A 144,179-nucleotide genomic window follows, 5' to 3' on the forward strand; every position below is an offset into this window, starting at 1 on the left:
GGGGAATGTAGCATAATTTGCTATTATTCCATGTAGAAAATGTATCACCAGATAAGAAACAGTTGTTCTTGGGGGTCTATACTATGATTCTGTTATGGAGAAAAGAAACATTGTAATATTATTTAATTATACAAGGTTTTACCTGCCATCAGTCATTTGTTGCAGAACTTATTTTCACTGTTCAGTTTGTTTTTTTAAACGCATTCACTAGACAAATGAACCTTTGATCCACATGGGCTACTAAATGACAGTAATCTGAAAGGGTTTATATATCTTTCTAAGCACTTCACTTGAATAGCCTAGGATTAATTTAGGAACTGGGGAGAAGCTGTTGTGTCAAGGTAGACAAGGGATTTATCCATCTAATTGGAGATTAAAAAAAATAGGACAGCAGAAATGTTGCTGTAATGCTCATCTCAGGATTATTAATTATAATTGATGTTTATTGAACTATGGAATCTCATAGGACCTTAGGTAAAAGCTTATAATACCAATATTCCTAACATACATAGGCCAGAAGCTCAAGAGAATATGATACCAAGATTGCAGGAATATATTTAGTAAATTTTCTTTTAAATGATGATGTTCAAAGTATTGTACTTCTAGATTCTTTTGCAGCCTAGTTTTGGTTCTACTAGGCTAGGAATTGTGTGATCTCAAGTAATTTTATTTGCCCTTACAGGGCTTTCATTTCATTGTTTGTAATACAAGAGGTTGGACTCAGGATTGTGCTGGAGCCAGCTAACCTCTTGTATCTTAAGCCTCAGAAATCAGCAAATGCTACAAATCAAACTTAATTTAATGTTTTGTTATTGACAATACAATAGTATTGGTTTCCAAGCACAAGAAAATGTTAATAATGTATCAAACTTAAAAGTGTGCCTTGTATACATTTTTTTTTTTTATCAGCATACCCCTGGTTTGGACTATGTAATCTCTAAGGTCCAATTCAAACAAAGTTAGGGTTCTAAATTGTTAAGATATATACACATACACACACATGTATGTATCCATATAAATGTGTATATAATATTTTTTGCATATGTATTATATGCACAGATATTTATGTATATGGTTCCACACCTTAAAAATATTTTATGCAAAAAAATGCTGTAAATCATTATTGATTAAAGAAATACAAATTAAAATAATCTTGAAATACAAAACAAACACAAATTAAAACAAAACAACCTTGATTAAAATAATCATTTTATTCCTATCAGATTGGCTAAAATGATTGAAGGAAAAAGTGATAAATGTTGGAGGGAATGTGGAAAAATTGGGACACTGATGCATTGTCAGTGGAATTGTAAACTGACCCAACCATTTAAGAGAGAAATCTGGAATTATGTCCAAAGAATTATTAAACTGCCTATACCCTTTGACCCTCTATTTGGGTATATTTTCAAAGATGATTAGGTAAAAAGGAAAAGAATCTATATGTTCTAAAATATTTATGGAGACAATTCTTAAAGACTATAACTTAGGGACAAATTGTTGATGTGCATTAGTAGAAAGAATTTTTATACTGGAAATTCCATTTAGTGATGAAATCATAAATCCAGTCCTCTCTTCCTCTCTGTCTCTGTCTCTGTCTCTGTCTCTCTCCCATCCCCTCTCTTTCTCTTCTATCCCTCCTTTCCTCTCTCCCCACATACATAATACATCTCTAGATATATAGATTTTTGAAGAGCAAGTCCCTCATTTGGAATTAGGAGCATAGATTTAGAACTGGAAGAGACCTTCAAGATCATCTAGTCCAATTCCTCATTTTACACTGGAGAAAACTGAGGTCCAAAGAAATTAATTTGCCAAGGTCAAAGAAGGTCAAAATGAGAGGCTTTCATTTGAATCCACGTCATCTTTCTGTAGATCTAATGTTCTTTCCATCACACCAGATTGTTTTTGTAATTTTATATTGGTTAAAAGGTCAGTCCTATTACCTTATTGTTATACTGTATATCAAAATCTTTATTCATTCATTTATTCAGTCAGCTTTCAGGCATTACATGCTCTCCTGACCTGTTTTTCTGTTCCAGTGATTATATTACTGTGGAATATTCATTTGGAACATGTAAAAGGAGTAGGAAATGAATAACCTGGGGAAAAAAAGCCCCAAAGACTTTAATAAGAGAAAAATTAGCACTGTTCTCAGTTTTTAGGTTTCCCACAGGTAAAGCTAAGTACAAAATTTCCTTTTGAAGTAGATGTAAATATGAAAGAGCTTTGTATAAGTGATTTAAAGATAAAGTCACATTCAAAGATCAATTCTTCTCCTAAAAGCAGAATAAAGGAAACTGCAGAAAATTTCCTTTCATTGTATATTATTTTCAAATTCCTTTAAGGAGGCAAAATTTTATTAGATTGTAGAATTAATTTAGGGCAGGACTATACCTCTTTTTTTTTTTTCCCCAAGAAGGCTTGTTAATTGAAGTGAGGCATATTAATCACATCTTAACAGAATTTGGGATTTATTATCCTAACTCTGCAGATACAAAGAAAGGTAAAGATACAAAAATAATCCTTGCCCTTAAAGAGCTTTTATAGTATATAATATAATATAATAGCTTTTATATAAAGGCAAGATGAAATGTAAATGAATAGGAACAAAAAGCAGTTAGGGAGACAGGAAAGGCTTCCTAAAGAAAGATGTGTTTTTATTCATTCTTGAAAGAAATCAAGAGGCAACAGAGAATTTGTATGAGAGGTTTCTACTGCAAGTCAATCCCACAGTCCTTAGGGTAAACTGGCAAAGCAGATATTTGTTAATTTAGCATCTTCTTTAAAATCATTTTCACTGAAAAAAAAATGATATCAGTTTCTGATGTTGAATTATTTGACTGTGGCAAGAACTTTCTCTTCTGGGTCTTCAATACAAGGAGGACCCCCTTATTATCTCAAAGGGAGTTGCTTTCCAGGATGATGTCTGCCTGGACTTTGCTATTCCTAAATCTGTTAGGTTCAGGGTCCTAGACTGCCTCTATCAGGATTTGAGGGGAAGACAGTGGTCTAGGAGGTCGTAGTTGTTTGCCTCCTGTATCTGTCAGGGAACCTTGCTGCTTCTGCTAGCCTCATTTACTTGCCCGTCAGGTGGTATTTGGTGGGGACCCTTCCCCCACAGGAATTGTTCCCTTGAATGATGGGTGCTAGGACTGGGCTAGAAGCAGGAAAGATCACCTGGGAGATTCCACTAATCCCAAGCCTCTTGTATTTTTCTGCATCTTGCTCAGCAGTTGTCACTGATGATAATGAGGAAGGTAGGTCCCTTTTCTATAATTTCTCCCTTCAGTGATAGTTATGGAGGTTGGGCGAGAAGCAGGTCTGGTGGATGAAAACATTAGTATTCTCAAGTTTCCCAAAGAAATATTGGAAATAAGAGAATGGGAATTATAGTTGTGATGATGTTTGAAGAAGGCAGAAGGGGATGAGATGAAGGAGATAGTCTTGGCAAAAGAGGCCACCTCTTCATTAAGGACTGAAGGAGAGGATAGCAAAGGAAGCCATCAGAGGAATATGAAATGAGGAAAAGGAGAGGAAAAGAGAGCTCCCAGCAGATGGCCTCAATTATTTCAGTGAAATATGAGGCAAGGTCTTCAGCTGAGAGGAGGTACCACGGAGAATTGAAAAATAAGAAGTTTTGGAACAGCTGCTTTGGTGAGAGAAGAGATTTAAAATCCCAGTTTGGGAAAACAAAAGAGCACAATTTAAAGAACAAATCATTTATTGTCTCATTCAGTTTTTAAATATATATATATATATATGTATATATATATATATATAAATTACATCTATCTATCTATCTATATCTGTGTATTTGCTATCTTCACAGATTTATTTGCTATTGTTTTTATGATACAAATGAAGTGTACATCATTTTCTGTTTTTGCCCTTATAATTATTCCTTCAAGGGAAAATGTTTAAACAACCCTCCACATGATTTTATCTTTTTAGTAGATTTGCATTGATTTTGAAAAAAAAACAAATATATATATATATATATATATATATGTCTCATTTAACCTTATAACAAAGAATTTTTAAAAGAAGGTTAAGAAAAAAAATCAGCTAAACTAGTCAACACGTGCAATTTTCCACATTTGTGAACCCCTTATAAAGAAGCCAAAGGGAAGTGTTTTTCATATCTTTTCTTTGAGGGCCAGGCTTATTTATTAGATTTTGTAACATTCAACTTGTATTATTCTGTTGTTCTTTCCATTTTATTTTGTCATAGTCATTATGTATATTGTTTTGCTAGTTCTGCTTATTTTATTCTGCACAAGTCCATGTCTTCATTTATTTATTTATTTGCTGAGGCAATTGGGGTTAAGTGACTTGCCCAGGGTCACACAGCCCAGAAGTGTTAAGTGTCTGAGGTCAGGTTTGAAATCAGGTCCTCCTGACTTCAGAGCTTGTGTTCTATCTAGTACACCAACCAACTACCCCATCAGCTCATGTCTTAGCATGCTTCTTAATGTTTATCACTGAAGCTCATTGTTTCTTTCATACCAGTTAATACTTCATGTATTACTTGTTTAGTTATATCATTCTTCAATTGATGAGTCTCTACTTTGTTTCCAATTCCCTGAGACTACAAAAAATAGTGTTATAAATATTTTGGTGTATATACAGGCTTTCTTTTTGTTACTAACAAACAATATATAGAATGTCTTGCAGTGGGCCAAAGGACATGGGCATTCTTTTCCATTTGTCTATTGGGATATGTCTTTAAGGATTATAAATTTGTATTAATACCTTATATATTATTAATATTTCTACTAATTCCTAATACTTCCTACTTTACAGTTTCTCTAATTCTATCTTCCTTAATTTACTGAAGACCTTTAGAAGGTTTAAAGAGAAGTAAAAATTTTATATGATGAAAAAAGTCTATTTAAAAAAATATATATTTCGAGAGCTCTTTAGTTAAAAATTCCTATCCCTCATTATATTCATGAAATGTACTTGCTCTTCTTCCTCTTTATTTCAAGTAATGTGACCTTTAGTAAAATGACCTTTTTAGTTGCTTTTTAGTTTTCCCCAGTTTTTTTCAAATAGGAAGCCCTTCCCTTAAAAATGTGTTCTGAAGCTTATAAAGGGGCTACCATTTTCAACTACTCTGGTTACACTAATATACTTTTCTACTTTTTTAATCAGCACCAAATACATTTTTTTTTAACAATCCATTTATTTTATTTTAGAAGTCACAAACATGAAATAAAAATGAGCACTTTCTATGCACCATAAAACAGAAAAAGAGGATTGCACATGAAATAGCATCTAATTATATGCAGCTCGATTTCTTTTAGAGTAATTTAAAAATTTTAATAAGGATTTTCAAAGCCATCTTGATTTCATCTGGTGTTCCTCCTCTTCTATTTACTATCTTTAAAAAACCTTTACTTTTCTTTTTTTCCCCTTTCCTTTGGAGGGTGGGAGATGAAACAATACTATTCCTGGTCTTCTTTATACTGCTATTCTTGAGTAGGAACTCAAGAATTGAAAATTGTAAAAAAAAATTTTTTTAATATTTGTAATAAAAGCACTAAAACAAATTCCCAGAAAACACATTATATTCTCATCTTGAATTCATCACCTCAGCACCAAATACTTTTGATGATTCCTACTTTATAATAGTTTAAGACCTATTAATAGGTGATTTTTTTTTTTTTTTTTTACTGCCTCCTTATCCATCTTGAATTTCAGTTTATTAGTCTTTTTTTTTTAAATTGTGCTATCTAAAGATCTGGGCGTAAGTCTTGCCTCTGACACATACAGGTTTTGTGAAGCTAGTCAAGTCACTTAACTTTTCAGTGTTCTAAATTACCATGTAAAATTTTAAATTGCAGAAAAGATGCTTATTTCCCTATATCAATGAAATTATAGTTCAAGTCTTTTATAATCTACAAAGAAAACAGAAACTTTTCATATCCTATTGTCCCAGACACTCTTAAGAGCAATCTTGTTCTATTCTTTTTCTCAGTGTAGTTAAAAAAACCCAAACCAAACATAACCTTTTTCTCAGTCAGTCCTTCCCAGATTCATGTCACTGAATGCTAGCATTCCTGATACTATTCTTAACATATCACATCACAGAATTTTTTAGAAGAAAACATTCAAAGGTCTTTGGTTTGTCAATCTGGGAAATACCAAATGGATGAAGAATGTCCAGTGACCATATTTCAGCAGACAACTTATACAGCTTTTCCCAACTGTGTGTGTGAGACAGACAACATAGGACAATGGGCTGGGCCCTGAGTTGACAAAGAAAAAAAAAAAGAATAGGCTGTCTTGTTTTTAGAAAATTGCAAGGCTTTTTTTTTTTTTTTAAACTAACCAAAGCTTCTTGTAGCAGCAAAAGGCTAATTTTTTTCAAAATCAACATTTTACTGATGTTACTATATGGCAATGAGACCTGGAACATCACTGCCCCCAATTAACTAAAGATGACTATTACAGAAGGCAATGGAAGGAAGCCTAGCTAGTGTGAACAGGCTGCAACATATACTCATTATCTCTGACAACAAAACTCAAAAATGATATTTTGCCTGGCCTCTGACATGCAAATCAGTTCATCCATCCACGGGTTAGTTTATCCAAAACCAATAGTATAAGAAGTCCATCCTCAGGATGTGGGAAACCTGGGACACTGATGCATTGTTGGTGGAGTTGTGATTGGATCCCACCATTCTGGAGAGCAATTTAGAACTATACTCAAAAAGTTATCAAACCGTGCACACCCTTTGATCCAGCAGTGCTACTACTGGGCTTATATCCCAAAAAGATCATAAAGAAGGGAAAGGGACATGTATGTGCCAAAATGTTTGTGGCAGCCTGGTTTGTAGTGGCTAGAAGCTGGAAACTGAGTGGATGTTCATCAATTGGAGAACGGTTGGGTAAATTGTGGTATATGAATATTATGGAATATTATTGTTCTGTAAGAAATTACCAGCAGGATGAATACAGAGAGGTTTGGAGAGACTTACAGGAACTGATGCTGAGTGAAATGAGCAGGACCAGGAGATCATTATACACTCTCAACAACAATACTATATGAGGATCAATTCTGATGGACCTGGTCCACTTCAACAATGCGAGATCCAAATCGGTTCCAATTGATTTGTAATAAACAGAACCAGCTACACCCAGCGAAAGAACACTGGGAAATGAGTATGAACCACAACATAACATTTCGAACTCTTTCTGTTGTTGTTTGCTTGCATTTTTGTTTTCCTTCTCAGATTTTTTTTCTTTCTTTCTAGATCTGATTTTTCTTGTGCAAGATAACTGTATAAATATGTACACATATATTGGATCTAACATGTATTTCCACATATTTAACATGTATTGGACTCCCTGCCATCTAGGGGAGGGGGTGGAGGGAAGAAGGGAAAAGTTGGAACAGAAGGTTTTGCAAGGGTCAATGTTGAAAAATTACCCATATGCATATGTTTTATATATAAAAAGCTATAATAAAAAATAAAATAAAAGAAATCCACCTTCAGAAAGGCAATGGAGTGCACCTTCCTGCTGAATGGATCCATTTCTATGCTCCCCAATGCAGCACTGTTTTGTATGGATTATTCTCTATTAATGTGTTTGTTTTTTTTTAGTTGTATTTTGGGTCCCTTTTTCTTCTCTTCCCTTCTTCCTTTTTCTCATTGTTTGTAATAAAAGTTTGCATTGAATTGATTCACATTTGTTATTCTTGGCACCCAAACTCATTAAGGGATTGTTTCCTCTAATGTTTTTGATTGGTCAAAAGACTTTTCCTTAGACATACACTGGGTACCTGGACAAGGACTTAATCTATTGACAGCCACAACTGTGAACCTAGTTGTAAATAGCAGGTATCAACAGGGGAACTTTACATTCTCCCAAGAGAGACTCACTAATGCCAGGACACAGTCACAAAATGATAGAATAGTATCAAATCTTTTAGGAAAAAAAATCAATTTTTTAAATATTAAAGTCTAATGGGATGCAAAGAAATGGAAAGAGATACCTAATTGCTGGAGAATGGCTGAAAAATTGTGTCACATGAATGTAAAGAAATGTAAGAAATGATGAAGGATATGGATTCAGAGAAACCTGCCTAGGAAAATTTGTATGAACTGATGCAGAGTGAAGTGAGCAGAATCGGGAAAACAATTTGTATAATACCAGCAACTCTGAAAAAACTAACACTTTTGACTTAAGAAAACTGATCAGTGTAATGACAACCCATGTTTCATCAGAGGGCAGATGAACTATGCTACACAACCTTAGGGGTTTTAAGACTCAATATACAGAATGAGACATACAATTTTTGGACATGGCCAATGTGGGAATTTATTTTGCTAGACTAGGTATATTTGCTTCAATTTTTTTTTTTAAATTGGGGATAGAAAATAAAACAAATGATTATTAATTTTAAAAATAAAATGAATAAAAACAATTTTAAAACATAACTCAGTTTTTTAGCCAATGCTGTGAAAGATAAAAGGGAAAAAAAAGTGAATGGGTTTAGTTCTTTGTCTTGATGTTACTAATAAAACTCAATTCTTAATAATTAGGACATTTCTATACACATGTTTCATAATCATAATATATTTGTCAAAAATAGTTGATGCTTAATAATACTTGAGATTAATTTTTAAAACATGGTGACTGATTGCTTAATACAATGTAGAAAAGAATTTCAATGTGTTTTAACAGAATTTCAATTTCAACACTGCCCTTCATTAGAAACAGTTTTGTTAAAACCCATCTGTGAGCAACAAATTGAGATATCTCACTGATATTACTAGAACCTTTATTAGTTTTTCCACTATAAGAAAGACGTATTTAGAAATTAAAATGACTTGCCACATCATCCCTTTAAGAATTTTTTTATTTGAACTACAAATGCTGATATATAATCAATGGAGTGTGCAAAGAAAAACAAAAACAATACTGAATCCATAATTGCATATTAACACTTAATTAAAAAAATTTTTTTTTACATTTCTTTTAAAAAAGGCATGTTTCATGATTTACTTTACAAAGCATCTATGTGCAATGATTTGGGATTTGGGGAGCGGGAGGGAGATTAAAAACTTAAACAGAAATGCAACATTTTCCAGACTGCAGCAGACCTGTATCTAAAAAATGTGCCTCCAAGGATGTACTTAACATGTCAGTTGTTAGCTGTAATCAACAGAAATGTGGTACTTTTAAAAAGCTTTTACTGTTCCCACTTCTTTCTCTAACAATGCGGAGTTTTCTTCTGCACTATCTTCATGAGTTTCACTGTCTTGATTGAGATCATCTTGGCTGACAAAGCCATCCTGATCATTTTCTCCCCAGTGTTCTCCTACTTTGTCTCCATCAAGGCTAAGGCAGAGAAAAAGAAATAAATAACAAGAATTTCCTATGCTAATCATCCAAAGGAAAGATTATAACACAAACAAATCCTCCTACGTATTTTCTTGTTACATAATTCCTTAAATTCATAATGTGATGCCTTACCAGAAAATTTTGTAGACATACTGACTGCTGGAAAAATTAGAAATGTTCTATGTCAATGATTTTGTTATTTATTATTAAAATACACACACACACACATACAAATAAAAGTGCCAAATTTCTGTTATCATTACATTTCCTAAGTCTCAGAAACAAGTTCTTTTGCTTTGTGTCATGGTGGACACAAAATTGTACTTGAAATCAGAAAGCCTGGTTCCAAATTTCACATTAGATGTTTAAGAGCTGTAGAACCTTAAGCAAGTCACTTAATTAATCATTCTGTACTTTAGTTCCCCAACTGTAAAATGGGAATAATGTTACCAACCACCTTATAGGACAGCTGTGAGGAACAAATGATATGATGTAAGTAAAGTGCTTTGTAAATACTAAAATCTTCTGTGAAAAATAAAAAAGTGTAATATTTGAATAAAAAGGACCTCTTTTAAGTATAAACAAGAACATATATTACCTTATTTCATCTTCAGAGTAGTTTTCAATCTCTTGGTCTGTCAAATACTCTGCATTTTGGCCTTTCTTTGACACAAACTCATCACAAAGTCCTAGTCCTCTTAAGGTTTTAGAATATTTCTTTTCGGCTGACACTCTTGCATTTTTCTAAAAGAAAAAAAGAAACCTTTGTTAGTTAACAAATGTCTAGGTCAAGAAAGCAAATTTCCTTAAGTTAAAACGCTATTACTTATCAGGAAAGTGGGTAGAAGCTCAAGAAATAAATTCCACTATGGATCTACAGATGTATGGGAAACTTTTTTTTTTACTTTTAATTATTGCATTGTTACCATGTATATGACCACAGCCTAAGACTAGTCAACAAACTGACGATTACTGCAGTTACCTTTGGAAAAAACTATATTTCTTAACTTACAAAGAACTACCTTTAAGTCCAGGCCTCTCTTCCCTTACCACTTCCATGTCCCATCAGAAGTTTCGAATTCTGTGATAAAGAACTGTTAGTAGTAAAATACCATTCCATGGAACATAGCAGGAATGTTCTGTGGTGTTAGCTGACTGTGGAATTAGCTTTGGTGAACCTTGGATAAGTTTTGAATCCTCCAAGGATCCTGGGACCATGCATTTGGGGAACCCCTTGGCTGACTGGGAGTCACCGTTACAGATTTAGAGCTCAAAGGATCTGTAACTCTCCCTTTGAGAATCTGGCTCCTTCAATTTAGAGATAAGAAACGAACTCTGAGAAGCTAAGTGGCTACCCCAGGGTCACACAGCTAAGAAAGATGTAAAGCTAGACTAGCTTTGGGCTACTTTCTAATTTGTACTACATTGGTGCTTTAGCTTTCTTACAGAGACTTTGAAACACTTGGAAATCACTGGACATTTGAATTTGACAGAGGTTCTCATAAGTGGGTATGAAACCCTGAATACTCTAGAATTTGCCCAGCCACATTAATGAATCTTCCCCACATTTCAGGAAAAGCCAGTTCAAGCCAATTTCTTGATGTAAACAAAGCCTTCTCAAATAACTATAGCTACCTTAAAGTGGACTGGAGGGGAGGGACCACGTAACTATCTGCAGTTGACTCCTCAAAATAGTCTGGGAATGGAGTAAAGCTTGACTCACAGTGCTCAATAACCCTTGTAGGTTGGGAATCTGAAACCATCCTATAATGACTGAAAGCCTAGTAGTTCCAACTAGTTTGAATAATAGTCACGGTTATATTTCTCAAATTCAGGGACCTCTTAGAATGGTAAGTGGCCAATGTCTCCTAGGAAATACCAGAAAAAAGAACCAGTAGAGGAGAGACTCTACCTCCCATTTTCCCCCATAATAACTAACTTTAGCCAATGCACTTTTTTTTTCAATTAATAAATCCTGAATACCTAGGTTTCTTCTTGCAACCTCTGCTCCCTTAAATCTCCCCTTCCCCAGGCTCACTACCTACAATTCCTTCAAGTGATCTTTATATGACCCGATTTGAAAGTTCTCCATCCTGGCCAATATCCCCTGGACAACTTCAACTTTCCACATCCTTTGCTACTGGCTAATAAGATCCTCACAGCTCTCTCTCTCAGCCTGCTTCACTTCGTCAATCTAAGCACCAGAAAGGCCCCCAGAGTCCTTCTTGTCCAACCTCAAACAAAAGGGATCCCTCACTCTAACATTCCCCACAAATGCTTCAAGTGCTCCTTCCAGAAGTGCCCATTCCAATGGAGAAGAAGTTTTACTAATGTCAAGGCCAAACTGGCATCTGCAGCTTTCACCCATTACTAAACAAAACAAGTTTAATCACTTCTCCATGTGAAGACCTCTCTGTAATAGTTAAGGACACCTATCATGTTCCTTCTGAGTCTTGTCTTCTCCAGGTTATTAAACATTAAACAGATTCAAGGCTCTTCATCTTCCTTCTTGTCCTTCCTGGATGTTCTCCAAGTTATTTCTGTCCTCAAGCTGTGGTGCCCAAAATTGAACACAATACTCAGATGAGGTCCAGCAAAGGCAGAGCCCTGGGAGTTAATCACCTCCCTATTCCTGGAAACTATACCCTTATCTCATTAGCTTTTTTGGCTGTCAAGTCACACTGCTGACTCCTCCTGAACTTTCAGTCCACTACAACCCTCAGATCTTTTCCAGAAATACCACCTAACCATACCTCTCCCATCCTGTACTTATAAAGGTGATTTTCTACACCCACATGAAAGATTTTACATTTATCCTTACCCAATAATATCTTATTAGATTAGCCCAAGGCTTTATTTAGTTCAACAGTTCTTAAAGTGTGGTCCAGGGACTCATGAGATCAAAACTGTTTTCATGATAATACTAAGAATTCCATTTTAAAAATAGGAAACATGGCTGAATATAACTTACATAAAAATTCTTTGGGAAGTCCTCAATAATTTTTAAGAAAATAAAGGAGTCCTGAGACAAAAAAAAGTTTGAGAACTGCTATTTCAGTCAATCAAGATCCTTTTGGATCCTGACTCTGTCATCCAATCTATTAGCTATTTCTGCTAGCCAGCTTTTGCTTATTTCCAGGTGTGATGATCATACATTAAATGCCTTTACATAAATCCATGATAAAAACGTCATATAGAGCCAAGGTACAATCTCTCGGACATTCTATTGGAAATCTCTAGCCAAGCTGAGAGCAAACCATTTTGAATTCATCTGATTATATTATTGTCTAATTTACATCTGTTTTTTCCCCCACAAGAATATGAGTTATTTTTTCTAAAGCTTTGCTAAAAATCTAGGCAAATTTTATGTACAGCATGTACCTCATCCATCAAAAAAGGAAATGAGGTTAGTCTGGCATGACCTGTTCTTGATGAAGCCAGGATGGCTCGATAATCAAATGTTTACTAATTACCTCTTTAAAGAACTGTTCTAGAATATTCCTAGGAACTAAAGTCAATCAAATTCACTATTTGTAGATTCTGTTCTCTTACCAATTTTGAATCAGGACTTCATTTGCCTTTCTCCATTTTTATAGAACCTCTCCTATATTCTACGATCTTTTTGATATCACTGACTATGGCTCAGCAATCACATAAATCACTTTTTTCGAGACTGTTGCTAGGTAACTAGAATTCATCAAGGGCAGCTAAGTACTCTCTTGTTAGTTCCTTCCTTATCTTGGAGAACAACTTCCTATTAATCTTGTGTGTGTGTGTGTGTGCGTGTGTATGGTCATTTCTACTGTGAAGGTTATTTTTCCTTGCAAAGAAAAAGCAATAGAACCGGTATTGAGCTTCTGGCTTCTCTATTATCAGGCTCCACTACATCTCATGCATTCAAACCAAAAGTCTGATCTCTTCTTTGATTCTCTTTTTTCTCCTGAGTGGAATACAAACAAACAAACAAACAAACCCTTTGGTTGTCCTTAGTTTCCCTCAAACCTGGATGCTTCTGAGCTTTAGCATTATTGATAATAATTTTACAGGACAATACCATGTGCCCTTAAGTCAACTTTTTACATGACATTATTTTGATTTTCTGTCTAATTTCTTTTTAAATCTAAGTTAGTGGGTGAATTCTCTATGCATCTGCGTCACTTATCAGTTACTTCAAATAAATTCCCCTTTTCCCATGTATCACTGGAATTTTTTGCGTCTGGAATGTAAACATTCCTGAGCATCTCCCATCCTTCCTGAGCTAACTTGCCCTGGAACATTTTGATCCATGGGATCCTATCTCTTTTTCATCAACATCCTTGATATATGCTTTCATAAATGCTAGGGAATATGTCAGAATACAGTCTGTTTTCCTTTACTTTATCACAAACTCTAGGAGGGAAGGCCATTTCCTGCTAGAGTTCCTATCATTTTCATCACAATTTTTTCTTTTTGAAAGAATAAGAATTTCTCCTTTTTCATTCTCGATCTTTTGAAGGCTGAAATCATCATTAAGCCAAGAAGATATTAAATAACTTTTCTACTTTTGGCAAAGAGAGAACAGAATTCCAAGAGAGTCTATATAACGGAATTACTGAATTGTTCCACTGCTAATCAATCGTGACTCCATTATACTCAAATTGTGATCCATTCCCCAAACTTCTCATCTACCTTCCTCCTTCAACTCAGGTAGAAATGTAGGATATGCTAATAACAAAATTAATACTGTTTCCTCTGCCACTGACTTCACTTTCTTCTATCTATAGTCATTCTTGCCAATGATTGATTATTCCTTTTCCCACTCCTCTTGAATATAGAGGGAAGAGCCTGCAAATTTCTTGTTCTCTGCTGTTTCTGCCACTTCTATGTCTTTGACATGGTCAACTTCTCCTCTTTTAAGCCAGTAAATAAGCACTTATTAAACATCTACTATGCACCAGATACTATGCTACATAGGATGTCTTGCTCCCCTTCTTCCTTATCACAGTAATCTACTTCCTTCCAAGATATTTCCTTCCTCTTCAATGACTTTAGAAACAAGATTTTTTCTTCCTCCCTTACCATTCTTCAAAGCTATATGCTAACAATAATGTTCAAAATTTAAAGAAAATATATTTTAGTTGACAGTGAACATGTGTTTTTCCTGAGAACTAACAAAAAATAGTAAGTTAAAATAAAAATTTCTCTATAATAGTGCTGTACCTTGAAAATGAAATGTTCTGGGGCAGTGGATAGAGCACCAGCCCTAAAGTCAGGAGGACTTGAGTTCAAATCTGATCTCAGACACTTAATACTTCCTACATGTGTGACCCTGGGCAAGTCACTTAACCCCAATTGCCTCAGCCAAAAAAACAAAAAAAGTCAGAAAATGAAATATTTATTTGCTATGATACAGCTTAAAAAAAAGAGAGATTTCATAAAATTAAACGAGGAGAGAAGCATTAGAGAAAAAATAATACAGGCTCTCTATAAGTAAAATTTTCTTTTAAACTTTCATTTTGCATATTTATTTTACATCTTTTAAAATATCTATTCCTTGCTCCTCCCCTCATAAAATGTTGATTTTAGATTTAGAAAACATTTAAGGAATGGTAATTCATAGAATGTTATAGCTGCTTACTAATGCTGGAGTTCGCCAGTAAAGTGAAACCACTTTAGAAAGTCACAATCCAGTTGATATGGTTAAAATGGACCAGAGAACTATAATTCTGTCTTTAAAGTGAGATATATTTTTTTAACTTTTTTATCCTGTTCTGACAACTAACACTGGTCATATTAATCACATAATGATAAAATTACTTTGTGCTATAAACACACAATTTAAAACTGATATAAAAAATCTATACCTAAATGTATGATATAAAATGTAAGATATAACATTATGCTCAAACTGACACATAATGCCTACATTTGCATCTTAAAAAAATGTTATGACATTATAATGCTGTGCGGATTTATGAATAGACTGTGACCAGTATACACACCCCTCTTTGACAAGATCCAACTATTTGCCTGTTGAAGATATATATATTATGGTATTACTAAGCTTATGTGACCACATCTATAGATAGCTATAGCTGCCCCTTGGAGGCTTGACTTTCCTTAGAGCTTTTCCAGTCCTGAATCTTTGAGTTTATGACCCAAATTCTCTATGGTTTATAGCTTAAAAATGTATAATGTGAGTGGTAACTCTTCCCTTTTGAGTGGGAGTTATTTAAAGCCAAACCATTCATATACATCCCATTTTGGGGGCAGGTAAGAAGATAATTTAACAGGGATTGTAGGTTGTAAAAAGTAGTTAGTTTCGGGCCACCATAGCAAATTTTTTTTTTCTTTTGTATTATTAAGATGCCATTAAAAAAATTGCAGTTCTGAAGAAAAATGTTCTTTACAACTTACTTTAATTGACAGCATGAAATGTAATACTCAGAGGTCACAATGATGATCCTTGGTGGGTTGTTTTTTTTTTTTAAATGAACCCCCCTAAAAATCTTTTCACCATTTAAAATTAAAGAAAAGCTTTATTTACCCTAAGATCTAATTAAGTTAGTTCTGAAAAATATAAAAACCACTTTTTATAGTCAATTACTAAAATGCTTCCATGAAAAAAATTAAAAATATTTAATATAAAAATATACTTTACATTCTATACAGACTTAAATGTGTCATTGACATAGCTAAGTTCTCAGGTTTTTAAGCAAAACTATTTGGTTAATTTGATGCATTTGTCATTAATATTTTTTAGAAAATTATTTCATAGGTGCAGCTAGGTGACACAGTGGATAGGAGACCAGTCTTGGAGTTAGAAGGATCTGAATTCAAATCTGCTCTCAGACACTTGACACTTAATAATGTGTGACCTCAAGTGCCTGAGAGTTGGAGAGAGAGAGAGAGAGAGAGAGAGAGAGAGAGAGAGAAGGAGGAAATTTAGGAGTTGAAAACATAAGAGCAAAAAAATACTAAAAAACTAAATGCCAATCCACACAACCTGAGCAACTCTTTCAAACAGTAATGGCCTCTTCTTCAATCTCTTTTCTATTTCTTCTAGTTCTTGTAGGTACTCTTTCATCCTTTCCTTCTCATTCTTTCTATCATTGAAGTAATATAAAAGAAGAAATTTAGTTTTTAAAAGTTATGCTCAAAATAAAAATTGCAACAGAAAAACAAGTGTATTTTCCTAAGACACATTTTAAAAATGAATTATGTATGAAATAGTTTACCATATTCCCTTTCTCTAATCAAGGTTGAATTTCTTTTTCTTTTTGGTGGTACCTAAGTCACGTAGAAAATGTACTGGCAGAATCACTCTCTTCAATGGGAATATACTGGTTGCTAGCTGCTAGTTAGTAAACAGGACCTGGCCTGAAGAGGTTAATATATGCCAACTAATTAATGTGCAAATCATTCACTTTAATAGCTGGCATATATACACAAACACATATTTTACCTCTATATACACATGCCTCTATACAAGTCACCTAAGACTTTTGGGACACCTTTTATATTAACTACATAGGCTTGTGATTTCAATGGTATCCAGGGACCTGCCAGTAAAGAAATTCCTTTTCTCTCCAACCACACGAGGCCACCATTTTACAACTTCTAGTCTTTGGAAAGTGTATTGCCCAGAATCACAAAGCCAATATGGATCAGGAATGGGAACTTGAATCAGGATCATTCCTAATGTAAGGTCTGCTATCTGTTTACCATGTCACACTGCTTTATATTTATCTGTCTATATTAGTATTAATATTAAATATTAATTAATACTAAATAATTAGTATTAACATATCTATACTAACCTTTAGGGATGAATTTTAGGCTAGAGAAACAAATACTTTCTCTCGTTTACCCAAATCTGAGAAGAAATAAGTTTCAAGATTTCTTGTGACAGAATCTCATACACATATACACACATATGCACACATACTTACAAATATATCTAGATATAGATGTGTATATACACATAGATACACATACACACATGCATGTGCATGTCCTAAAGGTCTTAGTGCAGTTTTGGGTTTTAATAATTTTAGAAATATAAATGCAAAATAAAAACAATCACTTGAAATTTAATTAAATTTTGGGGGGAAGGAGGGGAAAAATTGGAACAAAAGGTTTGGCAATTGTCAATGCTGTAAAATTACCCATGCATATAACTTGTAAATAAATAGCTATAATAAAAAAAAGAAAAATAAACATTTACCAGCTTAAAAAAAAAAAGAAATTTAATTAAATTTCTTTTACATGTAGTTAGTTTTATAATGATATTACTATGCTTACAATTTTATTTTGAATAATAAAATTTTAATTTGAACAAGACTGGATATCCTGAAATTATGCACTGCCTTTGTGATAATTTCTAGATATTCTCTTCTCAGACCAGTGAACTGGACAAAGAAGTCTTCTTACTAACCCACCTGATCTATCTCCCTTAAGAGTTTTTCTTCTAGGTCATGTCAAACTCTCAATGAACCATCAAAATCTCCTTCTTTGGATGTTCCTTTAAAATTACAAATGCAATCCTTTTAAGTCACTGAATAGTAGCTGAAGAAAATATTTACAAATTGAAAATTGGCTAGTAATTGTGGTTATTATTGAATTTTAACAAGAAACAACCAATATTTTTAAATTTTAAAAATATTTAACCTTCCAAATGTTGTTTTTTAAAAATTTGTAGCATTTATACTTTTGAGTTACTAAAATTAAAAACTGTACTAAGATTTTCAAGACATTCTGTACATAGGTCATCAGAAGAATGCATATATGTGTGTGTGTATATTCATATACATTTAGGTTATACATCCCATACACAACCCCACTTTTCTCAAATCTGGTCTTGTTTAGTCTCAGTGTACCCAGGCAAAAACTTAAAGTCTCTATGTGGTAGAATAGTTGCCAATCTGCATTGTTAGAGGGAATTTCTTCCCAGGGAGCTGCTTATACTACTATAATCCCAAGTCTAGATTTCTCTCTTCTTCAAAAAAGAGAAATTTGGATGTCCAGGGATAAACTCCATGTAACTCCTCTCATCCTAATAGTAATAATAATAAGCTATTTTCTGAATAACAATTCTGCTGACACTTGGTGCCTTGAAAGAATCTAACCCACTTCCCAAAGACTTTTCTAAATAACTACAGTGACTCAGTATCAGATAATTCCTATTATATTAATGTTAATAATTTTTTAAAATCTTAATTTTCTTTAAAGGAACATGATTTGCAATTGATCAAAACAATGTACTATTATTTAGTTCAAAAACATCTTATTATTTTAAAATGTTAGGCTCCATTCCTCTCCTGGCTTTGGGGAAACATTTTACTTTTCAGACATAAACATTTTTATGTTAGCCATAAAAATGTTCAGCTAGAATTTCAAGATTCCTTAAATGATACCTTAGCGTTGTCATTCTGGATTTAGACATTTGAGCTAAACTTTGGTGTGTATCAATAGCCCGAGCTCGGGCTACCAGGAGTTTCTGCAATTCTCTCATTCTTTGTCTCTGCTTAGCTAGATTCCGTTTTCGGTCCTCTTCTAATGTTTTCTTTTCCTCAAGGGATCTCCTGAGGGCAAAATAAACTAAGGCTGAATTCACTGCAAGCCCATGAGAATAGTTTTTTTTTTTTTTTTAAAGGAATCTACACAGGACAAACTAAAGGAGAAAAAACAGATAGACTGAGACAAAGTAAACTAAGTAACTCAATCACCAGACCAAAAAAACAGGAGAACATTACGCTATTTGATTACAGTTTTTTTCACCTTGGAGAGCCCTGGGACAGAAAATGTATTATTTGGGAAAAATACTCTGCCCATACTCAAATGATTAGTAGGCATTCCTACCAAAGCAGAGTACAATCCATTCAGGCCAGTCCACCCTCTGACTGACTCCCACAAAGTTTTACTATAGACAGTTTAATCCAGAGAGTAATATCTTTCTGTTGACCAAAATAAAAATATTTTACCTTAGACTATTCATTAGTCATTATTCATCAATCATCGATTAGTGAACCCTGCAAATGAATTACCAAGATGCTGAGTTACCTGATGGCTTGCTGTCTCCTTCTGGAAGACACAGTAGGTCTGGGAGATTCTGATTCACTTGATTCGCAGAGGGAATGTTCTGCCCTTGAGCACCTGGTCCGTACTTTTCCTCGAGGAGACAGATAGGGCCAGCGTGTTTCTTTTAAACGTTCTTCATCAGCCTGAATGTCTTCCAAAATTTTCTCCTTTTTGGAGGGAATTCGCAAAGTTAAGAGGTCAAATGGCTCACAGACTGTGGTGGGCCTGGGATTCTTGTGCTCCAAGAGCTGCTTCTGGAGCTTGGTATGGAGCCTCTCAAAGTCAGGCACCCGGCAGCTGGCCTTGTTCCTGCGCCGGGGCTTCTCGCCCTGTGCCATGTGCTCTGGCTTCCTCCTGGAGGGTGACTGGTGAGTCTGCATGGTTCTGGGCAGGGATGAGTTCTGCAAGAGCTTCTGGGCTCTCAAATGGACCCTAATTTCTCTGAAGAATGCCTCCTCCTTGAGCCTGTCGCTGAGAGGGGGGCTGTAGGTGGACCTGGGAACAGGTTTGGCCTTAAAGGGATTCTTTCTCTTTTCAGGCTTTGGTGCCTCAGCCAGCTGCCCCTTCCGAGCTTCTTTCTTCTGCTCTTCCCTTGCAATAAATGTAAATGGCTTTTGGGAGGCCAGAAGAATCTTTTTGCTTCTCTCCTTCACAGACTTCTTCCTTTCTTCATTCCGCTCTAGTATTTCATGATATAGGGGGAGGAAAACAGACTCGGGAACGGGATTGGCTCGGAACCTTCTTTTCTGGACCACTTCTCCTTCTTGCTTATTCATCAGTTTAAAGGCCATCTCGGTTTCTGAGCGGGACTTGAGCCACTCTTTTTTTTTTCTTTCTTCTCGGATAGTCATTTGAAAGGGCTTAGGCACTGTAATCTTCGGCACCCACTCCTTTGGTTTTTTCTGTGGTTTTTCAACTATTGGTGAGTCTGAACTATCAGAGTGAGTATAAGCATAGTCCTTCACAGAAAAATCATTCCACATATTCTTGATGTATTCTTTAGCAGAAGTCATCATTTTTACTTCATTCATATTTTCTTTTTCTATATTGGAAAATCCATGTTCAGACAGGTCTGATACACTAATGGAAGGCTGATTCAAATCAGACTCAGAAAATGATTTTTGCAAAATGGCAGGTTGATAGGAGTTGATCCACACTGAGCTAAGGAAAAAGTAATGTTACATTGTGACCAAATACAGGAAACCACAATAGATTTATATGAGATCTTTGTGTATTTATTAAGTTAAATGGGACTGAAACAGCATGAGAGATGATGAAATTATGACAGACCTAAAAGAGATCATAAGAATCACATCGTCTCAGTTCATTTTATAGATGAGGAAAACTGAGGGTCAGAGTTGAAGTGAGTCGATTGATAATTCACATGCCACAAAACATTTAGATTTACAAAGCACTTTTCATACAATATCCCTGTGAGAGAGGCAGGATAAGAATGGTTGCCCCTATTTTACAAATGAAGAAATTAAGATTTAAATTGGGTAAGTGCTTTGTCTGCGCCCCAGTGTTGAGGTCCTGGCACATAGGAAGTGCTTAATAAATGCTTACTTTATTGACTTGCCCGCAGTCACACAGCTAGAGTCTGTGGTCTGAGGAGCACATCTTTAAGCTTAGAGACTCTTGTGGAGCTAAGTCATGTCCTTAGACCCTGGGAACATTTCCCGGTACCTGATGAAGAAATGATCAGTATGTTTTTATTTGGAACGACAAAAGACTTATCTTTGTTTTCCTTCTCTTCTGTGTTATGTTGTAGAAATAGTCATAAATCCTCTTATATACATGCCTTGTCTGGTCTACAATTAACAGCTTCGTATTTCTAGGTAGAGAGTGTACACATGTATCTGTGTGTGTGTAATTGGATTTGTCTTTAATATGGAATTAGTACAAGTGCACACAGTTTATGACTGAGACTGAAAAATACCTACACATGGTGAGGAATCACTGATGATGCCTGAGGCAGGAGGTCAATCCCATTTCATCCCACTACCTTCTCAGGGCTACCAGTTTAAATCTATTCAATTCAGTTCAACAAACAGCCACTTAATTCTCACTATATTCAAGGTACTATATCATGGAATCAAATTATGAATCAAGTATTCCTATCTGAGACTCTAAGAGAGGTGGGTAATAAAGGTGGGGGAGACTACTCAGTCCTGACCTCCGACCCAAAAGATGTGAGCACCCTCCCTTTCCCAAACAATTTGACCTGCTGCATCCCTAAGATCAAGCCCCTTTGGGCAGTTTCCTGCTTGACAGGCCTTGAGTACCTGGGTAACCTTTCTCTACTATTTCCTGATTCAACCTTGACAGCAAATGTGTCAATAGTTTTTTTTTTAATGTGAATCTCTGACATGAACTGATGCTAAGTGAAATGAGCAGAACCAGGAGATTATTATACACTTCAACAATAATACTATATGAAGATCAATTCTGATAGATGTGGCTCTCTTCGACAATTAGAAGATCCAAATCAGTTCCAATTGATCAGTAATGAACAGAACCAGCTACCCAGAGAAAGAACACTGGAAAATGAGCGTGGACCCACAACATAGCATTCCCCCTCTTATCTTATTATTTACTTGCGTTTTTGTTTTTTTCCTCAGGTTATTTTTACCTTCTTTCTAAATCTGATTTTTTCTTGTGCAGCAAGGTAACTGTATAAATATGTATACATATATTTTAACATATTTAACATCTATGGGACTACCTGCCAGCTAGGGGAGGGGTAGGGAGAAGGAGGGAAAAATTTGGAACAAAAGATTTTGCAAGAGTCTGTGTTGAAAAAATTATCCATACTATGTTTTGTAAATAAAAGCTTTAATAAAAAAAATTATATGTTATCATAGATAAATTAAAATGCTCTAGATTGAACAGCAATAAAATATTTCTACCTATCTCTGGCCAGAGAGAAGAAGACTATGACCATTGGATGAACAGGAAAGTTAAAAAACAAACAAAATCTTCTAGTAAACATTTATTCCCAAAGCATTATGGGTATATAACATGTACACATGTAATGGAAAAATACTCTTACAATATTTCAAACCATTTATTTATTCAGCACAACAAATCATTTCTGAGATTAAATCCAAGAAAATGTAGAGAGAATCATTACAAACTTACCTAAAACATGGGCCAGGCATCTGTTCCTTCGTGGTGTCTGGCTGAACTCCTTTTATATACAATTTATTTTGATACAGTTTCTCTAATTTTGCCATTGTTTTCATGTGGGCTGCCTTCAGCTCTTCAAGCTTCCTAAAATACTCTTGATTGGAGTCACAGATTTCAGAAGTGCTCACTAAGTCCTCATAGCTCCTATTCTCATGAAGGCTTTGCTCATCCACCATAGAAATGTCAGTTTCAAAATCATCCTAGGAGAAAAAAAATCCTATTCTTTTAAGTAGGAATTTGAAATTTCTAGAATTAATATTTTAAATGTCTAGAATTGGAAAGCTAATGATGGTCATGGTGACAAAATGCTTTTTCATACAGCACATTGTGATTGATAGTTGCAGAAATGACAAGTTCTAAAAAAGTCAGTCATGATTACTTTTCCTCTGACATTTTACCAACTCCATCATAAAAAAACCAAACCAAACCTAAAGAATAAATTGGAAGAGAGAAAGAGATAGGGAGATGTAGAAAGGGAGGGAGAGAAAGAGATATAGGGAAGGAGGGAAAGAAAAAGAAAGGGCCAGAGAGAGAGAAGGAGGGAGGGAAGAAGGAAGGTAAACAGAGAGAGAAATCCAGACATAGAGAAAGAGAGGAAGGTAATGTCCCCAAATTATTAAAAGTCACAGTCTGGAAGCTCCTAAATTGGTTACTTGGAGCCCTAACATCCTTGCCCAAGTCTGAATTCACTAGAAGACTGTAAGGATTCAAAGTTGAATTCTAGCACAAGAATTAAAAAATACTTATTAAGTATTTAATATGCTAAACTCAAATATTTAAAAACTGATCCCCTGCTTTCAAGAAGCTTCCATTCTACTGGCAAACCTCTGGGAATGTTTAGACTTCTACCTTCTTCTGATCAGTAGTTTCTAATCTCCTCCCCTCAACAAAGTCAACTCCTGAGAACCTCTGCTCTGCCTTGCAGTTTCTAACTGCCCTCAAAAAGATTCTTACCCAGCTCTGCAGTCTCTAACTACCCCTGTTCCTGGACAGAATAATTGCAAGGATATTTCAACATTCCCTCCTGCAGTTTAGTTGTTTTATGTATTCTGGTTATACTTCCCCCTTCTATTTTCTACAACAAAACCCTGCAAATTTTTTTTTTTCTCCTCTCCCTCCCTGGGCATCCTTGTCCAATTCCTCAACCATGAATAAAAGCTTTTTTTTTTTTTTTCCCTGATCACCTAGTTGGTCAGGTTTTCTACTAAGGGAAGATAATATACATAGCATGTTGAGGGAAGACAATTGAGATGGAATGAAAAGTGAGGAATTATGCTTGTGTGGGGGCAGGTGATAACGAAATAGCTGGATGAAAAACTAAAGCATGGTCCACTATCAGAGTTAGCTGAGAAGAGAACGGGTTAAATGGTTTGTATAGGTTTGGTCATCAATCAGTTGAGGTGGGTCCTTGGGTGGGAGCTCCAAAGATAAGCCCAAAGTCTGAAGACCTATGGGTATCTTTTGGTATGTATCATTTATATCTATAGTAGGGTAGGGGATTAGTAGTGAACTACAGTAAACTATTCTGGGTCCTGACTTGAAATGAAATAGCTTTCATAGATGAGGTCTAGAAGGGATAAGTAATACTTTCTAGAATAAACTAACCAGAAAAGACACAACGCTATCTCTACTAGCTTTTAAAAAACTAATATGAGTGCTGGCTAAAAAAAAAAAACACCTGTAATCCTGGCCATTGTGCAGTGAGAGGGGAAGAAGAGAGAGAGAGAGAGAGAGAGAGAGAGAGAGAGAGAGAGAGAGAGAGAGAGAGAGAGAGAGAGAGAGAGAGAGAGAGAGAGAGAGAGAGAGAGAAAGAGAGAGAGAAAGAGAGAGAGAAAGAGAGAGAGAAAGAGAGAAAGAGAGAAAGAAAGAGAGAAAGAAAGAGAGAAAGAAAGAGAGAAAGAAAGAAAGAAAGAAAGAAAGAAAGAAAGAAAGAAAGAAAGAAAGAAAGAAAGAAAGAAAAGAAAAGAAAAGAAAAGACTAGACTGGTGGATCTCAAGTTCAGTGGTCCTCAGCTTCAAAGGGCCATTGCTGATGAAGTGTTGGCATTATGTCCAGCACTATTATAGTAAGCTCCTGGGAGCAAGGAGTGATAAATGGGGCAAACTTAAGGATGGGCAAACCAGCTGAGGTTGGAGATGGGGCAGGTCAAACTCCAGCAATAATTAAGAGAAAGATGGGTCTCTGAGTAGTACCTGGACCTCTGTCTAGGTGAGATAAAAAGACTTTGTTTTCAAAAAACCCAAACAAAATAAAAAAGAGATGAGGACTGATTTTAATCGGAGCTATACAAACAAATCAGTTAGTCCTTCATACATTAGTTTTATTAAAAAAAGTCTACCATGGACCCTGAGGAATTTAAGCGGATAATCTCTGATCTTACATGGCTGACTTCTGTGAAACAAAAGTGGGGCTGTCAGGACTGTGGATGGTTTGTAGGCCACATTTACTAACTAGAGTTCTTAGGGGATGGAAAATGGAAACAAGAGGGTTTCATGGGGATAATCTCCTGTTGTCTCATACCTAAGGCAACCAAAAATTTTCAACAACCTTTTCTCTTCTGGGATACATATAATTTGATTATACCATCTTCTCACCGTTACTTTTAAAATTCTGACTCTGACACTTAAAAATTATGCAATCCTGGGTAAATCATTTAACCTCTTTTATCTGTAAAATGGGAATAATAAGTCCTTAACGCTAAAGGTTTTTATAAAGATCAACTGAGACAATATCTATGAGATATCCTGAAAATATTTAAGCAAGCCACAGCCCCTACTTTGGAGATTAATTATGTAAACTACCCTCCTCTGCTCTGAAATTCTACACATCTCATGGGCTGATATGTAACCACATCACTTGTAGTTTGTGACAGAAAATCATTTCCAAATGTAATCTTATTCTCTTTTCATGTTTTCATCAGGACACTTAAAATACGCACATATAAACAGTAACAACTCACTTATATAGTGTTTTAAGGTTTAAAAAGGGCTTTCCTAATAGGTATTACATTTTACATATGAAGAAACTGAAGCTTAAGTTGTCCATGATCACTCATGTAGTATCAGAGGCAAGATCCAAAATGAGGTCTTCTGAGACCAACATCTAATCCAGTACATAAAGTTATCTCATTTCATAAAGATTTGATATGGATGAAAAAGCAGATATGTTGCTTATCTTTTTTGTTACCTTTCTTTGGTAAACAAATTACCTAATTTTATTTGTTTTTTTTTCCCTATTCTTCAAAAAATTTCCTTTTTTATGATTTCTGGAAATTAATGCATAAAATTCCAATAGACTTGGTATAGGAAATGCCATTCACATTCAGAGAGAGTACTACAGACTAAATGTATGTCAAAATACAGTATTTTCACTTTTTGTTGTTATTTGCTTAATTTTTTTCTCTTTTGATATGATTTTTCTTGCACAACATGACAAATACAGAAATATGTTTTGAAAAACTGCATATATTTAACCTATATCATATTGCTTGCTGTCTTGGGGAGAAGGAAGGTAAAGGAGGGAGAGAGAAAAATCTGGAACACTTAAGTTTTACTAAAATGAATGTTGAAAACTATCCTTGTACATATTTGGAAAAATAATATTTTTTTAAAAAGAAAGAAAAGAAAATTAATTCCTAAAACTGAGTCACCTTCAGCACTTATATTTTGTTGGATCAAACTCACTCTTACTGACTTCACATTCTTAAGGACTTAATGGCCACTTTCTCATATAAATAAACACACTGGATATTTAGGTAGTAGATTTCAAATATTCTACTTTTCATTAGTTGAGTCCCTCAGTCAACAAACATTTATTAAGCATCTAGTGTGAACAAAGCCCTGGGATACATAGTTAGTTATAAATGGCATAACCCAGATTTTAAGAATTTATAAAAGGTATATATACAAATAATTTATAGAGAAGAGGGGAATTAAATACAAATCCATTCCATGTGGAATCTGTTAGTTGACCTCCCCCTTCTAATTTCATCTACAATGCTCTTAGGTTGATTAGGCTTAGGTAGATGTCATTTCAAGCTTTCTAAGGTTCTTTTTCTCTAAGGAAGCTTCCCTAAATCAAAGCTGCTCATGACCACTAAGTCTCTTTTCTTGTTTATTGTTTGAGTTGGTTTCTGGTCTCTTTAGCCTATTTACTTATTAGCTGTTTTGCCTTGCTAAAACTCCTCTAACAAGCAGAAATGAGGGCAAAATCCTTAATTTTGTCTATTTCTTTTCTCTTTTTTGGATTTGAAAGCTTAATAGACTACCCTATATAGCCTCTGCATTTGGTTTTCTGAATTATCTGTCCTATCCATTTGGTTTTGAAACTTTGGATGAATTTTATTAACCCAAGAACCAACTTCACAAATAAGTACATTTTATGATATTTGGCTTACCTAACAAATGGATGGCTTAACTTTTTTTTTTTTTTCTAATATGACTGCATAGTATCATAGGAAATTAAAAAAAAATTTTTTTAAAGGATGGTCTTATTTTTTTAAGACCTTATATTAGGAACATTTCCCCTTAGCATTAAAATTATGTATAGTTTAAATACAACCTTTGGAACAAGGGTTTTTAACTTTTTGAGAGGGTCATTATCTCCTTTGGCAAACTAGTGAAACCTCTGAATCCTTTCTCAGAATGTTTTAAAAGCATAAAATAAAATGCACAGGATTACAAAGGAAACCAATTATACTGAAACTACTATTATTAATTCACAAATTGCAGAATAAGAGCCTCTGGATTAGAGGAATAATCTCATGTGACTGATTTGACCTATTTAAACCACAAATCCTTTCAATACATATTAATCAGTAATTAGAAATTATAAGTAGAAAGAAAAGAGTAATTTAAATACATTATAACCTAGCTTAATTCTGCTAGGCAATACTGGAAACAATGAAGACTTTCTGGACATAAAAGAAATCTGTTTCCTGCTTTGGAAGGTTTTCAAACTACTTTTATCATAGGTTAATTTAATTTATATTTAATTAAAATGATTTAATTTTAATTATAATAAATTATAAAATGTGAATATTAATGCAGACTTTTCCCTTCCATGAAATCACAGACCAGAATAATTCTCCCTGTGACCAGAAAGACATGAGCAAAAGTACAGAAATGGAAGAGAAGAAAATGAATAAGGGGGAACAGTGTAGTTTAACTGGAAGAGAAAATACATAAAGGAGAATGACATGAAATAATGCTGAACAAGAAAGTTACAGCCAGAATGTGGAAGCCTTGAAATAAGAGAATTGGGATTAATAACATGCTCCCACAAAGCCAGGCAAAGATAACACAAGGGTTCTAAAGAGAAAGAGTAACAACACTATTATAGAGAAGTGTTACCAAGATTATTCTGACAGTGGAGTGGAGTACAGCATGGAGGAGGAATAGACTGCAGGCAGATTAAAAAGTTATTACATACAATACAAGAAGACATGGTTAGAGTAGAAATGTCAAAGACAGGGCAAAGATATATATATATATATATATATATATATATATATATACTTTAGCAAAAACATAAAAATAGTACCAGACTAGATAATGATAAAGAAATCCAAAGAGAAACTATGTAAGTGACTTCATCCATTTCAGAGCAGTGGGGAAAGTGAGCCAGAAACCCCCAGGCAAAAGAAAAGGAAGCCAACCTATAAAACCACTATCACCCAGGTAGGCAAACAAGGTAGTAGGCTATCCAGCAACCAATGGCCATAGAGAAGATAGCAAGAGTGGAGAGTTGCTCCAAGAAACCCACAGCAGAGACTTAGAAATCAAATCTTTGCAGCAGTCAGTACACCAGGCTACCTCAGGCTAAAAGGTTCTCAGTTTTTAGCGTTCTGTCTCGAGATGCTATAAAGGATCCTGAAGATACAGTGCTCTGAATCTCAATGGTTTCATAAGAGCATGAGGATTTAACCCCAGCTGGTAGAAATCAGTGCAGAATCCCAGGAGATTGAGGCCAAGCAGGTCAATCACCCCACCTCAAAATACAACTATGGTGTGTAGCATGAAACCTCAATTTAGGAACTAGGTAGAGGAAGATGACTGATGGTACAAATCACTAGCACTATAACACATTCAGAGATACACAAAAATCCAATCTAGCAAGAAGGAGTAACTCTACAAACAACAGAGAAGACACCAGAATTAAAAAAAATTAAAAGAAAATGACAGAGGTTATTTTATGACAAGTATTATAGTCCTCTAGAAAGTGCTCTGGTTTTTGATTCAAGAGAACCTGGGTTCATATTCTGACCTTAACACTTGCAATCTTTTCAGTAGTATTTTATTTTTCCAAATACATGTAAAGATAGTTTTCAAAATTCATTTTTAAAATTTATTTATTTATTTTTATTATTGTAACTTTTTATTTACAAAACATATGCATGGGTAATTTTTCAACACTGACCTTTGCCTAACCTTTGGTTCCAAATTTTCCCCTCCTTCCCCCCCCACCCCTTCCTCTAGGTGGCAGATAGTCCAATACATGTTAAATATATTAAAATATATGTTAAATGCAATATATCTATACATATTTATACAGTTATCTTGCTGTACAAGAAAAATTGGATCTAGAAAAAAAGGAAAAAACCTGAGAAGGAAAACAAAAAATGCAAGCAAACAATAAAAAAAAAGAGTGAAAATGCTATGTTGTGGTCCACATTCATTTCCCATAGTCCTCTTTCTGGATGTAGATTACTATACAATTGGAACTGGTTTGAATCATTTCATTGTTGAAGAGAGCCACAACATTCATTTTTGTAAAGACTTAGTGTTTCAAATTTTTCTCCTTCCTTCCCTTCCTCCCCAAGATAGCAAGTAATCTCACATAGGTTAATATATGTGATTCTTTTAAACATATTTCCATATTTGTCATGTGATACAAGAAAATCAGACCAAAAGGGAAAAAAAAGTTGAAAGAAACAAAAAAATACTATAATACTGATTTATATTCAGTCTCCACAGTTCTCTCTCTGAATGCTGATGACATTTTCCATCCCAATCCACTGAAATTGCCTTAAATCACCTCACTGTTGAGAAGAGCTAAGTCTATCATAGTTGATAATCACATAATCTGGTTGTTATTGTGTACAAGTTTCTCTTGGTTCTGCTCAATTCATTCAGGATCAACTGATAAAGTCTTTCCAGGCTTTTCTGAAATCATCCTGCTCATTATTCTTATAGAACAATAATATTCCATTACATTCATATACCACAACTTATTCCCCAATTGATTGGGCACCAATTAATTTCCAGTTCCTTGCCACTACAAAAAGGATTGCTACAAATAGATTTGCACATGAGTCCTTTTCCCTTTTTTATGATCTCTCTGGGATATAGACCCAGAATATGCATGATCTGAACAAATAATTTTTAAGTCTTTGAGTCTCAGTTTCAGCACTTGTAAGATGAGGGTATTTTATGTCCTTTTCAGCTTTAAATCTATAAACCTAGAGGAATAGTTCTTATCACCAAGGGTTTGGCTACTAGGGGATAACTTGGAAAATTGGCTATAGCGCAGCTCAGGTTTTACTAAAAGCATGAAGAGGATGCACTTATAAATCTGAGGAACATAAATATGAAGAGTGCTCTCCATATCCTAGAATAACAGAACAACAAAAAGCACAAGAAATTTGGAATAAAGTTTTAATGATATTTTTATCTATTTTGTTAAATAAATTCCACAACTGGCAAGAAACTGGAAACTGAGTAGATGCCCATCAGTTGGAGAATGGTTGACTAAGTTATGATATGTGAATGTTATGGAATATTATTGTTCTATAAGAAATGATCAGGAGGATGATTTAGAGAGGCCTGGAGAGACTTACATGAACTGATGCTAAGTGAAATGAGCAGAACCAGGAGATTACTGTACACAGCAACATCAATATTATGTGATGATCAATTCTTATGAATGTGACTCTTTCCAACAATAAGATGATTAAGGCCAGTTCCAATCATTTTGGGATGAAGAGGGCCAAATATATCGAGAGAGAGGAATATGGGAACTGAATATGAATCACAACATAACATTCTCACTCTTTGTTGTTCACTTGCATTTTGTTTTCTCAGTCATTTATTTCTTTTTTTTGATCTAATTTTTTTTTTGTGCAGCAAGAGAATTGTATATTTAACATATATTTTAACATCTTTAATATATATTGGATAGCAAAGGGGTAGGAGGAGGAGAAAATGCAAAACACAAGGCTATACAAGGGTCAATGTTGTCAAATTATCCATGCACATGTTTTGAAAATAAAAAGCTTTATTTAAAAAAGAAAAGAAAAATGACCTCCCCAAGATTACAGACCAATATACATCAGAGAGCTGAAATCAAGTATTGCTAGCTCTGAGGCCAATGCTTTATACTTTCTTTCCATGTAATAAATCTTCAATAAATCATTGTTGAATTGAATAAAAAAATAAAAAAAATTCCATAATTATGGTTGTTTAAAGAAATTAACACTAATTTTTTAAAATCTTGAATTTCCCAAAACACTATTTCTTCCCATACTTCCCTTACTCCCAATATTGCTTATACATATGAAGTCATGAAAAACACATTTACATATTAGCCATGTTGCAAAAGAAAACATAAACAAGAAAAGAAAAAGAAAATGGTAAAAACATGTTTCAATTTGCACTCAAGAGTTCATCAGTTCTGTCTGTGGAGATGGATAGCTTTTTTCAATATGGGTTCTTTGAAAGTGTCTCAAATCATTGCCTAATCCAAGTAGCTCAAATCTTTCTCAGTTGATCATCATTATACAATTGTTACAGTGTACTAGGTCCCAGATTAAGCCCCATTTGATTCTGATTAATTGATTGATTGAGATTGAATGTAAATAGCAATCATTTGGCTTAGGTCAGAAAACTTCAAAGTTTTCCCTTCCCAAGAGGAGATTTTTACCCCGAATAGCTACCTAGCCTTAATCACTGAATGGCTGTGGCCTTAAACTGAAACTTTTTTTTCCCTCCTGAGACAATTGGGGTTAAGTGACTTGCCCAGGGTCACACAGCCAGGAAGTGTTAAGTATCTGAGGTCACATTTGAACTCAGGTCCTCCTGACTTCAGGACTGGTGCTCTATTACTACACCAACTAGCTGTCCCTAATCTGAGATTAGTTGAAGAACTTAATTTAGAAAGGTCAAGGTTTCCCACTGCATGTGGGGTCATCTCCAGTTATCTTTATCTATACCTGGCCACTGGATCCAGATGGCTTTGGAAGGGAAAGTGAAGCAGGTGATCTTGCACAACCCTCCCTCACTTAAATACAATTCACTTTCATGTTATGAAGGATAAACTACAATAAGCAAAGACTCAAAGGAAAGAAAAAAATGGCTTTTCTGCAAGGATTATCCTGAAATATCCTGAAAAAAATATCCTGAATATAAATGTGAAGAGTGCTCTCCTAAATAGCCTGAAAAAATTAAGCATGAGATTAAATAATTTTTTTTAAAAGCTTTAGAGGAAAGAAATGGAAGATTGGTTTAGGACAGAGTGATACTTTTCAGTCATGGATTGGACTCCTTGACAATTAGAATAAACAAATTAAAATTATTGAATAATTGCACTCTTTTCACACACCAGCAAGGTTATGCTTAAGATTCTATAAGCTAGACTTGGGCAATATATGACTAGAGAATTACCAGAAGAATAAGTTGGTTTTCAAAGAGACAGAGGAACTAGAGACCAAATTACCAATATTTGCTGGAGTATATAGAGAAAGCAAAGGAGTTCAGAAAAGTATCTATTAATGTTTTGTTGACTACAAATAAGGAGAGACAGAGAGATAGAGACACACAGAGATAAAGAAAAGGAAAAGAAAGGGGAAGGGAAGGAGAAAGAGGAAGAGGAAGGGGAAGGGGAAGGCAAGGCAAGAAAAGGAAAGAAAACAATTTTTAAAGCTCAGAGGAATACAGAAAGAAATTCAGAAAAACATGGAACAGAAATTCATATACAATTCTCTTTTTGTGCTCTAATAAGATGTCTCAGAAAGTTCATCAGATTCTAATCCTATGTAATCCTGTAGGGATATGTAGAGCTAGAATGGTTCCAAGAAGTCATCGAATCTAATCTTCTCATTTTAAAGATGAAGAAACTCAGGCTCTGAGAAGTTCAATTACTTGCCCAAGATCAAACAAGGAATAAATGGTAGAGCATGAATTCAAAACCAAGTCATCCCAACTGCAGCAGCCCTTTCACTGCAGCACACCACTCTTTAAGGAGGATTATTATTAACCTTGGTGGAATCAGAAACCAGATAACAAGGGGTTGAGCAGTAACTCTGGGAGAACAAGGACTCTCCCTTCTCAAGGACTGCTCTTCTCCAATAAAGAAGCCACAAAGAAGGAGCAACAATCTTTTAAGAATCAGAGCTGCCCCAAAGTGGAATGGGATGTCTTAGAAGGTACAGAGTTTCCTTCTCTTTGGAGATCTTTCCAATATGGAGCACGGATACCACTCTGGATACAAAAAGCTTGTCAAGGGGGTACAGCATATATTTGGTAAAAACACAACAAAACAAAACTTTTATCACTCTAATTAAACAGGTTTTTGTTTTTTTTTTAATGTGAATATGCCCGATAAACAATAGATTTCTTTTTCTACTTCCACACAGCCGGTCTGGTCCCTTGGGGATAACTGCAATCTGAGGTGATACTCAATGACTGGTGGAGATCTTGCCTGCAATCATCACATTTTATAAGGCCAAGCTAAGCGGCTCTCTACCATCTACTCACACCGTCAGACTGTTTCCACCACATCAGTTGCCTGATCATATTAAGTTCATCTTCCTTCTGGCCCTTAGCTATTTTCTAATTCCCCTTCATGTTTTGTCTTCCCCTTTTGGGATGGAAATTCCTTGAAAAGTGGGAACCCTGTTGTTTCTTTTTTCTTTCTTTCTTTCTTTCTTTTTTTTTTTTTTTTTTTGCATTCCTAGTACTTAATGTAGCACCTGGCACACAGTAAGGCAAATGTTTGCTCTACTAATCTATCCACTAATCTTTCATATTGAATAAGTGGGTAAAGGAAGGTCTCCTGAAAATGAAGGGATACAAGGATCGAAAAATGTTGGGAGCTCCCATAGAGGCTGAAAAACACTTGTTAGAGATGTTGTTGTAGAAGGAGTTCTAGTTCAGAACCTTTGGATTATATGATTTCTGAGGTCCCAGCCAATGTTCATTCAAGAAATTTCTATTTATTTTGTATAAACTTTTATATGTAAATGTAAGCTTCTTGAAGGTAAAGAATTTTATCTTTGCCACCTCAGACTTGCTGACGGACCAAGAGTGAAAACAGAAAAGATGGAGCTTAAAGGGAAGTAGTAGTTTTGAAGCATTAGCTATATATATATATATATCCCTTTAGTGTGTGGGAGAAGGTTAATTAGAGTGGAATAAAAAGCAGTCAGAAATGATCTATGATCTTGGAGTTGGGGGGAGGGGAAGGTAGGCCTCCTTCCTAATTTCCTTTGTGCTGTTAAGGGTACTGTCAACCTTTCTGTCAGGTTATCCTCACTGTCTCTTTCTAATAGGTTGTCTATTATACTTCCAAAGCAGTCTCTCCATTTACAATGCCATTCCACCGTCCTAGGTCAAAATTTCGTTGCCCCTTGTCTGGCCTATTCCAATGCCCTCCTAGCTGGTCTACCTGTTTTAAGTCTTTCCCCTCTCCAATCCCATCCCATCCCCTGTACAACTGTTTCTAAAAAAGATTCTCAAAGTGTAAGTCCTTTGATCCTGTCACTCCCTTAGTCAGGGTCTCTAGGATTAATGTTTGGGGCACTATATCACTTAAATTCTTGGACTTAAACATATACGCCTCTTCTTCATGCAGTCTAGCCAACCAGCCTTCTGGCTTCTCTCAGTCACCACATTCAATCTCCTTGTGCCTTGTCACAGACTGTCCTGTCCCTTCAAAACCTCAGGTGCCCTCCCCTCTAATCTCCATTTCTTAGAATCCCTACTTTCCTTTGAAAATATCTTTTCTGACCATCTCCAGCAAAACTATATGGTGTATAACTCCTTCAATGTGTACCTGTATATCCTACTAAAGAATTAAAGTTCTTTGGGGACAAGACTGTTTAGTCTTTGTCTAGCATATAGTGAGCCTGTAGGATTAATAAATTTTTGACTGACTGACTACTCTCTCTTTCTTTAATTATAGCTTTTTATTTTCAAAATATATACATGGATAATTTTCAACATTTACCCCTACCAAACACTGTGTTGTAATTTTTTTCCCCTCACCTCTTTCCTCTGCCCTAGTCAGCAAGTGATCCAATATATGTTAAACATGTGCAACTCCTCTATACATATTTCCACACATATCATGCTGCAAAGAAAAATCAGATCTAAAAGGGAAAAAAAATGAGAAAGAAAACAAAATGCAAGCAAACAACAACAAAAAGAGTGAAAATACTATTTTGTAGTCCACATTCAGTTCCCTCTGTCCTCTCTCTGGGTGCAGATGGCTTTTTTCATCATAAGACCATTGGGTCTCTGATCACTCTCTTCATCTGTAAAATGGTAGGGTCAGCCTCAGAAGTCCCTTTCCAGCTCTAACTCTGTGTCCCAGTGATTGATCTAGTGAAGCTTTTTTTGTTTTGTTGAATTCATTTGTCACTTAAAACTTCTCTATCCCCTTTAGTGTTTTTTCTCCTGATATACACTATCCATTGGCCCTACAGTGACAACCTGAGATCATCTAGTCCAGTATCATTATACAAGTGAGGAAACAGGCTCAGGCAGTTAAAATGATTTGCAAGAATTCAAGTTTTCTGGCTCTCCCACCCAGTCTTTTTTGCTTGTATATCATACTATATTCCCTAATCTACTTGTGGTACCCTCTTAATTCAGTCTTGGCTTTGTGTAGTGCAATTCTAAAAAATATAAGTGAGATTAAAATAAAGCAAATTGAACTGTGCTAACTACTTTTAAGGTTATAAAGATCAAACCTTTAACTGTCATATGCATGACACCTATTTATTAATTGTCTTCAGATTTCGATTTTGCTAAACCATTTTGATCTCTGGTCACTGAGAAGCTTCAAACATCTGGCACAAATGAATATGGAGATTAATATCAGTAGATTGTTGGTTTTTAATTGGAAGTTACTACCAGACAGCTATTTTTGTTCATCAACCAAGATTCAGGCATACAGGACACAAGACACTGAAACCTGAGCACAGTCCAGTAGAAAAGGCCTTAGCTCTGGAATGAAGACTATTTGAATTCAAATCCTGCCCCCAGTGATTATTACTGTGGCGATCTTGGACAAGTCTCTTCATCTCAATGAATCTCAATTTTTTCATCTGTAAAATAACAGCAGGAACCCTCCCTTCATCTTCTGCCAAACGAGTTCCTAGTTGGCTTCTAAGAGAGATGGGTGAAGGGTGAGGGTAGATGGGGAAAGCAAGGGGCAAACAGTGTTCTTCCCCTAGAAACCAAACTGACCAGGGTGTGCTTCTCCCCTGGTCTTCCACCTCTGCTCCCATCCTGCTTCATTGGCTCAGGGCCCATCCAACCTGCCTGCCTATTCACATGGTTTGAGGGAGATGGAAATTACCAACTATTCTTTGCTGTGAGCCTTACTACACTTCTTGCATCTGTGGCCTTGCCCTAACAATCTGGAGTTCTATCTTCTGACCTCCCGACATAACTAGAATCCCTGGGTCTTCTCCAGGGCCCTTTACATCTGCCCTGCACCTGAACTTCCTACATCATCTCCCTTAATTAGAGTAGGAAATCCCATTGAGCTCATCAGTCTGTCTAGCCTTTCCTACATGTCTCCCCAGGGCTTAGCAGAGTGCCTGGCTCGGTTAACACTTAAAATTTTTTCACCTATCCTTTCAGTCTTCTAGATCCCTTCCAGTTCTAGATATATGATTCTGTGATCTTCTTGACCAAAACACAAAACCTAAGGTCCACAAGTGAGAGATGCAAGAAAAAATTATCACACCAATGATTCTTTATTTATTTTTCCATCTGCTTTTTGGATCGGGTTCTTGGTATTTTCCCTAATTTAATATGCAACTTGATTTTTTTTTCGCATTTATTTTGTAAATAAGACTTTACTACAACAAATGAGTAGAAGCAGGGTCAGAGATCCCTTTGTTTTCCTATAAACTTTAAGTATGAAAGGGGTAGAATAAGCAACCGACTCCCGTACATCAGAGAAGTAAGTAAAATAGTAATTTGTGCTCGCTAAAACAAAATTAGGGCGCTACGTCTAAATGTATAAGGATAAAAAAAACAAAAAGAGCCGCCGCATGCCGCTTGTCAGCAGACAGGTATTTATTAAACGCTAACTCTCCGCCAGGCACTGGGCCAAGCGCAGCCCTTCTAGGTGCTCGCGTTCTAACTGGGGGGGGGGGGGGGGGGGGGGGGGGGGGGGGGGGGGGGGGGGGGGGGGGGGGGGGGGGGGGGGGGGGGGGGGGGGGGGGGGGGGGGGGGGGGGGGGGGGGGGGGGGGGGGGGGGGGGGAGGGGGGATTAAGCACCGAAGACACAAAGGAGGGCGACAGCGGCTCCTGCCCCCACACCTTCCAGCGCAACAGGGAAATGTGTAGGACAAACGCGGGGTAAATAAAAGCGGTAACACGGCGGGACCCGAGGGGGGAGAGGTTCAGGCGCCGCCGAGGAGGGCACGGCCGGGGCGCGAGCACGGAGTCGGGCGCGGGGCGGCTGAGAAGCCCGGGGGCAGGCAGGACGTGAGGACTGGCCGGCCAGGCCAGCGCCAGGGTCGGGCTCTGGGGCGGGTAGCGCCCTCCGCTCCGGCCTGGAGCTCCCTACCTCCTCCTCATTGGATTCCTCCTCCGCGGTCTCGCCGGCGCGCTCCTGCTCATAGAAGTCGAAGCCTGGCGACCCGGAGCGCGGATTTAGCGGGGCTCGGTAACGGAACGAGGCGAGCGCTGCCGCTCGACCGGAAGCGTCCATGGCTCGGGGCAGTTGCCACTTGACCGCTTTAAGTTTGAGCGGAGGGAACTTAGGACCAGCAGGGGGCGACTTCCTGCCGAGGGCGTGGTTGTTACCGGGCGCCGTAGCCTAGGACGCTGCGCGTTGCGCTACGGGTGCTCTCTAGGGACCAAAGCCCCCGGCCCGAAACGCAGAAAAGGGACCCGAAGTTCCCGAGGGACCCCTGCGAGCTCTTTGCTCATTGGAGTTCACCTCTTCCCCTCCCTACCCCGCCTTTTTTTTTCTTTCTTTTTTTTTTTTGGTAACAGTTGGCCCGGGGGGAATTCTTCTTCCCTCCCATCTCTTCGAATTTCAGTGTAATTGCTGAATGATTGATGACATCACATCACGTGCGTCCAGCCCTTTAGAAAGGCATAGCGCATTCCTCAAACTGGTTTTCTTTAGAGGGAAGGGAAACCATGCGCGCTCTCGACTTAGAGGCTGCGCGCTCCCGTGGAAAGATTGTGTCATCCTCAATTAACATGGTTGCTGGGAAGGCCGGGGAAAGAAAGGGTATATTGTTCGTGCGGACTGACCAGCGGGCGCGAAGGAAAGGACCAACCAGGAGGAGCAGTGTTTTTGTCCCGCCTTTTTTAGTCTTGGAAAGGCCAATAGGAGCCCCTAGTTCCGTGCTTTGTCTGCTGGCTCTGCCTGGCAGACCCCAGCGCCCAGGCAGTGAACGAGGACCCGGATGTTGGGTGCCGCGTGATTCCTTAAAGCCCTTCCAGGCCCTCCCCTATGCACCTTTTCCTCAGTCACTTTTGGACGCTACCTGCCCCATCCCTAGCAGCATGATTTTCCCGGATTTTCCGTAGGCTCATATGAGGCCCTCCATCCCGCCCTGATTAAATCCGCTTGGCTCTTCTGTAGTGTTACAGATTGCTGAGGTTTGCGGTCAGGTTATAGATCTGTATTCAGGTTTCTCCTCCGACACCCAGCTCTGTGACCCTTTAAGTGACACATCACTTACTCCATTTTTGTCTGGTTACCAACCCATTGCCTACGTTTATTAAATGCTTCTTGAGCCTTAAAATGCTGTTACTACTGTGCAAGAGCAGAGTGAAACTGGAAAAAGAGCTGCGGCCTTTCTTGCAAGCAGAGCCAGAGCCAGAGCTGATCTGGAACCTTTGGCCATGCTTGAAGTCCAGGAGTGGTCAGCTCAGTCAATAAACATCTATTGGTGCAAGTATGCTTCTCAACTATTTTCTAGGATAACACATTTCACCAAAACAAGGCAATGGGTTGATAACCAGATAGGAAGATATGAGTGGCAAACACTGGATCCTAACCGTGAAAAATTATTTTACATTCTTATGAGACTGTGCAGGAGTAACTCTAGGGACAAGAGGCCATTGTGTAAATATCTGAAAAAGGAAACTTTGTAACACCTAATTTTTTTTTAAAGGAAAAGTCTTAATATTAACTGTAACTAGTTAAATTTACTTTGTAACTATTAAAATTACCTCAACACAGAAAATGTAAATTTTTTGTTTAATGTGCCCGTTAGAATTCTTTGTCCATTCTCATTTTTCCTCCTAGATGGTCAGTGTGTACCAATCCGCTTGTTCTTTTGTTACCTTTGTCAGGTTTTAAGATTAATAGAAAAAAACTTTAAAAACAAATAATCTATGTAGTTCAGGGATTCTTTGTCCTTTTGAAGTTTCAAAGAAGTCAGATTCCAGTCTGTGTGGGCCAATTGTTTACTCCCTAAACCTGCCAACTTTTTTTGAAGTGCAACAGTATAGAATCTGTGGTTACTAGGTCTGCAGATGTTTGCAACCAATTAAATTGTAAAAATCTTTTTTATATTAACCTAAATTTCCACACGGCTTTGATAACCATATTCAAGTGATTTTTAGTGCCTTTCTCCGGCCATCTTATTCTCTTGAGTTTTGGAAAGGCAGTCAACTAGAGATCAGAATATCCTTTCTTGGGTCACTATTCCCCATGGTTACATATGTAACCTTGTTCATTAGGACACAAGCTCTTAAAAGGATGAGATTTTGTACTTGTATACATTTAAACATTTTTTAAACAAAAATTTGTTTAAATTCTGTTGTATTCATTTAAACAAAGTACAGATTGTCTCTCATTCATGCCAGGATTCACTGAGCAGTTTGGCAGTTGTTTCAGTAGAAGACAATCTAAGTAAGAGGTTTGGGTTTTTTGACACTTAATGTTATCAGGTAAGTTGAAGTACTGTGGAATTACATTTAAAAAGAAAATGGAGGTATTTAAAAATTGAAATATTGTGAAATTCATCAATGACATTCTTGATATTTTTTGTCCCTATGTGCTACCTGGTGAGATCAGAGATCTAGCTTCTCTCATCCTGAATTATAAAGTTACTCCTTTAAATAGTTTCATTTATGTTAAAATATACTTGTAGCTTGAAGTAAAAAAATTAAATTTTTAATGTTTCCGGTCCTGTTTCTGCAATATGCTCCTTTGCACAAACACTATAATGGTTTACAATTGCATAAACACTACAATGATTTACCTAGATTTAAATAAACTGAAATGCAAATTGAATCCTGTAGGATTTAACCAATTTGACTAGATGTTGAAAACCTTAATAGAAGATGATAACTTATTGGAAAAGCTAACCATTTTGTTCTCCTAAACATCTAAATGAATAAACAAAATAATGATTTAAACTAGAGAAATCTTTAAAATGCTGTATCAGAAATTACAGTATTATTTGTTTTGCACATTCTTACTTAGAATTTTACTTGTCTTACAGCTATTCTAAAATTCCTACATACAGAATACATTCCAGAAAGTATTTGTTGGCTCCACTTTGAAAACAGCAGCATGGCATGCTTGGAATGATAGTAGATGCTTATGGATTTTCTAAGCTTTGCATGCTAGGTGTAAAGCACCTGTCGTTTGGAAATCAGTACTAAATAATTCTTGAGTATCAAAACAAATCAAAAGTAGAAAATTTGAGCCAACAGGAAAATAGTACTTAATTGGGATAATTGAATCAATAATATGAATATAGGTTATGCATGTACTTTATCCAAGACACATAAGCAATTTTCTCTCCTATCTTTGTGGCCACCCTTTCCCACTGAGTTTTTAGAAACTCCTTTTTGAGGAAGGAACCAGTTCATTCACTGTCTTTTACCAAAACAGTCTCTTAAAGTTCCCAAGTCAACTTTTCTGCTGCTGTCTTGGTCTTCTCCCATTAGAAATATAAGTGTCTTGAGAATAAGGATCCCCCACCCCCACCCCCACCCCATCCCTCATCTGCCCCTGACCTGGAGAACAAAAAGAGCAAATAACCTGTCCACCTATGTATAGCCATCTTTGGTAATTCTTTAAACTTGTATAATTTTTCTTTAAATTTTGGAGTAAAAATATCCATGTGGGACTCCGAGGGAAAAAAAAAGTGAAATTCAACTCCACACTCAAATGGGTACAGCCATTTTTATTTTTCATAGAACTTTTGAAAGTATTTCAGGAATAACAACAAAATCTGCTTTCTTGAAACCAAATATTTACTTATTTTTATTAGATTATATTGACAGTTTTCAGATGAATGACAAGTGGAAACAAGACAAAGTCTTCCAAACTGCTAATTGTTCCACAGGGTATTAATATTCTTCCACCACAGCTGTATAATATATGTCTGTACCAGAACAGATGTAGTATATCAACAAGATTACCGAGTATTCACCTGAAGAGGAAAAGTGAAATCAAGAATTTAAAACTTTAAAATCAATGGAGTTAGAAAGAATTTTAAAATATCTGGCCAAATCGTGTCATTTTACAATTAAGGAAAATGAGGATTAGAGATTATGTCAATTGCCCAATGTCAACTATTTAAGTAGCATAAATGGAACTAGAATCTGGATTATCTTCATTCCTATTTCTCTTTTCTCCCCTGTACCACACTATGTTGCACCTTCCAAATTAGTGTGACATATTCAGTCTAGGAGTCAGATTTCTTCCCCCTGAAAACTCCCAGCCTAGCAAAGTATTCTGCTATTCTTTCCTAATTGGATTTCTGTAATCCTTGCAATTATGCTTCATTTCTTCAGCTCCAAAGGTTTAATATCCTGCTATAGAAGAAAGAATACTAGTTTTATAAATAGAAACTGTGCTCTGAAACTTTGTGTGTGATTGGAGGCAGGTTACATCAAGCCTCAGAATCACAAAATGTTAAGAGTTGGAAGGAACTCATTGGGTATTTAATCCAACCCAGATATAGTCAGTTTTTTACTATACACTTATTTGAAAACCTGAATTTATTCCAAGACAGATTCATTAGGGAACATTCTGAGCATTAATAAAATTAGCTTAGGATGAGAATGGAGAAAATGACACTGCTTCACAATAACTCACATGCTTTAACCCTTTGGACACTCATTTCCAACAGCAAGTTTCAGTTTTCGTTCAAAGTAAAGTGTGACATTTATTGTGCATCTTGTGGTGCAGTAGTTGGAGGTGGAAGAGGGGTGGTTTGAGGCCCAAATTCTTTCCCACTTTCTATAACCTCTGATTTCTCAGGCAACTTGCCTAAGATTTTGACAGCCTGGCTCACGAAACCTGGGGGTACAGGCCTCATGAGCAGCAGCTAGGGTCTGGATCCTGCCACTATATATATTTATGTTTTTTAACCAAATCATTTAACATGTATAAAACCATGGTACCATTTGTATTAGGTTCCTACTTAATTATTATAAAAGAAGTTCGTGAAGAAATTTTTGTGTTTTGACATTAACCCCATTTCTCTCACCAGTCCTGTGCTTTTTATTGCTCATAGCAATGTACCATACACTACATGAAACTATACATAGCACAGTGCTTTGGGGAATTGAATATTGAATTATAACAACCTGACTATGCTCTGAAAGGCACTTGCCTTTACTAGATAGTTGACAAATGATCATCCAGCCAATAAAGGCTTCCAAAAAGAAGGAAGCAACTACCTCCAGAACCTATTCACATGGATAATTCTGAGTGTTAGTATCTCTGACACAAAGCCTAAATGTACTACTGCCACTTCTACCCATTATTTCTGGTTTTTCTCTTTGGGGGGAAAAAGAGATAATACTTGTACAATACCTAGGTCACAACTTTAACAGAAGAGTATCATAAATAGTACTTCAATGATGCTATTATGTTTATTTTTATTTCTTAAGCATGACTTTTAGATCTTTTACTGCCTTCACTGTCCTGCAACTTGTAACTTTCCTTTGATTTAGCTCCCATCTAATCCCAATCTATCTCCAGGGAAGACAGACAGTTATGTGTATAGTTTGAGCTCAAGAAGCTCTTCCTGAAGAGGGAGAAGCTAGATGCTCTGAGGAAGATGTTATTTATCTTTCAAAGAAAGATACACACAAAGTAAAGCCACAGAAGTTATTAGATGAAAAACACAACAAAAAAACCCCAGCAAACCCCACAAGTTCCTTTTTTCTATGTAGAAAAGAGAGAAAGAGAAAATAGGACAAGGGGAAAATGTTGATTCCCTACTGGGGGTACTAATAAGAACAGAAAGATCTCAGAAGACAATAAGGAACCTGCCCAATTAAAAAGTTAAGTAACTATTGAATTCTGGTGATCACATAAGCACAAATGCCCAATTCTAGAAGGAATCTAAACTATATGTTTATCTCTCAATTATACACAAACCACACAGTCTTCATCTTTAACTCAGTAATCCCATTTCCCTTCTACTTAACCAAATAATATTGCTCTTAAGATCATTATTCAAGGTCTAGTGCCTTTTTAAAATTCTTCAACAAAAATCAACTTTTCCTTGTTAAAGCCACTGGCTAATAAGCTAATTTCAGCTCTTAGTAGAATAATTAAACATTAATTATATAAAGTGAGTCACAATTGGTATTAACTTCAAATTGTAGAGAAACTGGAACCATAATTCATTAAGTTTCTAATAATTAAAATGTTTTACCTATTAAAAAGAAATGGCTAAAGACAACAAATAATTACAAAATAATGATTGATCCACATAGGTTTCCAGCCTCTCTCTAAATGAAGACTAAAACAGTTTAACTTATTTTTTTTTTTTCTAAGTAGAAATGAAGCCTGTATTTTAGACCTCTGTATGTTAGAATTAAGTATGCTTGTACTGTAAATGGATTCTCAGGAACTTTTGGCTAGTACTTCATTTACCTGCCTGATTTACTTTAATTTTTCAATTCAATTTATTTACCTCAATTTCTAAATGTGATTTTATGTTAGAAAATTAGAAGCCATAACTTACCACATCATCAATCTTGAGAATGCTTCGGACTGTTTCAGTAGCTAGGGTCAGAGCACTGACTGACACCAACAAAGGTTGAACTACTAGTTCCTCCAAAATGTTGGAAATTCCACCCTGGAAATTAAATTTTTTTTTCTTTTATTGTTTGTATTATTTAACAAACATTTAACAAAGGTTTGTGTTATTTAATAATAAATAACAGTAGTGGCCAGAAACTGGAAACTGAGTGGATGCCCATCAATTGGAGAATGGCTGAATAAATTATGGTATATGAATATTATGGAATATTATTGCTCGGTAACAAATGACCAACAGGATGATTTCAGAAAGGCCTGGAGAGACTTACACGAATTGATGTTAAGTGAAATGAGCAGGACCAGAAGATCATCATATACTTCAACAACAATACAATATGATGATCAATTCTGATGGACCTGGCCATTTTCAGCAATGAGATGAACCAAATCAGTTCCAATGGAGCAGTAATGAACTGAACCAGCTACACCTAGAGAAAGAACTCTGGGTGATGACTAAAAACCATTACATTGAATTCCCAATCCCTATATTTATGCCCACCTGCATTTTTTATTTCCTTCACAAGCTAATTGTACAATATTTCAGAGTCTGATTCTTTTTGTACAGCAAAATAACGGTTTGGTCATGTATACTTATTTTGTATTTAATTTATACTTTAATATATTTAACACGTATTGATCATCCTGCAATCTAGGGGAAGGGCTGGGGGGAAGGAGGGGAAAAATTGGAACAAAAGGTTTGGCAATTGTCAATGCTGTAAAATTACCCAGGCATATAACATGTAAATAAAAAGCTATTAAAAAACAAAACAAAACAAAACAACAACAATAAATAACAAAGCATTATTCCCTTAGCATAGCTCATTGAACCTGATTATCTCTTTACCTAAGAAGTCTTGGTTGTTATTGGTAAACACTGATTTCACAATTTTCCTCCTTCTTAAATCATTTTCTATGTTACGGACATTATTAAAAAAAGAATACCCATCCTTAATTCATTATTGGGCAAGGCTTTTTACCCAATTCTATGTATTTTTATGTCTCAAAATTTATATCTACCTTTCCATTTCACAGATGTTCTTATTAACTCATATAATCTTTTAAAAGTATTATATAAATGAGAAAATAGCTTTAGGGAAGTGATGAAATCCATCTGAAGTTAGAAATTACCCAGAAGAGTTGGCAGAGCCCTTTAGGGGCAGCTAGATGGCACAATGGATAGAGTATTGGTCCTGAAGTCATGAGGACCTGAGTTCAAATCTAGCCTCAGACACTTAACATTAGCTGTGTGACCCTGGGCAAGTCATTTGACCCCAAATGCTTCACACATACACCCCTCCCCGCCAAAAATGAGGAATCAAGGCCATCTGATTAAGGTTATTTTCTATTAACATCAATAATAGTACTAGACCTTTATCAATGTACACAAATTATTCTAATAAGCCTTCTAACTTTTGTTTCCAGTCCTGCTACTTTTATTATGACTACCATTCCAAAATCTGCAATGGTTTCCCTACAGAATGGCATCCAAAATCTTTCCTTACCCTTGCACTGACATCTATCATGTGGACTTGTTCTGTCTTTACAACTTTTTTTCCTGTTCTTCCAAAATAAAATCACTAAATAGTTCCTTTAAGAGGTTTTGTTTAGTTTTGCCTAGCTACATTAACTTCACTGTTTATACTTTTATTTTGCTTGTATACTTTTATTTTGCTTGACTAAAATTTCTTGGTATTGTCTCCAGATCTACCCATATTTCAAGATGCCACATTCTTAATAGTAATGACAATATTATTTATAGCATCTTCAAGATTTATAAAGTGCTAAAAAAAAATTATTTTCACAACAATCCTGGCAGGTAGATTCTTTTTTATTTTTATCTTTTTTTAAAAAACAGATGAAGAAACTGACACAGAGTTAAGAGTCTTCACCTAGGGATGTCACATAGCAAATATGTGTCTGGTTGGTCAAATCAGAATTCAGGCTTTTCTGACTCTAGTTTTAATGATTTATTCACTATGTCTCAGCTTCTTAAACTGGTTCATAATTTCATATGGGGTCTCATAACTGAATTGGGGGAAAGGAGGATAAAGTGTCATGAAATTAAATGTTTGATTTGTATGCCTATTTTAATTTACCTCTATATCCAGATCATGTAAAAATTTCTTAGATGAAAAGGCATCATGAAAAAAGTTTAACATACTTAGCACTGTTACTTAATTCTCCTAACAGGACTACCCACCCTCTCCTACATTGGTCCAGTAATCTTCATCTGCAGGCTCCTATCACCATTCAACGAATGTATTGTGAATCCCTCTTTCACACAGTTACTTAATTGACAATCTTACAGCTCCAGGTGCTTTCTCTACTTTTAAGACCAAATACAAATTCCTTTATTTTTGCATTCAAAGATTTACAATCTAGTTCCACCTATCTTTTTATATGTATGTCCTCCATTTTTCTATATACCACTGTATACACACCCCTCCTTACTGCTCAAGTGCCAGCTCCTACATAAGACATCTTTCCCAATCTGATATCCTCTTTCAATTGTCAGTGCTACCCTCCTTTGCACGTACATATGTACATACACAAACATACACACATACACCTACACAGAGTTTTCCAAATAGAATGGAAGTCCCTTGAGGAGAGGGATTATTAATTTTGGTCTCTTTATCCCAACAACTGACCTAAGGTATATGTAAAGGGCTGAAACTCTTGAGTTGATGCACTGAGGCGGACAACAGAGCACTTAAGGTGAACTACTGATTGGATAATACTCTATGGGCACATTCTTGGAAAATGGCCCTTCCCACTATTTCTGTGCTAGTTCAATCTTTTGGTGTATACGGAGAATTGTGGGAAGGATTAGGGGGTGGAGTAAGACAAGGCAGATTCACTTGGGCGGTGGAGTTGGAAAAGGAAGGTCATGGAGATCCTGTGTCTATTCCTTTCACTTCTACCCCTAAAGACCAAGAATAAAGACCAAGGACTTTTGCTTATCCTGACTCCAGCTGATTCTAAGGTATCCAGGGTGCTAACTCAGTCTTCACAGGTATAAACTTCATAAATGACTGCTGATTCAGGATGAATTCAAAGAGGCTTGGAGAGACTTACATGAACTGATGCTAAGTGAAATGAGCAAAACCACTTCAATAACAATACTATATGAGGATATAGTCTGATGGAAGTGGGTATCTTTGACAAAGAAAAGATCCAATTCAGCTTTAATTGATCAATGATGGTTAGAACCAGTTAAACTCAGAGAAAGAACACTGGGAAATGAATGTGGACTACTTGCATTTTTGTTTTTTCCCCCAGGTTATTTTTACCTTTCTGAATCTGATTTTTCTTGTGCAACAAGAAAACTGTACAGATGTGTACAACATATATTGTATTTAAGATATATTTTAACATGTTTAACATGTATGAGACTGCCTGCCATTGAGGGGAGGAGGTGGAGAGAGGAAAGGGAAAAGTTGGAAGAGAAGTGATTGCAAGGGACAATGTTGAAAAATTACCCATGCATAGGTTCTGTCAATAAAAAGTTATAATAAACCAAATAAATAAATAAATGATTGCTGATTGAATAAATAAATATTATTACCTTTCGGACATTAATCCCAGCAGTTGTCTCTCCCTGTGCATGCCGATTTCTTAATTCTGTTACAGTAGAAATGGGATTTAGGCCTGCATTTTCAGCTAGAGTAGATGGAATTACTTCCATAGCATCTGCAAAAGCACGGACGCAGTATGACTCCATCCCACTCAAAGTCCGTGAATATTCAGTTAAACGCAAGGCCAGTTCTATCTCTGGAGCACCACCTCCTGCAATCAATGCTCTGAAATCGACAAAATAGGTTTATGGCTAATTTTTTCACGTGGACTCAATTGTCCAAACATTAAGAGAACATCTTTCAAGTATTTTGCCACTTATAACTACTCAATAACAGGATTAAAAAAAAAAAAAATCCAAGTCTATAATTTCATCAGTTTAGGGAATTTGTGGTAAAGACTTTCTATCAATGAAGATTAGCTTAAAACTACACTAAACTTTTTGGGACAGTATGTACATATATGTATAAACATATTTAGATATGGAATTATTAACGAGTAAAACTTGACAAAATACATTACCTCTTTTTTACTAAACAACGAATGACACATAAAGCATCATGAATTGAACGCTCAGCTTCTTCAATCACCAATTTGTTGGATCCACGAACAACAATAGTAACTGTTTTTCCAGGGCTCGCACAACCTGTAATCTACAGCAAATAAGCAACATTATTAGCTACCCATCAGGGTGAAGAAAGCTACAAATTCAAACTTAATTACATACTTACTTTGAGTAGTTTGCCAGAACCATTTAAGTTGACCTCCTCTGCTAGCTCAGCAGAGCCAAGCATTTCAGGACTAAACTGGTCAATATGAGCAACTGGTTTGGTTCCAATGGTCTATAAAATTAGAGTCAAAGCACAAACATGTTTATGAAAATTCAAAATTTAGTTGATAACCTCATTTCATAAGAGTTCAAAAACCCCACTTACCTTACAAATAAATTCAATGTCTTCTCTTTCAATATCCTTAACCACCATAATCTTCATTTTGTTTAGGAAATGTAAAGCAAGATCACTAAGAGCATCCCTAGAATAAATCAAGAGTTAAAATGTCGTAAGTGAACCTGTCAATATCCGAAAAAATAATTCTGTTCAGCTACTTTACAACATTTTCTTTTATCACTTTAACATAAACAAGAAGTCATTCAAATAATTTAACTGTTCATCTAAGTTATTTTAACTGTTATCAAATAGAAAGAATAGTCCAAAATCCTTTGTAAAAATAAAGGCCAGGTGTCCAACACTAAATTGTTTTTAAATATAGTATAGATGATCAAAAATTAATTGGAAAGAAAACTTTTTATTAAGAGAAAATACTTTGAGTGTTATGATTACTTTGCTATTACAAACTTTATACTAATATACTCTAGTGCACTGTTGATTCATTTCAGTCCTGACTTTTGTGACCTCTTCTGGGGGTTTTCTTGGTAGACATAGTGGTTTGTCATTTCTTTATCAAGCTTATTTTACATTTGAGGAAACCTGAGACAAATTGACTTGCCCAAGATCACACAACTACTGTCTTGAGGCAAGATTTGAACTCAGGTTTTCCTGACTTCAGGTCTTGCACTTTATTTTACTGTGCCACTTCACTGCCTCTATTGATGTACATACTACAATATGTATATCCTACAAGGTGTATACAGGAAAATAATCTACATCACAATCCAAAGATACCTCACTATAATCTCTTTGTTTTACTAATGTGCTAAGGCCCTTATCTCTTTTGGCAATGCATGGCTAATACCAGAGAATGAGTATGAAGGCTGTCTCCACTCATCACTTGTCCTTCCTATGTGAATAGCCCTCCATTATATACATTATACATTTTTCTGAAAACATCGTTTCTACCTTTTCTACATCTGTGAAGTGTTATGGTTTGCTCAGTTATCTCACAACTCTACACTACCCCCTTAATAATTCTCCAGAATTCTCCATAGAATTCTGTGTCTCACAGATGGAATCCCCAGCATTAAAAGATATCATTTCAGGAAGAAGCTTGGGGTCAATTAAAAGAACTGTGCAGTTTCCCAAGTCACTCCAGTCCATAGTCCTGAGCTCAACTCATTGTTTACACATAGAGGCTTTCCAAGCTGTAAGTATATCTCACCAGGGACCTCATTTAGGAAGCTTTACAATATTTTTGGGTTTAATGCAATCAGCATATCATCTTCTAATAGAAAAATTAGGAGGAACTTAGCACTCATAAACAATACCTCTTTGGTTTCAATTCTGCCACTGTCAAGAAAGATGACCAGTGCAAACTCCTCAGGTGAGTATACTGTTTCAAATCTCACTTGATATAAATGGAGTTGTAAAACAAAATTAAAATTTTACATCTTTCAAAGAAAATCATGAAAGAGAATACAAAATGGCACCTCTAGTAGACGATATTCCTCCACTGGACAGAGGGTGTCAAGAGTTAAAAAAAATTAACTTTAAATATGAAGTTTTTGTGTTTCTTTGATCGTTTCAGTTTTGTCCAGCTCTCTGCAATGCCATTTTGTGGTTTTCTGGGCAAAGAAACAATGATTTGCTGTTTCCATTTCCAGCTCATTTTATGGATGAGAAACTCAGACAAACAAGGTGAAGTGACTTGCCCAGGGTCATAGAGTAAGTGTCTGAGGCCAGGTTTGAACTCAGGAAGATCTTCCTTATTCCAAATCGAATATTGGAATAAGTGCTTTATCCACTGTTATCATATAGATGTCTCATAAAAGATTCTTAGCTCAGATATAATGTACTGTGGGAATTAAATCCAGTAATTTTGATGGTCCTGTTGTGGTGGGTTTATCCAAGATTCAAGAAACATTTCTTAAGACATTTGGCTGTCTCATGAAACAGTATTTATTTAAAAAATAGGATAAATCCCCATGAATTCTAAATTCACCAATTTGCAGTTTAGAGAAGAAGGGTCAAAAAAAGTCAAACCCAAGGCTTCAGAGACACTCAAACTAAACGTAACTGTGAAGTGTTTAACAAAATGAAAAGACATTTGTGGTTTCCTAAACCCATTTGACACTACTAGTCTAAAGAGCCTATCCTTTGTGTTTTAATTATTTTTCACCTCTGAACTCTACTACCACTAAAATTAATGCCCAATCAAGGCCACATAGGAAGGATGAGGAAGCATATTACTCTTCTGATAGAGGAAAGATAAGATTCAAATAGTAGAATGAAACATATTTATGAGAGTGGCAAATGTGTGCATCTATTTAGACTGTGTTTATTCCTTTTTTTTTTTCCTTAACAGGGTAGGGGATATGGGGAAGCTAGTGATAATGATGTTTAGAGAGAAATAGAGAAACCGGATAGAGCTTTGAAAAGAAAATGTTGATTTTATACTTTTTCTACAGAAAGAGGTATGTAATAGATACGTGGTTTCACACACAACACTCGTTCTCATTTAGGTCAATTCCAATGGTCTGGTGATGGAGAGAACATTTACGAGAGGACTGTGGGGACTGAGTGGATCACAACATACTATTTTCACTGATTTTTTTGTTGTCTGCTTGTATTTTGTTCTCTTTCTCTCTTTTTTCCTTTTTGATCTGATTTTTCTAATGTATCAATTGTGGAAATTATAGAAGAATTGCAAAAAAAAAAAAAAAAAAAAAGCTTTCTCTCTTTTTTGGAGGGATTCTGTTATTTACACACACATACACACACGCACACACACGCACACTTAAAGTACACTTGTACCAGTTTTTTGTTCTGGACTTGATTTCTCTATACCGTTCATATTTTGTAACTGACACCTTTATGCCTATTTGCTCATAAGTCAGGTAGATGAATTCCAACTCTGAAATGCTGATCAGTCTTACTGAACTAGTTACCACTCCCATCACATTTTTTTCACATGTGTTTGGGAACCATTGAGTATGACTTTCTGTTATAGCCTCAGAAAGGCAAAGATGAAGTTTATTCAATTCTAAAAAGAGTTCTCACTCATTGTCTCTTTTTTTCCCCTCTCCATGACTTCTAACACCTCAAAATGTTAATTTTAAAGAAGACTATATTTCCTTAAATTTATTCACTAATTAAAAATTTTTCACCTAAAATTTTCGTAGTTTAACTATGAAGTTCCATTTACTAAGGGTTCCTTAAGGGGTTTATTAATAAATCAGTATCTTTAGCTGACAATTTTTAGCTTCTTTTGGTAATCACATATGAGAAATTTTGTCACTGATTTATAAATATTCTAGAAGTATTAATGATTCCCTCTGAGAGCCACCCTTATTTTCTAACTAGTTTTCATTAGGTCTAATAAGAAGGGTTTTGATAAAAAGTGAGAAATGTTGATTCACTTATAGTAGTACTAAATCAATTTGTGATTCTCCCATCAACAATAAACACAGATTATTATGCTATGAGATAACTCTTAAGATTAATGTGGTGATTTTATATATTTCTGCTTTCTACAGGGAAAAAAGGTACCAGAATGTGCATTTTCTGTTTTTAAAATGAAATTTATTATTTTAAAATGAACAAGTATTAATGTTCTAATTTTTTTTTTTTGGGGGGGGGGGAAATGACAAAAAGAAAAAAACCAAAAAACCCCCTAGTAACAAATTCTTAAATATTAAACAAAATAAATTCTTTTATTAGCCACGTCAATATGATCAAAATGTTTTGAGAAATAGCCTTTTATGACCTTTTAAAAAATTTTGCATCATCCAAATCATTTCCACAAACCAATATCTGAAAATTTAGAGTGGTTCTAGCTTCGCTTTTATAACTCACTATGGTATTATTTGAAATTAGGGTCAGGGAAAAGAACTCCCTGCCTGCAACATTGATGTACAGGGGAAAAAAGGAGCTGCCTTACAATTTATCTCAGGAATACACTGTGGAATTGGGACTGCCCTGGATCTTGTATTATAACTAACTACATGGAATTTTACTAAGATATTTTCAATTAGAAAGCAAAGTTAAGTTTTAAAAACTTAATAAGATGTATTTCATGTCACTTACCTTAGAATAGATTTCTGTATGAGGAGGACATTACACCCAGATTTTTTAATTTGCTTCACTAAATTGAGTATATAAGTTCTCTCTTCTCGCAAGACTCTGTCCATTTGAGCATAGTCAGAAACTACAATCTGATTATCCATCTGTTGAAAGGGAATATGAAAAACATGAATTTTAAGCTTTACAACATATATAAACAATGGTTGGTTATAATTAAATATTGTACCATAAAAATGTTGAGTTTGAGGAATTCAGAGGAACATGGTAAGACTTGTGAGGTACAATTGTACCATGAAAAAAATCCCTGGCTTTGGAGTTAGAAACTTATGATCAAATCCTATTTCTACTCCTATTCCCTATATGACCTTGTGCAACCACTTAATTCCCAAAGCCAGTTTCCTCAGATGTAAAATCAGAGGTTTGGCCCAGCTAACCTCTGAGATCCTCTACCTCTTAATTCTATGAGTTTATGAACTGATTACAAGAAGGAAAAAAAGCACAGTAGTATAAACAAAAACATTAAAAGACATCTATCATGACTTATGCTACCTTAGGAAACCATGTACCTTGCTTTATTAAGAAATTCAATTTTCTTCTTTTTCAAGTGGGAGAAAAATCCACTAATTTATGGCTATATAAATTCAACATAGAATCATTATCATCAACAACCATTTGTCAAGGGTTTACTAGCACTGTGATTAACACTAAGGACACAAAGAAAAACAAAAACATGGTCCTTACCATTAAGATCACATTTTACTGGAAGAGACAACATACAGAAACTATCATTTAAGATAACTAGTAATTTTCGAGAAACACTACTCTAAGAAGAAAGCACTAAAACATACACAAATTTAAAGTACACGGTAGTTAATAGAGTGACTTAAAGAATCTAAAATAAAGTCAACTTTATAGGTGTCCTCGAGTTTTGGAGATACAGACCACAAATGAAAAATGGTCAGGAAAAAAAATCCTATTTACAAGGAACAGAATTAGATCAAAAGGATGGTAAAGGAGCAGGGCATATTAAATTTACTCATATGAGAAAATCTAGGAACTGAGCTTGGAGAAGTATTTGGGACATGATCAGGGAGAAAGTAAGTTCCTTGAGGTCAGGAATCATTTTAACTTCTTCATTTTCATTTGTATTCTTAACACCTAGTACAATGTATTACACAATAAGTGCTTAAGAAAGAGATACAATCTTGTAAATATACTGTAGATCATTTATCAGGAAGAAGGAATTTACCAAATAGATCATAAATCTTGCATGATACAGTAATGACGGGATACAAACTATTTGGACATTTGTTGGACTTGTGCTAAACACAAAGCCAATTGATAAATTTTTCATTTAACTATAATTTTATTGTTTAAAATACAATAAAAGTCTTGAGATGAATTCTGAACCTAATTCTGTTCAATCAAGAACTGGCTATTGAAGCAGCCATTCCATCTTCAAATTTTTCAAAAGAGACAAGGAAAAAAAAAGCTAAGCATGATCCTTTAACACCTTAAATTTTGGGAAAGGAGATAGCAAAAACATAGGTAAAGTATCATGCCATAAATTATATATACAGAAAGTCAGTTCAAGAAGAATGGGAAACAGTTATCTATAATGAAATTCTGGCAAAATTAAAAACTATTCCAATGAGGAAGAAAAAGGAGAAGTTATCTGAAGAGAAATAGCTAGGGGAATTTAGCAACTTATTTTAAAAGAAATAAAAAGAGAACATTAGGAGACAGGACACGTACTCTGGTCCTATGAAAATACTGTCAGGAGTCCTCAAGACCAGCACAATTTTTAGTTCTGCATATAGCTCTTTTAAAGTGATGTTGGCAAGGAGATCAAAAGAGAAATGATGGCTGCTCCAAGGACATAGCAAAGCAACAAATCATGGAGAAGAAACAGCACTAATCAACTTTTATCATGTTTCTGTTTTCTCTAGTAGAGAATGTTCTTTGGATTGGAAAGGGTAAAAGAAAAATTTAACCATTTTCAGGAAACAAACTCAGATACATGAAGTTATGAGAAAGCTCCTATCTCTCCCTAATATTAAAAGTTACCAAGTAAAAACAAATGAAACTCCAGAGTACTGAAAGAATTTTACTCCCAGATGTGATTTCATAATGTTAAATTGTTTTTAACAGAAGTAGCATTACAAAAAAACAAAAACAAAAACAAAACAAAACAAAACAAAACAAAATAAAACCAACCAACTTTAGAATCACATTAAGTATGATCTGGGACATGTTAGAAAGGGAAGCAGGGTTCACTAAGACCCAATGTGTATTCATCAAGAACAAGCCATGAGAAATTAATTTCCTTTTTTTGATCAGTTTTTTAATAGTCATTTTTCAGTTGTGTATGTCTCTTTATGACGTCCTTTCAGATTTTCTTGGAAAGATAATAGTTTGCTATTTACTTCTCCAGCTCATATTACAGATGAGGAAATCTACAGAAAACAGGGTAAACTGACTCACTCGGGGTCACACAGCAGCTAAGTATCTGAGGCTAGATTTGAATTCACATTCTCCTGACTCTAGGTCTAGCGCTTTATCCACTGCGCCAGTTAGCTGCCTTTTCAAGTTACTAGACTGGTAAGTCAAAACAACCCTGTAGATATAGCACACTCAAAGAGTTTTAACTAAACTTTTCTTCAAAGTTTATTTTATTTTTGTGAATAGAGAAACAGGGTAAATGAGGATAGTAGTCATGTGCTTTTGCAACAAATCTGAGCTCAAGAGATGTAATTTAATATATCATTGTTACTTTGCAAGGAAGAGTCTAGGGGAATACTTATTCAATATTTCTATCAATGATGTAGATGAAACAATAGAACTCAAAAGGGTACTGTGTGATTAAAGCAGAAAACACAAATTACCTAGGGAAAAACTCCTTGAGAAGAACTGTTGTGAAAACTGAACAGCAATTTGGCAGAGAGTAGGTTTAAACCAGCATTTTATATTATACTCCACAATATATTCTACATGACTGTGATCTTAATATTAAAGATATAAAGATATTAGCAAGAGATCATGTACCTCTCACAGTTTTGGGTAAGAGATTGATTCTTTAGCAAACAAGAAATAAAGGCAATTACAAACGATAAAACACATAACTTTGATTACTCAAAACTGAAAAGCTTCTGCATAGGCAACAGGATCTTGGATAAGACAGGAAATGGTGAATGGGGAGAAATTCTTTGAATCAGTTTTCTCTGATAAAGTTTTGTAAAACAAAATATATAAATTATATATATATATATAAATATAAAATGGCTATTTCACAACAAATAAATGGTCAAAGGATACAGACAGTTTTTAAAAGAACAGCAAAGTATTCATGATTACATGAAAAAATGTTTCAAAGCAGAAATAAGAGAAATGAAACTCAAATCAACTGAGGTTTTTTTACCTCACATCCTGCAAACTGGCAAAAATGACTAAAAATTGCCAAGTCAATGCTGGAAGGCTTGAGGGAAGATAGGCACATTAAAAGACTTGGGGGGTGGGGGGCAGTGCTGTGAACTGGCACAACTCTTTTGGAATTATGCAAATAAAGTGACTAAAATGTCCACATCCTTTGAACCAGGAACTCTTATTACTGGGCTAATATTCCAGGGAAGCCATTATTAAGGAAAAAAGTCTCCACTTACTACAACTACAAAATATTAATAGTACATTACATGAGAGCTAATAATTGGAAACAATGTAGATAGAGGTCCATTGATGAATGACTAATCTTGGTACATGAAATATTAAGAAATGATGCAGATGAATACAGAGCAGCATGGAAAGTTCTTTATGAACTAATGCAAAGCAAAGGAGAACCAAGAAAACAATATACACAGTTATTTACAACGTGTAAATGGAAAGAATGATATACTAAAAAAATCAAAAGTGTAAAACTATAAAGATCAAGCAGAACTCTAATGAAGATATGAAGATACCTCCAAACCTGCCCCCTGGTGGAGGTGTTACATGTTGAAAATGTTTTTGGTTTTCCCAACAGAGCAGTAAGTTTTGTAGATTTTTTTTCCCCACTTATAACAATCCTTATTATATGACATATGAGATAGCTATAAGGAAGAGGATAGGGGAGGGATATATAGGGTACTATAATGATATAGGAAACGGCAATAAAAATTTAACTTAGATGAAAACTCCAATGCCATGATTCTTTATTTTGTCCTATGAACCTAACCTATTCCACTGATCAACTACACTATTTCTTAGTCAGTACCAAATAGTTTTGATGACCACTCCTTTATAATATAGTTTTAGATCTAGTACAGCTAGGACACCTTCATTTCCTTTTTTAAAAATTCCCTTAAAATTCTTGACATTTTTGTTCTTCCAGATGTATTTTGTTGTTACTTTTTCTAGGTCAGCAAAATAGTTTCTTGGGAGTTTGATTGGTATAGCACTAAATAAATGGATTAATTTAGGCTGTATTGTCATCTTTATTATACTCGCTTGACCTATGCAAAAGCACTTGATACTTTTCCAATTGTTTAGATCTGACTATTTGTGTGCAAAGTGTTTTGTAGTTTTACTCATATGATTGCTGACTTTCCTTTGGCAGATAGATTCCCAAATATTTCATACTATCGACAGTCATTTTAAATGGAATTTCTTTTTGTATTTCTTGCTATTAGAGTTTTAGTGATTTATAAAAATGCTGATGATTTATGTGGATTTATTTTGTATTCTGCAACTTTACTAAAGGTGTGGATTATTTCTAATAGCCTTTTAATTGATTCTCTAGGGTTCTCTAAATATACCACCATATCAACAGCAAAGAGTGATAATTTGCTCCTTCAATGCTATGATTCTCAAATTGGCATTTGAAAAGCTCAAAGCAAACTCAGTGGATGACAGTCATGACCCAAGAAAACTGGTTGAGATAATGAGTAAAATCTAATCTAAGGAGAAGCTAGTTGGTGTAGTGGTTAGAGCACCAGCCCTGAAGTCAGGAGGACCCAAGTTGGAATCTGACCTCAGATACTTAATGCTTTCTGGCTTCTAGGCAAGTCACTTAACTTCAATTGCCTCAGGGGAAAAAAAAATTCTAATCTAAAATGGAAATTCAGAGTTAAGTATCAAGTCCTCCACTTTGATTCAACTATACAACTATAGGATAAGGAAAGCATTGCAATATAGCAATGCATATAAAAAGGCTAGAGGCTTTAGTAAACTATTTCAGTATGAGCTAACATCATGACAGCAGTCAAGAATACTATATAAGTACAGTATTCAGAATAAGATATGCATCAAAGACATTTTCAACCAAAGAACTGATGCTTCAAAGATATAAATTGTTTGCTTGATCTCAGATGGCAGAACTTAATTAAGAGTTAAGGACAGAAGCTACAGAGGCAACCATTAGCTTGATGTAAAAAAAAATAAATAAATAAAAAAAATTAAAAAAAATCCTAAGTCCTAAATCTGTCCAAAAGTGAAATGGGTTTCTTTAGATTTGCAAAAAGGTGGAAGATCATTAGGAATTATTGCAGAAGATCCCCTTGAGGTATAGGTCAGACTATTAGATGACCTCTGAGATCATCTTCCATTTTTTTAAGTTTCTTTGATCATCTGAAAAAGATGTCAGGACAGTCCTTTTAGCTATCAAAATAATGGATGTTTTTACTTGGGTGTGAATAAAATGATATTTTAGGAGTGGGATGTTGGAAGAGATATAGATTCAACTACTTGTTTTTACTTATGTCTGTCATAGCAGTCAAGATGACAGAAAACTCAAGATAATTATTTGTGTTCACATCCTTCTAAATTATGCCTCTGGGAAATGCAAGAATTATGGCCTCCTGGTCAGAAGGTTGCTTGGCATATTGACTTTATGCTAACAGCATTTTCTGCAGGATAAAGACACTGGCATGATGTAGGCTCTTTCCCATTTATTGGTTCTCAGCAATCCATCTACTCAAATAGTGCTAACAATCAGAATAAGATTTACTTACATCTGTTTTAGGAGCAGATAAGCAAAATTGAATAAGACCAATCTTAGCTTTCTCAACTCTGGTTATACCAGTATTTGCCACCTTCTGGGTTAGGACCAATCCTTCCACCAGTTCACAGTCATCAATTGTTCCTCTAAGTTAAAAAAAAAAAAAAAAAAAAAGGAATGTTAAGTTTTAAATCTAAAAGATGTAAACTTAAAAAAATCTAGAACCTTTTAGTTTACATTGGCTCCACTCATATGTGTCTCTTGTCTTACTCCTCTAACATAGATGAAACAAAGAGAACAAATTCATAACAATCACTGAGACATTTAGAATTCTTAGAATGACAGAACCACCAAAAAATCCCCTATTTGTTTGTTCTATTGTCCAATTCCATTTTTTGTCATCAAAATCACGCTTATTTGAAATATTAACTTTGATTAATGAAAAGAATAAATATAGATTTTTCTCACCCAAGCTTCTTAACTATTTTAATGTCTCGAAGATCTACACTAGTAGCTGTGGTTGGGTCAATCACCTTCATTACGGCATCAACACTCATTGGAGAAAGCAGGCTTGAGTACTGAGATACAACCTACAAGTATTTAATTTTTAAAAAGATCAGCTTTAAAATATGTAAAAGAAAACTTTACTATAGACAAACAAGATAAACAAGGAAAAATAAACCTTTTGGAGAAATTTAAAAAATTATTACAAAAACATTTTTTCATTTATAGATGAGACATGTTTCTTATTAATACTGTTAACTTTCTTAAAAAGGAAAAACAAGACTAATATTTTAATTTTCAAAGACAGATTACATACTCTACAGTTGGGAGGGAGGGGGAGAAAGTTAACATAAACCAGCACTAAGTACTTTTGGATACTCATAGTCCCATAGTATTAACTAGTATCCTGCTGTATCTTCAAAATAGCAGTAAACTTCCTTCAATATTAAGCTATTGTCAAGATAGTTCTGGAAGGGCAATTATTATAGGCACAATCCAGTCTTTCCTAGGCTCAAAAATCAAGGAAAATGTAGGTGTCTGGCACTGAGAGGAGGAATGGAGATTATAAACAGGAAAAGTTAAGAAAATAGAAGCTGCTAAGATGCTAAGGGTTACCAAATTTTCAGAAAAAAAATTTAGATATTCCTATGTTAATATGAATTTGCTGAATGATTTATTAATCATTCAGGGAGATGTTTATGATTTAAGACAAATTGTCTGCTTCTTCAGTTTTTATAACCCTAGAAAGATTCCTCAACAAAACTAAAAGGGCATCATTCCTATAGTTTTTAACTTCTCATACCTTTGAGTTGAGTGAAGTTGTAGCACTATTTAGTAATGTTTCTCTGTCACTCAGTTCCACTGGCTGTGCCATTTTAGTTAAGACTTCAACACCTCTATCCAAAGCTTTTTGGAATGATTCCGAAATGATGGTTGGGTGAATCCCTGTCAAGTTTCAAACTCCAATTGTTAGTCATTTAATTATTAGAACTATATCTTATTTACTACTGCACATTTGTTAAATTACTTTAACAGCTATATTTTAGGAATTTTAAGAACTATTTTTTTGAAAAGCAAATTACATTAATTGATGATTTATATCAAGTTTATTCCAAGAAAATCCAGTCTACAAGGAGTAAAGGAAAACTAAATCTAATTCAGTCATCAAAGACCTCATTATTCTGAAATAAATTCTAATAACTTTTCTACAGAAAATCATCTTTATCCTACCCTTACTTTCCAATAATTCAAACTCAACCTACCCTTTTGAAGAAGTTTGGTACAGGAATCCAAAAGAGATCCAGCAATGATAACAACAGATGTGGTACCATCACCAGCTTCAATATCTTGTGCTTTGGAAAGCTCCACCAACTAAGAAAATATAGAAAGTTGTCCAATTTTAAATGATAGAGCACATTAAGACCTGATTTAAGTAACAGATCAACAGCCCTGTAAAGATACTTTGATACTCTTGGCAAATCATGAGGCTTTTAGCTATACATAAAATTTAACAATGGGTTTCAGCATGTGTATTTCTGGCAAATATAAAAACCAAGGCAAGTTAGTTCCTAAGAAAGAAAAAAAATCTAAATGCCATGTCATAAATTTGCCTTTGTAAAACACTTAAAATTCCACGAAAGAATGTTTTCCCTGCTCCTTGCTCTTCATTCTCCAAGGTATGTAGTGAAAGTATTAAGATGGAAGAGGAGAAGCATATGCAGAGGAGCAAGAGGAAGAGAGAAAGCAGATTTTGTATTTCTATAGCCACAAAGAATCTTATGTATCATGATCATTAATTATAGAATGTTTACTCTTCTACATAAGGACTATTCCTCTGCCTTATCATGGCATGGGAATTAACTTTTTTTCCCCTCTTCTGTTTTAGTATTTTTATTTTGCCCAGTTATATGTAAAACAATTTTTTTGAATTAGAATTCCAGTCTGTCCTCCCCTCATTATGAAGATAGATGTAAAGTTATACAAAACATTCCCATAAATAATAGCATGCTCTTAAAGAGAATATAAGCTCTGGTGGGTCTTACCAAAGTAAAAAAAAAAAAAAAAGGTAAGAATGAGACCAGTTTAACTAGGAACAAAGACAGTTCCAAGCAGGCTGGCCACTAAATAATGAATGTCAACAGTATAATATGGAAGTCGAAGACTAAAAAGGCTTTCTATCAAGAAATAGAAAAAAAAGTTTGAGAATACTAACACCGAAATGACACTTTTTTGAAGAAATGGTTCTGAACAGGGGCCTAACTATATGCCCATTATTCAGGGGCTAGCTTAGTTAAGTTTTGAAAGGGTCATAACAAGGTTTGTCAGGTTTTTTTTTTAAGCCAGTGATTTTTAAATCAATTCATGCAAATGATTATAAGTGGGATACTGTATGTCAGACACAGTATTGAATGTTGAAGATAGAAATACAAAAAGTTAGTCCCTCCAAAGAGTTTATACTAGAAGCTTATGAATAAATAAATAGGGTATGAATGAAAAAGAAATAGTGATGTACTGGGGAAGACTTGAAATTGGAAAAAATCAAGAAAGACCTCAGCACAAGAGCCAAGCCTTGAAGGTAATTAGGTGTTCTAAAAGGTGTCCAAGTGAAAGAGAATATGCTAGACATTAAGGGAAAATCTTTGCAAAGGCATATTAAGGAAAGATTAAAACTTCAATGTAGGGTTAACTAGTCAGATTTCTTGGCTAGTCTAAGTACATTAATAAAGAAAAATAATCTATAATCAATTTGAAAAGATAAGCTGGAGCTAGTCTGTGAAGGATATTCAATGCTGACCAATGAAGTTCTGCATTTGATCCTAAAGGAAATTTTGTTAGTCAATGAAACCTTCAAGATTATAATAAACTGTGAAATGATCAGTGATTCTTTTTTATTGATCATATTTTACAGTTAATTTTGACAACTAACTGCCTAATCATGGTTGTGTCTCAAATTAGTCCAGAAATTCAGATAACCTGTAATGAATTAAACTTAATTAAATTCAATTCTCTTGCTAATCCCACGTCCATTCTTGCCTCAAGGAAATCTGCTATACTTTGGGTATACGAGTAAATTTGGTCTAGTATCTTTGCCCTACCAAGTCCTTTCAAGTACTTCTCTTTGCTATCCAAAAAAAAAAGTCTGCCCCAGGATCTCTAATCTTGCAGGTGGTCTCAAACAATGAATATTTGTAAGTCACAGGAAGGAGTTATTGACCCTCATTCCCAATTTCCAAATAATCACATTTCCCCTATGCACAAGATCTGCATATTGATTTTGCCAATCATGTCATTGAGCTCTTTTAACCAATTCTAAGCTCTTCCGTGCCTATGAAGTCCTCTTCTTTGTTCTGTATTCCCCAAAGTATAAAAGAGAGCTATGCCCATTATTTTGTATATTGGCTTTGCTGAAGAAACTCAGATCCTATCTATTGGCAAATTTACACTTTAATAATAAACTTACTGTGCTTGGGATTTGGGGCCTCAGTTTACCTTATTTTTAACGATGCTCACACTGACAAAACACACAGATCACCAAAGTATTGAAATAAGAAAATGTAGCAAATGTTCATCATATTTAGACATGGAAATCATAAAGTGAAATTTAAATTAAGATTAAAAAGCACTTTGTCTATAAAAGAAAAGCTATATATTTACCATCCTGGCAGCTGGATGCAAGACTTGCATTTGTTTCAAAATTGTAGCACCATCATTGGTAATGGTCACATCACCTTTGCCATCCTGAATCTAGAAATTTTTTAAAATTAAAAAAGACAAAATTTCTTTAGTCAAAATTAATTTGGTTTCCAAAAACATTTTATTCAAAGGAAGCAATAAACTGGGAAAACATTTTTACATTCGAAGATTCTGATAAAGATCTCATTTCTAAAGTATATAGAGAATTGACTCATATGAAAAGGTGCTCTAAATCACCATTGATGATTAGGGAAATGCAAATTAAGATAACTGAAGTACCACTATACACCTCTCAGATTGGTTAAGATGACAGGAAAAGATAATAATGCATGTTGGAGGGTATGTGGGAAGACTGAGACACTAACTAACACATTGTTGGTAGAACTGTGAACAGATCCAACCATTCTGGAGAGCAATTTGGAACTATGCTCAAAAAATTATCAAACTGTGCATACCCTTTGATCCAGCAGTCTTTCTACTGGGCTTATATCCCAAAGAGATCTTAAAGAAGGGAAAGGGACACACATGTGCAAAAATGATTGTGGCAGCCCTTTCTGTAGTGGCAAGAAACTGGAAACTGAGTGGCTACCCATAAGTTGGAGAATAGCTGAATTACGATATATCAATGTTATGGAATATTATCGTTCTGTAAGAAATGACCAGGAGGAAGATTCAGAGAGGCTTGGAGAGATCTACATGAACTGAAGCTAAGTGAAATGAGAAGAACCACGAGATCATTATACACTTCAACAACACTACTATATGATGATCAATTTTGATGGACGTGGCCATCTTCAACAGTGAAATGGTTCAAACCAGTTCCAATTGTTCAATGATGAAGAGAGCCATCTACACCCAGAAAGAAGACTGTGGGAACCTAGTATGATTCACAACATAGCATTTTCCCTCTTTTTATTGTTTGCTAGCATTTTATTTTGCTTCTCTCTCTTTTTTTACTGATTTGATTCCATTTTTTTTTGTGTGGCATAATTGTATATAAATATGTGTGTATATATTGGATTTAACATATATTTCTACCACGAACCATCATATTTCTACAATAGATTATATAAACTAAGATTATATACTTTTGTATAAACTGAGATTATATACTTTTCACAGCTATAAATGAGATGTGTTCTCACTCAAATAAATAATACCTACAAAATATAAAAGTTAACTTTGATTACATTAAATGGAAAAGCTTCTGTACAAATGGTCAAACAAGGAAAAATACTGCTATCAAATTTCCACGAACATATCTATCTACAAATACCTTTAAATATCTATATCTATATTTAGTCTCATCCTTCTCTCTCACTGCCACAAGTCATTCCCCCAAGAAACAATAATAGATATCTCAGATATCTTCATCTGAGATGAAGGATACATAAATGAAGTCCTCAAAAGAATATAACGAGCATAGGAAAGAATGATCCAAATAATTAATAACAAAAGTAATGCTAATCACAACAACCTTGAGGTTCACTATAACGTTTGCAAAATGGATAAAAGATGCTAGGTAATCATTTATGTTGAAGGGAGTGTGAGAAGATATGCATTGTAATTATACTGTTGGTACAGCTGTGAATCAGGACAACCAGAATGAAAATCATTTAGAATAAAATAAATAAAATGATTAAAATGTCCATACCTTTGACCCAAAGATTTCACTGCTATACTCATCCTTTAAAGAAGTCATTGAATAAAGGCCCCATATATAAAAACAACTTTTTTTCAATTCCTTTAAAGATTTTTATTTCTAAATATGGTATAAAACAGCAAACTAAATCAGTTTTAAATTAGGCTATGATCTTTGCACATCTGAGAGATGGATTAGATTACCATCATTAAATTGGAAGGGATAGGAGATGGGCAGAGTAATAAATGGTTAAGATATATAGAAAGATATAGGTTTTCCAGACTCAGAGCTTTATTATATGACTTTTAATACTTGGTTTGTAGGTCTAGAAATTCTCAGAAATTCACTAACACTTAATGCAAGCTTTATGAAACATCTTCACTTTAAAATACCAATTAATAGTTTTTTATAAACTTTTAAAAGAACTTGCCATTTTGTCCATTCCTTTAGGTCCAAGGCTAGTTCTAATAGCATCCGTAACCGCTGTAAAAAAAAAAAAAAAAAAAAAAGGAAAACATTCAGTAAATATTTTGGGGGGGGGATTTTAAAATTTCAGCTTTACCACTTACATTAATAAAAAGGAAAGCATTATAAATTGTAAATTGAACACAACTATTATAACCCAAATATGTATCATTTCAATTTTTCATGAGAAACCACTATGTACAGTATTTGAGATTTGTTCTATGACATTGCAATAAGAAAACTCAATTTGTGGACTCATCCTATTTTATTTGTTTGTTTTGCTGAGGCAATTGAGGTTAAGTGACTTGCCCAAGGTCACACAGCTATGACATGCTAAGTGTCTGAGATCACATTTGAACTCAGGTCCTCCTGACTTCAGGGCTGGTGTTCTATGCATTGCATCACCTAGCTGCCCCTCAACCTATTTTATTTTTCTTCAAAAATAAAAACGCTAAGAATCCAATTAGAAGGCTGTGCATTCTTATTTTCAATCTTAAATCACATTAAACCTGGAATTTTAAAGCTACAGGTAGTGTTGTTACCTTATTCAGCAACCAAGAAAAACCAAAATACTGTACACTTAAACCTAACCTGAAATCACAATTTAGTCATATACCCGAGAAGCTCCCATAGCAGAAATAATGGAATATTTTTATCATTGGAATAAAGGACAAAATCTTTTCTTTCAACCACGGCAGCTTGAAATTAGAAGAACCAGTCTAATGTTAGCTATAGTACAAATCACACAACATGGAGAAGGCAGACTCTAGTAATGTAAATAGAAACAACACTAAAAGATGATAGAATTCAGGTTAAATACAATGTTGATTTCAAATGATTGAAAACACCCTTCCTTCCTCATTATGAACAATTGCTTGTGCCATCAATCACAATTCCTATTATTATATTGGCTTTGTCTAATTTTTTGTATAGTTAGGAACTATGGGAGCAAAGAATGGTTTATTGGGAAGTGTGTCAAAACAAAACTTGGAATACTTTCTAAAATTAGGTTTAATTTTCTAATGCTGTCATAGTTCACTTCCCCCCTTCAAGTTGTATTATCAACTATCTCCTTTTGAAAGGCATCTAGTTCCAATGGTCTTATGATGAAGAGAGCCATCTACACTCAGAGAGAAGAGTGTGGAAACTGAGTGTGGATCACAACATAGTATTTTCACTTTTTGTTGTTTGCTTGCATTTTGTTTTCTTTCCCATTTTTTTCTTTTGGATCTGTTTTTTCTTATGAAGCATGATATTTATGAAATATGTAAATTAGAACTGGCCATGTTTTAACATATATTGGATTACTTGCCACCTGGGGAGAAGTGGGAGGGAAAAAATTTAGAACATAAGATTTTGTAAGGGTTGAAAATCACCCATGTATATATTTTGAAAATAAAAAGCTTTAATTTAAAAAGAAAAGAAAGTTATGGCACCTAATTCATGTTAGGAAGGAATAACTTTCAGAAAAGCTAAATAAGGTCCATCAAGTAAGCCATTTAAAATCATCTTGAAATGTGTAATACCTATCATCCATGGGAAAAAAAAGCAGACTGAATTCCTCAAAGTCAATGTTTCATTTTTGCCTTTGAAACATACCTAGTTGTTACCTAGCACAGCACTCTTATACCCACCTTTGGCATCTAATAAATGTGTTAAGTTGAATTAGGAAGTCAGAATGAAGCAGTCCTGTGAATTTCATTAGTATAGAAAAGGAAACTCCTATTCAGATGCAAACTGACATCTTCTGTAGATTTAGAGTAGCCTAGAGTACATCGACAAGTTAAATGATTTGCCCCCAAGTCTTTCTGGCTTCGAGGTTAGTTCTCTATTCATTGTACCATGGCGTCTCTTTTGGAGAATTTTAAAGCATATAGAATTTATGAAGTGAAAGGCTGTTTGATGCCATCTAATTGGTTAAGATTTCTGAAATGGCATAATGGAAAAGAGGACTGAATTTAAGAGTCTGAAGATGTGGGTTCAAATTCTGACCCTACTATCTTCTACTTCTTACCAATGGAATATATAGTTCTAGGCCTTGGGTTCCCCATTTGTAACCACCACTAGTAACTACCATTTCATACAATACTTTCAAATTTACAAAGAACTTTATACACATCATCTCATTTACACTTTATAACCACTCACACCTTTGACTATGAAAGCTACATGACTTGCCCATAATTATAGAGCTGATACAAATCTTTCTGAGGTTCTTTTAAAAGTTTTAAATCCTTTATCTTTACAAATTCTGTAATTTTAGCATCAGGGAAATTGGATCCTCAATTAGGTGAGTGATTCATTCAAGGACAAGACCAACTATTCTCATTCTGCTAGTTTCATTATTAAGAGTTTAAGGCCTGTCATTAAAAGTCAATTTTAGGGTTCGGTTTACATGTCTACAAACTAAAGGCATATACGTATATTTTTAAAGTGTCTATGGGAACATGGTACATGTGCTAATGTAGTCATTTACCACCTGCCCACTGGGACATATTGATTGCACCAACACATTCTGGTCATCCTCTCTTTAAAATGGGCAAATAAACAGAAACATCTTTCAGCCCAACAACTACCAAAATTATAAGGTAATTTATACCCTACTTTATTCCAGACACAAAATCTTGTTAATTAGGAAACACTTTTGATTATTAGTATAAAGTTACATTTTATATTGTTTTTTCATTTTTTGTTTGTTCATTAAACAACTATTTATTGGATTCCTATGTACCACTTATTGTAACTTTGGATCTATTGTTCCTAAGTACTATATTATCCAGATCTGTTATTGTATTATTGCTCAGATCATCGATTGGGGGTACATGAAAAAAAAAAAAAAACTACATTCTTTGCTTCTCATAAGCAAAAATCCTCCCCCGATATGTAAAATTGTTACCTATCATTTTCTAAGTAAAAAGGTATTCTCTCTATACAAAAGGGAATCTTTTGTACAGATGGAATCAATGTTAGTTACATCTATATAATGCTTTATACTTACATTTTCTAAACTGATAATTAAGAAAGCACAAAATGACAATGTCAAAGTTCTAACCTCCCTTGAAGAATGAGGCCCAGAAAAGGACCTAAGCTATAATCACACTTATGACAGAGAATCCAATATACTTTACATTAAATCAGCACATCACAAAAAGTACAAGTCCTGCTGCTAGTCCCAAACCATAAGCTCTATTTAGCTACACATAACCACATATCAGCTTCAGTCTCACATTCAAACCCTTCACGAGGGTATGGGGACTTAATTGTGATTTACTTTTTTTTTCCTCCCCGGGACTTGGATCTCCAGAGGTTAACACTTTCTCCACCCTCACTGGCAGAGTATACTTAATTGCTTCTTTAAATGGCCCCTTTACTACACAGTTTTATTTGATTAGCATATGAAACTGTATGCGGTTGCTACTATATTTATTACTCTCCTAGAGTAGGTCCTGGCTTCCTTCAAAGCTTTGCACCCACTCTCCTCAAATTAGTCTAAATACATTCAAACACAAACAGCATCTCTCGAGAGAAAGGCGTGACTTCACGGTACAGCCAGGGCACTCGCCTCTGTCTTGCACACGACATGAGCTTTGTTTCCTGGATTGATGGATCCTCATTTTACACATGAGCCAACAGGTTGGGAGGGAGGATGACTATCCTTACTCATATGGTAAGACTGAGAGACGGGGATTAATGTACAATATTCGCATGACTCTCAAGGATATACCTTGCTACCCTCCAAAAAGTCACTAGGAAAACTCTAAACGAAGTAGAAAAATGCAGATTAACTCTCAATCTGCAAGTGTGTCGCTTCAGCAAAAAAGTGAGCTGCTGAAGCCACATACTCCGATTCCAAGGATCCTGGGGCCAACGCCAGGCGCCTCCATGCTTTGTAGTGGGAAGCACCCATTCGAAAAACATGGCGGAGTCTGTCAATTAGTATTTATTTAAATGTCTATCCTTGTACTAGGCACTAGGCTGAACGATGGGGACATAAAAACAAAGGACAACACCTGCTCCTTGAGTTACCCACGTGCAAATAATAACAGTTAGTAACCACGTGCAAATAACAAAAACTCAGGATTAGTAGGGGGCAGCCTAAGAGGGGAGGGTCAAAGCCTGAGGAACCCGGCAGGTTGGTTGTACAAGAAAGGGTGTTTGCCGGGACTCGAAGGACACCAGGGAAAACGGGTCACGTTGGAAGGAAGAATATTCCGGGCGTACGGTGGGTGGCTATGGAACAGGGCTGCACCGAAGGGAGAGAGAGAATGCCTTGAGTAGGCAAGGAAGGGGGAAGAGCCCATGGTGGACGCACGCCGGTCGCTGGGACCGAGCTGGGCCACTCCCCGAGAGCAGCCATCACACTGAGGCCGACTCAGCCCAGAGACCTCCGAGCTAGGCCATGCCCGGCTCAGCCCGCCCCTTGCGGCCGATAAGGCGCAGGCGCGGCCCCACGTTCACTACCTTTGGCGGCAGAGATGTTGCTGAAACGGATCTGGGCCGGTTTGTCCCGATCCTGGTAAGTGCCTTTGCCCCGATTGCCGGAAGCTCCGGCAGGCCCGTTGCTCCTGGGACCCATATTCTCCGGCATGGTCAGTCAGGCTCGGCGCGGGTCGGTGGTGACTAAAGAGCCCCGGATGGACGCGGATTGTGTCCGACCCGTGGCCTAACGGTCTCCGACCAACGTCTCCGCGAAGCTTCCAGAAAGCAGAGCCGGCGCCTGAGCAGAGGAGGACGGAGGCGGTGACGGGTCCTGCCTCAGAGAGCGGCACCGGCGATGACGTCATGAATAGGTGTCTGCGGCGCGCCGGAACCTGGGCTGAGGTGGCGCGTGGAGAGCACATCGTTCTCCAGTTGAGGGAGAAAGAACAAGATTTGTTATTAAATGTAGTGGCACCGTTCCTGGTTATCTCCTGGCGAGGATGTAGTTCTGACTACGTTTAGAGAGCAGCGAGGCAGAGAAAGGCAGGTTTTAACCACCTTCGTCTCGCCGCCAAAAAGCCCCCACGCATAAAAGGGGCGGGGTTAGGCTTGAAGGACGCTTGGTACGGGTCAGGATCCTTGTATTAGAAAGAAAACGACCCTGGGCTGATGGCTTATGTTCCCGTGGGTTGGTGGGTGAGATAGCACGTGTTAGGTGCCGGGAATTAAAAAAAAAAAAAAAAAAAAAAGCCACAATTTTCTGCGCTAAGGCAGTGAGCGTTAAAAAAGCACCTATTGGGTGCTAGTCACTATGCTAAGAGCCGTGAACACAAAGAAAGGCTAAAGGCAGTCTCTGATTCCTACAAATATTATTACCTAATCTCAGCTGGATACGCAATACAGCAAGCGATTTTTTATACCTCTTTAATTTACTTGTCTCACCACCAATTTTATTCTAAAACTTTTCATCCCTCCTCAAGTTTCCCATGAAATTCTCTCCACCTTTTCCCCCGCAGAAGATCCTGCATTAAAGTTAATGCCATTGGTGGTGAATTCCCCACTTGTGCTCTCCTCCTCTATGTCACTCAGATATCTTCTCCCAAGGTCCCTCGTCACATGAAAAAGTGGCCCTTCTTGACAAGGGAAATTTTTCTACCTGTAACATCAACTCCCTCCATCCCATCTTCTTCAGTCGATTGCCCCTTATATCCCTACTCTTTTTTTTTTTTTTTTTAATTTAATAGCCTTTTATTTACAGGTTATATGCATGGGTAACTTTACAGCATTAACAATTGTCAAACCTCTTGTTCCAATTTTTCACCTCTTACCCCCCACCCTCTCCCCCAGATGGCAGGTATATCCCTACTGTTGCATGACCCCTTAATCCCTGCAGCCTACAAGTATGGTTTGTAGTTTGTGGCTTCCATTCTTAAAAGCCCCGCGTGATCTGACCAAGCTTAGCTATTGTCTTCTATCTTATCTCCTTTCTTGGCTAAATTCTTTAAGAAAGCCATCAATGGATTGGTGCCTCTATTTCCTCTTTTCTAAACCTGCAATTTGGCTTCAAACCTCATCATTCAATTGAAACCCTCCAAAGTTACCAATGATCTTTTAATTGCCAAAATTAATGGTCTTTTCTCAGTCTTCATACTTTCCAATCTACGCCTTTCTTGAGCTCACCCTCCTTTCCCATATACTCTCTTCTGCCTAGAGGAGAATAAGCTTTTTGTGACCTAATTTTTTTTGCTTTTTTCTGGTTGTCCAATGCCCGACCTCTCTACAATCTCCTTTAATTGCTCTTTCTCCAGATCTTGTTCATTAACTGTGGATGCCCCCTCTGCCAAGTGTCTATCCTATATCCTTTTTTTTCTATTCTATCCCCTTTTATTATCTCATCAGCTATCCTAGGTTAAATTATCATCTCAAAAGAGATGATGCTTATCTCTACCTCCATTTCCATATCACCAACTGTCTATTGCATATCTCAAGTTCCAAAGAAGTCTCCAATTCAGCTTGTCCAAAACAGAACTCACCATATTTCTCCTCAAATTTTCCCCTCTTTGGGCTTCTCAATTACTGCTACACAATCCTTCCAGTCACTTAATCTTACAGCCTCATTATTGTCTTCAATTTTTTATTCTTACTCCCACATCTAAGATGCTATCAAATCTTGTCAATTCTACTTTCAAAGACTATCTTCTACATGTATCCTCCTGTACTCATATAGCCAATAGCATGATACAGGCCCTCTCATTTCACACTTGGTCTATTGCAATAACCTATTGGTTGGTCTCACTGCTTGAAATCTCTTCCCACTCCAGTACTTTTTCCTCTTACCTAAGGAAATTTTATATATATATATATATATATATATATATATATATATATATATATATTTGTAGTTCTATAGAATGGCTTTATTTCTCTTTTTAATTCTTTGTAGTAAGAGATGATTCTGGGTTGGAGGAATAATGGGGAATATGACAACAAAGGAAATTAATATAATTTGTTTTAAAAATAAATGAACTTAAGTTCTTATATGCAACAATGCTGTAATCTTCCTGTCTCTACTTCCCATTATCCACCACAATTACAAAAGCCAATATGTTAGATCTTTCTCTCTTACTTCCATGTGTATCCTTAAAGAATGTTTTTTTGAGACTTACCCTTCTCCCCCTAATGTACAAAATTATTTTCTTTTTTAAAAAATTTATTTTAGTTGAAAAAACAGAATAAAAGAAAAAAAGAAAAACAGGAAAGAAATACGAAACAAAATAAAGCAAAACAAAAGAGAACATTGTCATATGCCCTGCAGAACATCAGTGAGGATTCAAAATATATAACAATAAATACCAGATCAAGAAAATAAATATTCGTAGAAGAAATTATATTCATGAATGTCCATTTTTTCTTTACTTCTTTGTAAATTGTTCTTTTGTTTCTCTGGTACATGTCTTATTTACTTTTTTTTCTCCCCATTCATTCCCCCACCCACCCCCACCCTCAAGAAAGTTAGTTAAGAAAAGATATATTTATGTATACATATATAGATATATACATACATATACTCATACTCATACACACTTCACATACACACACATCTCTCTTCTATCTCCAAGGTCTCTTTAATTAAATTCTGCTCCATAACTTGACTTGCTATTACTTAACGTCACCCTAACCAAGGATCCCTCCCTTGTTTTCTTCCCTCATCTTTTATTTTCCTATCCACCTATTCTTCCCTTTCTTCATTATTTCTTTGTAGATTTTAGAGGGTACTATACCCTTCATGGTATATGTAGTATTGCCTATTAAACCCATTCCCAAGGTAAGCAGGTTTTCAGTACTATGAGCTCTCCTCTCCCTTCTAATGTCTATGTCTATTTTTCCTCTTCACCTCATTTGTATAACTTAATTACTATTTTTATCTTAACTCTGTCAATCTTTCTTTTGAGCTACCTTATTGGTGAAGTGAACATATACTATACATTTTCCCATGTAAAAAAAAATAAACAATTTGTCCATTTTTAAACAGTTTGTCCATATTAAGTTCCTTAAAATTGACCTTTCATATTGACTCTTATATGTTAAATTTTCTGTTAAGTTCAGGTTTGGTTGATGGAAAATCCTGAAAAATCTGCAAGTTCATTAAATGTCCATTTTTTTCTTATTCAAAATTATAAATAAGTTTGCTGGATATATTTTTAGCCACATGCCTAATTCTTTTGATTGTCAGTAGATATGATTCCAGGACCTGCAGTCTTTTATGTTAGCTGCTGCTAAGTCTTTAATAAGACTTTTATTCTAATTGTAGCTCCAGTATATTTGAACTGTGGTTTTTTTTTTTTTTTTTTTTTTTTTTTGTTTGTTTGTTTCTTGGAAAATTTTCTCTTTGATTTGGGGGTTTTGAAATTTGGCAATAATAATTCTGTGTATTTTCCACAAAGAATCTCTTTGAAGTGATCAGTAGATTTTTTTTCTATTTCTACTTTCCCCTCATGTTCTATCACTGCAGGACAATTTTCTTGTATTATTTCCTGCATTATTGTGTCAAAGCTCTTTTTAGTCATAACTTTCTGGCAGTTCAATTATTTGTATGTTTTTCTTTTTGATCTGTACTCCAGATCTGTCATTTTTCTTATGTTTTACATTTTGTTCTATTTTCTCATTCTTTATACTGTTTTTGTTATTTTTTGGAAGCTATTTCATAGCTTCACTGGCTTCTCCTTACCCCATTCTAATTTTCAAAGAATTAGTTTCATTTTTGAGACTGTATCTCCTTTTCCAGACAGTTAACTGTTTTTCATAAGCTTCTTGTTTTATGTATAACATATATTGAATTGCTTGCCATCTAGAGGAGGGGTTGGGGGAAAGAAAGGGAAAATTTGGAACACAAGTCTATGCAAGGGTCAATGTTGAACAATTATCCGTATATATGTTTTGGAAATTAAAAGCTTTTAAAAAAAATAAGCTGCTTGTTTTTCTTGGATGGTTTTTATTTTTATTTTATTTTTTCCTAAATGTCTCTCATATGATTTTAAAATTGTTTTGAGTTCTATAAATTCTTTCTGGGCAGGGAGCCATTTCGTGTTACTCTTTGGGGTAGGAGCTTTTTTTTTTTTTTTTAAACTAAAGTGTCCTCTGAAGATGAACCCTAGTTTTCCCTCTTCCCATAATACATTTCAATGGCGTGATTCTTTTTTTTTTTTTTTTTTTTTTTTTTAAATAAAAGATATTTGTGTAAGCACCTTTAGTCGGGGGCGGGGGAGAGGGTACTTCAAGCAACGCTTAGTCTCTCCACTCTGACCAAAAACCCTAAAGTAAGAGCTCCACACTTTTGCAAGTTTGAGTAGCCAGCAATGTCCCTGCCCCATTGCCTCTGCACTCTCAAGATGCTGGTTCCTTCTCACCCAGGGTTATTCCCAATCACCTGAAGTTCACTCTGTGTGGACTTAAACCCCCAGTACAGAGTCTGGGAGGTGAAAATGTCTGTGGTTCCTGGGGAGACTTCAGCCATACGCAGCTAGCCCTAGAGGTCCCCACTTGGCGTCTCTGCCGGAGCTAGCCCAGAGGTGTTTGCACTTTAGACAGGTTAATCCCCAGCCCGGGGTCTTTCTACAGATCTTCTGGGGTTGTATCTGGAAGTCCCTGGTTCTATCCCAAGTCGTCTGGATTTTTCAACTCTCTATGTTTGCCCTATGGCAATTTTGCCCTAAGACCTACTCCGCCATCTTCCCAGAATCCTCTCTCAAAATGTTTTTTTAATATTGTAGGTCTGATCATGTCATTGTGCTCTTCAGTCAACTTCAATGACTCTATTGTCTCCAGGATCAAATATAGAATCTTCTGTTTGGCTTTAAAATAATAACCTGATGCTTTGCAATCTATTCACATTTTACTTACTCCTGCAATAAATACAGCGACACTGATCTTGATGTTCTGTGCAGAGGACACTTTTTTGATTGCTCCTTTACTAAGGGGTGGGGTGCTCTCTCTCCTCACTTCCAGCTCTCTTTTGACTTTCTTCAGGACCCAGTTAAAATCCAACTTTCTATAAGAAGCCATTTTCAATCTTTGATCCACCTTTTGAGATTACCTGTAGCTTGTATGTATATAATGGTTTGCATATTGTCTTCACCATTTGAGTGAACTCCTTGAGAGCTGGGACTATATTTTTGTCTTTGTTTGTATCCCCAGTACTTAGTGCAGTACCTGGAGATGCTTAAATACTTGATTGACTGAAATGAATCTGTAGTGAATGGAGCACATTACACAATGCACATTACTCATATTTACATAATAAATAGGCAGTGAGATATCACAGTGGATAGAGCACTGGTCCTGGAGTCAGAAAGACCCCACTTCATCTTGGGCAATTCAGTTGACCTTTTCCTCAGATTTGTCATCTATTAAATCGGGATAATAATAGCACTGTCAAATCTGAAAACAAATGACCAAAAAGTTACAGAAGTCATGTAATCACTGTTAACTCTGAAAATACCTGAGCTCATAAAATCAATTACAATCACAATTAACTCTAAAAATATCAACAATATCACATAGGTAAGTACAACTACAGTTAACTCTTAAGAAATAAAGTAAAAACAAAATAACCAAGGAGTTAACTTTGGTCATAATTTAAAAGTTTGATTTATTAAATCAAATCATTAAAAGAGGGAAATAAGACACATATGCTGGGGCTTCCTCTAGAAGACCCACGTTAGTGACTTTAAATCTTAATACACATAACAATGGCTACACAGCAAATTGCAGCTCTGACTGAAGGGGTAACAGTAACAATGAGACAAGTTTGATTCATAGTAAACTTTCATGACCAGAACATCGTTCTAGCAGGTATTTATTTGTCTGAACCCATGGACTACCTGGTGCTGTTCCTGTTGTGAAACAATTTTTGGATTTTGTTGCAGCTAAATTCTTTGAGAAGGTAAATGCAAGGGATTGTTGAATGCCCAGCTCAGGACACAGTTTGTTTGCTGAGTCTTAGCTTTGGAAAACTGGGTGTCTTCTAATAGTAAAAGGGGAGGAATTAAAAAAAAATTAGGGATGGTCTCGGCATGGGGATCCCCACAGCACCTACTTCCTAGAGTTGGAATTCTTGAGTCGTTGCACTGATGTTGGTTCAAGCACTTAGAACTAATTACCGATTGGACAATACTCTATGGGCATGTGCTTGGGGAATGGCCCTTCCCATTATCCTGTGCTGGCTAGATAATTGGTGTATACAGAGGATTATGGGGGGGACTAGAGAGTGTTGTAAGATTAGCCAGAGTCACTTCTAGGCGGGAGAAGAAGGAAGGTAGGTTGTGGAGATTCTGCTTCCATCCAATTCAATCCTACCCTTAAAGATCAAGAATAAAGACTAAAGACTTTTGCTTATCCTGAGGCAGAATAAGATAACATGGTTTTTGAACATGGACAGTATGGGAATTTATATTATGAGAGTTTTGTTTTTCTTTTTTGACTGAAAAGGGCCAAGTAGGAGGAAATGCACATACATGCTTGTTAATTGGGGGAAAAACATTAAAAATATTTTGTTACTCATACATAAAAAATAGACAGCTTATGCTTTAATATAAATCTTTGTGGATATTCTAATTTGTACTAGTGAGTTTGAAGTTCATATATGCAAGACGTTCATTTTCATACTGCTAGTGACTGGCAACCCACTTTATTTATACTGATACAAGAATAAATGTAAAGATTTTTCTAGGTGCTCTGTAGTTCCAAAGCCTTTTAGAAATCTATTTCTAGTAAAAGGACCTGTTATATTTAGCAGAAAGTTCTGCAAGCATTTATGAAGCACCTACTGTTTATAAGGCACTGTGTTAGGTGCTGGGCACACAAGGACAAATACAAAAGGAGGAGCTTGAGATGAGTCTTGAAGAGAATTGGAGATTAAAAGATATAGAGATGAGGACATTGTCAATGTCAATTTCAGACACTGAGAATAACCCATGTAATGGTAGAACTATTTTTTTTTTAATGGAGTTTTTATGGAGTTTATGGAGAACTATAAGGAAGCCAATTTGGGTGGAAATATAGTGAGACTAATGTGACATTATATTGTCATATAGAAGTATTTTTATTTTATCCTAAAGTACACACACACATACAGAGTCAACAAAACACAAAGCAAGGTGATGGTCAGATGTATACATTAGAGCTATCACTTTGACAATTGTATGTAAGATAATAGGTGAGATAGCTCTAAGTTGCCTAGTTGCCTATGAGACAACCAGCACTGATCACTGATAGACTTGGATTCATATTTGTGAAAGGTATTTTAAGTGAATTTCCAGTTTCTGTTGATTAAAACCTTCCACTGAGATAAACTAAGGCCTAAATATATTGATTCATTATGAGGCAAACAGAAACCTACACCAACAGCAAGAAACCTACACCAACAGCAAAAAATTAGTGGGGAAAAAAACCATAAAACACAAAACATCTGTTGCTAAGAAAATCCCAAATGGAGTCAGGAAAAGTCAGACATGACTTAAATCAACAAATGTACAAGGCATGTATTTGTAAATATATATAAAAATGTAATTATATAACTTTTGCAACCTCTGTTTACCTTTTAAACTTTTTTGTCTTTTAACCCGTATGGGACAAATGGAACTTTTCCCTACGTGTTAGTTAATAAGCCATAGAGTCTGCAAACAAAGCTGCTGAGCTGAGTTTCTCTGGCTTAAAGTGCAGCTCCCACTGAGCCAGGAGCTGGGCTCCCTTCCTTACCCTTAGCCCCAGCAGGCAAGGGAGGGACTTTCTGGAAGAACAACCTTTTCCAGATAGACTATCTTCTGAAATCCTGGAGGCCCCTTCACCTCCCCCTCTCCCAACTATATGTAAGAGCTAATTATGCCTGTGCATTATCTAGGAATTTTGGTTCCTGGGGCAAATTACTTTAGAAGATGGTGATCTGCTTGTATAGATTTGTCCGAAAGGCATTTTTTCATTTTTTCCCTCTTTGGATGGAGTATGGTTCAAAGAAGTTTTTCTTCCTTCCTATGGCAGCTTGCTCCCTTTCCCTAAAGTGCATAGCACTCTGATATGCCACTGCTTTTTCTCTCAATAAAATGGAGACTATTTTCATGAATAAAACCTTGTATTTTGGTTCTGTTGTGTAAAAGGTATTTTTATATATAGCATTATTAACAAGTGCTTGACTTTAGCTCAAGTAACAGCAGTCTCTGGTGGCATAGCATCAGCTTTTTAAAAATTAACTTAGTGCCTATTGAGTACCCAGAGGGTCAGTGATAATTTTGCTAATGAATATATATAAATATTTAAATTATGACAAACCTATGTTTTTCAATATGTGCCATAAAACAGAAAAAATTTTTAACTAAAATATTAATCATTTATTATTAAACACTGATCTCTTTCTATATATAACAAGATTGGAATGAACATTAGATATACATATACATATATAAATATATAACAAGAATGGAATGAAAACTGTCTTATTTTGCTCCCACATAACTATTCTGATTACAAGTCTCATAATCTTTGATGCATTTTTTATTAGTTCCAAGTTTACTTACATTTCTATTTATATCTTTTGTTTTTAGTTTCAGAACATTCCAGAAATTTTAATATATTATTTCATTATCATTCTCTTTCAATAATTTCTGTGATTTCTTCCCTAACTTTAGTAAGTCATTATGAAATTTCAACTTATAACTATCTTTTGCTTATGTTCTTGTATTAATATTTTTATTACATTAAGGTCTGCAAGGTTGTTTTTATTTTTTAAAACATTAATGAATGAATGAAATAAAAAAAAAAACATTTAATACAAATACAAAAGCAAAGACAATCATTGTCTTCAAACAACTTATATTCTAATATGGGAAGACATCTATGGGAGATGGCCTAGTGGGGCATTTTGGTTTGGTTAGTTGAAAACTGAGTGGAGCCATAGGGGTAATTAATTGATGTATTCTTTCCAAGAGCAATGACAGAGGTGACCAGATTAGGGTTCCAGAATTGGAAACCCTGGACTAAGTAGGCACGGTTAGATTATGTGAGACAAGAAATACATGTAATCAAACTTGGCGATCAGTGAGGATATGATGTGGGAGCTCAGTGAATCATGTTTGGAACCAGGATTAGATATAATTAGTGGATGAATGAAGTAACCACTCATCAAGATAGTGAAGTCCTAGTCAACAAGCATATATTAAGTGCCTATTATGCTAGGGACGGGACTGTGCTAAAGTCCCTGGCACACAAAGAAAGGTAAAACACAAATGAAGTCCTTACATTCAAGGAATTGATGAGGGCCATTGTACAATCTATTTTTGCAAAGGTGGTGTTGAGAATTGTATAGTCTCAATGTTTTTTGCTGAAACTCTATAGGTCTTTCAATGCTGGATAATTCAAGTTTTATTTCTATTTTTTTTATCTTAGATTTATCCAGTTTTGAGAGACTAACATTGTATTTTTTTTTTAATTTAGCCAGCTATTCCTTTATGAATTTAGATAGTGCCATTTCAAGTCAACAAATATATAACCATAACCAGGCACTTTGCTAAGCTCTGAGGATAAAAAGAGAGATAAAAATAGTCCTTGATTTCAGGGAGCTCATAGTCTAGTGGGGGAAAGGGGAGGGAAGGAGGAGGAAACAAAAGTTAAGTTTTAAAAAAAATTGATAATAATAAAGGAGAAAATAACATGCAAAAAATGTACTAACAACACATACATAAAACATGCAATTCTATATGGACACTATCTTCAAATTATATACGTGGCTAAATTTTATATGTGCAATTTATATCAACTTGTTTTATATATATATATAATATATATATCTCAGAGCTCTCAACGTAGCACAGACATGCACATTTATAGGTACATAGGTAGACGTACGATAATTGGAGATAATCTCAATGTATACACATAGATAGGAGATAATCTCAGAAGAATATATATGTGCCACTTATATGGGCTATATTATATTAAAAGGTTTCTTCAAACTGATCAGTGATTTCTTTAAAACATTACACAGTTTCCTTGTTCCTCTTTCATGGTTTGGTGAGATTCTACTTTTGCTTTGTCTGATAGAAGCGCACCAACTACTGCTTCACGGCGTCCACGCGACAAACCAAATTCTGTTTCACTCGAAGGGAGGAGCCTCGCAGAGAGAGGAGGGCAAAGAGGGACGGGGGTGGGGCTGAGGCTGCCAGGCAAGATGAAGCCGTGAGTGCAGAGCCGTCCCGAGCCTGCAGGTGGTGCGCCGTTCCCCCCCCCCCCCCCCCCCCCCCCCCGCCTTCTCGGCCGCCGTTGTACAGCGGGCTCTCAGCTGGGAGAGGCGGAACAAGAAGCGGGCTCTCAGCTGGGAGAGGCGGAACAAGGGGTCACCATGGCGGGCGAACTCGAGGGATCCAAGCCCCTGAGCGGCCTGCTGAGCGGCTTGGCCCAAAGCACCTTTCATGGGCACACAGGCATCACGGAGGAGCTCCTGCGGAGCCAGCTTTACTCAGAGGTGCCTCCTGAGGAATTCCGCCCCTTCCTGGAAAAGATGCGGGGGCTTCTGAAGGTACCGGCTTCCGCCCCGCCCCTCTCCTCAGAGCTCCGCCCCTCCCCCTCAGAGCTCCGCCCCCAGTCCCGGCAGCCCCGAGAATGAGGCTGAGTGCTGCGCGCGAGGGGAAAACCCTCCGCGCCGCATTGCGTCAAACCCTCCGCGCCGCATTGCGTCGCTGTGCGCCGGCGTGTTGTAGGAAGCCGCCTCCGACCCCGGCCTCCTCCGTGGCGGGTCATGGGCCCCAAAGTCCAGACTCTCTTACCGATTCCCCAGGGGCGCCGTACCTGCTGTCTTTGAACCCTAGTAACTTCTTCCCTCCCTAATTTTGGTTTTCAGTGACCTTTCTCCTTGTCCTAGCGCGTAGGTCAGTTGCTGGCACATATTAGGCACTTTATGTTTGCTGTTAAAAAGACGACGCCGAAGTAAGGCTATGAGTAGTGAAGCCAAGCGAGCGGCCTAGAAGGATTCTTTAATGCCCTTCCCCCCTCTCGCCCTGTACGCACTCCCACTCCGCGACCGTGCCCCTCTGGCCCCGCCCCCGCCCCCGCCCCGGGAAATGACACCTGCTGGAACCGAAGCCGACCACGCTTCCTCCCTTCCCATCCCCTCCCCTCCTGGATCAACCCGGAGGAGAAAAAGCGGGCGAGATTATTACAAGAAATGACTGGTCCCGGCTGGAATTAGAGCGCTAGGATCCTTTTTAATCTTCGATTCAAATGTGGTCTCAGCTGCTTATCAGCTGTGTGATCCTGGGCGAGTCGCTTCACCCTGTTTGCCTTAGTTTCCTCATCTGTAAAATGAGCCGGAGAAGGAAATCCCCAAGTGGGAAATCGCCGAGAAACAGTCGGGCAGCCACAAAAATGTAGGAGGCCGATTTCAGTGAAGAGGGCTCGAGTAGAAGACAGAATTGGCCAAATAAACATTTTCCCCAAGAATTGGTGGATGTCCTGCAAACGGTAGATGATCCCTTAAGCGCTGCTTGTGAAGCCGCTTCTGTAGTGTGTGATGAAATAGTCCAGTATCCAGCGCGAATACGCCTTTTTGGGGAGGGGTCACAGACCCCTTGGCATTCGGAGGGAATCCCAAAGTAAAATGAGTAGGATTTCAAAGGAAATAAAATATATTGAAATGTAATTTTCAGATTATTCTAAACAAACATGTCATTGGACCCAAGGTTAAAAAAATGCAGATTCATCAATCAAGTCACTTAGCAGTTACAGTGTGCTAGGCACTGTGCCAAGGGTAGGTATGCCAAGAAAAGCAAAAATAGTAGTTTACATTCAAATGGGGGAAAGGGGAGAATATGCAATTAAATAGGTACATGCATGTGTGCAGAGGAAATGGAAGAAGATACCGGAAGTTGGAGGAGGATTTGATTTGAGTCTGGAAAGAAGCCTAGAGAATCTTTTTTTTCCCCCCCTGAGGCAATTGGGGTTAAGTGACTTGCCCAAGGTCACACAGCCAGGAAATGTTAAATGTCTGAGAACAGTTTTGAACTCAGGTGTTCCTGTGGTCAGGACTGGTGCTCTATCCACTACACTAACTAGCTGCCCCAAGAATCCTTTTTACAACCTTTGAGACCCAGTATGATAGCAGAAACTGGATTTTTAAAGAAATCGCTGAATCAGTTTACTGAAATGTAATTCAGATGGGATCTCATTCAGCTTCACTTTCCATTAATTAGTTCTATACTTGAAAAAAGGCAATTCAATGTTTTTGAAAAGGTGACCTGCTAACCTTGTACTAGAAGAATATACTAGAGTTTTTATTGACATTGAATTGGTAGCAGTTCCTTCCTCCTTTTCCTCCCTTCCTTATTCCCTTTCTTTCTCTCCTCCCTTCCTTCCTTCCTTCCTTTTTCCTTCCCTCCCTTTCTTCTTTCCTCTCCTTCCTCCTTTCCTCTTTCTCTCCCTTCCTTTCTTCCTTCCTTTTTCCTTCCCTCCCTTTTTTCTCACTCTGTCCCTCCCTTCTTCCCTTCCTTCCTTTCTTCTCTCCCTCCTTTCCTTCTTTCCTTTTCTTCTTTTCTGAAATGCCATCATAATTGGTAATTCAAATAACTGAGAGGATTAAACACAAAGCTCTATTTTTACATGTCATCTGAACCCAGAAGAAAGTTTATTACTATCATAAACCCAGAAATTCTTCCTTCAATTTTCAGTTTTTGTGAATGGCTTCACTCTATTCCCAAGCATCCTGACTTGAATTCTTAGAGTAATCTACTTCTCTCTACCACTTTTGATCAGACAGCCTATTATAATGGAAACAGGATTGAAGTTGCAATTGGATGTCCTGGCTATGCTTGTTCTCATCCAGTTTTTTCCTATTGGATCTGATTCTTCATGACCCCATTTTGGAGGTACTGGAATAGTTTCCCATTTTCTGTTCCAACTCATTTTACAGATGAGGAAATTGAGGCAAACAGGGTTGAGTGATTTGTCCAGCATTATACAGTTAGTGTCTGAGACTGGGTTTGAACTCAGGAAGATGACTCTAGAAGTGGCACTCTATCCACTGGCTCTCCTATCTACTAACTTTAACCTTATGCATGTCACTTAACAGTTTTTGAGACTCTCCCCTCTAAAATGGGGATAATAATTACATCATCTTTCTCAAACTTGTTCCATGGCAACTAGGGTTACTACAAGGAAAGTGCTTTGTAAACCTTAAAATATGTAAATGTAAATAAATGTCAGTTGTTAAGCTGTGTCATTTCTGTCTTTGAAAACTTTTTCATTGATCTCCTTTTCTACATTTTTACCAACATTATTTTCTTATTTACTTTCTATCTGGAGTACTCTCATAGGAACCTAACAAATCTCATGATTCTATTCTCTTCTACTTTTAGTCATTCTATACGGAGCAAAACTTAGTGGCTAAAGTGTTTAATCTGAAGTCAGAAAGCCCCAGATTCAAATTTAGGCATTGATTTTTTTTTAGCTACGTGACCACATATACATCTTAAATATGCTTATATAACTGTCACCTATTATTGTCCTGCTCACTATATCCATATTAACCATCTTCAAGTACAATGCTCACTGTCACTCACCTCTTGTGATGAACTTTAGTTTTGTGTGTGTGTGTGTGTGTAGAGAGGGAATTGGAATGGGGTTGAAGATCCTTATTTTGACCTTGGTGCAATCTTGAAGGACCAAACTATACCTGTAATTTAGAAGTGAAATACTGTCTAGTCTGGAACTTGGCAATGGAGAACAATGAGTAGAGTCCTTAACTCAATGTGCAGCATTTAATCTTCTAAATTTACTTATCTGTAAAATGAAGATAATAATAGTATTTCAAAGCTACTAGGAGGGAAAATGTACTATTTCATTGGAGATAAATAGGAAATAATTGACAAAGGGAAGTCATTGGAATGTACAAGTGAGCTGTTACTATTATCCATTAAGATGTAGTGTTTCATTGTGGAATAGAGGTGATCCTGGCTCCTAAGGCTACACCTTAGTATAGTAAAGCACAAGCTCAGGTGGCAGCTTCTATAGAGTTACAAAGGCTTGGAGCATGGCTCCAGTGCTAGAATGGAAGTCTATTGTCAAAACTTAAATACTTATCACCAAGTTGATCAGTTTACTGGGTAAACAATTTCAGCCATAGCAATTTCTTCAAACCATCTACTAATCTGAAGAACTATAAAATCACAGGTCCTCTTTAATATTAAAATTTTCATTTACTATTAATTATATTAGTAACAACTAATATTTACCAAGTACTTTAAAAAGATTATACTGTTTTATGTACAGATAACACTTGAAGTGGATAACTATTCTGTGTACAGATGAAGCAACTGATGCTTAGAGAAGTTAAATGAGGATGTTCATGATCACAAAACTAGTAACTGTCAAGAGACAAGTCTTCCTGACTCCAAGTTAAGGATCTACTCATTGTTCTCTATTGCCAAGTTCCAGACTAGACAGTATTTCACTTCTAAATTACAGATACAGTTTGGTTCTTTAAGATTCCATCAAGATCAACATAAGGCATCTTCTATCTTAACTCCATTCCAATCCAGCCCCCCCCCCCCCCACATAAAACTAAAGTTCATCACAAGAGGTGACAGCCAGCGTTATACTTGAAGATATTTAATATGGATATAGTGAGCAAGACAATAATAGGTAACATTTATATAAAGCATATTTAAGATGTGTATATGGTCACATAGCTAATGTAATATAAAAAATGGGGGCAGCTAGGTGGTTTAGTGGATAGTGCACCAACTCTGAAGTCAGGAAGACCTGAGTTCAAATCTAATCTCACTTAATACTTCCTAGTCGTATAACCCTGGGCAAGTCACTTAACCTGAATTGTCTCAGAAAAAAAAAATTAAAAAAAATAATAATTAAAAAAAAACAGAAAATGCATTCTTATGGTCTGATTTATGTGATGATGGGAAGGGAAGGGAAGTCAGTACTATTAACTAGTATCAAGATAAGATGGCAGTAGCAGAAGAAGTGAGTGATGTAATTAGGATTTGAGGACTGTGGTTGCCAAACATGGAGATTGTAAGACTAGCCAAGAGATTGAAGAATATAGGGGATCAAGGTTCTTCAAGGTTATCAGAGGATAATCATAGGAAATGGTTGGGACACAAGGAAAGAAGAAGTTTCTGAGTTCAAAGGCAAAGGTCCTTCATATTGGTTCCAAGTAGAGTAGATAGCTGATGACCTCAGGAAATGACATGGCCAAATGAAGTCCAAGGCAAGAGCTTGATTTTGACACCCTTTTCAGTGGTTTCCCATTTCCTATTATAATAGCAGGGAAACTGAGGCTAGTAGAGACTAATTTAATTTTAAAAGTGGAGAGTTTAATAAGCTAGTTGACCAATGGGACTATTGTTCAAAGGATTCTGTGCAAAGGGACTGAGGCATAGACTTTATATAGGATTGTAACTGGTAAAGCAAGCATATGATAACAGAAGCAAAAAGAATGCAGTTAGGTAATTTCCTTATTTATCATCAGGCAGCTACTATACAAGAAAAATATGCTTTTCACAGCCTAAAGCAATAACAGGATGCACATAATTGTGGGAATGAACTTGGGATGTAATGGTAAGAATGGGTTTAAGGGGACCTTCCTGGGTCAGTATTTTCAAAAAACAATAACTGATCTTATTTGTAGAAGCACTTCACAGGTATGATGCCCAAGTAAGCAGAAGAACAGAAATAGGCAAGGTCACTCTATGGTCATGCTTGTCACTTTGATCTAGTGTATGAGGCTAAGTTCAGGTTCTCATGAGAAACTTAATCAGGTCCTTTTTGGTTCAGCACTATCAAGGTAAGCCTAAACTCTAACCCTAGCATTCAAGATTATTTATTTATGATTTATTTCTAACTTATTTTTGCATACTTGTATTGTTCTTCTTGACATAGCCACAAACTGGCCAACATGGATTATTCATCTCCAGAAACATGCCTCTATTTTCCTGTGTGCACTTGCGTTCCATCCACCTGCAATATTGTCTTTCCCTCCTTTGCCTAGAGAGATCCATACTGCCTTTAAGGTGCCATTCAAGTGCTGCTACTTTCATGAAACCTAAATTGTTCCTCTCCGAGAGAAATAATTTTTTATTGTTCTGTACTCTAACATGGCATTTACACAGTTCTTCTTTTATCATAGTCATTTGTATCTATCTTATTTCCCTCATTATACTTCAGGATCATTGAGGGTAGGGACTATGTCTTTGTATCCTTCACAATGTTATTCACTGTATTTTTACATATAATAGGCACTGTTAAAGGAATGAAAGCAAACATTATGTAACAAGTATCCTACAAAATGCTCATTTTCTAGTCTGTAAATTTTTTATTAGGGTAGCTAGGTGGGTGTAGAAGATGGAGTGCTGGGTCTGGAGTCAGGAAGATTTATCTTCCTTAGTTCAAATCTGGGCAAGTCAATTCTATTTGCCTCAGTTTTCTCATCTCTAAAATGAATTGAAGAAGAAAATGGCAAACTACTTCTGTATCTTTGTCAAAAGGGGTCACAAAGAACTGGAAACATTTGAACAACAGTAACAGTAATTAATGGACATTTAAGATTAATGACAGCTTGAAGAAATCCCACTAACTTACCTTACCCAAAAATCTGGTAGGAATAAGGGAACATAGTAAGGGTGGTTCAAATCTCATGTAGTGCAGTGTAATTGAAAGTAAATGAAGGAGGTTCTCTCTCAGAAGATGATGAATTTAGAGCAGAAAGGAATTCCAGTGGTCACCTAATCCAACCCTCTCATTTTAATCAATGAATAATCAATAAATATGAAGCACCTACTATATACTTGGTATTATGCTACATGCTGGAAGTTAAAAAAGAAGTAAAAGAAGATTTCCTGCCCTCAAGGAATATATAGTTTAATGGAGGGGACAACATGAAAACAAAAATATTCAAGGAAAGCTGGGTATAGGGTAGATAGGAAATCATTGACAGAAAGAAGTTACTGAAGTTAAGAGGAATGAGGGAAGGTTTCCTGTAGAAGGTAGGAGGAAAACCAGTGAGACCAGTGGTCAGAGGAGAGGTGGGAGAGCATTCCAGGCATAGGATCTAGATAGGCATCTAGAGACAATATTAAAGGCCTAGAAATGAACTGTGTTTGAAGAACAATCGGGAGGCTGGTGTCCCTGGATTTAAGAGTTTGTGTAGGAGAATAAGGCAGAAGAAGACCAGAAAGGTGGGAGGGAATTAAGTTATGAAGGGCTTTAAATGCCAAACAGCATTTTGTACTTGATGCTGGCAACAATAGGAAGCCACTGGAGTTTATTCAGTGGCAGTTTGTGATATGATTAGACTTGCTCTTTAGGAAAATTACTTGAATGGCTGAATGGAGGATAGATTGAAGTGGGAAGGCTGGAGGCAGAGAGACCCACCAGCAGCTGTAAGGTGTAAACCAGGGGTGACAGTACCAGAGAAGTGAAAGAGAGTGAGAGATGTTGCAAAGGTGAAATTGATAGGCACTAGCTTCGGCATGGATATGAGTAAGAGATCCTGAGGAGTCCAGGATGACTCCTAATTTGTGAGCCTAAGAGGAGAAGGAGGATGATATTGTCTTCTATAGTAATAGGGAAGGTTGGAGGAGGGAGACTTTAGGAAAAAGATAATGAATTCCATTTTGTACATAATTGAATTTAAGATGTCTTTTGAACATTCAGTTCAAGATGCCAGAAAGTGGGAGATGTGGGAGTGGAGGTGAGCGGAGAGATGGGGGCAGAAGAGAGAGGCTTGAGAATCCTCAGCATAGAGATGCTCATTAGATCTGTAGGAGCTGATGAGATAGAGCACTAAGTGGAGTGATATGGGAGTAAAGCTAGAGGATCCAGGACAGAGCTCAGGGGGACACCTGTGGTGAGAGAGTGTGATCTGGAGGAAGATCCAGCAAAGATTTCAGAGGAGGAGGAAAACCAAGACAGTGTGGTGGCCAGAAAGCCTACAAAGAATATCCAGTAAGAGAGAATGACTGAGTCAAAGACTGCAGAAAAGCCAAAAAGAATGAGGATTGAGAAAAGGCCATTGGATTTGGCAACTAACAGACCATTACTGACTGCAGAGAGCAGGGTCAGTGGAATGATAAGGACAGATTGTAAGGGGTTAAGAATAGAATGATGGAAAAAAAGTAGAGGCACCTCTTGTAAATGTCTTTTTTGAGCAGTTTAACCAAAAAGGGCAGAAGAGATATCTTATAAAGTAGCTGAGGCACAGGAAACTTAAATGATTGTCCAAAGTCATACAGGTTGTAAAGCATCGGGGGTGCTATTTGAGGCCAGAGCCAGTGTTCTTTCCACTATTCCACACTGCCTTCTTGTAAAGGGCTGAAACTCTGAGTTGATGCACTGAGGTTGGACAACTGAGCACTTAAGGCTAACTACCGATTGGACAATACTCTATTAGGATATGCTTGGAAAATGGCCCTTCCCACTATTCTGTGCTGGTTCAATCATTTGGTGTATACAGAGAATTGTGGGAAGAATTAGGGGGGTGGAGTAAGACAAGCCAGAGTCACTTTGGCGGTAAATGAGGAAAGAGGAGGAGGAGATCCTGCATCCATCCAATTCCCTTCTACCTCTAAAAACCAAGAATTAAGACCAAGGACTTTTGCTTATCCTGACTCTGGCTGATTCTAAGGCATCCAGGGTGCTAACCTGGACTTTACACCTTCTACGTTCAAATTGATAGAATCTCAGAATCTTAGCATTGTAATGGCCAGAGATCTTGAATAAGACTTAATGCCTGATAAGTGGTCATCCCTTTCCCTGTAAACTTTTTTTTTTTTTTTTTTTTAGAAATAGTAATAGCTTTTTACTTTTCAAAATACATGCAAAAACAGTTTTCAACATTTACTCTTGTAAAACCTTGTATTCCAAAAATTTTTCTCTTCCTTCCCTCTCCCCACCCTCAGACAGCAAATAATCCAATATAGGTTAAATAAGTGTGCAGTTCTTCTAAAGATATTTCCATATTTATCATGCTGCTCAGGAAAAATGAGATGAAAAGAGGAAAAAATAAGAAAGAAAAAACATGCAAACAAACAACACAAAAAGTGAAAATACTATGCTGTGATCCACATTTAGTCTGCATAGTCTTCTCTTTGGATGTAGATGGCTCTTTCCATCACAAGTCTATTGGAATAGCCTTGAATCACCTCATCTTTGAAAAGAGCCAAGTCTATCACAGTCGATCATCACCTAATCTTGTTGTTGTGTACAATGTTCTCTAGGTTTTACTCACTTCACTTAACATCAGTTCATATAAATCTTTCCAGGTTTTTCTGAAATCAGCCTGCTTGTTATTTCTTATAGAATAATACTATTCCATTATATTCATATGCCATAATTTACCATAATTTATTCAGCCATTCCTCAACTGATGGGCATCCACTCAGTTTCCAGTTTCTTGCCACTTCAGAAAAGATTGCTACAAACATTTTTGCACATATGGGCCTTTTTCCTTTTTTATTATCTCTTTGGGATACAGATCCAGTAGAGACCTGCTGGATTAAATGATATGTATACACAATTTGATAGTCCTTTGGCCATAATTCTCTTCAAAATGGTTAGACCAGTTCACAACTGTTAGAGTGCTTCTTATTTACTTTCCATCTGGAGTATTCTCATGGGAACCTAACTAATCTCATGATTCTATTCTCTTCTACCTTGAGTCTATATGGAGCAAAATTTAGTGGGTAAAATGTTTAATCTGAAGTCAGAAAGCCCCAGATTCAAATTTAGGCGTTGATTTTTTTTAGCTATGTGACCACATATACATCTTAAATATGCTTATATAAATGTCACCTATTATTGTCTTGCTCACAATGCTCACAATAGTCAAAGGATATGAACAATTTTCAGACAAAGACATTAAAGCCATTTTCTAGTCCTATGAAAAAATGCCCTAATTTGACTATTTATCAGATGGGGAATGGTTTGTATTCTTATAAATTTGAGATAATTCTTTATATATTTTAGAAATTGGAACTTTATAAGAAACATTGGATATAAAAATCCCCCCCCCCATTTTTCTGCTTCCCTTCCAAACTTGGTTACAGTGGTTTTGTTTGTACAAACCCTTTTAATTTAATGCAATAAAAATAATCCATTTTGCATTTCATAATGTTCTCTGTTTCTTTTTTTGGCCACAAATTCCTCCCTTCTCTACAGATCTAGAGATAGACTATTCCATTTTCTCCTGATTTGCTTATAGTATCAACCTTTATGTCTAAATCATGAACTCATTTCTACCTTATCTTACTATAGGATGTTAGAGGTTGGTCAATGCCTAGTTTCTGCCATAATATTTCCCAGTTTTCCCAGAAATTTTTGGCAAATAAGGAGTACCTATCTCAGATGCTGGAGCCTTTTGATTTATCAAACACTAGATTACTATAGTTATTGCCTATTGTGTCTTGTGAATCTAATGAATTCCACTGATCCATTACTCTATTTCTTAGCCAGTGCCAAATGGTTTTGATGACTGCTACTTTATAATATAGTTTTAGGTCATACTTATAGTTAGATAGGCCATTTTTCTTTGTGTTGTTTTTTTTTATTAATTCCCTTGAAATTCTTGACCTTTTGTTCCCCTAAAGAACTTTTTGAAAAAATACCTCACATTTATCTAATCCCTTACAGTTTATAAAGCACTAAAAAACAAAGCAAAAAAACCAAAATAAAACAACCCCCCATCCCCGAAAAACAAAAAGCTAAATGTATTATATTTAAAGAGGAGAAATTGATCCTCAGAGAGTTAAGGCACTACTTAAGGTCACAAAGGTTAATAAATGGGGGAGCCTAGGCAAAAATACAGATCAGATCATAAACTTTTTTTTTTTGATATGGAAACATATTTATTCCTAAATTATTTTTTTTCCTTTTTTTTTTTTATTTAATAGCCTTTTATTTACAGGATATATACATGGGTAACTTTACAGCATTAACAATTGCCAAACCTCTTGTTCCAATTTTTCACCTCTTACCCCCCCCCCCACCCCCTCCCCTAGATGGCAGGATGACCAGTAGATGTTAAATATATTAAAATATAAATTAGATACACAATAAGTATACCTGACCAAAACGTTATTTTGCTGTAGAAAAAGAATCAGACTCTGAAATATTGTACAATTAGCTTGTGAAGGAAATCAAAAATGCAGGTGTGCATAAATATAGGGATTGGGAATTCAATGTAATGGTTTTTAGTCATCTCCCAGAGTTCTTTTTCTGGGCATAGCTAGTTCAGTTCATTACTGCTCCATTAGAAATGATTTGGTTGATCTCGTTACTGAGGATGGCCTGATCCATCAGAACTGGTCATCATCTAGTATTGTTGTTGAAGTATATAATGATCTCCTGGTCCTGCTCATTTCACTCAGCATCAGTTCGTGTAAGTCTCTCCAGGCCTTTCTGAAATCATCCTGTTGGTCATTTCTTACAGAACAGTAATATTCCATAATATTCATATACCACAATTTATTCAGCCATTCTCCAACTGATGGACATCCATTCAGTTTCCAGTTTCTAGCCACTACAAAAAGGGCTGCCACAAACATTCGTGCACATACAGGTCCCTTTCCCTTCTTTATAATCTCTTTGGGATATAATCCCAGTAGTAACACTGCTGGATCAAAGGATATGACAGTTTGATAACTTTTTGACATAGTTCAACTACTTCAAAATGGTTGGATTGTTCACAACTCCCCAACTATCATTATTGTCCCAGTTTCGATCCTCAACAATCATCATTATTTTTTCTGTCATCTTAGCCAATCTGACAGGTGTGTAGTGGTATCTTAGAGTTGTCTTAATTTGCATTTCTCTGATTAATAATGACTTGGAGCATCTTTTCATATGACTAGAAATAGTTTCAATTTCTTCATCTGAGAATTGTCTGTTCATATCCTTTGACCATTTTCAATTGGAGAATGGCTTGATTTTTATAAATTAGAGTTAATTCTCTATATATTTTGGAAATGAGGCCTTTATCAGAACCTTTGACTGTAAAAATATTTTCCCAGTTTATTGCTTCCTTCTAATCTTGTCTGCATTAGTTTTGTTTGTACAAAACTTTTCAGTTTGGTATAATCGAAATTTTCTATTTTGTGATCAGTAATGATCTCTAGTTCTGCTTTGGTCATAAAGACCTTCCCCTTCCACAGGTCTGAGAGGTAAACTATCCTATGTTCCCCTAATTTATTAATAATTTCATTCTTTATGCCTAGGTCATGAACCCATTTTGACCTTATCTTGGTGTACGGCGTTAAGTATGGATCAATGCCTAGTTTCTGCCATATTAGTTTCCAATTTTCCCAGCAATTTTTATCAAACAGTAAGTTCTTATCCCAAAAGCTGGGATCTTTGGGTTTGTCAAAGACTAGGTTGCTATATTTGTTGACTGTTTTATCCCTTGAACCTAATCTATTCCACTGATCAACTAATCTATTCCTTAGCCAATACCAAATAGTTTTGGTAACTGCTGCTCTATAATATAATTTTAGATCTGGTACAGATAAGCCACCATCATTTGATTTTTTTTTCATTAATTCCTTGAAATTCTTGACCTTTTGTTTTCCATATGAACTTTGTTGTTATTTTTTCTAGGTCATTAAAATAGTTTTTGGGAGTCTGATTGGTATAGGCTAAATAAATAGATTAGTTTAGGTAATATTGTCATCTTTATTATATTTGCTCGCCCTATCCAAGAGCATTTAATATTTTCAATTGGTTAGATCAGACTTAATTTGTGTGAAAAGTGGTCTGTAATTTTGCTCATAAAGTTTCTGATTTTCCCTTGGCAGATAGATTCCTAAATATTTTATATTATCAGTAGTTACTTTAAATGGAATTTCTCTTTGTAACTCTGACTGTTGGATTTTGTTAGTGATATATAAGAATGCTGATGACTTATGTGGGTTTATTTTATAACCAGCAACTTTGCTAAAGTTGTGGATTATTTCTAATAACTTTTTAGCAGAATCTCTGGGGTTCTCTAAGTATACCATCATGTCATCGGCAAAGAGTGATAATTTGGCTTCCTCATTGCCTATTCTTATTCCTTTAATCTCTTTCTCAGCTCTTATTGCTATAGCTAGCGTTTCTAATACAATATTAAATAGTAACGGTGATAGTGGGCAACCTTGTTTCACTCCAGATCTTATTGGGAATGGTTGCAGTTTGTCTCCATTACATATGATGCTTACTGATGGTTTTAAATAGATGCTGCTGATTATTTTAAGGAAAAGTCCATTTATTCCTATACTCTCAAGTGTTTTTAATAGGAATGGATGTTGGATTTTATCAAATGCTTTTTCTGCATCTATTGAGATGATCATATGGTTTTGTTAATTTGGTTATTAACATGGCCAATTATATTGATAGTTTTCCTAATATTGAACCAGCCCTGCATTCCTGGTATAAATCCTACTTGATCATAGTGTATTATCTTGGAGATGATTTTCTGTAGTCTTTTTGCTAATATCTTATTTAAGATTTTAGCATCAATATTCATTAGGGAGATTGGTCTATAATTTTCTTTCTCTGTTTTCAGCCTACCTGGTTTAGGTATCAGTACCATGTCTGTGTCATAGAAGGAATTTGGTAGGACTCCTTCATTCCCTATTTTATCAAATAATTTATATAGCATTGGGGCCAATTGTTCTTTAAATGTTTGATAAAATTCACATGTAAATCCATCTGGTCCTGGGGATTTTTTCTTAGGGAGTTGTTTAATTGCCTGTTCTATTTCTTTTTCTGAAATGGGACTATTCAAGCAATTTACTTCCTCCTCTGTTAGTCTGGGAAGTCTATATTTTTGGAGGTAGTCATCCATTTCACTTAGGTTATCAAATTTATTGGCATAAAGTTGAGCAAAATAACTCCTTATTATTTCTCTAATTTCCTCTTCATTGGTGGAAAGTTCTCCCTTTTCATTTTTAAGACTACTAATTTCATTTTCCTCCCTCCTTTTTCTAATCAGATTTACCAAAGGCTTATCTATTTTATTGGCTTTTTCATAGAACCAACTCTTAGTTTTATTAATTAGTTCAATAGTTTTTTTACTTTTCAATATTTTTAATTTCTCCTTTTAATTTTAGAATTTCCAATTTAGTATTTGATTGGGGGGTTTTAATTTGGTCTTTTTTTAGTTTTTTTAGTTGCAAGCCCAATTCATTAATCTTTTCTTTCTCTGTTTTATTCAAGTAAGCCTCTAAGGATATAAAATTCCCTCTTATTACCGCTTTGGCTGCATCCCACAAATTTTGGTATGATGTCTCATCATTGTCATTATCTTGAGTGAAAGATCATAAACTTTTATACTATTTCCCCACATGCTGTCTTTGTTGTCTTTATGTTACTGCCTTTAATATAACAGAAACACATCAGTGTCAACTAGAGAATATTAAGACAAGCAAAGGGGGAATGTTGGTCCTAGAAGAGTTTAATCCCTGAAAAGCATGAGCTTATAAATGGAAAAAGGGGCTCTGGATAGTGTATGAGCACTTTTTTTTTCTTTTAGTCCTTGGGCCATTGGTAGCACCCCCAGTTTATCTACAAATCTGGCTGTCCTTGGGGAAGGGAAGAAATGTCCTTTTCACTTGGTATGGATTCTGGTAAGATGTTTGAGCTAATGTTTAGTTTGCTGTCATTACTGAGACCATGTAGACTAATGCTAGGGTGCTACTCAGAACTACCAGAAGAACTACTGCAAGTTACCTTTCCAAAGGAAATGTTATATTATCATCAAAGTTGAGATTTTTAAATCAAAAGGGAACTTAAAAGTCCTCAAGACTGGCTTCCTCATTGTAAAGATGAGGAGACAGAGCCACAGTGAGAGGCTAAGTGACTTGCCTGGGTCATACATGTAAGTATCTGAAGTAGGGACTCAACTTTTTCTTATTCCAAGGCTTATAACGTGTTGCTAATTGAAATATTTCTGAGAATATCAATAAAATGAGTAACATGTCACTATGTAATTATTAAAATCAGTATTCTTCTGTTCATATATGGCTACTAGTCATCGAAAGCTATGATCTCCTAAAAATTTAAGTTGAAGACTACCCAAAGGGTAATGGAGAGGCACATGGAAGAAATAATAGGCTATAACATATCACCAATGAAAAATTGGACAGGAAAAGTAGAGTAAAAAGACAAAATTATGAGTGGTCACATGGTAAGCATGAGGGATAACTGGTAGACAGCTGATGTGCTCCTTTCTTATCCCCCCAGCATGAAAAAAATCTAAAAAAGGACCTACTAGCATGTTGGATGGGTCCCCCATGGTCAACTTATGGGAAGATCATAGAATCATAGATTTAGAACTGGAAGGGATTTTAGAGATCATTTTCTTTTCTTTTTTAAAAAAAATTCTTTTTTTTAATTAAAAATTTTTATTCTCAAAACATGTAGATGGATAATTTTTCAACACTGACCCTTGCAAAATCTTGTATTCCAAATCCCGCTCCCTTCTCTCCATCAACTCTACTAGATAGCAAGTAATCCACTATATGTTAAACGTGCAATTCCTCCATATGTATTTTTACAATTATTGTGCTGCCACAGCATAAGAAAAATCAGATCAAAAAAGGAAAAAAAAAAGAAAAAGAAAACAAAATGCAAGCAAACATTAACAAAAAGAGTGAAAATGTTATGTTGTGATCCACACTTAGTTCTCACAGTCCTCTCTCTGGATGTAGGTGGCTCTCTTCATCACAAGATCATTGGAACTGGCCTCAATCATCTCATTGTTGAAGAGCCATGTCCATCAGAATTGATCTTTATATAATCTTGTTGTTGCCAAGTGATTGTACAGAGTCACGTAGATAGAAAGTATTTGAGATAGAATTTGAGTCTGAGTATTCCCAACTCCAAATCCAGCGTTCCATCCCATGGTTGAGAATTGCACAGATGTACTAATGTAGAAGGAGATGATCTTTGTTTTTCTTAGTCAGGAAGAAATATTATTTCATGGAATATTTGGTCATCTTCTCTGCTCATAATAATTTTTTTTACAAAAATACCATCATCAAAATAATTCAAATAACAATGCATTTATTAGAGATCTATTATAAGCCAAATATTAATGTTCTTCTAAGAATACAAGAATAAAAGTCAATTAGTAATTGCCTAAAGGAGCTTCTATTCGTTTTGTGCGTATGTATGTGTGTGTAACATTTCCAATTAAATATAACATAGAAACAAATTAAATTTAAAGTAATTTTCAGGCTTTAGATGGTACTATAAAGTGGAGACATTAGGAAAAGTCTTGTGCAGGAGTTAATGCTGAAGGTGATCATTGAAGGGAGTTAGGGATTCCATGACAGAGTTGATGAGGAAGGCAGTCATTTCAGGCATGGAGCAAGATTGGACAAAAACAAAGATTCAGAGATAGAATTTCTTTTTCAGCAAATAATAAGTAGGTCAATTTGTCTTTATCAATATGAAATGTACTATAGAAATGCTGGTTGAATCCAGATTGTGAAGGACTTCAAATGCCAAACAGAATAGTTTGCCATTTTATCCTAGAGGCAATAGGGAGCCACTGATATTTCTTGAAAAAGAGAGTGATAATGGGCAGATGTGCTTTAGGAATATTGGTTTGGTAGCCATGTGAAGAATGAATTAGAAAGATAAAAGATTGGAGGCATGGATACCAGTTAGGAGACTATTGCAATAATATAGGCAATGGTGATGAAGGTAGTGAGGTGATAGTTGTATAAGTGTAGAGAGAATGGTTTGGGTGTAAGAAGTTGTGGTAGAGGTAAAATTAACAAAGCCTGTGGTTAAATATGGTGACTGAATATGGGATGGGAAAATGAAGATGATCTGGGATTGGAGATCTGGGTAGCTAAAAAATAATGGTGCCTTTGATAGAAATAGATAGAAACAGAAAACTTTCAATTTTTATATGAAAGATGATTAAATTTGTTTTTGACATCTCAAGTTTCAGATTCTAATGAGACATCTAGATGGAGAAATCTATTATAGAGTTGGTGCTGCAGGACGAGAGAGAGAGAGAGAGAGAGAGAGAGAGAGAGAGACAGACAGAGAGAGAGGGAGGGAAGGAGGGAGAGAGAGAGAGAGAGAGAGAGAGAGAGAGAGAGAGAGAGAGGAGGGGTGGGGAATTAGGAAGAAAATTGAGAATAGTGGAAAAGGAAACACAAAAAACCTCCTCTTCTTTCTTTCAACATTGTAAGAATATTAGTGATGAACATCCCTCATTCTTACTTAGTTTTTTTATTCATTATTTTGATAACATCTCATTTCTTTGTAGTTACTTATTTGTTGGCTATGAGGATCAAGTGAGATCAAATGAGATAATATTTGTAAGAAGGGCTTTTCATAGTGCCTGACATATAGTAGACACTGTGAAAGACTTAGCAGCTTTTCATTCCCCATTCCCCTCTATTTCTCTCTTTTTCTATAGCATCAATACTCATATACTCAGTATAGAAATATAGAGATCTCATTCATGTGAATGCACCTTCCAATGATGCAAATCACAGCCCATCCTATGCTTATACATATCCTCCCATAAATCTGCCAACCCTGTGATGCCTATTTTACAGTTAAAGAAACTGAGGCAAACAGGTGACTTGTCTAGGATATCACAACTACTAAATATCTGAGGCTGGATTTGAACTCAGGTCACAAGAAAATTTAACTGATGTAAATCAGTTGCCAAAAGTGAGGAGATCAAAAGACCCTAAAAACACCATCCTTGAAGAACACTTGACTTCCCAAGTGAAGAGATGTAATAGTAAATGGCATCATTGGCTTTGACTATAACAGCTTTCTAAAATCTTAGTGATGAAGTATGAAGTGATGAACAACACCACTTCATATACCAGCAAGAAGTGATTGAATGAAAAACCATTTTAAAGAAAGTCAATTAGAGAAATGCAAATTAAGACAACTTTGAGGTACCACTACACATCTTTCAGATTGTTTATGATGGACAGGAGAAGATAATGATAAATGTTGAAGGAATGCCGGAAATTAATACATTGTTGATAGAGTTGTGAAGTGATCCAACCGTTTTGGAGAGCAACTGGAACTATGTCCAAAAGGCTATCAAATTGTGCATACCCTTTGATCCAGCAGTGTCTCTACTGGACCTGGTTATGGTATATGAATATTTTGAGATATTATCATTTTATAAAAAACGATCAGCAGGATGATTTCAGAGACACCTGGAGAAACTCACATGGAATGATGCTAAGTGAAGTAAGTAGAACCAAGTAGTTATACAGTGGCAACAAGATTATGTGGTGAGCAACTGTGATAGACTTGACTCTTTTTTACAATGAGGTGATTCAGGCCAATACCAATAGATTTGTAATGGAGAGAGCCATCTGCACCCAGAGAGAGGATTGTGAGGACTGAGGATCACAACAACATAGTATTTTCACCTTTTGTGCTGTTGTTTGCTTGCTTTTTTTTTCCTTTCTCGTTTTCCTTTTTAATCTGATTTTTCTTGTACAGCATGATAAATGTGGAAATATGTATAGAAGAATTGTACATGTTTAACATTTATTGGATTACTTGCTGTCTACAAGAGGGGAATGAAGAGAAGGGAGGGAGAAAAGTTTGGAACACAAGATTTTGCAAGAGTGAATGTTGAAAATATCTTTCCATATATTTTGAAGGTAAAAAAAATATTATTAGAAAGTAAAAAAAGAAAGAAAGAAAGGAAAAGGTTGTCAAGGGATCAAATCAAGCAAAATCATCTCAGGTGAAAATTCTCCATGAAACTGAAAAGAAAACAACAGACAAATGAAAGATGGAAAAGATTTTGTGCAAACATCAAGGACAATGAAGCTGCCACATTTGAATTTTAACATTAAAGTCCTGGTGGTGCTTATGGAGGGACTAGAAACGAACTAAAAATGGAACTTAATATAGAAAAAACTGGTCTAAATCAAATGGAGATCAGTACCAGGGCTTCTTAAACTTTTTCTGCTCGTTACCCCTTTTCATCTGAGAATTTTTATGTGACCTCAGGTATATAGGTATATAAAATAGGTATGCAAATAAAACACTGATAATAAACCATAATTTTGCGATGCTCACCATTTAGTTATAAGACCCCATATGGAATCACAGTTTAAGAAGCTAGGAGCTATACTAAAGACAACACAGTTTTGAGCTTGTTATTTTTAAGATATCTTAGGTAGGAGAAGACAATAATAGCAAAGACTTTATCATTACCAGAAAAAGGTAACTGAGGGATAGTAATAGCAATCAATCAATTAATTAGCAGGACATTATGCTGGGTACTGGAGATACAAAGAATAAAATGAAAAGTTAAAAAAATAAAATAGTTCTTTCTCTTAAAACATTTATATTCTATCAGGGGAATCAGTATGTGCCTATGTAAGAATATACAGAGTGAATACAAAATAAATACAAGGTAGTTAGAGAGGGAACTTCATAGTAGTTGAGATTGGGATCCCTGGTAGGGAGATCAGGAAAAACTTTATATAATAGATGGTACTGAGTTTAGACTTGAAAGAAGTGACAGATTCACTGAAGTAGATTTTTATAAAGGACTGCTTTTTAAGCATTCAGGATAGCCAGTACAAAGGTACTAGATGGGAGATGGCATGTGGTATGTTTGAAACGGAGAAGTCAGTTTAGTTGAATATGAGGGAGGGGAGTAATGTACAATGAGGCTAGGAATATGGGTTGGAGCCAAGTTGTGATGAGCTTTAAATACCCAACACAGTATGCATTTTATCTTAGAGGCAATAGAGAACTAGTGAAGTTGACTGAGTAGGGGAATGATTTAAGGGAGATAATTTTGGTAGCTATGTGAAGGATAGATAGGAGCGAAGGGAGTTGTGAGACAGGGAGAAGAATTATGAAGCTTTTGCAAAAATCTAGATAAGAGGTGATGAGAGTCTGAACTAAGATAAGGCATGAGAAGGAATATGGATGTTAGAAAAGGTGGTAGTGATAGAAATGACAGAAATTGGCATTGAGTGGTGAGAGACTTGGAAAAATAGTGGTGCCTTCAGCAGAAATTAGGAAAGTTTGGAAAATGGGTGGGTCTGAGAGAAAAGATAAGTTTGGGAATAGAGCTCAGCAAAAAGACAGGCTGGGTAGAAAGATTTAGGAATCATTTATGAGTTATCTGCCACGGGGAGGGGGGCACACACTCAGGTAAGAGATGGATGAACTAGCAAAGGAGACTGAGGAGTGAGCCAACAGGTAGGAGAACCAGGAGAGACTAGTGTCATGAAAACCCAGAAAAAGGAGTATATCCAGGAATAAGATTTAGTCAGAAGGGTCAAATAATCAACAGAGAGAAATCAACAGAGATGAAAAAAAGAGAGAAGTATGAGATATTTGAGGAACATAATCTTGAAGGCATTTCATTTTTGTCCTGTATCCCCAGTGCTTACTTAGCACAATGCTTCACATGTAGTAAATACTTAGTAAAGAAATGCTTGTTGATTGAGGAGAAAAGATCAAGTTTGGGGAATGAGATAGGGAATCAGTTGGAGAAGAGTTAAAAGGACTGAACCATATGTTTATGGTACATTGCCTTCTTCCTGAAAAATTTAAGAGAACAATCTACAAATATATCAATAAGCATTTCTGTTGATTTTCTTAGAAAGGGACATGAAGGCTTTCACAAGTGATGTTCCATATCATACAATTGCCCAGAGGATGTAGAACATGCAGAATAAAAAAAAAAATCTCCTTGTGCCTAATTTTTGGTGTCTATAAGAAGGAATTTGGTTCATTGAGAAAAGTTCTTTCTTAATGACTGTTCAGTTAGGTCAAACTTATGTCAAAATTTTACAAGATTCCCTGAAAGAAATAACCACAGAGAAGCAAAAGGACTCATGTATGCAGAAATGTTTATAGCAGCTCATTTTGTAATGGCAAAGAATTGGAAAATGAATGGATGCCCATCAGTTGGGAAATGGCTGAATAAGTTATAATTTTTGAATGTAATGGAGTACAATTGTTCTCTAAGAAATGATGAACAGGCAGAAAAGCTTGAAAAGACTTACATGAACTGATGCCGAGTGAAACCAGTAGAACCAGGAAAACATTGTACACAGCAATAGCAAGATTCTTATGGTGGTCAATTATGATGGACTTAGCTCTTCTTGGCAATTCAGTGATCCAAGGCAATTTCAATAAATTTTGGATAGAAAATGCCACATCTACAGAGAGAACCTCAGAGACTGAAACAAAACATACTATTTTTACTTTTTTTCTTTTCTCTTGTTTTTTCCTTTCTCATGATTTTCCCCTTTTGTTTCTATTTTTCTCCCCCAACATTATTTATATGGAAATATGTAAAAATGAATGTATACATATAATGTTTTTTTTAAAAAGCACAGAATTAATATTATTCTGCCCTCTGATCTTTGAAGGTCGTCTTCATCACTGTCATAGACAATTTCTAGTGAAGAGTCCTAGTCAAAGAGAAATTCCTATTTTGTAATACTTCTGTTTGGACATTACTGTCTTGATTGCATCAAACCCCAGAATCTCCTAAATGAGTTAACCTAACTATCCATATAGGAATAATCCAGTGGATAAGGAATGTTTCTTATCTATATTATATGTGAAGTTGAATGACAGTCTATAGAACTTGTTTTATTACATATATCTTGCACAAGAACAGCAAATGGACAATGAGTTGGACCTAGAATTGACCAGAATAAGAAGGAAAATGAGCTGGATTGCCTTTGGAAAATTTATAAATTATTTTAATGACCCATTTTCTTCTTGAAATAAAAGATGATGTTTTATGGCTTCAAGCTGTATAGTGTTTCAGTGTTCCAAAAATTGGGGCTCACTCAAAAAACCATTGAGAAATACATGGTGAGGTCTGAACAGGCTGTTACAAACAAGGAATTATGAAGGATGTCATTAAGAAAATATAGGATACTTTAACATATTTAACAAGTATTGGTCAACCCGCCATCTGGGGGAAGGAGAGGAAAAATTGGAACAAAAGGTTTTGCAATTGTTAATGCTGAAAAATTACCTATGCATATAACTTGTAAATAAAAAGCTATAATAAAAAAAAGAAAATATATGACTGAAAATAAAAAGACTGAATATGGGGCAAAAGTGAAGGATAACTGTTGGACAGACCAGCATATTAGATTGGTATCCTTCTGATGTTAATGAAAAGCAAGACAGTCCTTTTTGTATCTAGTTTATATGAGAACATGGACAAGAGTCCATGGACTGTGTGATCTTATGGGGATAAGTTTTGAGTATTATTAGAAGGAACACCCATATTGAAGAGAACATAAATCCATTTGACTATTATAACAATCGCTGTTTTTTATTTGCCCCAAACTAATTCTTTCAACCTTAAACATATGCTTCAAATTGAGATATTTTGAGGTTAGGGAAGACACATTGGTGAAAATACAAATTGTATTATAAGGCCGTGCCAATTAGTTTCAAATTTCATGAACATTTAGTAATCACTGCCACCTGGTGGTGAGACTTTGGCATTTTAAAAATGGAATTTTATTATTAAAAGAATGGATTTGAATCTAGTCCTCCACTCACCAGCTCTGTGATTTTGGGCAATAATAATATTAATTATTCACATTTATTTAGTACTTTAACATTTACAAAGCAACAGTATGAATAAGAAAAATGTTTATTTTGGAAATACAACTACTTATGGGTCAACTTAATTTTCATTAATCAAAAGCCAACTTAGCCACTAATATTTTTATTTGTAAATTAAATTTTAGATACTATTAGATACTGTTTTTAGCTTATATCAATAGGAGAGTAATACATTTATTATATATAAAAATGTTCTTTTATGAAGAACTGTGTTGAGCAGAGGAATTTAAAAACCATGGCCATATTTGCCCGATGAGCATACTATTTTCAAATATATTTTAAAAATAAATTCCTTAGTTCAAATATTGATGAAAATGCTATGCTTTGATTACTAACTGATTAAACTGCTGAAGTTTAATATTTGGAAGGGAATGTAAAATGTGAAGTGTATTTAAAAGAGCTTGGTTAAAAAATATCAATTAACTGGGAATCCTTTATTCTTCTCTTTTAGAAAGTTCATTAATTCATCCCTTAATGTTAATAGGGATAAATAATATTTTTAACTAATAAGAAAAGTGCCTTGCAGATTATTTGATTATAGGCACTATGTAATTTCTCAAGAATTTTTTAGTAATTATTAGAATGTAATCATGTATAGAAGATTGTTTATTCAAAGAACCAAAAAATTTACTATTTACTTTTTAGTTTAAAATTAAAATTATTCTGATTGAATGCTATGAAAAGTGTTCATAATTCTCATGTGAATCCTCCAGAAAACTGATTTAATGTTAAAGAAAGTCTTTATTTTCATTTTATCAAAAAACCACGTGCCAGGCACTGTGCTAAGCGCTTTACAAATATCATTTGGTGTAAGAGATGGTGGAGTGTCATGGCTGATGAGCAGGCCTTGGAGCTCAGAAGACCTAAACTTCCAGTTTAGATTGTGCTTGGAATCATTCCAGAAATTAAAGAAAACATTTCTGAATGTCCCTGAATATGATTAAATTTGTAGGCCTCATGACTTTATTCCAGAAGCAAAGCACACCATAATGGATACAAGGTTGCCTTGACCAGGAAGACCTGGGCTGACATCCTCCTCTCCTACTCTCTGGGCACATGACTTCTGGGGCCCTAGCCAATTCTTTAAGATTGTAGCTTGCAGAGCAGGTCTTGATAGAAGTAATTTCCTAGCTTGGGATTTTCCTATGAGTGAAATCACAAATCTCTTTCTTATTCCTGGAGGCAGTTAAGTGTCAGTGAATGTAGAGCTGGATTTGGAGTCCTGTAGACTGGAGTGCAAATCCAGCTTCAGATATTTGCTTGCAGTGTGACCCTGGGCAAAGTACTTAATCTCTGTCTGTTGTGAGTTGACTTAATTGTTATATTTACCTTACAGGGGGTTGTTATAAGGATTAAATGAGGATAATATTTGGAAAGTACTTAGCACAATGCCTGGCACATCTAGCTGCTTAATAAATGTTTCCTTTTGGATACTATCTTTTTTAAAAAAAAAAATGATGAAATTAAGGGATGAAAGATGAATGTACTGGGAGAAAGGGAAAAGGAGAAATGGAATGGTGCAAATTATCTTCCATCAAAAAGAGGCAAGAAAAAGCTTTTTACAGTGGAGGGAAAGAGGAGGAGAAGAGGGTGAAAAAGCGAACCTTATTCTCTCTCATCAGAATTAGCTCATAGAAGAAATAACAGTAGGGGTATAGAAATCTATCTTACCAGTAGGAAAATAGGAAGGGAATGGGGTATTGGCTGGGGGATGTTAAAAGAAAGGGCATATTGGGGGAGGGAGTGGTCAGTACCAAAACATTTTTGAGAAGGGACAGGGTAAAAGGAGAGAATAAATGGGAGGAAATATAATTGTCAATAGTGATTGTAAAGAGAATTTCAAAGCAGAGTTTCTGTGATAATGCTTCATTTTTCAGACATAGAGGGAATTGAGTCAAATTTATAAAAAATAAGAGCCATGCATCAATTGATAAATAATGAGAAATATGATCTGTGCCCAAAGGGTTATAAATTTATGTATATTCTTTGACCTAACAATGCCACTACTTGGCATGAATACCAAAAGAGATTAAAAAAATAAATGTTTCCTTCCTTCCTTCCCTCTGTCCCTTCCTCCCTCTTTCCTTCCTTCCTTTTGATGGTGATGGGGGTATGAGGAGAACTCTGAAACTGTGTCCCCTTTGATTTGTAAAAGAAGGGAGATTTGGGGTCTCAGACTCCAGAGAGTCTGGGAGGGGTCATACTTTCCAGACAGGCCTTTGCTAAGATGTCATTCAATCGGAGATCTTGGGCAAATCACCCCCCTCTCCTCAACTGATCTTTTCGGGGTAGCCGGATCCCCTTTCAGGAAATTCCAGGCTCTGGGAGATCTGGGCCAGACATTCCTATAGATGGCTTGAAACTCCCAAGATAAGTATCTAGACCTGGGGCCATTAACTCTCTTTTCAATTGGTACCAAGCCTCAGACTTCTTATAAAAAGATTATTTTGAACTCGAAATTTTTGCAGAAGTCCAAAGTAGGATTATGCTTTGCCAAGGGACCTGTCTTCTTGACAGCTGACCACCAGGACTCAACTACTGTGAAGATATCCTTCTCAGTTATTATCTCTATTTCTCTGACAGGACCTTCCCACTCAGAAGTCTGTCTTCCTAGCAAAGCTGACTTTTTAGTGCCAATAAATTTCCCTTTTGCCATTCGGACTTTTTGGGTTCGTGAATTCTTTGACGTTGGACCTGTGTGTCAACCAGAGGTGATTTCCACAACTCTCTGCACTGCCATTAACCACATCACTTCCTCCCTCCCTTCCTCCCTCCCTTCCTCCCTCCCTCCCTCCCTTCCTCCCTCCCTCCCTCCCTCCCTTCCTTCCTTCCTTCCTTCCTTCCTTCCTTCCTTCCTTCCTTCCTTCCTTCGTTCCTTCCTTCCTTCCTTCCTTCCTTCCTTCCCTCTTCCTTCCCTCTCTTCCTCCCTTTTTCTTTCCTTCCTTCCCTCCCTGCTTCCCTCCTCCCCTCTCTTATCTAGGATTTCTGTAGGGAAGGGGTGAGAAAGGAGTGCATTTCAGGTGTGAAAGTGAATGTGAACAAAGCACAGAAGTAGAAAAAGGTGGGATGAACTCAGAAAACTGTTAATCAGTTTGACTGAAAGGTAGCGTTCCTGAAAGACTGTAATGTGAGATAAGGCCAAAAAGATAAATTGGAATTATGTTCTTTAAGTCCCTGAATGTCAATATAGAGAGTTGATAATCCCCCTCCTCCGTGACATATTGATTTTAAAATTCAAGTCTTTAATGAGAAGGAAAGGGCCAGGTTTCTTTTTATAAACCAGAAAGTTTTGGAGATCAACTTGGACAGTGAAAATAGAGGTCTAAAAGGGTCTTGGTATCAAATTTATAGAATGAGGACATGGCTGCCTTTCGGTATCAACTTTCTTTTTGAAAGAGTGGTATTTACCTATTGTTCATTATATATCCCCTACAGATCAGATTTCTTTAGTGAAATTTCTGGAGAGAATATTTTGTCTCGTTAAAAAAATGACTATGTGTTTCAACCTTTTCTTTTCATTTGGATTTTTTAATCTTTATTTTTACTTCATAGTCAATTAACTTTTGGAGAAGGCTTCTACTTTATATAACACATTTTGTAAGTAGTGATATAAAAACTCTTATGCCTATCATTTTTTCCTTTCCTTCATTCTTTCTTTTTTTCCAGATTATACAAATTTGTGAAAAAGTAATGATTTTTTATATTGGCTCCTAAATTCAAGAATCTTTAAATAGACCTTAGCTATGCCCTATATTAATCACCAACTGTTAAATAAGAAATTAAGCTTACCTATGAAAAGTGGGATAACAAATATTAATTAGACCAAAATTAACTTTGACTATATGTTTAGACTGGGAAAAAATTGAGGTTGCTAATACCTTTTGTCTGTGGTATTTTATTTTTTTTTTAATTCTGCAGAAAGTTCCTCTTCTTCTAAGATTAATTTAGTAGTAGTTACATTTTTTATCTTTAGGTGGCAGTAGAATCTTAGACTTATGGATTTACTAATACTGAACTGAAAAAAAAAATGTTGGAAACTGTCTAAAACATTCTTGTTCTTGCATATTCTAGTTCAGAACACAGTCAGATGTTGGCTACTTAACAATAAGAATTTCTCATTCAAAAAGAAGTCTAAACATTTGGATTGATACTTTGGATTAAGAAATATTATTTTCTGGATAATTTGGAGTGCTATAAAAATATTTGGATTCTTTTTTACTGGTGAAACATTAATTAAATTCCACACATCTTTTTGCATGAACATATACAGTTATTTCCATCCAGGATTCTTGAGAATTGCGTTGATAACTTGAGAAACGCTTTCCTAATTCTGTGCAGAATTGGAAAAATAACTTTTTTAATGTTCAGGTATATGACATTTGTCATGTATATCACTTCAGTCAGATAATAGAGCCAGTTAATCTGTTATTTACAAAACAATCAGTTTTTTTTCCCCCCTGAGAGCATATTTAATTTGCTCCAACAACTTGTATCACCTATTTTGTAGCTAGTCCTGGAGTTAATTAGTTTATATATCAGAATCATTCTGAGATTTCTTTGAGGCATAAAGTTTCCTAAAGCAAGAACATTTGTTAGAATTTAAGAGGAGAGTTTTTATATATGAGAGGATTTAAACAGAATAGATCATATTCTTTATTTTATTAATAAGCATTTTTTGAGTACCTGCTGTATGCAAGACTGTATGCTGAGGACAAGGGGAAGAAGGGATATAAAGGCTAAGAGAATGAAGTTTCTTCCCTTAATGAATTTAGAATCTAACAGGGCAGATAAGGCAAGTGTGCCAATAATCACAATTAGCCTATATCCCATGAGCAGTCATTTCAGGTTTTTTTGGATAATAACTTAGATTCCTTTCTTCCATTGTTCTTCCATTATACCCATCTGACTGGAGGCCAATCCTGAATGAATTTAATTCTTTGCCTTCTCTACCATTTTTACTAGTGAGTCATGATAATAGACAAATTATCTTGACTATAATTTTATGTTATCTAACCTCAACCTTTTAATGTTTGTTAAGCAGTGGCCCTTTTATTTACCCCTGATAGATTGTTTTCTGTGGCATTCTTTTTCTCCTTTCTTCAAGATTCTCCGTTAAATCCCTTTCACATTTGCTACAGTTAATTTCTTTTATTAAAAAGATGAAAGCCATCAGATAGGAGCTCCTTCAATTTCTCCCTTCTCTCATAGCTCAAAATTTCCTTATATCTTCACTTGTTCTATTGGGGAAAAAATTGTTTTCCCCCTTCCCCCTGTCCATTTCTATCTTCTGGCATCTATCTACTCAGAGAACTTGTTGCATCCAGTTCTCCCAATTCTTTCATTTTAAATCTCTTTGTTCTTTATAAATAGTCTCTGGTTTCTCTTATCCTAGAAAACAGATAAACAAAATGCCTTTCTTAGACCTAGTTACCTCCTAAGTACTTCTTCTTAATCATTATCTCCTTCTGCCTTTTATGTCTCTTCCCCTCTCTTTTTTCCCTTTAATAAATTTTTGAAAAGATTAGTCTATGATTGCTGTTTTTACCATTCATTCATCAGCCCTGCAATCTACTTTACCTTTCCTATTACTCAACTGAAATAGTTTTCTGCAGGCAATGACCTCCCTTCCTAATTGCCTAATTTTTTGACCTGTTCTCAGTTCTTATTCTTATAGAGCTTTTTTATTTTTTAAATTTTATCTTATTTAGTATTTTATTTTTCCTCCCAATTACATGCTAAAACAATTTTAACATTCTTTTTTGTCTTCAAATTTTGAGTTCTAGATTCTTTTCTTTCCTCTATACCCTACTTCATTGAGAAGGCAAGCAATTTGATAGTTTTACAGGATAAAACACATTTCCACGTAAGTCATTCTATGAAAGAAAGCACAGACAAAAAAAAAAAAAAAAAACCTAAGAAAAATAAAGTAAAGAAAAAGTATCTTTGATCTGCATTCAAGGCTTTACCAGTTTTTTTCTCTGGAGAGAGACAGCAACTTTGGTCATAAATCCTATAGAGTTGTCTTGGATTGTTGTATTGCTGAGAATAAATTATTCATAGTAGATCATCACATAGCATTGTTGTTATTGTATACAATGTTCTTTTGGTTATTTTCATTTTATTTTGCATCAAGTCTTTCCATGTTTTTCTGAGAGCATTCTGCTCATCATTTCTTCAAAGCAAATAATATTTCATCACAATCATATTCAACAACTTGTTCAGCCATTCCCCAGTTGATGGCCATCCTTTCAATTTCCAATTCTTTGCCATCACTAAAAGAGCTACTATAAATATGTTTATCCACATAGGTCCTTTTCTCTCTCTTTTTTTTAATCTCTTTGGAACACAAACCTAATAGTGGTATGGCTTGGTCAAAAGGTATGCATAGTTTTATAGCCCTTTGGGCGTAGTTCCAAATTGCTCTCTGGAATGGTTGAATCAATATGCACTTTCACCAAGTAAAATTGCCAGTTTCCTGTCTTTCCTGTCTATGGTTCTCATTTAGCAGCTCAGATTTAAACCTAAGGGTATCTGGGTTCCACGTGCCAGGTTTGTGTCAGCTCCATAATAATTTTCCACTTTGATCCAACTGTTCTAAATCAGTTTCAAGACTCCTTAGATTTGTTCTGAAACTGACCATTTCATCTTTAAGGGAATTTTTTTTTTTCTACTCTGTATTTGTAACCATTAACTGTGACACAACACATACCTTTGACTTTCTTTTAATCAACATTTTATCATATTTTGTTGGTTTAAAAAATAAAATGAACTCATGGAACAAGAGCTACTGGGAAGGCCAATGGGAAGCAGTGAGGAAGGTGGCAGTGTTTATACTGAAACTAAAACTAAAATGAATTGATGGTACAGGGTTCACTAAGAGCATAAATTGTATTTTAAGTACCTTCAACACTTGTTATATGACCCCTAGCCTAGAAATTCAGGACATATGCCTTCTGCTTCTGATGGACCTCTGCTCTTGCATCTCATGCTCACTAGAGCTATTGCTTCTTTCTTCTTCATTTTTATGCTTGATTTCCATATCTACTACCTTAAAGTTCCATTACTCCAAGGTCAGGGTCAGTGGCTTTCTTGGTAATCTGGCGTCAGGCCAACTATAAATCCCCCTCAAATTTAGTGAAGGATAAGAAGACTTTGCTTTACTGATTGCTGCTCCCTTCTCTTTTTTGCTCTGGCTCTAACCCTTGGTGGGCACTCCAAAATGTGCAGTACAATATAGCTTTGTTTTGCGGGTTATTGTTTCATGCAATTAGTTTTTTCCTAAATTTTTAAATTATATGCTTCTTAAGGGACCTAGTATTGTTTTTGAGGGTTTGTAAGTTAGCATTTATTGAGAATAATCACAACATTCAAAGCATTCTAATGAATGCAAAAAAATGAAGAAGTTCCAAATGCAGGTAAAAATGTATAAAGGTGAAGGTTGGAGCATGTAAGTTAAAACAAAAACAGCATACATATTTGTTTTGCCATACAGGAGAATCTGGAACAGGTAATGAGAAGAATAACTGATAGATAAAGAAGCAAATGACATGGTTAAAATTGTATAGGCTTTACTCCTTTGGGGAGGTGAAGAGAGACTAGAGGCAGGAAATTGGTATGGAGATTGTTGTAATGAAAGCTTGACATTGACTGTCTTAATTTATTCCCAGTGAAGAGAGATTGTGGAAAGAGTAAAAGGATTTTTATGAAGGACTGGAATTTGGGGAATTAAAGAGGAGGGGGGAATAAGATAGTTCTTGAGTTTTAAGCTTGGGAAATAAAATTTATGATGAGCTTAGTTTTTGTCAAATTAAATTTCAAGTATTCATGGAGGGCACCCAGGAACATTTTACTAATAATTTCAAAATGGAAATGAAAAAAGGATGGAAGATTAGTATAGGAAATGTTGATTTTGAGTGTGTAAGTTGAAATTATGAGTAGATGAACTCTTCAGCAATTTAGGTCCTTGATTTATGTGTTTTGGGAATTCCCACAGCTGCTAGTTAAGACATAAGAGAAGTGTTTTAAGAGAGAATTTTTTTTAGCAGAGAAGTGGTAAGCTATAGGTGGTGTGAGACATACATTTTCAGACATAACCAATGTATTGATTAGATTTACATGTATATACAGTATTTAATTTTTACAAGGGACCAGATTACTTGTGATATTGAATGGAGCCATTGAATAAAAAGATAGAAAGATTATCATTATAGCACTTTAAAAACAATAATAAAAAAAGAACATGCATAATTAATGCTCAAGGAGATCAGGAGTCATTTTGGAGCCACGGCATTCTATTTAAAATAGATTTCATGTATATTTCCATTATTCAGATAGTGGTCCTGAAAATTTTTGGTCGCCAGACCCTTTTGTACCCTTAAAAATTAAGGACCCCAAAGAATTTTTGTTTATGTGATTTAGATAGATATTTATCACTTTAGAAATCAAAATTGGTAAACATCTAAAAATTATAGTAAGCCTATTATGTTAATTTTTAATGAAAAAAATTTTTTTGAAAACAAAAATTTAGTGAGGATAGTAGCATTGTTTTACTATTTTTACAAATTTCTTTAATGTTTGGCTCAATAGAAGATAGTTTGAATTCTTTTATCTGATTTTGCTGCATCTAATTAGTTGTGATATGTTTATTTGGTTGAAATGAAAAAAATCTGATCTTATTAGATAAATATGTACTTGTAAAAGGGAAGAATATTTACTATGCAAATTATTTCTTAGTATTATAAAAGATAGTTTAATTTCGTGGTCTCCTTAAAAAGGTCTCAGGGACCTCTAGAAGTTTTAAGAATCACATTTTGAGAACCAATGCTTGGGAGTGATCATAATTTCTCATTGCTATGTAGAATTTCTTTGGATAATGTGAGAAAATAAAATGCTAGCACGATACATCATTTGACAGTAGAATAGCATAGTAGTAAATGTTTTATCTAACTTTGATATAAGTATATTTCATCTCATCTGTTACCTCCTTTTAAAAAGTTCCCCACAATGTTCTATGGTACTCAGTTTTAATTTTGACTCATTTCTAGGGGCAGTATTGATTACTTTATTATTGTTGTTTTCTTTTTAAAGTATCTACTTCCAAAATAAGTTATGAGGCAATAGTTATCTATTTAATAAAATTCTCAATAGACCTCTTTGGTCAGAATTTGTATATTATAAATGAGTGAGGCTTAAGAAAAAGATAAACAAATTCTCAGAAGAAATGAATTAGAGATAAAATTTATAAAACTATTTGTTTTGTATTTTCTGAGTCAATATAATAATTTTTAAAAATCATTAAGTCGTATATCTTAATTCTCCTGTCCCTAGATTCTCAGGACATCACTTTCTTTTGGTTCTTTTCCTCCCTATCTGAGTACTCTGTCTCCTTCCCTGATTCCTCTTCCAAATCACACCCTCTAACCATGGATATCCCTTAGTTTTGCGTGGGATCTATTTTTCTTCTTCCTCTATCCTACTTTACTTTGTGATCTCATCAGCTCCTATAGATTTAATTACCATCCCGATGCTAAGAATTCTCAGATTTATCTAACCTACTCCAGTCTCTCTGCTGACTTCCAGTTTTGCATTTCTATTTGCTTTTCAGAGATCTCAAATTGGATTACATTTTCTCTATGACTATATTTCACATGTTATTTATATGTATGTATACAGAAAGAAAAGAGATAGAATAAGTCTATATCTTTGCACATTTACCAAAGTAAAAAGAAAAAAAAATTGAAGGAATGTTTAAAAACTTTTGAACCTGTTTGCTATAAGACAAGAACTCTGATGACTCGTTCCTCCTTGTTGTATTTAGCTTCAGCTAATGTTTGTCATCTGAGATCGGTGCCATTTTTTGATGATGTGGATCCAAAGCTCAGGGAAGAGACTAGGTCTGGATAAATAGATTGAATTAAAAAGGAAGCCAGATATGTTGAAATACTTATTTTTAAAAAGTTCAAAGACTCCAGGTTAAGAATCCCTGTCCTAGGGGACAGAGAGATTCATAGATGACTTCATGAACAATGTGACAATTTAACAGCCTCCTGAAGGAAGAGGGACTTCAATCAGTGGAGATGAGGAGGAGCATGTAAGCAATACTGGTACGCATACTGGTCTGGAATTATAGGATCTGGGTTCAAATTCTGCCTTTGATGCCATCACTATCAGTCTATTATATTTATGGTATTATCAAAACTACAACTCAGTTTTCGTTTTTGTTCTTTTAGATTATTTTGCATAAAGGTCAGATTGAGGTTTTAGGAAAAGCTTTTTTTGTAGCCTGTGCTCTCTCTTGTCCTTGACTTTATAATTAATTTTTGGTGATACATGGAAATGGTGGATAAGGATTATGTGAATCTATAGCTAATTCAGACACAGCACTTCATTTTAGCCATAGTTTCACCTTCTACCCTAACATTCTTTCATTGAGAGCTGCTACCAAGTCATAATTTTATTTAATTAGAATAGTCTCCGTTTTTGCTGTTATTTATGTAGGTTAGCCTTTCAATGAGCAATGAAAATAGGCATAAAGAGTACAGGAGAATGAGAGAAAAAGAAAGGGAAATCAATAATGTATAAGTTGCCTGATTGGTCCTGAGTAATAAGAATTGTCTTTTTCATGCCATTAAATAAAGAAATTAAATATACTTTTATCATATTTCATTATAGATGATTATTTAATTTCATCATATTTCATTATGTATTATGTTTGCTTCGATTCAAAACACAGTATTTTCTCCTTTCCTGATTTTCCATGTTGGGTAATGGTCGTGAATTTTCATTTTTAAGGGAAATAAATTAATAAGTAAGTTTTGGAGTCGTGAGTCATGATTAAAAAAGCACGATCAAGCAATGGTCTGGCTTGAGCCTTTACAGTTGTTTTCAGTCAGCAATACTTAGATATTTCCACAACCAGTCCCTTGCTCTCCTTTCAGCTCCTCTGTTGTGGTTTTCCTAATATTGTATTTATCATGTTAGTCATAGCAAATTATAAATTTTATGATTTCAGCAAAGCACCACTAATCTGATAGTAAGCTTTTCCTCTCCTAATATCAAGTTGGAATTTGTAAATGTTTTTCAGATGTGAAAAATTAGTTTTTAACGATTTAAAAAGATGCACAAGGAGGCACCACCATAGTCTTATAGCCTAATGCCAATAGGTGAATGTTTAGAAAGAAGATTAAATTGTTCATATTTACATAGCATTTTGTTAGCAGCTTTTCACAAAACAGTTCTGTCAAGGTAGATGGTGTAGTTATCATGATCTGCATTTTAAAGCTGAGGGAGGCAATTTATTTATTTGTTGTAAATAGTAAGTGCTGGTGAGGACACTCAAAGCTGGATCTTCTGATTCCAACTCCACACCCTTTCAAGTACACAGTGCTTTTCTTATGGAGACTTGGGCATCATTGCCCTGATGATTATGTGCTTCCTCTTCACCTGGTGAAGTGTTAGGGGACCACCAGGGGGCAGTACATTGCCAGCACAGACCCTTCAAGGTGGAAGAGGTGGCACACCAGGCTTTGCTGACAATCGCGGGGACTAATTGAGTGATGGGAGGGAGCACTAAGGTGTGCCTTGACATTGTACCTGGGCAGGTAGCCAGTTGGGCCGATGCTAGAGGTGTTATGTTTGTCCTATTGCCCTTTGTCTTTGGCACTAGCTCAAGATGGACAATTCCTACTCTTCTGGTTGTGGAGGATACTAGCAGTCCGGAAACACATGCAATTTTAAGAGAGGTATCTCTCAAGAATATGATGAACCACTAATAAATTGTTATATAGCCCCTTATTGGAAAGGGAGAAAACAAGGCCTTCTTGTGCTTACTCTTTAAACTTTTAGTCTATGAAACTGTTTCTCTGAAATTATAGAATTAGAATCTGCTAGTCGTAGACATTTAGATTTATTTTCTGGACCTAAATAAACACGTTATAATGATTTCTCTCATATTATGGAACTCTCCCAAATTTTTATTTGTTTCTGTGCACACAGAGAAGGCAGTAAATAGTAACTGGTTTTGGTTACTATTTTTATTTTTATTTAAACAGAGATGGTATTTGTTCCTATCTATCTTTTGGAACTACTAAAAAAGCAAGTAACAGAATGTCAAATATTCCTGGGGGAAGAGAATCCATGCCTATTTCTCAGATCCTGTTCTTTTAAAAATCTTTTGAACTTATGAACAATTTTTTTTTCTGGCATCAAAGTGAACTCTTTCTTTATGGAAAAGATTTCAGAACTTACTGAACTGGATTTCTTTTTATTAACTATGACACTTACACCATATTTCCAATATTTGTTGTCTTGGTGATTAATTCTTAAATGTTCAGTTAAGATCCTAGATGCCTCTTGGTTATATACAGATTTAAAAAAAACCAAATAAACTAATATCATTCATGTCACATATGTTTAATATGAATTAATTTTAATCACAAACAATACTAGTAATTCATTATTTTTGAAGTGTTATGTACATTTGTACATTTGCTTTTTGGGGACAATTATGAGATAATATAGATTTAGCTACACCAAAAGCACTTGTGCAAGTTGTGATATGTAAAACATACAATAGTGTATTATGATTACTTTTTTTCTCAAATGGAAGTCCCATCTTGGATTGTACCATTACTTTCTGTTGCAGTGAAATATGAAATACTAAGGTTCAGAGGTTATGTTGTTTTGTAACCAAACATGAACTTTCACTAAGATCATTTAGGATGGATAAGAGAAGTTTAATCAAAACAACAAAACAAATTGGAACATTTATTATGTCATTCTCAAAATTTTGACTTCAGCTTCTATATTTATTAAGCATTGACTTGGTTTGTAAACTTTTATATAATTTTTAAAAATATAAATAAACAAAATATAAAAAATAAATTAAAGTAACTTGTAGACTTTCCTTAGAACCTGCCTATTTATTTTTATTAGTGAAGTTAAAAGATAGATACATATGTATAACCACAATGTATATATAATATACAACTCATGTTAATATTGATCATGTATCAATACTATTCACATGGTGTTAAAAGATATTCTTATGTTTGGGTTGGTTTCTTGTGTGCCCTCTCAGTTGACATTATTACACAACAGTAACCATATTCCGGTTCTTCCATTTACCAATACATTGTGAGTTTTAAATCGATTGAGATCTTAGGTCATGTACTATACAGGTCAGCTATTTGATGCAATTGAATGGAAAGTCATCTCTGTCTACATTGTGGACCTAAGTTCTTATAATCCTCTTTGAGGCTATGGTAACTAACTCCTTATCATTTCCCATACTGTGCTTGATTCATTCATTAACACAGTTCATGTTATACTCGTGGAATATGTTTATAAGGGCAATCTTAGTCAGACAAGTGAATTCCTGGGATTGGGTCCCATGATCAGGGAGACAACTCAAGTGGGATTCCCTCATAAATCAGATCGAATATTTCAGTGTTATCAGCATAGCAAGAGCAGAATACTTGGTGATAATCCATCAAACTCATTTATCTCCCTAGCACATTCTATTCTTTTATCATACAAATCTACAGAGATAGGACCAACTGTCCTTTCTGCTTGTATTTGTAATCTCAGAATTTAGTACGTGCCTGCATATAATATGCTTTGTCTTTAAAATAACCATGTATAACATTATGTATATAGCTGTGTGTATAAAGCCTATATATTAAAATCAAGATAAAGTAACATTTCAATAGCATTTAATTACTATGAGCAGGGATTTTCATTGTCCTCTTTCCCATAATTATTTTTAGATATTACTGGTATCTTCAATAACATTAAGAAAGCCTTCCCTTCTTTTGCCTGTATATTCTATAACAATGCATTTCAACATAGTTATATCTCTTTTCAACCTTTACCAGATGGAGGGCCCACAGACACAGTTAAATTCCTTCACAAGGCATAAAACAACTTATTTATGTTTTTTTCTTTTCCCATAGTTATGTGCTCCTAATCTTTAATTGCCATATTAACAATGGTTTGTAACTTCATCTTAAAAGTCTCTGGTCATTATACGTAGAAGAAAACCCATCAGAAGGTTGCATATGTAATTTAAAAAGACATGGTGCCTTGTAAAAGTTAACTTTAGGCATTTGACTTATGAGAATGATTTATTGATGAATGGATGGATGGATGAAAAAGTATCTACTATGTATATGTACTATATTTGTAGCACTGAGGCTACAAATGGAAAAACAGACAGATCCTGTTTTCAAGGAGCATTGAAGAAAGTACATATAGGTTCCAGTTGTAAGGCAGAAGGATGGGTCCAAAGGTCCTTATTGTACAGCAGCAAAGCAGATGGGTAATGCCTCTTTAGTGTCATTTCCATAGATAAAAACTATATCAATAGATGATGTTGAAACATATAACAGTGCCAAAGATTTTGGCATCAAAAACGTTCTGTTCTGAATTTTCAGTTATAGTGACTGCAGAGGAGATAGTTTCTGCATACACAGTTCCCACGTTGCATTGCCACAAGATTTGTTTCCTTGGACAATAGCTACAAGTTACCAAGTCTTAAGTAGAGCTGGCTGTTTCTGGAGCATGGTTATTCCAGGATCTCTTGGGCTTAGCCACCTGTTAGTGGCTGTTGGCCAAGAGTAAGTATTGGTAGTGAAGGGAATTTATGGAGGAGGGCATTGTGAGCTTTTCTCTATAAATTTTCACCTGACTGATGACTTTAGGCTTTAGGCTGGAAATAAGGCTGGTGGTCTTGAGGAGTGGTACTATTATTTCTGGGACTCTTGGGCTCAGAGTTTTGGACTGTTTCTGCTAGGGTAAGAGAGGAGATGGTAGTCAAGAGTGTGGTTTGAACATAGCTGTCACTTGCTGTCTCCTGTCTCTCCCTCTGAGTGCCTTCCTGATTTACAAGCTCCCTCAGTTGCAATTGATCAGCATTTGGTTTTGGTTGGTGGCAGGGGTGGATGGCCCTTTTTTCTCTAGGGGTTGCTCCCCTGGTAATACTTTAAGGAGTGATCTAGGAGCAGGCAGTACTGCTATTTTGGGAGCTCTTGGGCACTGAATAAAATTGAACTTAAAACAAAGCTGTGTAAGTTGTTATAATTTGTGGCCCAGACATTTTCTTCCGTGAGTAAATATCATATAGTTTAAGAACTATTCTGCCCTGAAATTCAAGATATCACACTCAAAGCTTATTTCTAATCCTATTGCTGCTATTGTTGGTTGGGGGAGAATGAGCCTTGTTCAGATAACTGTTAATATAGTGAATTTATCTGGATTTAGCATCTTGAGAAGATTTGTCTTTCTTTTCATCTTCTATTTCTTAACTGTTCATTGTCTAGAGCAGGGTTTCTTATTCTTTTTTCACTTGTGACCCTTTTTTATCTAAGACATTTTTATGTGACCCCAGGTATATAGAAATACAAAACAGGTATACAAATCAAACATTTACTGACAATAAAGCATAATTTTATGACCCCCACATTTAGTTACAAGACCTCATATGGGGTCACAACCCATAATTTAAGAATCTGGACACTAGAGAATCATGGTTATCCATTTTCCTAATGAGTTATCATTTTTCTTCTTTCAAGTCCTTCCCTCAACAGAATCCAACTGAATTTTCTCTACAGTGATTGAATATAAAATGTTTGTTTTTTTCATTTCTCTTGATTTCTTTTTTTTTTTAACATTATATTAATTTTCTGAATATCTCTTTCCTTTTCTGTACCTAATGAGCCATCCCTCATTGAGCAACACTATTGGCTGGGCTATGAATTGATCTGACAAGTATAGAAAGTAATTTGGAATTCTGTTTATAACTGATTAAGATATCCTTTAATTGTCAAGGATATGCAATAGTACACACTCATAGTCTCTCTTCTCTGTAAAGAAGAAAGAGAGGTGGATTTTTTCAACTCTTTTTGATAATTACAGTTAAATAGCATATAATTTCCTTTTCATAGGGCTGTTCTATTTAGATTGGTATCATACTTATATATGTTATTTTCCTAGTTCTCTTTAAGTCATACTATATCAATTCTTGGATTTACTACAAATCTTTAGCCATTGCTCTATGAGTAGTTAACTTTATTTCCAGTTTTTTGTTATCATAAAAATAATGCTATATATAGGACTTCTCTTTGTCTCATCTTCTTAGATGGGATCTATGAGTAAAAGGATATTTTAATCAATTGTAAACAGAATTCCAAATTACTTTTCATAATTGCCAGACAATTCATAGCTTAAGCAACATTGTTTTAGTGTGTGTGTTCTCCTGTAACTATGTTTCTTATGAGGTGAAACTTTATTTGTTTAATTATAATTCTCTTGTTAGTCAATTGTAGTAATATTTCATATAATTATTAGTAATGTGCAGATCTTCTGACTATATCCATTGATGACTTATCCATTCCCCAGGCCTATCCAAACTCTGAGGCTGATTATTTATCCACTATACTGTACTGCTTCTTTAGTTATAAATTTAGTATCTTTTTTCTTCCTATATATGCAATTAAATGAAATTTACCAAAAATTACAGAATAAAACAGAATTGACTTCTATGCCTAGATCCCTTCCTCCCTATGCTACAAAGACATTGGTACTAGGACGACCTAACAGGGAAGCAAACCAAACCAAACTGATCCTCACTCTAAATGTTATCTTTGATTACTAGCACATGAATAAAAGAAAATGTTCTCTCTCTTCTGTGGAATTGTTTTCTAGATCATCTGACTTTCGATTTATTTGTAACCTGTATAATGAAATTGCTTACTTTCAATAAAGCCAGATTAAGACTGGTAGAGACAGTTTTCCTGTTTATCCTTTGAGCAAACATTGCATAGGCAGAATCAGAGTACATTGCTCTTAACAACCTACTTCTCTATCTTTTCCCTTTTCCCATTGCTTCATTGTAGCTGGTATGTTTCATTTTACTGAAACACCATAGGTATAGGGGACTTTCTTCTTGTTAGTGATCTTTGGGATATGTAACTAAGTTGTACTATAATATATGGTATTAGTGTACATCTTGTATAGTATATAGAAACATTCATTTTAGGTACTTCATACATATAATTCCAAATTGCTTTCCAAAATGGTTCTAATGATTCATAGTTTCATAAAGGAGCAATATTTTTGTCTCCCAACAAGTCTTTGAACACAGACTATTTCCATTTTTGGTCATCTTTGACAGTTTGGTTGATGTGAGATGAAACTTCAGTTTTGTTTTGATTTGCATTTCTTTTATTATTAGTGATTTGGAACATTCTTCCATGTGGTTATTACTGATTTGCAGTTCCACATTTTTCTTTGAGAAGTATTTGTTCATATTCTTTGAATTCTTATCCACTGAGGAATGACTTTTGATTTTAACATACCATATATATGTATGTATGTACATTTGGGAATATGTGTGTATATGTGACTATAAATATAAAAATATACACATAGTTGTTTGTATGTCTCAGATACCATCAGTTATCATTCTCGTATATAAAAAGCTTCCCTTCTTTGGAATGTATTCTTTCTTCATATCTATTTCTTAGGATATTCCTCAAGTCTTCACTCAGGTGCTATCTCCTCTGAGAAACCTTTCTAGTAACTGGCTCATAGTAAATTTTAAATAATATTTGTTGCCTGACTGATCCACCTAGTTGCTAGTATCCTTTCCTTCTTCAAACTATCGTGTATTTACTTATCAGTTTTTATGTCTCTTCTGATAGAATTTAAGCCTTTTGAGGGAAAGTGACTGATTTTCCTTCCTTCCTTCCTTCCTTCCTTCCTTTCTTCCTTCCTTCCTTCCTTCCTTCCTTTCTTCCTTCCTTCCTTCCTTCCTTCTATTCCTTCCTTCCTTCCTTCCATTCCTTCCATTCCATCCTTCCTTCCTTCCTTCCATTCCATCCTTCCTTCCTTCCTTCCATTCCATCCTTCCTTCCATTCCTTCCTTCCTTCCTTCCATTCCTTCCTTCCTTCCTTCCTTCCTTCCTTCCTTCCTTCCTTCCTTCCTTCCTTCCTTCTTTCCTTCCATTCCTTCCTTCCTTCCTTCCTTCCTTCCTTCCTTCCTTCCTTCCATTTCTTCCTTCCTTCCTTCCTTCCTTCCTTCCTTCCTTCCTTCCATTTCTTCCTTCCTTCCTTCCTTCCATTTCTTCCTTCCTTCCTTCCTTCCTTCCTTCCTTCCTTCCTTCCTTCCTTCCTTCCTTCCTTCTTCCCTCCTTTTTTCCTTCCTCCTTCTTCCTTCCTTTCTTCTTCCTTCTTCCCTTCTCTTCTTGTTACTTCAGTGTCTAGATTGGCACCTATATCTAGTAGGTGTTTAATAAATATTGATTGAATTGACTTAAATCCAAAGGTCAGAGAAAAGTAGTTAAAGAGAATTTTGTTGATCTTATGGTTAATACCTTATTTCTATTTTTGCTTGGAAATACCCATAGTAAACTTTACCCCCTCTAAAATCTTAATATCCAATATATGTGTATCTCTTCCTATATAGGAAGCATGGCATTATTTATGTTGAAAAAAACAATCAGGTTGTACCAGATCACTTTTTTCTGTTTCAAAGAAAAAAAAATTTTTTTATTTGTATGCATTATTACTAGGTCATCACTAAATGTTTCTCAATAGTAATAGATGACACCATTAAAGAAACACGAACTTCTAGTATAGCATATTAGAGAGATACAAATAATGGTTATAGACTTTTCTGACATTTAGTAAACACTTGAAATTCCTTTCAACAGTAAGCTAGTTTTAGACACAAGGTATGTAAATGTATAATTGATACCTCACTAAAAAGCCACATATTTAGAGAAAAAAATCTCTTGCAAGTGCCCAGAATCTAAAAGGCAGCTTGGTTGCTTATTTACACATGCAGAATCTATACTTACTATTCTAGAGAGAGTTAGAGCTTTGTGTGTCAAACTGATAAAGCTGAGTACTTTAAGATTTTTACTGAAAGGATGACTATTAACCTGGAATGCCAAAAAACTGAATTCATTGTGGTGTCTTAAGTTGTGCAGGCAAGTCAACTGATGGTACAGTGTCAGTAAGCGATTGATGATGTACAGACTCCTAAGAAAGGATACTGAGCTGAAGTGGAGGCACACCACATTCAGGATACTTTTAGGCTCAAGAAATATATTCATTTCTCATTTCGATCTTCAGTTGTATCTGTCTTGGCAAATCTGTAGAAAATGTGGAGCAGTTTGCCACTACCATATGTGTGGCCTTAATCTTAAGATATATTTATACTGAGAAACAGTGAGTCTGATTTAAAAAAAGAATTGTGTGTTGTAAGGGCAAAGCAGAAAGTTGCATTTGGAGGAAAAGTGTGATGGTTGCTTGAGTATGATCCTCAGGGTATATTTAACACTAAACCCAATAAGCATTATGATACAAAGAACTTCAGATACTTGTGGGAAGTATCAACATGAGTTTCAAAAGGAAATCTGAAAATTTAGTGATTTATGGAATTAATACTTTATATAAAATTTATATAAATTATAAAGAAAGCTATTTCTAAAATTCATTAAATATCAGTTAAGTACCTACTGCATGCAAAACAAGATATTCTGTCTGTACATGGGAAACATAGAAATGAAATAAAAATTTAAAAACTAAAAATAAATAAATAAAAAAAACTCCTTTCCTCAAAGGAGATTAACATGATAGGGAGGGCAGAGACTGTATTTTTGCCTAATTATTATCATTTGTTTTCCTGGTGCTTAGCACAATGCCTGACACAAAGTAAGCACTATTAAATGCTTACTGACTGATACTAGTCAAGTTCATAATAGTGACAAAGCAAATTTTTAAAAAAATTGTCACAGTAAAAAATATGGTGGCTATAATTCCAATCTGACATGATTAATGACTGCTGTGTGACAAGATTGGTAGAATGGTAAGAAAGCAAATTGAGGGTTAAAGGGATGGGTAAACATTTTTGCCCCTGAGCAAAAGCTTTGTGGGGAGAAGAGAAAGGGGGGGACTCAGAGCCCAGGTTAGAGAGTATATGAATCCCAGTTATGTCCTGGATCCTGAACTGCAAACTGCTCTCAGAAAGCTGCTCGATTTGGGAAATAAAACTTGCACTTTAGGTTGAGAGGCAGCAGTCTTGTCTACTGCCTTGGGAAGACTTTGCTTACATGTAGTTCATTGATCTGAGCTGGAGGACTGGACTGCACAAGAGCCAACTTTAGTGAGAAGTTTCTGACCTCATTCAGAAATGTCCCTTCCATATTATATGTTTAGTATTATAGATATTTATTTAGGGTTAGTCAAAAGAAGAGAACCAAGCAATGTACAATGAAAAAATTTGAAAGAAAGGTTACTTTCAGCTGACAGTGAGAATCAGAACAAGACCTTTATGAAGAGGATGGTTTCTGAGGTGGACCTTGAAGAAAAGGAATGATTTCAACAGGATAACAGGAAGAGACAGTTCTAGTACTGTGTGAGCCCAATCACGGAGATAGAAGAGATCAGAATGGGAATAGGGAAGCAAGAATGAGTTGTCCAGTATTATTGGAATGTCATGGGAGCAACCCTTGATAACCTCTTTAAGGAACATGATCTGAATTCTAGTTATTTTCTTCCTAGCACTTCCTGAAAGAATAGTTTTGTAAACTCTTTTTGGTTACAACTCAAAATGTGTAAAGAATGGAAAATGGAAGAAAAGAAATACTTCAAGGATGTATCAGATATAGCACTGCTCCAACAATTATTGCATAGCTATGAACTGCTGAGAATTAGCAACATTAGACTAACCTGTTGTATGGCTGAAATGAATAGCTTTTTCATTGGCTCTCAGACAAACCCTGAATTTAAAAAGCAATATTATAGACTTAACCTTAAAGAGCAGATTCACTTGAAAGACCAAAAAGAGAATTGTTTGTATTTTCTGAAGTGGATTATTGGTCATGATCTTTTCAGCTCTAGTAGTACACTCAAATGCTAATTATTACTAACATGTTTAGAGTGATGCAGGTATTCTACAGTGACTTGTTTGGGGATGGCAGGAGTGTAGTTTATAGCATTAGGGAGGTAAGTAAACTCTACACCAAAGGTGGATGACATCAGTAATCAGTACCTTAGGCCTATACTCTATAGTGAAACACTTAACAGAGAAAAGTAGAACATAGTGCACATAGTTATGTGTCTCTAGTTCTACTTTGATTCAGTGATACTTCACTAGGTCTCATTCTACAGTGAGTTTTAAGGGTGAGATGTGGCCATCCCATATGTGCCAATTCAGATGCTTTGTACATCAGTATATGACATCATGTTCACAGAGTAGCATTGCCAAAACTGATTTGCTCTCAGGTTTTACTTCAGTTGGTCAACAAGTAATTTTTTTAAAATAAATTTTCATTGATCATTTGTTTCTATATTTCTTAAATTTCCACTCTTTTGCTTCTCCTTCCAGAGAGCTTTCACATGTAGCAAAAATTTTTCTAAAAAGAAAAAGAGAAAAAAGAACCATAGCAAAATTGATCAAACATAAAAAAAAAAAAAAATCTGACAATATATGTAATGTTCCACATCCGTGAAATCCCTCTCCTCATTCTACAAAGGAGTAGAGGTAGATATCTTCTCATATCTCTTCTGTGGGGCCAGCCCTCCTCCCCTTTTTTGGGTAACTTTGCAACATTCATTTTTGTTTGTTTTACAGTAGTTGTTCCTTTTATTTATATTGTTGTCATTATGGAAAAGTGGATAATATGATGGGCCTGACTTGGGTGTGGGACCTTAGGCACTAGATGTGTTAAACCCTCAGCAAATCACTTAACTATGTTTACCTCAGTTTCTTTAGGAAAATGAGTTAGAGAAGGAAATGACAAAGGACTCCAATATCTTTACCAAGAAAACCCCAAATGGAGTCATGAAGATTTGGGCACAACTGAAAACAACTGAATAACATTGCATTTATTGCTTCCTAGGTTCTGTTTACTTCGTTTTGTGTCACTTAGACTTTTCATGCTTCTCTATATCCAGTTTCTTAGAGCACAATAATATTCCATTACATTTATGTGTCACAGTTTATTCAGCCATTCCCCAAATGATGGGAATTTTCATTTCTTACTGGACTTCACTCCAAACTCTGTGGACTTTCTCTACTGTGCCACAAGTCTTCTCACTCTCAAAATTCCCACTGCCTTTGACTTTCTTATACTGAGAGTACACTGCCTTTATAGATTCTACCTTTGATTGGCTGCTTCTTCCCAGGACCTCAGAAGGAAAGCACCCAGGATAGCTTTATACCTCTCTGGGCTATATTCTTGAATCAGTGGATTTTCTCTACCACATCTTCTCTTCCCTGCCCCTGAGTGTGCTTTTCCCTCCCTTTTCAACTTCTTTTTATGTAATTTCTTCCTTTTTTCTGCTTATATTTGAGTTCTCAGTCCTTAGTGTAGGGCTTGGCTTGGTAAAATGCTTAATAAATACTTGCTGACTTATTTGTTTCCATTTATTTCCTGTCACAAAATATTCTGTAAGCATTTGTGCCAGAAATTGTATGAAGTACTGGGGATATGACCTCTCTACACAGAAGTAAGTTTCTTCAGAGCACAGACTTTTTTGATTTTTCTTTTTATCCTCAGCACCTAGCACACAATCCTTAGTTATGGTAGATTCTTAATTAAAATATGCTGATTGATATGCTTTTTTGGTCTAACCATAGTCTCTTTATTTAGTAAATTCTAGTGTTTTCCTATTATCTCCAGGATCAAATATTAAATTCTTTTTTGGCATAAAAAGCCTTTAATAATCTGGCCCCTTTCTACCTTTCCAGTCTTATATCTTACTCTGAAATCCTCAGGTATTGCTCTTCTTTACATAGGATACTTCATCTCCCAACTTCTTACACTTTTACTGATTATTCTCATGCGTGGAATTCTCTCTCCTTCATCACATCTTCCTGGCTTCCCCAGCTAAAAGCTCACCTTCTTTGGGAAGGTCTTTCCCGATCCTTTCTAATTCTTATACTTTTCTTTTGTAATTATTTTTAGTTAATTTACATAGGTTTCCCTCTTTGTCTGTCTTTCTGTTTCTCTGGTTTGTATATGGTGGTTTATCCATGGTCTTACAGTAAAATATCTGAGGTGAGATTTGAACACAGATTTTCTTGATGCCAAATCAGATATATAAATATTTTAAAACTAATTTTGGGAGCAAATTAGTCAGTCACTAAACAGTTTTAAAGTCCTTAATCTTGTATCCCATTTTACTCCCCAAATTAATCATTTTTGTCTGCCTATTCATAGGGATGAGAACCATTCCAGCAATTTCTATTGAAGAAATATGAGTCTTCTTTCCCTTTCTTAAATATGCTTCTATCACCTTTCTTCCTTGCTGATGCTCTTAATTATCCTTTTTCTCTGACAGTATGTCTTAAGTCTGCAAAGCTCTTTGGAATAAAATGTGCATGAACAGAAAAATGGATTTATATGTGACAGTATTCTCACTTGTGGCACTTTCATGACCTTATTTCAGTTGTTTCAGTTCCCAAGAATTTTTTTTTTTAAAGACTACCCACCTTTTCCAGTCATCTCAGCTGTGAAAGAGGCTGCTGAATTATATTCTGTGGTATAGATGTGAGATTTTGCATTCTATTCTGCTTTTTTCTTTTCTTTTCCCATGATAGAAGCTTGATCCTACTTCCAGCAAATGAAGAAGTTTCTCTATTTCAGTTTTGGAATTCCTCATTCTATACTTTGTAGGAGTTAGAGCTGTAAGGAACATTTCAGGGATCATCTACTTCAGCCCTCTAATATTAAAGATCATTCAAAATGTGTTTAAAATTCATAAAGTATTTTATTTGATGGTAAAATATCAAGGATGTTAGATAAAAATAATCTTCCCCAAAAGCTTTGGTAGGAGAGCTTTTGAGAACATTTCTTCATCTTAGAATGTAGTTTTATGATAGAAAAACGAAAGGGTTTCAATCTATGGATTTTATTATCTCATATTTTAGTGAGAGGAAGCAGGGAGATAGACATTGAGTGATGATGTGGCCATGCTTTCCAAGTGATTGTCACTAGGATTGATAACCCATTTAACACAATCTCCTGCACCCTCTATAGTACATTTTGATATCTCAAGTACAATGTTCACTATTAGCTTGCTAAAATTATTAAGTGATTCCTATCCAGTAAAATATTAATGAACAAAAATGTTTAGGTATTTTTCTGGTTAATATTCAAATAGTTTAGTATTTTAATTCTAATATTGCAAAATATTTTAAAACAATTATCTACCATAGAAGTAATAATAAATTGACTACAATTAAATTCTTTGATGGCTAAGAACTTAACTGTATTTATGTATCATCACTGTATCTTTTTGATCATTGGTCTTTTTGTAAGATATAGAAAAGGCAGGAGATTAGGTTGGATGGATATTAACTCCATTATAAATTCTGTGGGTTGACTTTTTTTTAAAAACAAATTCTCTAATATGGACTTGTTGTTTGGGGGTTTGACTTTAAGGGAAAAAATTTAGTTGATGCCTTTTTTGGGGATTTTTACTGCCATTTCTCAATTAGTACTTTCTCCTAAAAGAAGTCTTGTAACAAAAAGTATAACTAAGCAAAACAAATGGATATATTCACTGTGTCTGACAGTGCGTCTTATTTCATATTTGTAGTTTACAGCTTCTTTCCCAAGAGGTGGAAAATGTGTTTCCTTTTCAGTAATATGAACTCAGGATAGGTTATTGTGTTGTATAATTAGGCTGGAAAAGTAGGTTGAAACTAGGTTGTGAAGGACTTTCTTTTTAAGCCAAATGGAGAAGGTGTATATTTTGTTTCAGAGACAATAGGAGCTATTAGAGTTTATTTGGAAGGGCAATAAAAGTCATATCTTTTAGTATATTATGAATTCTGATGTTTTATACTGTTTTCCTTTCTCTTATTATGATCTTCAGTGTGTAACATAGTATCTTTCATCTAGTGGGTGCTTTATAATTTATTTGCTTGATTGGTTCTACTTGTGTCACTTTGTATAAGTTCATATGAGGGGAATATAAGGAAATGAAAAGATTTTGAGAACAAAGTATTTTAGATAAGGAATGGACCTTAGATATCCTATCTAAGGAAGAAGTACATGAAAGACATGGAGTTTTAGGATTGTGAAGTTGCTTTAAATTCTCATATTTGTCATTTCTTACAGTACAATAATATGTCATTATCATTATATACCATAATTTGTCTGTTCTTTCCTTAAATGTTCCATTTTTTTTTTTACTATCACAAAAAGTGATGCTATGAAAATTTTGGTACATGTATGTAAAATTTTGGTATCTTTCCTTTTTTCTTTTAACTCCCTTGGAGTATATGCTTAGGGTGTAACACTCTTCTAAACTATGCTTGCCAGTTCACACTTGCAGATGTATACACTATCCCCCATTGCCTCTTCAAGATGCTTTGTGGGTCCATATTGCTGTATTTATCTTAATTTTAGTCAGCCAATGAAGAAGACACTTAGCTCAAAGCCAAAGGCATTTACTGAAATGGTACAATAAGAACATAAACAGCAAAATACTTCCTTCCTCCTTAATTGAGAATACACTCTTCTGTAATGATACACAGTGTTAGTGGGAGGGGCAAATACACAGAGTTCTTCAGTTGAAAGTCACTTAGGTAGGAAATGCATAAAACCAAGTGCCTTATGCTGCCAGGGCTATAGATGGATTGTTCCTGTCTGTTCTCAAAGTTTTCAATGTATACTGCCCTCCTGGAAAGTCAGATGCTCCTCTGATGGATCCTACTTCACTCATCACTTGCCCACTGTCAGCATTATCTCCAATTTTGGATTCAGCTGATGTTCTGTGCCACAGGGGATTGCTCTCCACCCTCAGAAAGAGCCCAAGTCCTTACTTAATTCCTGTAAGAGTCTCTGCTTCTGGGGTGTGTAGCTCTCAACCAAGAGCTCAGCTCCTGGCCCTGCTCTGTTTATTCTTCTTGCTGACTTGACATGACTCCTTACCTGTATTCTCCATCCATTGAATACTTGCCACCAGGAACTTTTGTTCAATAAGATGCCATTACCAAGGGCAGAGCTATGGGAAGGGGATAGGCATGGGGGAGGGAGGGAGAAAAAAAAATTAGAAATTTTTTGTGTTTCTCAATTGTCTATTCCGACCAATATCCTATAATTCCCTCACATCTATTGAGGAGTCTCTTTATGTTGTGTTGACAGGTTGTTTAGGATAAATGCTTTATTTTGGGTTTATTTAAGAAAACTCCTAAGCACTTTACAGTGAAATCCCTGGGACAGGAATATGAACCATTTTGTTACTTCTCTAGAGTCATTGCAGATTGGTTTGACTCTTTCTAAAAGCAGAGGGCAAAAAATGATTATGATTAATTGAGACCTCTGTTTATTCACATTTTACTTTTTCTGAAACCCCAAGGTTTACTTTAAAATGAAATTACTTCTAAGAAAGGGCTTTATGCATAATTAATTTTTATGAAAAACCTATGATATTTTGGAATGTTACTGTGTGTCTGACCAAACACTGTAATTCCAGTTTGTAAGTGCTTTTTATTCCTTTGATTTATAGCAACTAATTTAAAATGATTTCTTAAATTTAAAGAGATGTGATGCTAGAGTTTGACATGTCATGTGGTATTTTCTGTTCTTTCTGAAATGCCACACTGACATGTAAAGCCAGAAATATTGGTACTTAGTTCTCAAATAAATGTGATCTCTCTCTCTCTCTCTCTCTCTCTCTCTCTCTCTCTCTCTCTCTCTCTCTCTCTCTCTCTGTTTGATACTATACAATGTTTTTTTTCTTTTTCTTTTTGAAAACTTCGAAATCCATTTCCTAAGACCTCCCAGAATGCAAATACAATGGAGATATTACGGTAAAGAGGAAAAAACACTGCATTTGGAATTGAGGTCTCTGTATATATACCCCAGATCTTCCATTTCTTCCCTGGGTATCTGACCTTTGAATCTCCTCTTCTGTTAAATGAGAAAGTTGTATGAGATTGTCTCTGTGGTTCCTTCCAGCTCTGTCTCTGATGACCCTATGGGGGTTTCCACCCTGATGAGTAGAAACTATTAAATATTAAAATTAAACTATTAAATAGTGCTAACTATTGCTTTAAAGTTACCTTGGACATTGTACGAAAAAACCCAAACAAACTACAAAACAAAACAAAATACCCCAAACCTGGAGGATGTACTCCTCTATAACTAACATCTTATTAAAATTTTTTCTTCTTTTCAGAAGCTTTTAGAAACATGAGTTAGATTGTTAAGTATAATTTATGAAGAGTGGGTAGAATTAATTATCAGTTGAAACAAATGGCATGGTTATATGTTTTTTCTGTGATCATCTTACAATTTGAATTATTTTTCTTTATATGAGAATTCTTAGGGAAAGGGAGACTTTCACAAAACTTAAATTAAATGTGCTTCATGAGACAAGGCAGCTAAATATAGTATTCAGTTTGAGAATTAAAACAATAAAGTTCAGGTTTATAAAACACCTGTGATTTATTTGTTCATTAAATCCATTCAGAGGAATGCATTTTAAGCAAAGCCATTTTGTATATTGTTATGAAAAATAATGAACATTTGCATTTTTTAATTACTAAAGAAAGTTCAAAGTTAATGTAGAACCTGATATTTAAGAAAGAATGAAAACTCAACCTACTCAAACTAATTTGATATGGTTTATAATTTCTGTTAAATTGAAAATAAGAAAAATTTTTAAATTTCTTAAGATTCTTAGTCAACCTGTTTAAATGATTAAAAGTTCTGTAGTCTTCAAATTTTATGTATATATCTCCATTTACTACTGTCTTGAATTAGCATTAGTGTGTTTTAAGCTGCCATATAGTGAGAGTGAAATTTTATATTTCCCATATAAAGATTGAACTTTTCATCAAATTTTTGAGGATATTTATGGGCTTTTGCCAAGGATTCTTTCTGACAGAATGTTTTTGTGACTAAACTGCAATCTATATTAACTATAATTAATTATATTATCTATATTAACTGGAGGCAGTAAAACCAATTTTTAAAAATAAAGCAAACTAACAAGTGGAATGTTTGAAAAGACAATCTGCTTATCAATTCTGACTTTATTTTTTCCTCAGGTAAGTTATTATTTAATGTAATAAATAGATATAGGCTAATATTTGATGTAAATTTTTCTTTTAATCATGTTTTATTACTTAAAATTTTTTTTCCTCCAATTACACGTCAAGGCAATTTTTAGTCTTCATTTTTTTTTTTTTTACCAGATTTTGAGTTCCATTTTTTCCCTTCAACTCTTCTCTCCCCTCTTCTAAAAGTATTAGTCAATTTGATATGGTTTATAAATGTGCTAACAGGTAAAACATATTTCCAAATTAGTCACAGTTGTGAAAGGAAAAATAGATCAAAAGGGGAAAAAAGCCATAAAAAAAGAATAAAGTAAGTGAAAAAAAAGTATATTTCAATCTGCACTCAGAGTCCCAGTTCTTTATCAGAGTCCCAGTTCTTTATCTGGATGTGAATAACATTTTCCTTCGTGAGTCCTATATACTTGTCTTGGATTATTGTGTTGCTTAGAGGAGCCGAATCATTCAATTATTCATAGTTAATTGCCACACAGTGTTGCTGTTGTTGTGTACAATGTTCTCCTGGTTCTGCTTATTTCACTTTGCATCAGTTTGTAGAAGTCTTTCCAGGTTTTTCTGAAATCTGCTGGTGTTATGGGCCAGAACTTGAAACAAGGTACTAAGTGGAATTGAGCAGATAATGGTTAAATCTAGTTTAGCATTGATTTAATCCTACAACAAATAATGTTTTCCTAGTGATATAATAATTGGTTTGTACTCAGTATGGGGCATATAAGGAGAAGCTCTCAGGGCCAGAAAGGACAAGCTCACTAGAAGCTCTCAGAGGCTGAGACAGATTCATTCCATCTTCCACCTTTGTTGTGGCTGGAGGCTGAAACACAAACCTTTAGAGTCTGGGAGATTCAGAAGCCAGAGAAGGCAGGCGGGAGCTCAAGCTCTTGGAACCAAGGAGAGAGATAGGCCTCCAGGAAAATTATCCCAGCCCCAAGTGAAGAAGATAAGACTTTGAAGGAGATGATAAAGGATTTGGACTTTAACCCCTGGCTACTTGTGTGATGATTACTGAACTGAAAGGAAGGCTGCTCCAAGAGTACCCCAAGAAAACCCCAACAGAGAACATTACATTTTAGAGAGAATATTTCATGCCAGTTCATCATTTCTTATCGTATAATAATATTCCATTATATCCCTGTGCCACGGTTTGTTCAGCCTTTCCCCAATTGATGGGCATTTTTTTGATTGATGGGCCAATATTTTGCCACCATGAAAAGAGTTTCTATAAAGTTTTTCATGTAGGTCCTTTTTCCTTTTTTATGATCTCTTTGAGATACAGATCTAGTAATGGTATTGCAGGATAAAAAGGTATTCACAGTTTGGTTGCCCTTTAATCATAGTTCCATTGCTCTCCTGAATAATTGGATCAGCTCAAAATTATACCAGCAGTGCACTAGTGTCCTAATTTTCCCATATCCACTCTAACATTTATCATATTGGCCAATTTGAAAAGGCAGTATCTTAGAGCTGTTTTAATTTGCATTTTTCTAGTTAAAATTGATTTAGAGCATCTCATCATGTACTTATAGATAGCTTTGATTTCTTCATCTGAAAACTGCCTGTTCTTATCCTGTGACCGTTTATCATTTAGGGAATTGCATGTATTCTCATAAATTTGACTCAGTTCTTTATATATTTGGAAAATGAGGCCTTTGTCAGCACACTTATTGTACAGATTGTTTCCCAGCTTTATATTTTCCTTCTAATCTTGGTTGCATTAATTTTGTTTGTACAAAAGCTTTTAAATTTAATATATTCAAAAATATATATTTTATATTTTGTAATGCTCTCTGTCTCTTGTTTGGTCATGTATTCCTCCCTTCCTGTTCATTGTATCATCCTTCACGTCTAAATTATGCATCAATTTTGGCCCTATCTTGGTATACTGTGTGAGCGTTTGGTCTCTACCTAGTTTATGTCCTATTATTTTTCCAGTTTTCCCAGCAGTTTTTGTTAAATAGAGAGTTCTCATCTCAAAAGCTGTAGGAACATTAGATTACTATGGTCATTGACTACTGGATCCTGATTTTAAACATTTAAAAATATTTCCTGTTATTTTAGGATTTCACTTTTATTTTCAAAAAATTCCCATCACTAAACAAAACATAAATATCCTTTTCCCCTTCCCCTATTAAAGAGTTATTTTAAGGGACAGCTAGGTGTTGCAGTGGATAGAGCACCAACCCTGAAATCAGCAGGACTTGAGTTCAAATTTGGTCTTAGACATTTAATACTTCCTAGTTGTGTGACCCTGGGCAAGTCACTTAACCCCAATTGCCTCAGCTAAAAAAATTTTTTTAAAATAAATTTCCCTGAAATGTAAATACAAACTTAATATTTTTCTAGGAAGCCATGCCAAAGGATGAAAGACCTGAGTCATTACGTATAGCTTTGTTTTCTTTGTTGTTTAAAGTTCTTTTTTTATTTGAAAATTGTGTGCTAAGTAGATGTATTAACATTTAGCTGTTTGTTTCTAAGAGCAACACAAAGCAAAAGTAGCCATATAAATTGACTTTTCTGGCACTGAATCACTGGGCTAGATTGAGGATGATTCTGAGCCAGATGGAATCTCTATCATGGGTAAGATAGCACTTAAAAGAATATTGGTGTGACACTTTTTTATTCCAACAGATCTGGAGTTCGGGTACCAGGGTTTGATTACCTTTTATTCCCCCAGAAAAAATACATTCCCTAAAATTGTGATCACTATTTACTTCTCCATGTAAAAGATCTCTAGGGAAGCAAATAGGTGCTGCTAAATCATGATGGTGAAAAAAGCATGTTAGGGCAAAGGAAACATCATAAATGTAAATTTTAGTATAAAGAAAAATTTCTGTTGGTAAACTTCCTGTGACAAGAAGATGCACAGAAGCAGCATTAATGAAGCTACTTATTCTTCTGTATATTAGCTATAATATAGACATTAGTGCCTATGTAGTATCAAGGTTCCTGAATATCAATATAAATATATTTAACTCTTCACTCTTTCTGTTAATTAGTTCTTTCCTTGCTGCTTTTAAATATGCCCAAGTTTCCCTAGTCCTTGGAAATCCTCTACTGTACAATGCCATTTCCATCAAGTTATCTCTCCCCACAAGCTAAAGCTTTCCTTTTTCTATACCAAACTTCCTGAAAAAGTTAAGCCTCCACATTTTGTACTTTTATTGATTCCTGGACATTTTGCGGAAGTCTGACTTCTGACTTCATTGTGGATATGAATTGACTCTAAAGTTACCAAGGATCTCTTAATTGCTAAATCTGTCTTTTTCTTAATCTTATTCTTTCCTAATCCATTTGTTGCATAAACTGGTAATTCTCAGAGCTAGTTTTTAATTGATATTTTAGTTTTAGCTGTATAATTTATCAGAGCATGCTCTAAATCTGCCATTAGTAAGATTTATTTACTAAAAATTATGAGTTTGAAAGAAAACTATTTCTGTTTGGGTATAAAGGTCATAGTTTTGGAATGAATGTACATTAGCATATCTGTTATTGTTTCATTGTCAACCCTTCCAGTATTAAAACTATACTGTTCTTAAATTTTATAGTAAACTTTTTGTCACTAATAGTTCAGTGAAAGTTAAATAGTTTTCTAACGTTATTTTCCTCCTTGAAATGAAATCTCTATATTCATCTTTTTATCATTTCTCTTCCCTATTCTGCCAGAGCATAATATGAGCTCACTAAATTATTTATTTAATTGAAATTTGGTAGAATTGAATTTTCCTATTCTACCTAATACACAGGTTCTCTCCTCCCCCCATCCCCCTTTTTAATCTGTCGTCTCCTTTCCAATCCTTGTTTCTACTTTTAGAACTTGTAAAAATTGAAAAGCAACCTGTAGTTAGAATATTATTAGCCCTCTTTAAATTATGTAATTTATTGAATTAAGACTGCAGTAAAGTTTATGCTGATGCTTCATTATGCCTGAAAGGCATCTCATGGTTCTCAAGATTATTATCAGAGGCCCTAAGAAGCTGTTAAAGCTTTAATTATGGACTTAGGTGTTGGACTATATATTGGTTGATTTATACTTACGCTAGGCAATAAAATCAGTCACTTTTATCATCATGAGGTTTGTAACTCTTAGAAACTATATACAAAGGCATAGTTTTGACCACTATTATGGGAGAGACTATCTCTAGCAGGAAAATCATGGATCCATAAAATAATAAGTTGAATTGATGAATTTAGATATTTTCTTAAACTATTCCTGTTATTTTTTAATGTCTTGAATTTTAGATCAGTGGTCTCCAAACCTTTTTGGTTCCATACTCCTTATCAGTAAAATTTTGTGACCATAATCCTCAAAATATGTGTATTTATAAATAAAATATATACATTTGTTGCTCTTCTAATATTATGTCCTAATTATCATAAGCATCTTTTAATTGTACAAAAATTAAAATTAAAAAACGAACAAAAGGTGAAATATTTAAATTAAATTTTAAATTTAAAAAGATTTTAAAATAATTTTATTGCATTTTATTTATTACTGGTATAAAACCTTTTTTGCTCTCACTAAAATATTGCAACATTAATAATTAAATATATCAGTATTCATCAGCAAGCATTAATAACCAGTTAATGGCAAAAGAACAATATTGTAATATAACAATTAATGGAGTTAATCCTCTCCTTTTGTTATTATTCAGTTGTTTCAGTTGTGTCAGACTCTTCATTACTCCATTTGGGATTTTCTTGGCAAAGATACTGGAGGGGTTGCCACTTCTTCTCCAGTGGATTAGGGCAAACATAAGTTAAAGTAACTTGCCCAGGATCACATTGCTAGTGTGTTTTTGAGGCCAGATTTATAATTGAGGAAGATGAATCTTCCTGACCCCAGGCCAATTTCTATGCAATCTAGCAACCTTATTAAAAGAGTTCCTGCAAGGAAATACAAAAATATTCTCAAGTCCTAAGTTGTGCTAAATGTTAAAAATGTGCTTATTTAATTATTAAACCTGCTTATTTAGATATTTGTTGTAATATTTGAGGCCCCAAATTGAATTTTTGACCCCAAATTTTATAGATATATGTATGTGTGTGTGTGTGTGTGTGTGTGTGTGTGTGTCTATACACACACACACAGAGGTATATCTATCATTATGTCTATATTACATATAATTTTTTTTACTGAAACATTATGACTTAATTGTATCATATCTTGATTTAACCCTTTGTGATATAAAGGTTCAACTCTTGAGTGTATTTCAGTACTTGGTTTTAATGACTGTTAAAGTTGAAAAAGATACCTCATAAGTCTAGATAGAGCTAAATAGAAGAAGAGCATCACTTATTGCATTTTAATCATGATACTCATTTTCTTTTTTCCCCCATATCTGTAGTTCCCTTTTTTGAATAGTATTTTATTTTTCTAAATCAACATTCATCTTTGCAAAGCCTTGTGTTACAAATTTTTATCCTCCATCTCAAGACAGCAAGCAATTCAATATAAATTAAACATGTACAGTTTTTCTAAATATATTTCTACATTCTTTATGCTGCAAAAGAGAAAATCAGATCAAAATGGGAAAAACATGAGAAAGAAAAAAAAGCAAGCAAACAACGAAAACAACAACAAAGGTAAAATACTATGCCTTGATTCACATTCAGTCTTCATAGTTCTCTGTCTGAATGCAAATGGAACTTTCCATTACAAATCTATTAGAATTGTCTTGAATTATTTCATTGTTAAAAAGAGCCAAATTCATCATAGTTGATAATACTAGTTTTCAATCCTATTTAGCAATCAAGCAAAAGATTTTTATTGGTGTTTGGCTAGTACTTGTTCATTTTCCTTGAGGAAAGTAATTTGCTTTTGCAAATTAATCAGAAGGTCTTGCATTTTATATTTAAGATAGAAGTTTAAACTCACTGGAACTCCTAGTTTGATAGATATTTAAATAAATTAGAAATTTATATTTCAATGTTTAAATGAGTTAATAAAATTTATATGGGTGACACTTTGTTTTTGGCTTCAAAAGCTTGTTTTACACCAGCCCTGAAGTTCAAATCTGGCCTCAGACACTTAATACTTCCTAGCTATATAATCCTGGGCAAGTCACTTAACTCCAATTGTCTCAACCAAAAAAAAAAAAAAAAAAAAAAAAAAAAAAAAAAAAGGAAAAAAAAAGCTTGGTTTATTTTAATATCTTCCTAATCATAATAGGTTCATATTATCATTAGATACTATCTTAAGGCACAATATATGTTTTAGGGGGAGGCTTTTAATAGTAGTAATAGAAAAGCCTTATTCAGATAATTTTGGATTAAAATTTTTTTTATCAAATTTGATAACAATATCATTGTTTTTGGTGAAGATGACCTATTTGGAGTAGAAATGTCAACTCTGACATTTCCTTTCTTTTTTTTTTTTGTGCTTGGTTTTAGTATTACCTTTGATCTGCTATTTCTTTGAAGGAATTTTAAAAAGCCACTTGTTCATTTGTTTGTTAAATTTGTTTTGTTAAAACCATGTAGTATAATCTCTAAATTCATTTAACTAGGCTTTAACGAATAACACAAAACTTGAGTTTTAGAGGCAAACAATGAAAATGTGCAACAAATGGTTGGGGAGCTCTTCACTGTATAGTTGTAGGGTGAGCAGGACCATTGACATGTTTGGTAGGATGCCAGTCCCTCCATAAACTTGTTTACATCATGCCTCTCATTTTTTTCTCTACTGAGCCTAATAGCCCCAGTGTGTTTAATTGCCAGATCAAAAGTGAAAATGAGATAACTAATAAAATCATTGAATACTTGAAGTCATGAAATTTAAATACATGATTATTGAAGATGGACTAATTTTTTACTTATTTTCCCAGTTTGTGTTCTTGGAATGAATATCAATGAGAATCTCTTGTAACCTCAGAAAACATGGTCATGTCAATGTTGCCTAGAGATAGAAGATAAAAAATTGGAAAGAATCTTTTTGATTACCAAGAGCTTTCATATTTATGCACTTCAAATAGAATGACAGAAGTAGATAATTAACATAAAGAAAATTCCCTTCTAGTTTTGTTTTTTGTCGAACTTAAATGTCTGCTTTTGTGACTATATAAATATAGAATATATACTAAAACTTGAAGCTTTGTAAATAAACAAGGAACACAAATTTTCAAATAAGATAATAACTTTCTTTCTCCATTCCTATAAATCTGACTTGGCTATATCAATTTGGAGGTGAAGTTTAGAGTTCTTATACATAGACATACACTAGAGTGAACAGGGAACCAATACTTTTGCATATATTGGTATCTTATAAGTAGGCTCTGTTTAATTCAGTTTAAAAAGCATTAAGCTTCCACTGTGTTGGTATATATTATATTATGTTATGTTATATATGTAGATAATATATATTAGATGATATATAAATATTATATATATTATACATATAATATAAATTAGAATATATTTAAGTGCATAGTCAAGATCAAGAATATAATGAAAGATTTGAGGAGAGAAGAATAAAATGCATAGAATGTATGATAAAAGCATTCACATTCAGCAATTTTTTCTTTAAAGCAATATTCTAGAGAAAAAAAATTCTTAGAGCCTATGATCCCAAATATGAAGGCTAATATTCCATAAATGACAAGTATTCACAATCAATGCACAAATAAGATTTTTATTAAGTATGTCAGTTAGTGGATGAATATAATTATGATGGGACTCAGAGGAATAGATGGGTATCTATCTGTATATTTGGGGAAACATCTAACATAGATCAGATCTCATATCCATTTCAGTAAAAGACAGCTGTTATCTACATGAAGCCTTTTGGGGAAATTAGTAAAAAATATTGGCAAAGAAAAAAATGGGCTACTTAATGTAATGAATATTTCTGGAGTAGAGCATCATCAGTCACACCAGCACATTTTATTGTCAAGAAGTTACTGCATTTTATTAATTTGAAATGCACTAGTTTATATTATATGAAAAACAGGACATATGAAGAGGTAAACTAGCATTTAAAAACTTCTATTATGTGTGTGGGGGGAAGAATATGGTAATTAAGTTGATAGTGTGAACAAGATTTCAAGGGAAATCTGTAATTTATTTAAGGCAATACAATTTTCAAGAGCCCTAAAGGTAATCATTTATCTATAGATACCAGTGAGACATTCTCATTTTAATTTTAGTTTCTTATTTAATTATTAGAGAATATAGTTGCAATTAAGTTCCTTAAACTTGATTTTTTCCCCCAAATTTTTTTTATTTGAAGAAATAAGAAAAAAGAAAAACAGAAAAGCAAAACAAAGCAAAAAATAACAATAGAAAAAAAAGAAAACATTATGTTTAAAATATAAGAGAGGATTCAAAATATGTAATAACAAATACCAATTTAAGCAAGTATACATATAAATATATATGTATATCTATATATCTATCTCTATATATATACATTAGTAGAAGAAATTTTATTCATGAGTGTCCGTCTTTACTTCCTTGTAAGATGTTTTTGTTCTCTGCTGAACACTTTTTTTTTAAATGAGTAGATTCACAGGTTTACAAAAGCCAAACAAAAGGAAAGGGATGAAGAAAATAACTAGTATTACATTTGGCTTTTACAATACTTTGATTGCACTGTGCCAACAAGTGGCACCAATCAGCAATTTATAGTGTTCACTAAAGCAAATGCCTTATACATTCCAGCAGAGGAAATTCTTGGAAGTTTACCAAAACTGTTGACAAATGAAGTTTTGTTTTTGCTTACAAAGATCAATTTCAAAATGCATTTTCAATAATTGCCAAATTCTTGGTAGCATTACATGCTACCATATCAAGCTGTTCATCAAAACTACTAAATGTACATCTGTATTTTTGTGTGTGACATAATTGAATGGATATATACATTGGAAATTTGTAGGTTTCTTTCTAGATGGTTGGTCATCATTCTTATGAAAAAATTTGCATATATGGAACAAGAGGAGGAAGACTGAGTTTGGAGTTAAAGAACTGAAGCTCCAATCTTGTTCTGCTGTTTAAACTTGTGGGACTTTGGGAGAGTCACTAAATCCATTTTGATTTCAATTTCTTCATATGGTTTGAGGTGGGGAAGCACCGAATCAATATGGCAGATGGCAATATGGCCCAGCTCATCCAATCTTACCTCCTCTACAGACTAGAAAATTCACTACACAAAATTCTTATCAGGAAACACTAAAAGAAGTCACAGTGAGTAATTTTTCCAACCCAGGATAGCTTATGAAATTAGATGAAGAGATCTGTGGACACTGAGATGGGAACTAAAGGACCATAGCTCAGTGACAGTGGGAGGGAGCATTTTAGAACTCAGAGAGGTGGGGGGGGGGGGGCTGAAACTGGACACCAGGGCAGAAAGAATCCCAGTGTACTTCTGAACTAGTGCAGAAGCAGTATTGAGTGCCATCTGGCAGCCTTGTCGCTCATTGCCCAATTTCAGGTCGTTGATTCAGGGTGTAAGGGTGTAAATACAATTGAGTACAGGGATCTAGCTGGGTACTGAGCACGAAACAAATTCCAGAAACTTAGCTATATGGCTCTGAGCCCAGGAGCACGGTGGGAACTCAGTTCTAATCTTTAGTTTAGCACATAAATCTGCAGTTTAACAACCAGGGCAGGAGGCTAAAAACTAAAGGAGAGTCAGCAAGTCAGTCATTCTGAACCTGTAGAATCTTCCTGGTTGCAGTTTTTAGTCATCTGTCTACTGAAACTCAACTACATACTAGCCAGCAGATCCAAGCCTGGATCAGGAACTTACAGAATTCAGACCAGGAAGGAAGTGAATAGATCTCTTTTCAATCTAGACTACTTAGGAAGCTTGTAGGTCCCCAGACTGAATTGTGAAAGCAGACATTCAGGGCAAACATTCTCCTCCAAAAGTAATTAGACCCTAAAACTAACATAAAGTCCTAAATCAAGAAGTAGACTAGAAGAATGAGCAAACAATAACAGAGAACCTGATCATGAAGAGCTACTGTGGGGAAGCTCAATATGTAACCCCAGCAAAAGACAATGACCTGAAAACATCTATAAGCAAAGCCTCAAAAAACTGCAGATGGAACACAAGCTCAACTAGAATTCCTAAAAGAGATAAAGACATTTTTAAAAAAGAACAAAGGAATGATTTTAAAAACTAAATAAGTAGTAGAGGAAACAAAGAATAAAGAAATGAGAGCTATGCAAGAAAATTATGAAAAGAGAATTAACCACTGTAAAAAAGGTACAAAACATTATTGAAGGAAAAACTTTCTTAAAAATTTCATTAGACATTAAGAAGTTATAAAGTTAAAAGACTGAAGAAATAGGAGAAAATGTGAAATATTTCATTGAAAAAACAACTGATCAGGAACACAGATTAAGGAGAGAACAGTTTAAGAATCATTGAACTACCTGAAAGCCATGAACAAAACAAAACAAAAAAAGAGCCTAGCCATCTTATTTAGAGAAATTATAAAGAAAAATTGCCCTGATAGGTTAGATCCAGAGAGTAAAATAGAAATAAAAAGAATCCACTGATCATTTTCTGAAAGAAATCCCCAAATGAAAACTCCCAGGAATTTTATAGCCAAAATCCAGAACTCTCAGATCAAGAAATACTGCTAGCAGCCAGAAAGAAAGCATATAAATACCATGCTGCCACCGGTAAGATTACACAAGATTTAGCAGCTGTCATCATAAGGAAATGGAAGACTTGGAGTACAATAGACAAGAAGGCAAAGGAACTAGAATTACACTAAGAATAATTTATAATTCTATAAGAAAATAGGGAATGCGAAATTTTTTTTATTTAATGTGATAGAGGATTCTCAAACACTGATGAAAATACCAGAACTGAATAAAGAATTTGACATTCAAACACATTTAAACTCAAGAGAAATACAAAAAAAAGTAAATATGAGGAAGAAATCATAAGAGACTGATCAAGGTCAAGCTATTTTATATTCTTATATGGGGAGAGGATATATGTAATCCCTCAGAACTTTATCATCACCAGGAATTTATTTTTTTATTTTGTTGCCAATATTTTCTTTTTATTTGTTTTTTATTAAAGCTTTTTATTTTCAAAACATATGCATGGATAATTTTTCAATATTGACCCTTGTAAAATCTTGTGTTCCAATTTCCCCCTTTCCCTCCACTCCCTCCCCTAGATGGCAAGTAATCCAGTATATGTTAAACATGGTAAAAATATGTTAAATCTAATATATGCATATATATTTATACAATTATCTTGTTGCACAAGAAAACTCAGATCAAAAAGGAAAAATGAGAAAGAAAATAAAATGCAAGCAAACAATAACAAAAAGTGAAAATGCCATCTTGTGATCTATATTCAGTTCCCACAGTCCTCTCTCTCTCTCTCTCTCAGTGTAGATGACTCTCTTTATCACCAGATCATTGGAACTGGCCTGGATCATCTCATTGTTGGAAAGAGCCACATCCATCAGAATTGATCTTTGTATAATCAAGGTGGTTGCCATATACAGTGATCTCCCGGTTCTGCTCATTCACTTAGCATCAGTTCATATAAGTCTTTTCAACCCTCTCTGAAATCATCCTGCTGATTGTTTCTTATAGAACAATACTATTCCATAACATTCATACACCATAACTTATTAAGCCATTCCCCAATTGATGAGCATCCACTCAGTTTCCAGTTTCTAGCCACTACAAACAGGGCTGCCACAAACATTTTTGTACATATGGGTCCCTTTCCCTCCTTTGAGATCTCTTGGGGATATCATATCACCAAGGATTTTAAAGAGACTTAATTAGCAGTCTTGGATATGATTCTGTTATGTTGGGATGACCTGTTATGTTGAGATGACTTTAAAAGAAGAATGGAAATGTAGTGAAGAGGGTTGTACTGGAAGTGGGGAGGGGCAAGGAAGAATGGGGAAATCTTTCTCACAAATGAAGTGCACAAGAAAGAGTTTATACAAAATAGAGGATGTGTGTGTGTGGGGGGGGGGCAGTGGTGTGGGTACAACAGGAAACACTTGAACCTAACTCTCATCTGAACTGGTTCAAGAAGGAAAGAATAAACATTCACACATAGTTGGGTATAGAAATTCATTTTCCCCAAAGGAAAAGAGGAGGGAAAGGGTTACAGAAGGTAGTAATAAGATGGAGAGTAGATTTAAGGAAACAATGCTAAGAGGAAAACAGTTTCTTAAGAAGGAGGAGTGAAAAAGAGAAAGATAACCTTCTCGATGCACCCTGGGTCTCTCAGAACTGGGTAGTGTGTAACAAAGCTGTTAGCCAGCACCTATTCCTACATTCTGCATGAGATTGAGGTGTTATGGTATGGCTTAGGACCTCCTTTCATCTTGGTCCACAGCTTCCATCCTTTTTCAACCCTTATGTACTGGTATACTCCATGCAGCACTCTTAGATTCTATTTCCAGTGTATACTGTATCCTAATATCAGTTTGGACCGGGAAAACAACAACAACAACAACAAAATCCAAGAAACTGTATTGTGGCTTTTTCTTGGATTTCCTAATCTGGATTTGGTCTGGTGTCTTTTCTAAATCTGTTTAGAGGAGCTTGGGGAGAAGAGAACTCACTATATTTTCTTCCTTGATTCCACCTATCAAGAATTATTATTTAATTTATTTTAATAATAATTATTAATTACATTAATATAATTAATTATATTAATTTAATTTATATTTAAAATATTAACATAATATATAAATAATATATTTTGTTATATATAAAATGTAAATAATACAATAATATAATAAAATATTGATATAATTAATATAACATATTAATATAATTAATATTTAATTTTATTAATATTTAAAAATAAAACAAAAAAACCCCTCAGCAGCAACAAAAAACAAAAACATTGACTTGATCCTTACTTCTCTTTAAATTATCATCTTCTATGCATCCTCTCTCTCATTGTTAAATCCCCATAAAGAATAGTCTGTATTTTATGCCTCCACTTCATTATACCTTTAGTCCTCAATCTTTTCCTCTTACTTTATTGAAACTGTGTTTACAAAGGTCCTGAATTACCTTTTAATCGCTAAATTTATAGCTTTTTCTCAGTCTTCAAGACTTTTCTAACATTTGACAGTGTTATCCTTCTCTTGCATGCTTCCTCCCTATTTTCCATTTCAGTACTCTTTTATGTTTTGTTTCCCCCTAATCATCAGACTATTCCTTATCAGTCTCTTTTGCTGGATCATGGTCCTCTGCTCCTTAAGGGCAGATATCCCCCAAGGCTCTTTTCTAGAAACTCTTTTCTTCTCTCTCTACATGTTCCCCTGGGTGATCTCATTTCCTCCAGGTGTTCACTGGATGACCCATGAACATCTTACACAGCATGTCCGAACTCATTATCTCCCCTCAGACCCTCCTCTCTACTTCAGAAGTAGCCTGTTTCTGGTAAGAGTCATGCCATTCTTTCAGTCACCCAGGTTCATTTCCCTAGAGTCCTCCTTGTCTCTTCCATTTATCTCAGCATCTCTATATCCAATTAGTTGCTAAGTCATGTTCTTTTTATAGCTGCCACATTTTCTCCACACAAACAGTTACAACCATAGTTTATACTCATCACCTCTCACCTGCCCTGTTTTCAGTAGCTTCTAACTGGTTCCCCAGCTTTCAATATCTTCTATTTTCAGTTTATTCTATACACAGATGCTAAAATACTCTTCCTAAGGTATAAATGTAACATTACCCTCTTATGGAAAAGTTTTCAGGGGCTTCTTAATTCACAGAATCACAGACTTGGAGAGTTGGAAGGGATTTCAGGGACCCTCTGGTCTGACCCATAAGCAAAAGGGATCTCCACTGTAACCTAAC

The 144,179-nt window shown here is 35.2% G+C and overlaps 3 protein-coding genes across 7 annotated transcripts in view; 1 reads left to right on the forward strand and 2 right to left on the reverse strand.

The window, feature by feature from the left end:
• Positions 1-8,851: 8,851 nt before the first annotated feature.
• Positions 8,852-37,630, reverse strand: FAM161A (FAM161 centrosomal protein A). Of its 3 annotated transcripts, none has more exons than XM_031950533.1 (7): positions 37,405-37,630; positions 22,555-22,802; positions 19,396-20,574; positions 18,750-18,917; positions 16,340-16,439; positions 9,953-10,098; positions 8,852-9,351 (listed from the first exon to the last, which is right to left on the reverse strand). In XM_031950533.1, exons 1-7 carry the CDS (start codon positions 37,546-37,548, stop codon positions 9,192-9,194), a joined length of 2,145 nt encoding a protein of 714 aa, XP_031806393.1. In that variant the 5' UTR covers positions 37,549-37,630; the 3' UTR covers positions 8,852-9,191. The 3 variants fall into 3 exon arrangements, with proteins under 3 accessions (XP_031806393.1, XP_031806395.1, XP_031806394.1); XM_031950535.1 differs by lacking the exon at positions 37,405-37,630 and adding an exon at positions 34,863-34,944; XM_031950534.1 differs by lacking the exon at positions 18,750-18,917 and having other exon boundaries at positions 37,405-37,628.
• A 3,344-nt stretch (positions 37,631-40,974) lies between these two features.
• CCT4 (chaperonin containing TCP1 subunit 4) lies at positions 40,975-69,639 on the reverse strand. The gene is made up of 14 exons (XM_003758249.3): positions 69,164-69,639; positions 64,668-64,720; positions 62,557-62,646; positions 60,165-60,273; positions 59,705-59,847; positions 58,867-58,988; positions 58,412-58,544; positions 52,434-52,573; positions 48,390-48,486; positions 48,186-48,296; positions 47,977-48,107; positions 47,447-47,681; positions 43,802-43,915; positions 40,975-41,248 (listed from the first exon to the last, which is right to left on the reverse strand). Exons 1-14 carry the CDS (start codon positions 69,288-69,290, stop codon positions 41,234-41,236), a joined length of 1,620 nt encoding a protein of 539 aa, XP_003758297.1. The 5' UTR covers positions 69,291-69,639; the 3' UTR covers positions 40,975-41,233.
• A 10,158-nt stretch (positions 69,640-79,797) lies between these two features.
• Positions 79,798-144,179, forward strand: part of COMMD1 (copper metabolism domain containing 1) — a 230,807-nt gene continuing 166,425 nt past the window's right edge. Inside the window, exon 1 of one of the 3 annotated variants that reach the window (XM_031950536.1) lies at positions 79,798-80,186. In XM_031950536.1, the coding sequence (XP_031806396.1) occupies positions 80,010-80,186 (177 nt within the window). In that variant the 5' untranslated portion in view covers positions 79,798-80,009. The remainder of the gene's footprint in view (positions 80,187-144,179) is intronic. The other 2 variants (XR_004231721.1, XM_003758256.4) reach the window with 2 other exon arrangements.

This window comes from Sarcophilus harrisii, chromosome 2 (assembly GCF_902635505.1).
Source record: "Sarcophilus harrisii chromosome 2, mSarHar1.11, whole genome shotgun sequence".
Classification (NCBI taxonomy): domain Eukaryota; kingdom Metazoa; phylum Chordata; class Mammalia; order Dasyuromorphia; family Dasyuridae; genus Sarcophilus; species Sarcophilus harrisii.

Excerpts from the sequence above, each read along its gene's own strand:
- CCT4 (XM_003758249.3), bottom strand. The coding sequence starts at position 69,290 with ATGCCGGAGAATATGGGTCCCAGGAGCAACGGGCCTGCCGGAGCTTCC. Across the intron at positions 62,647-64,667 it reads CTAAAGGAATGGACAAAATG|ATTCAGGATGGCAAAGGTGA; the intron begins GCAAGTTCTTTT and ends AAAAATTTCTAG. Across the intron at positions 48,108-48,185 it reads GTTCTGGCAAACTACTCAAA|ATTACAGGTTGTGCGAGCCC; the intron begins GTAAGTATGTAA and ends TATTTGCTGTAG.
- FAM161A (XM_031950533.1), bottom strand. The coding sequence starts at position 37,548 with ATGGACGCTTCCGGTCGAGCGGCAGCGCTCGCCTCGTTCCGTTACCGA. Across the intron at positions 18,918-19,395 it reads AGGAGACAGCAAGCCATCAG|GAGATCCCTTGAGGAAAAGA; the intron begins GTAACTCAGCAT and ends TTTTGCCCTCAG. Across the intron at positions 10,099-16,339 it reads TGTTTGAAAGAGTTGCTCAG|AAAAATGCAAGAGTGTCAGC; the intron begins GTTGTGTGGATT and ends TTTTTCTTTTAG.